This window comes from Mastacembelus armatus, chromosome 13 (assembly GCF_900324485.2).
Source record: "Mastacembelus armatus chromosome 13, fMasArm1.2, whole genome shotgun sequence".
In the NCBI taxonomy this organism is placed as follows: domain Eukaryota; kingdom Metazoa; phylum Chordata; class Actinopteri; order Synbranchiformes; family Mastacembelidae; genus Mastacembelus; species Mastacembelus armatus.
Window position 1 is genome coordinate 5,770,114 of NC_046645.1, and position 116,685 is coordinate 5,886,798.

The 116,685-nt window shown below is 40.0% G+C and overlaps 5 protein-coding genes across 14 annotated transcripts; 2 read left to right on the forward strand and 3 right to left on the reverse strand.

Annotated features, from left to right (window-relative positions):
• Positions 1-8,629: 8,629 nt before the first annotated feature.
• Positions 8,630-32,539, reverse strand: pid1 (phosphotyrosine interaction domain containing 1). Its single transcript, XM_026298980.1, has 3 exons — positions 32,386-32,539; positions 23,539-23,685; positions 8,630-11,232 (listed from the first exon to the last, which is right to left on the reverse strand). Exons 1-3 carry the CDS (start codon positions 32,413-32,415, stop codon positions 10,732-10,734), a joined length of 678 nt encoding a protein of 225 aa, XP_026154765.1. The 5' UTR covers positions 32,416-32,539; the 3' UTR covers positions 8,630-10,731.
• An 837-nt stretch (positions 32,540-33,376) lies between these two features.
• dner (delta/notch-like EGF repeat containing) lies at positions 33,377-76,211 on the reverse strand. The gene is made up of 13 exons (XM_026292434.1): positions 75,059-76,211; positions 51,840-52,184; positions 51,641-51,738; positions 47,512-47,675; positions 45,205-45,353; positions 44,085-44,238; positions 43,697-43,810; positions 39,213-39,446; positions 35,777-35,899; positions 35,522-35,635; positions 35,224-35,355; positions 34,890-35,136; positions 33,377-34,625 (listed from the first exon to the last, which is right to left on the reverse strand). The coding sequence occupies exons 1-13, from the start codon at positions 75,398-75,400 to the stop codon at positions 34,514-34,516; spliced, it is 2,328 nt and encodes a 775-aa protein (XP_026148219.1). The 5' UTR covers positions 75,401-76,211; the 3' UTR covers positions 33,377-34,513.
• A 1,796-nt stretch (positions 76,212-78,007) lies between these two features.
• On the reverse strand, positions 78,008-100,169 carry trip12 (thyroid hormone receptor interactor 12). 8 transcript variants are annotated; one of them, XM_026320266.1, is made up of 42 exons: positions 100,085-100,169; positions 96,857-97,003; positions 96,375-96,500; positions 95,395-96,182; positions 93,048-93,153; positions 91,777-91,913; positions 91,493-91,576; positions 91,313-91,408; positions 91,047-91,198; positions 90,882-90,917; positions 90,673-90,768; positions 90,486-90,578; positions 90,231-90,392; positions 89,890-89,958; positions 89,615-89,780; positions 89,331-89,448; positions 89,091-89,247; positions 88,716-88,869; positions 88,217-88,445; positions 88,000-88,118; positions 87,252-87,459; positions 86,804-86,904; positions 86,305-86,479; positions 86,001-86,142; positions 85,647-85,838; positions 85,337-85,488; positions 85,106-85,263; positions 84,607-84,680; positions 84,284-84,483; positions 83,843-83,970; positions 83,390-83,541; positions 82,989-83,131; positions 82,703-82,859; positions 82,350-82,448; positions 82,153-82,267; positions 81,718-81,872; positions 81,262-81,426; positions 80,880-81,044; positions 80,652-80,765; positions 80,463-80,557; positions 80,047-80,150; positions 78,008-79,490 (listed from the first exon to the last, which is right to left on the reverse strand). In XM_026320266.1, exons 2-42 carry the CDS (start codon positions 96,952-96,954, stop codon positions 79,294-79,296), a joined length of 6,177 nt encoding a protein of 2,058 aa, XP_026176051.1. In that variant the 5' UTR covers positions 96,955-97,003; positions 100,085-100,169; the 3' UTR covers positions 78,008-79,293. The 8 variants fall into 8 exon arrangements, with proteins under 8 accessions (XP_026176051.1, XP_026176018.1, XP_026176034.1 ...); XM_026320233.1 differs by having other exon boundaries at positions 95,395-96,185; XM_026320249.1 differs by having other exon boundaries at positions 95,395-96,185; positions 100,065-100,156.
• Positions 100,170-100,269: 100 nt separating this feature from the next.
• On the forward strand, positions 100,270-101,983 carry fbxo36a (F-box protein 36a). Its single transcript, XM_026313369.1, has 5 exons — positions 100,270-100,284; positions 100,611-100,718; positions 101,187-101,295; positions 101,495-101,667; positions 101,834-101,983. Exons 1-5 carry the CDS (start codon positions 100,270-100,272, stop codon positions 101,981-101,983), a joined length of 555 nt encoding a protein of 184 aa, XP_026169154.1.
• Positions 101,984-102,497: 514 nt separating this feature from the next.
• On the forward strand, positions 102,498-115,872 carry zbtb38 (zinc finger and BTB domain containing 38). Of its 3 annotated transcripts, none has more exons than XM_026316505.1 (3): positions 102,498-102,615; positions 102,887-103,463; positions 111,604-115,872. In XM_026316505.1, exon 3 carries the CDS (start codon positions 111,604-111,606, stop codon positions 115,234-115,236), a length of 3,633 nt encoding a protein of 1,210 aa, XP_026172290.1. In that variant the 5' UTR covers positions 102,498-102,615; positions 102,887-103,463; the 3' UTR covers positions 115,237-115,872. The 3 variants fall into 3 exon arrangements, with proteins under 3 accessions (XP_026172290.1, XP_026172293.1, XP_026172281.1); XM_026316508.2 differs by having other exon boundaries at positions 102,541-102,615; positions 103,183-103,463; XM_026316496.2 differs by lacking the exons at positions 102,498-102,615; positions 102,887-103,463 and adding an exon at positions 108,492-108,917.
• Positions 115,873-116,685: the final 813 nt, after the last annotated feature.

Below are 116,685 nucleotides of genomic sequence, written 5' to 3' on the forward strand. Positions count from 1 at the left end.
ATGATAGAGGATGAGTGAATGACCCTTGACACCAGAAGTCTCATTTAGACACTGAAGGCCGGAGGCAAATCAGGCACTTCGGAGTCCTTAAATGTACAAAATTTGAGTCAGCTTGTGTGAGAAAAAGCTCTAGAGAGAGAGTGAGTGATTTTTGGAATTCATGGTTTTCCCTCCAGACATGGCTCATATCCCATCAGCTCTTCATACTCTTATCAGGACCTTGTAGGGCATAAAATATAAGCCTGCCTTCTGTTACAGTTGCACTGATACCAAGTCTTAGCACAAAAGCACTGAGGATTAGAAATAAACAGTCAGTTTTTCTTTCCACAGATTCAAAGTGTATGTGAGGGCAGCGACAGCCTGAGGACAGTGAACAAAAAATGTACCAGTTCATTTACATTTTCAGCTGCACATTTAAGTCAAATCAATAGAATATTCACATTTAGCTGTAGAAATATTCATTTAATACTAAGCAGCCATTTTATCGCTAAGTTTAAGTTATTTAATGTTGCTTTTTGTATCATTCGGTAATTTCATCAAATGCTGTGACAATGCCTTTACTGATTTCTTAGTTATGAGTTAGGATCATCAGAAAGGTCACATGACCATCTAATGTATGACCCTACAATCAGTGAATCAGTTCTTAGAGGATTGGTAGCCCGTTTAACTGTTTTCTTACATTACAAACAATAATAAAAGACTATATAGATAATAGGTACAGGTATAGATCCACACACTATATAGTAGTATTTAATCTCTACAGTTTATTTTCCATTGAATGAATTACTGCATAATTTTGAATATGTTATGGGAAAGGCTCATGGAAGTAGAGACAAACATGAATAAAGTCCTGTAGCTTTAAAGAAAAAAAAGCAATCATGAATGCTTGAGACAGATGTGTCATCAAAAATACATTTGCATTTCAGCTGCAAAGCAGTCTGCCTTTCTTGTAACATAAAAAAATCTCATCAACTCATTGCATCCTCATCAGTGCTACCTATTGATTCAGATGGTCAACATGTTCATGTGAGTCAGAGTGACCTGGAGCATCTTGATATTGCGCATTTTATGGTTTACAGAGCCCTAGAGAGTAAGTCATGGATCAGTAATAACACAAACAGATAAAATATGTATGATAAGATTGAATGGCTTTTAGTGATCACAACCTCTCTGCAAACACTACGTCATTTCAGGTAACCTCTTGAAATCCATCAATCTGACTGGCTCAGTGTGAGTCAGACAGAAATATTGTAACACTAACACTTGTTCAATGCCATTATGCATCATTTTAATCAGACTGTTAATATATCCAAAACTGAACTCTGTTTATGAACAAAGAGCAATGTCTTATTGTCACTGATATGTCATTATTATAACTCATTATCAGAAATTTCTCCTCTGTAAAGGGATCATCTTATGTTCTCCCATCCACTGAGAACATCTGAGACAGAGCATGATCCCCTCTCTTTCACCAGTGTCACTAATGTTCCAACACCTACCAACTATTTGCTTTGGCCTCTGAACTCTGTGGCCCTGTTGTTTGCTCCCATGAGGCCTGTAATAAACACAGAGGGTAGGCAAGGAAATGTCAGTGCACTGATGGGGAATTGTGATGTAATCACAGAGAAAGGTCAGGAGGAGGGAGCACGGACACAAGGAATCCAGTTTTTTAAAATAAGTATAGTGAGAGTGGAGATTGGAGATTGGCTGTCAACCAAAGTAAAACTAAGGAGGGAATCATGTAATTAAAAGTCATGTGTCTGTTTACATCTCAACCAGTGAAACTACATATATACATATGTAAATCATATATATAGTTGGTTTACATTTATCACATTTATCAATACATATTTACAAAGATTAGTTTATTTGCATTTATTATTGCAGGTATTATATATTATCTCAGAAACAACTGCAAGAGGTTTACCTGTAGGAGATAAAGCTCAAACAATTTATGCTAACAGCACAGACAAGACCTCTGCTGTTAAACACTATGTAGTGACTCAACTCTGTTGGGTCAAATTCTGTGGATTAGATTCCCCTGATGGGGTTGAAACGTCTCCATACCCCCAGAGGTGGAGAAACCGCCCATGTCTGATAGAAGATTAGTCTTTGCCTGTATATTCTAAATTATCCACCTTTTCCATGAGAAAATTCTATTTGGTTTAAGTACTACCTCTATACTTTTATGTCATTGTCTTCTACCCTGAAGCTGCTCCCATGACCTATTTATTCATGTGTTGAGTGGGCTGCATCACCTAGAGATACAGCCAAGGACATTAAATAGTCTCATTAAATAGTTGTACTGTATGTAATGTCAAATGAACAGTTTCATGAGTCTAACAGTACAATCTGTTGATCCACCTCGGCATCCCAACCTAGATGGATGCATATGTTGGTCTCACAGTGGGTCAAGAAACAAAATCTATTATTACCGTCCTCAAACGCAACATGTTCACCATGTTATAACAAGGCAAAGCAGCTTTTTATGTATTTGTATACTGGGGAAAAGGATTTGAATGCATTTGCATGTACTTAAATATACATAATGCAAAGTATATTTTAAGCATCCACCAATGCACAAATGCACACACACACACGCACACCTCTAAAACATCGCCCTTTGCTGCCAGTCTGCATCTTTGCCTTGCTAAGAAGCTGGGCTGGGATGTGACACATTGACAAGACAGCCTAGATAACCCAGAGGGAGATGACCCAGGAACCATTTAGACACACACACACACACACACACACACACACACACACACACACACACACACACACACACACACACACACACACACACACAAATTAAAGGATAAAAACAACTGACAAGGTTACTGATTACAAGCAACCAATAAAAAGTCCTTTCTGGTGGCAGAGTTAACGGAAGAACAAAATCTCCTAATTTCTTTAGTGATTTAAGTCACTGTAAAGAAAACTCTCCTTGATAGACTTGGACTTTATACAATTGCAGGACTTATGAACATAAGGTATAAGGAACATAATGAGACTAATGTATATATTTCAACATAAATACCCCAAGAAAGAACTACTCCAGTTTAGTTAATTTTACATGCCATTATGAAATATATGATAACAATATGGGCCAACCTGAGAGGCTAAACTCTGAGCACACTCATCTAGTTTGATTTAAATATATAAATTTAATAAAACATTTATTTTAAGAAAATAAAAATGGTAATTACTGAACAGGGAAGTTGTGAAAACATATCAACACACAACAACTTTAAGGCTCCTCCAGGGGAAAATAGACTGGGTTAATGAAAAACTAAATCAATATGTTGAGCAGCAGCAAGTGAATAAAATGAATCATAGTCATCGCTATATTAAGTTTGCCTCCATTTAAGAAAAACAAACTCTTATTTGTGTAAAATAATACAAATTTATAGCTATAAACACATTTAAAACCAGACTTGCAACTAAATATTAAAGGGATCCAAGCAAATACAAATTGGAACCAAAGCCCAAGTGATACAAGGCAATGAGAAGCCAAACACAGCTTTGTTGTATTCTTTGTAAATGGAAATGTGCCTCTCCAAAGTTTAGCAAATTATTCATGTTTTAGCCAATGAGCTTTGATGCCTATAACGTCAAAGAAATGTCAGTACATACTGTTCAGAGGATGGCTATAAAATCACAACTGATGCCAAGGAAAATACACAATAAAGGCAAAGCACCGCATGCTGCTTACTATATAGCATAACTACTCATTTGTTTAGAAGTCTTCAGGTGACACAACTAATATGAATATGAATAAGTGAAACAAAGTATTACTACAATATGTCAAAACATTTTTTGGTATTTGATCAAAAACATTCAGGAGTGACAGGGGACTCTCAGGTTCCTTACATGCATGTGTATGCTAATTTTCATTTTAATTTGGAAATGTGATGTTATTTTTATTTGCATTATGGGATGTTTTCAAATTGTCTATATTTCTTATCCAGCTACAGGATAAGTCTTCATCAGAACGGAGCATACCTGGAAAGGACTTGAGCGTCAGGGCTTGACATCTCCTTTGTGCATTAAATACTGTCAGTCCTGTCACTGATGACAAACATGAAGTCCATTACCCATCTTAGATCAAGGTTATGAATCCTTTTCATACAAACCCGCAACCACAGCATACACCCAAACACAGGCACACACAGGCAGATGCATGGATAACAGGGTGCTGTGTTCAAAGATATTTTGAAGCTGTGCTATAAGTCACAGCCAGGTCAGATCATGCTGTCTGCTGAATTGTAGATCAAAAACAAGATCATGTCTGCCATTCTGATCTGCCACCACTGATTCAATGTTCAGTGATCTCATCTCTGTGCTCCTCTCAAGGTCTGTGACATGCAGGAAGGGAAGCAAACGTGAAGGGACATCCATCCATCCATCCATCCATCCATCCATCATCTATACCCCCTTAGTCCTAACCAGGGTCACAGGGATCTGCTGGAGCCTATCCCAGCTCTCTTTGGGTGAAAGGCAGGGGTACACCCTGGACAGGTCACCAGTCCATCACAGGGCCACATAGAGACAAACTACCTCACACACTCACACTCACTCCTATGGGCAATTTAGAGTCACCAATCAACCTGACATGCATGTTTTTGGACTGTGGGAGGAAACCAGAGTACCTGGAGAAAACCCACACAAGCACAGGGAGAACATGCAAAAGGCCTCTCTGTGAAGGGACATACATTCAGAAATCATGACATGTTCAATAAGAAGCCTGGTAGTAACTAAAAAGAGAAACATCAGGCTGTCTTTGCAATACCTACATTTTATTTTAACATGTCCAACTTTGGGGAAGAGGTAACATATAATAAGTACATGAGGTAAAAACAACCTTTTCTGTCTAATATCTCAGCATGTTTTAAACTATAAATGCTTGTATCTGCAAGTCAGTCTTTTACTCTCATCTCATTGAAGGCAACCACTGACTGTAAATGTAAAGCTATGGTGACACCAAGTGGACAGAAGAGGTAAAGGTTGCATGCAGGTGGGCCGAGCTCTGTTTACACTTGATTCACATAAGTGTAAACAGAAGGTTTTTTTTCAGTCATCTATCTATTTGTGTCTCTGATCTCATTCACAACCAATAAAAAAGTTGGGCCAGTTGTTTATTTTCTGAGTTGTTATTTTTGCAGCAGGATGTGACTGAGCTGCATTACTCAACTCTACCCTCAACATCTGGGAACAAGATGCACCACCATATGAGCTGTGTCTTCACTGCTGTCACCTATTCATTCGTTTTTTCTCCTCCATATGCGTTCCTTTCTGCTTTCTACTCCTTACTGTCTCCTACGTCTGCTCATTGCTCTTTTTCCCACTACTCCCGTCCTCCTTTGCCAGTAAACCATCCCATTCTGTTACTACAAGCTGAATCATGTGATAAAGCAGAAGACAAACATCTGCTGCTCATCACTAAATAAAATGGCATAAATCACACAAAAAATTAATAATAGAATTATATATTTACAAAAAGTACAAAAAGTTGCTTTGTTAGGATAAAAACACTTTCACTACTACTAACAATGTAGCTAAAGCCAATAGCTTGTTAGCTTTTTTTAGCCTAGCCCCAGTTTGTGCCCCTCATCTTTTTGAAACATCAAGTTAATTATCTTCAGAGGAGCCTTATGTTTAACATGTAACCTGAACGTATAGTAACACTTTTCTTTAGGTATCAGGCAAACAAAGATGTAGCTTGATGCCTTAATTAGTGATCTTGTTGTTGCTGTTGGCTGTAACTTATTTAGTAAACAAGCATGAGAGTATTATGAAACCTGTCATTTGACTCTGAGCAAGAAAGCAAGTACAGCATATTTCTCTAAATGTCAGACTGTCAAAACAACATTAAACTTTTAATCTTGTACATTTTTTATGTTGAATCTAGTTTAGTGCATACGTTGCATAACAATAACATCAATAAAATAACAAATACTCACAGCAGAACATGCTCCAATATGTTTTTTGCTTTTTGCTGTTTCTTACCCGCTTTTTTCTGACAAAACAGATCCTCCTGGATCTTAGTCCAGACATTTCCTGTCCCCCAAGGATGCACAGCAGCAGCTTATTTGTATGTGGCCATACATGTATTGCAATAGCAATGTGCACTGAATCCTCAGGGCTTAGGTTAACAGATGATACTGTATGAAAGAGTCTGGAATGATGGGCAAGCACAGAAAATCCCCTACCTCTTTATTCCAGTCTACATTTTATTACAACAGGAATCTTAAATCATAGAAAAGCTTCAGGGATCCGTCCAACAGGAGGAATGAGAGCAGATCTGGACACGATCAGAGGAAATGCTTTGTGTGTCAGAAAAAAAGAATGTGACTGAGACTGTCCTCTTCATCACTTATCCTCCGGTCTGGAAGATACATTACCACTATTCACTTCTTTAAGGTAATGTTGTATTTTGTGGCTCTCTTGTAGTCATATGTCATATATCTTGTCATATGTTTCTCAAAGAAATTTCTTCCTAATCATAAGGAAAATAGAGATGGACACAAATTTATGTAAGCCAAAATACAATTCAGCATATGTAAAGCATACTGCTTTCAACGACAAATCAATAATGAATGGATATTTTTCTTGGATTTAGACAGAGCAGTTTCTATTTTCCAAAAAAAATTGTCAATACAATGCAGTTCTTATTTCCAAGAAAAAATATTTTGAAACTTTAGGGAAAGAGGGACCAATAAAATAAAAGGTTTAGCAATATGCTTTTGTCATCTTTTTCAGCAACAGGAAATGTTTATTTAACCTTTCTTTCAGGTTCAATTTAGAACCTGTGAATTAGTGAATTGATTTAGTGAATTAACAGTGATTATATATATATTGATTAACAATCGCAGCTGATGTGAAACTTACTCGGACTGCACGTTATTGTTTTGTTTGAAACTTTAAATGTTGTTTTGCTGCATACTTTATCAGACAAGCCAGAGGTAGAAAGAATGCATACAGCTCCTGGTCCATTTCACACATATGTTTATGGTATTCCACCACACTCCCTCTCAAGAGGCCCGGGCCCCCTGCATGGGGAGCGGCAGCAGTGAAAAAAGACAGTAAAGCAGAGATAGTAAGCATGTAACAGGAGTCTGATCAGAAGCCAGAGCTGGCAACACTCCCCTAAACAGCCGGACCTCAAGCGTGTGGGCTCTTGGCGAGTGAATAGACAGGCAGTTCTGGGACTTTGAGGGGGAAGAGCAGCCAGCTGGATTGGTAACAGAGTGGTATTGTGAACTGACTGACTGATGCCTCTTTGGAGCAAAGATGCAGGCTGCTGGGGTGGCCTCTTTCTGGGCCCCCGTATGGCCCCTCTGTACTGATGCACTGCTGGAATTGGGTCAGACAGACACAGGAGCACAGTCGAAAGTAGAAGGAGAGTGTTCACTCAGCAGAAACCCAAGACAAAGGGGCATCTAGAAGTGAAGCTAATGTACATTGTGCACAGTATTTGTTGCCAGTGAAAATATCATTAATGGTACTGTGTTCAGATCATCTTGTGATCATGATTTCCAGTCAATCAAAATATCTATTTGGTGTAGAAAATTCATCAGCATGCAGAAATTCTGCCTGTAAGTTTTTTTTAACTCTAGATGAGTCAATCATGTAAGAACAAAACAATCTATTGGTTTTCATCACGAGAAGCTGAACTGTTCAGAACAACATTAAAAAGGGCCACTTTCAAAATAAAGTTCAAAGCAGAAGCAGAGAAGTAGCTCCTCATGCCAGAGGGAGGCAGTGTCCTCACTTGACGCACATTAAGATTCTTCACAGCATCCATTTTGCCTCCAATTCTCTGCAGCTCTTAAGCTTCAAAATGATCGCCAACCATAAAAGCAGAGAGCAGCTAGTTATCTTGTTATTGATGTGGGCACTTTGAAGAGAAAGGGGTTGCCACGTTCTGTCAGACGAGAGGCCAGAGCAACAACAACACAATAAAAAACAGATCAGAGGAAGTCAGGGGAATGAACGTGAGAGTGAAAACGTCCATCAGAGGACAGACAAAGCTGTGGCCGTCGCACTTAAACCTGAAACATGCTTGGAAATACTATAAAGTTCGTGGGTGTTTCAGAGCAGAGGAGTGATTGTTTGAGAAGTGTGAAATGCACAAATCTGGCCACAATTCAGCCTGAAAGACATTTCAAACATCTCAACACTTCACATTTATGATCCCATGAAAACAATAATGAATACCCTCTGTGCTAGATTCTGCCTTTAAAACACATCAAAACATTACTTAAAGCACTCAGCACTTTAAAACAAATATTATACCTCAAATACCTCAACAAAAATCACATTCCAGTATGCAGCAACATGTGTGTATGGAGGATTAACTGAGTCAGTGGTTATGCTTTACATCTGTGGTGGCACCCTGTCAGAACATCATCTGGTCACCCATTCTGTTTGCTCTGAAACTGAACATGCTTTGTATTTATCCTCCCACACACAGCTGCAGCAGGAAACCCAATAAGTTAAAAAAAACAAAACAAAACAAACAACAAAAAAAAAACTTCTTTAGTCAGGATCTGGTGACAGTGGGGAATGTATGAAGAAGGAGACATGAGATATAAATCTGAGACAAAACAGACCACATCATCACACGCTTGATCTTGGTAAATACTTTATATGCAATTGTTTCTTGATCTTTGCCAACACTGTATAGAAAACACTTAAGGTAACATTTTTTAAACATTTAAAGCGTTTCTGAGCTTCCAGACAGACATGACACAGTAATCTACAGCTTTATAAACATTCTCCCCCATCTGGCCGTCCACACACACACACCCACCACACTTCATACCACATATAACCTCGTCCAAATACACATACACACAAACACACACTTATGCACACACAGCCACCACTATCAGGCTCTCGACTTATTATTCACAGTAGGCTTTATAACACTGTTTCTGTATTGTATGATGCTTCTCAATATTTTTTATTATTTAAAATAGCTATCGACATTTATGCTGTAATATTTGGAAAGTAATACATTTGTATTTACATAAGCTTATTGAGCAAGATTCAAATACAATATGTGTGTATAGTCATATGTAAGGTATGTATATGTGAGACTGAAGACCATTTTCACTCAAAGCATCCAGTCTGTTCAATACAGTCCAGTTAGAAAAGGGCGTGGAGCTCTAAAGAGCTTTTGCCCCACAATGGTACGTCAGTCATTTTGAGAGGCAATGCAGGGCGGAGCAAACTGGTCACTGACTCGCACCTTACAGCTGTCTGTGATAGCATGAGGAGATTATGGGAGACTGAAGTGACTGGAGATGCCGTGAGGTACTCACAGCAACTCATACATTCAGCAGAGGCCAGGAGGTGTCAGTCGTTATCTTGGACAGGTGTGAGTCCTACAACCTCAGCGGCTGCCACGTTCAGACTCTCATTCTCATTTCATTTCATATGAGAAAAAAGAAAATGTGGCAAATGGTCACAGTACCGTGTCTGATTTTAAAACGCCTTCTATAGCATCAAAAATGGATGCATCCGGGGCGATGAGAAGTCTTCTCTTGTCGCTAATTGTACTATATCCCCCCTATATCTTTTCTCTTTCACACTGAGATGCAAGCACGCATGTGTACATTCATATACACAAAAGCAATTACACCTACAAACACAGAAACACAAACAAAAGAGGCCAACACACACACACACGTGCGCACACGCGCACGCACACGCACACACACACACACACACACACACACACATACACAGGGACCTGGGTAAGAGACCAAACTAATGTGAGAGCAAAGTGAGGCACATAATCTGACAGGCAAATTCCAGCCTGATTTTGGTATGCTCAAAACAGAAGTCAGATGTGAATAATTAAGGTGTCGCAGACAGGCTTAGGTTTCCAGCCTAGTGAGAACTTCTAAAATATAAGATCTATTTAGCACCTGTATTCACCCAGGTGTGTTTAACATACTGTGGATCTTTAAGTAGCTCTTAAACAGAGACAGAGGTAGAAGCTCTGGCTCCATCATTGCATGAATAAAACCATGCAGGTGAAATTGTTTTTTGGGGTTGGACTAAGGTACCATACCGATGATATGGGTAGTGCTTAAAGGCTTAGCTTTTCTTTCACATCCTCATTTTCTATTACCAAGGTCAAAGGCATTATAAAAGAGATCCACATAATTAAACATTAAAAGAATTTATGTGCTCGAACAGTCTCATAAACTCTGGGTTGTGACCCAAAATAGGTCACAGTCCCTATATGGCAAGAGTAGCAATAGGTTTCCCATGAGCTGGGGTCAGGTGAACAGGGACTTCACTTTATTATTTCCTGGATGAAAAAGCTTAAAAACCACAAACAGGGTCCCTGCTGTGTGCAGGAGTGACAGTGGTTGAAAATGGCAATGGGGATGTCAAGTCAATCTCTGTAGAGTACACAGAGATGCTTGAAAGGCCCCTGTGGGTCTTTGAGGGCCATTTATTCAAAGTGGCAGCACTTTGCTATATCTGTATGAAGGAAGTTATTTTGTATTTTCCATCATCCTTCTCTTTACAGTATTTAGAAACTACTTCATTATCCTGGGCTTGTTGGTTTGCAGGGTAAGTTAAATTAGTTCCAAATTGATAACAGAAATCGACAGTAGGAGAGAATAAGAGAGCAGGTTATCTGTCCATCCTTCCAGTCACCCCTCGCTTGGATTAGGATGGGGACAAGGGGTTTAGGTGAGTTTCAGTTCAACCATCATCTGGGGTTGAGTCATCAGGGGTGGATGAGTCCTCAGCAAAGTCATCTGAGGAGCCACTCTTGTGGATGCGACCGTCACTGCGCATGCTGTGGAAAGTTTTCCGGAAAGCCTCCATCATTGAGTGTGCCAGCTTCTTAGCTTCCAGCTTGCTCTCACACTCCACAGCATGGCAGTCCATTTGGTAGGACAGGTCATCGTTAATCTCCCGGTAGATCCAGGCAAATATATTGGGCCTTATGCTGTGATCAGCCGTGCAGTAGGCAATGCGTGCCACCTGGTAGGTGTCCATGGTTACTGAGGCCTCGCTGTGTTCATCCAGGTGGTGAAGACGTACCTGAAAGGGCCGAATCTCCAACAAAGAATTACCAGCTGGACAAGTGCTCTGCTGCTGGGCCAGAGCACGACGCTCCACTAAACCGACCACCGCTGACTCTGTGCAGCCAGACAGGAACTGGGTCCCAGTGATGGTCACTTTACCCAGATAGGTCACCTGCAGGAAAGACACACAAAGGTACTATTAGCCCCAGATGCCCCAAAGCCCCAACTGAAAATGGAAAAATATCAGACTTGCTGAGAGATCACACACTACATCTATTCAAAAATACAGTGACTTTACTGCTTCCTATCCTTCTATTACTATGATGATTCATGAAACACTCTTCATAGTTACAAGGAAAAAACAAAAGAGAAACTCACAAATACATGAAGAACTAATAAAATACAATAAAATATAGTTATAAAACAAAATGACAAAAACATGTAAAGATAAAATATATTAAATATTCACCCAGGCATTCTTATAAAGGAAAGTTTAAAAGATAATGGTCAAGATGTTGCAGACATAGCCTGTATAATTTTAATGAGCAGGAATTTACAATGTCTGAAAACTGCACAAGCCCGGTCACCTTTTGTCATCAGCTGGAAACAACCAGCAGAGCCACATCCACCAGTCTCAGTGGAAGCACAGGCATTCCACCTGCACTAAAATTTTAAAATTAATGCAGAACCTAAAACAACGTCAATGCAAGTTGGCCACAACAGGAGTAAATTGGAGATCTAAAACTTGTGGTGGCAGATGCAATTCAAGCAGCAGCAAATGGAGCTGATTAGCAGTGAAACAAATGACTGTGTCATCTGCATAGAAAAGGAAGTGCACATCATTATTTTCAATCATTTGACAACTACAACTGGTTGAGAACTGATTCTTGTGGGATGTCAAAGAACGCCTATCTGGATGAGAGGTTCTGACCTGGCAGCCATATTTCACTATATGTAGTAAAGAGCATCGACCCAACAATCTTTGACTGTTCTACAAAGAACCTCAGCAGTTATCAATACTGAAAATATCCAATGAAAGTTACTCTGAGTATATCAAGGTAAAGAGAAAATTAAAAAATCAGCATGTTAAATAAGTAAAAAGACAAAATGAGATGCTTTAAGTCACTATGCAAAGCAGCAAACTGCTGGTTTTAAAAGCTGCCAGTGGCGATGAGAGGTTTTTATTTTCATTTTATTTCATTTATTCAAATTCATTTCATGTGGTAACTGTGCTGATATGTGGAAGGCTATATCTGTGTGTTAGCTTTCAAAGAGAAAATAAATATGTTGAGCTGTGGCTGCAACATGGACCATAAAATACCATAGTAATGACACTGCATACCAGTGCAGCAATGGACCTAAGAGATGGAGAGGGATAGGGAGAGAGAGGGTGGGCTAAAAAGTGAACAAAGGTGGAATTTTCAGTGGGAATGTGGCCAATTCGAGAGTGGTCCAGAAATAATGGCTGACTTGTGCACTTTCTTTACATGGTATTCTTTAAGGCTTTATAAAAATACACAGATGAGGACCCTGCTACAAGTCAGGCTTTAAAAAAGTTTTTACTCCTGTCTGTGTTTATACTGGGGAAGGGAAATACTCTGTGGTCTGAAGAGTTAATTACAGCCGGCACACATTTGACACATGGCTGCAGATAACGTGAGCGCAATGATAAATGTGAATAATGAAGGAAAAATGTGTGTTATATAAAAATGTGGAACACTTTTAGATGTGGCCCGCATTCATCGCTCAATGCACATCTGCCCAACATCAAGGCAATCTGTGGGCTCAATATCAGTATTCCTTTAAGAAAATTACGTAAAAATTTAACACAAAGTCAAAGTCTGCTTTATTGTGAATTCTGCCACATGTAGAGCACATACATATTACATATTACCTAAGTCTTTTTATATTTCATTATTCTGAAACCCTGCAGAGCACCAGAAATCAATGTAACACTGACAGAGCACCAAAAAATGATACCAGATGATACAAAGCAGAGGCCCAGGTCCTGTTTCAAACCATCATAAGATCGAACTGCTTCTCTTTTTTGTTTAGACTGCAACCATCAAGTCCATAGGACCTCTTTCTCTGCTTTGATTTTTACTGAATGAGAGCTTTCAGAGTAAGCATGAAGAACAGCCAGCCAGTCAGCCATTGAGCCTGTGAGTCCACCAGCCTCTCAGTGAGACGGGTGGTTTGTCTGTAGGGTAGGTGTAGCATTTACCATAAAGGTACCAATAGAAAAAGGAAAGGAAAAATAGACTGATGCGTATCTTCGGTGAAGTTCCACTCAAGTTGCAGTCAAATGCAGTGCCTTGTTAACTTTGTTTGTAAAATCAGGCATTCTTTGTAATCCTGAAGCTGTGGTGCCCAAAAAAGTTCAGAAAAACCCTTAATTACACACAAATGTAATTTCTTAAGTTGCACACATTATTAAACCACCCACACAGCAACAATTTGTGCAGCTAGGGGTAGGAGGAGTTACACACTAACAAGGCTCAACACTACTGTCCCCTCCACAAAACTAAAGACTGTTTTATGTTATTTTAGCTTATTTTCCTCAAACTGATGTCAATAACAGTAACAGGTATGATTTGTGGTGCACCATATCTATATATACACAAACACTAGAATCCTACCGCTCTTGAGGAATAGGCCCTTGAAATGCCCCAAATGCAGACATAACATTGACTTCACAGTTTCCAATAAGAACCAGTAAGAGATTACAGACGGTGAAAGCAGCTGCCTCCTCAGGCCTGGTTTTCATTAGTGGTGACCGCAGGGTAGCACATAGTCTTTGCATCAGCTTCATCACTCAGGTGAGTACCACAGGTCTGCTGGAGCAGCCTGGAGGAAGGGCAGTTTGTTAGTCAACCACACTGGCACCCTCACTCAGCCAAAAGGCAGCCAGTCACTGAGCCAGCCAACAAACAAAGATTGTGCCAAGATACATCAACCATCCAGTGTGCTCCTTGTAGGTCAAACAGCAATAAAGAGTCATTATGGACTTCTTTTCCCTAATGCCTCAATTTTGATATAGAGTTGCAGTACTTTAAACTGTGATCATTTGTACTGATTGCTTGCTTACTGGGTGAATGAAAGCAAACTGTTTTGCCAGGTTTAATTCTGTTATAGCAGGTTGGACTATGCCAGTGTTTTCTCTCAATCTATATATGTCTGTTCTGTTGTCTCTGTTCTCCTACTGCTTTAGTAAATTAGGAAGTGATGTAGTTAATACGCCTGCTTAAACAATTCTTAGTGAGCAGTTGCAGGAGCCTGATCTTCACGATGCTGCCTGTGAGAAACAACATTTTGCCTTTAACAGTCATTAGTGACTGACTCCACAATTGGCTGGTTTTAAAATGTACAATATTCACAGTAAGGTAATATAAATCTATATCCAATCGCCAAGAGGAGGAGACATTTTGGGGATAGTGGGTTAATATTATTAAGTAATACATTTTTAAAATTAATAATAAATCTTCATTAACAGCGGTTTAACAAAACACACTATCAGAGCAGCAAATTCTCTGACTGAGCATTCAGCCAGTTTTACTGAATGTTAATTGTTCTCTCCATGTAGTAACTTTCCAGACAAGTAGAGAAGAATACAAATGAAATAAAAAAGTAAAAGACAACAATTAACAGCATGTGTGTGTGTGTGTGAGGTGGAGAAAGTGATAAGCGAGGAGTGTGTGAGGTGAGGAGGTCACCAGACTAAGCAAACATTAGGAATCTGTTTCTTCAAAGTCCAAACCAAACATGCAGCTGAAGAGGAAATTGTTACACTGCTCGAGCAGAAAGATGAAGGATAGGCAGAAACAGGAATAAAACACTTATAAGGCTATGTTCATAAAAAAACAAATACACCATTAAAATTTTGGAGGTGCATGGGTCTTTTTTTGGTTTTCAGTCCATGAATCACCCATTTCAACTGCACTGACAATTTTTCCATGAGGGCTAAGACAACACTGGCCCCATTTACACTTCATATTAAAACATGGTCTGATGGTCAATTAACATCTGTTTATGGAAAGCTGAATGCTTGCACAGTGACTGTGTGAATACACAAACACATTAACTGTGAAAGCAAATGGTAGAACTTATTAGGTTTGGCTGATGATTAATGGGGATGGACAAAAAAACCTGAACAGGCTGAATTTCTATATTTGATATATTTATATAATATAATATTTATATAATTTCAAAGAACATGCCACACAAGCTCAGGTCGATTTTGCTTTAATACTCTACCAGAAATAATGGTTAAAATTTCAATGAGTGTTACGTAAATTCTAATAAGTTTAACACAAATAACAGCTAATGTGCAGTTTCACTGAAAAATATTGTTGCAGTCATAGTTAGTGAAACATTTGAAGCCTTGGGAGAAACTTTTTGGCCACTGGGCAGACTCGTCATCACCCTGGGCAGTAATACCACTGCTACAATAACGGCCAAACTAAATAAATGTGCTGCCTTGAGCCAACACAAAATGAGACATCAGTGCAGAGTGACAGTGCTGGCAAAACTTACCAGGTGCCAGAAAAAGAAACATGTATAATTACAAATACAGTATCTGTTGCATCCAAGTTACAAATTATAGAAGACAAGAGCCTCTGAAGTTGCAGTGAAGTTGTTTCATTTGATCCTTTATGTCTTTCAGTTCAGTTCAATTGCCTTAGACCACACACAAATACAGCAAACCTTCTATATAAAACAAATAATATAGTTTGACTATATGGCACCAACTGAATTCCTGAGTTAAATACAAAGCCTCAAAGCAAAAGCGTGAGGCATTTCTGTGCAGTCTGTGTGTCTGGAGCAAGCAAATTGCAGAGGTGGACCTGAGACAAGTTAGTGGGTGACTTAACAGTTACAGTATGTGCTTGTCTTCATGTGAGAGTGTGTGAGTGCATCAGGACAGTTTCCAAAGGTACAAATCATGGGTTATGATTGGAACAATGAAGAGACACACTGACTCTTAACTGATCGTAAATTCTGCAGGCAGAGAAGAGACATGATTCAGGTTGGATTCACTGAGCAGAAATGAGTTTTATTTCAGGAGCTTCAAGCCAAACTACAGATGGCTGTATGAGAACTCTCAAGTCTTTGAGCAGTACATGCAGCAAACCGCTTAAACTCAAGCATCCTACATATCAAGTTGGATAAAATTGATACATCAATCCATCCATCCATCCATCCATCCATCCATCCATCCATCCATCCATCCATCCATCCATCCATCCATCCATCCATCCATCCCCGACCAGAACACATCTGCTGTCCTCTGCTCTGGCAGCAGCCTCGCCAGCCATCTCAGTGCTGGCAAGTCAGACAGGCAGCTTAAATCATTCCAGAGACCTACAGAGTCCTCCTTTGTTTCAACTTTCCATGTGTTTCTCCTCTCTGTTGTCTCTTCTTTCCTCCACTTTCTCCTCTATCTTCCACCCGTTTTTCCCCTGAACTCCCCTCATCTGTTCCCCTCTCCCCCTCATCTATCTTCACTTCTCCTGTACTGTTTCGCACTCTCTTCTACAGCTAATTGCTAACAGTTCTATACTGTCAAGCTAAAATATTGATCCCATGTGAAGCAATTCAGAAACAGAAATAAAGATCCATTAGACACAAAGAATGCTTCAAAAGACAGGGAGCAAGCACTGACAGCAAAACAGAGACAGCACACATTGAGAGATAAAATGAAATAAGAAGAGGGTTAAAAGAAATACTGAGAGTGAACTTATGTTGAAATGTAAATGATGCACTGGATTGTTGGTGCAGACACAAAACTAAATGTGTGTGTATACCTGCTTTGTAGTAGACCAACAAAAACACAAAATGAAAAAAAGGCATGAGAGTGTTTGTCAGTGGGACACAGAGAGGGGAGGAGCATGGTTAAGTATCTGCATGTGTGGTGAGACGTGGCCAGTATCACTGAGTATTCTTTATTGATGTTATTGTTGTTTTTCCCCTCTCTTACATTAGCTGTGTTTACATGGATCCTAGATTTGACTTAGAATAACAGCCCAGTCAGAATAAAGATGTAGAAAGTAACCACCATGATAGGATCAGACAGGCCCGACTGAAAGGAAATTCTTAGTGGGAATGGAATGGGTGGTCAAAACCTTTAATAATAGGAAAATAATAGTGTCTGTCTCTATGTGGCCCTGTGATGGACTGGTGACCTGTCCAGGGTGTATCCCTGCCTCTCACCCAAAGAGAGCTGGGATAGGCTCCAGCACATCCCTGTGACCCTGGTCAGGACCCCCAGTTGCTCCCCAGGCGCCGCAGCGGTGGCTGCCCACTGCTCCGGGTGTGTGTTCACTGCTGTGTGTGTGCACTGTGGGATGGGTTAAGTGCAGAGCACAAATTCCGCGTATGGGTCACCATACTTGGCTACACAAGTCACTTTCCTTTCAGGAATAAGAGGGTGTAGATAATGGATGGATGGAATGGCAGCATAAAAACTTTATCTGATTCTGCATACCTGAAAATACCCCTCAGATGAAACAGCCCAACAAACACAAAGTCCCTCTTTTTGTTGCTATTTTTACTTTTTAACACAACTTTATTTCATGTTTTAATGGATAACAAACCAAAAAGAGTTGCCATCCATGCTTAAAGAAATGTAATAAACGTTAGGCATGTTGCACAAATTATGTACAGTACAATATGCATGCCTACAAAACTGTAAAAGGCTCAGAAACTATTACTTATTGAAAACATATACTGTAGCACATACAGTACATCCATGCCAGCACAGTCACTCTGTCACGCCTGTTTTAAAATACATGTCAAAACCAATACTTTCAGTGTTTCGTGATGAACGAGAAGAACAGATTTTAACATTTAAATTTTTTTGATGAATCACTCAATGCAAACCCAAAAATGTCTGAAAAACCACAATTGTGGAAAAAGAAACAAATAGAAGTACAGGAAGGGAGAGACACAAAGAGAAAAGGAAAGTTATAAACAGATGTTGAAAACAGAAATGCTGATAAAAAGTAACGAAAGACAGAATAAAGTGAGACACACGGTGAGACCGAAAAAACATCCATAACCCAGCAAGCAAACTGGTGGAAAGAGAGACAGTAACATCCTGGTCCACTCACATACAACACACACACTACATTTGTGTCAATGTGAGTCTGTATTTTTGTCTAAGTGTGTGTATGCAGAGCTAAGGCAGCTGCTGCTGCTGCTGCTGGGGCCACAGCTGGTTCAGCTATCAGCAGAGGAAGGAATAGAGAGAATGAGAAGAGAAATGAGGAGGTATAGGAAAGGAGGAAGAAAGACTTAAGAGAGGAATCAATAAGGAGATACCTGTCCCTGTGGAGAGGGACATGGACAAAGAAAAGGGTTGAGATGACAGGAAGAGTGACTAAGAGTAGAACAAAAAGGCAATTGTTGAGAAAAGCAGTTTGCTCTTGGTGGATCATGTCTGGGAACAGATTTGAATGTGAAAGTACAAACAGTCAGCAACACTACTGGAACTTGTTGTTTCAGCATTAGGCCATTTTCTCAGACACTGGCCCAAGGACAAACAGGTGGTGAAGAGAAAACACACAGTCTGCCTTTCAATCTGTGCCTGTTTTCTTTTTGCCCCCCATGGTCACATCTTGTTCTATCCAGATTTTGTGTTGTTGCCCAAATGACATAAGATATCAGTGTGAAAATACAATGTTTGTTCAAACTTCAACAGCTCACTGTTTTTTCTTCATACAGTTTAGAGAAAATACCAGGACTGCAGATTAAAGTTTAAATTTCAACTGTGAAATGTCCCACAACATGTCTGTATGTTTGTTTTTCAAAAATCTATATATTGTTGTGTTAAAGTAAAAAAAAAGCAAATGACTATTTGATTTTATCATTAGACTTTTTTTAAAAACACACAAATGGTGTTATGTGTATTGGCCTCACAGGGCAGCATTAGACACAATGCAGTGAATGAGTACCATATAGAAATGACACAGCAAGCTGTAAAGGTAAAACACTGCTACACTGCACGACAGCTATCGTGGTGTTCTCCTTCAGCAGGCCCCTGTGTTTGGATCCCCCATCATGACTGGGAATCCACTGCTTGGGAATGCAGCATTCCTGAGAAGGTTGTTAACATTCCTCTAAAGTTATTGAATCAGCAAAGCACAGCTGGCTCTGCTTGCCACAGCATGCAAAGACGGATGAATTTTTTTTTTTTCTTTTTAAAGAGTGCTGTGTGTATTTGCTTGTTTGCGTTACATGGTAAGAAGAAGGTGCTCCGTGTGTGTCAATATACAACAGAGTCTGAGTGTTTGCAAAGTTAGTGAAGGCAGCAGTACCTCAGTATGTAAAAGACACTTTCACATCCAGTCCCTTCCATACAGCCTCCATATCCCAGTGATGGTATTAACACATATCTTTACACTGTGACATTGGTGCTAGTTACTTTTTCAATTTCTGGTTTACATACTACACCTAAAAATACTGCAACTTCTATGAACACCACATTGGGTCAGGATTAGCTTATAGAGCACACTGTAGTTCATCTAGTCCAGACCTTTGAGTGAAAGTCTGGAATGTGCAGACATCCTCAAAACTATCTGATGCAAAATCAATCAAACAACTACGAAATTATGCAAAATAACAGCAAACAGAATGCAAAGTGGAAAAAAGGCAGGGTACAACATATCGTTATTGCATGAATAAAGTGCCCAGGCCTATCATCAGTGGAATCTGTTTTTCTAAACTGTTGACAACATTGATGGCGAGTATGACACAGAGAGAGACAGAGATGACAGCTAAATTCGATAGAGCATTTGGTCTCACTGTCCATAAATTGATGCCTTTTCTCTGAAAAAGAGCCAAACAGCCTGGGTTAATCAGTGAATCTGGGAAAAGCCCTGAACTACAGCCCAGTCTGGCTCCTCTACTTCTGAGAAGCAGTGCCAGCACAGACAACACACAAGCTGACCTGAAACAGACTCCATACTCTATTTCAACACCTCTACTGTCTCCATACAAAGATTTTAACACTTAATACATAAATTATGCTTACAGTGCATACAAATAAAGATTACATTCCATTTTGTTTACTCCCAGTTAAGATAAATATTATGACTGTACCAAAGTACTGATACAGACTAGACCAGAACAGTTCTTAGGTGTGGCTATTGTTTTACAAATACTGACACACAAAAATATTCTCCACTGATAATGCAATTATTAATCAGGGAAGATACAACCTAGGAATTACTGTTTTCTCAGACAAAGATGGAAGATAAAATCTGTAACCACAATGTCAAAAAATTCTGTCCTAGCATAATCTGTAAACACACATACACACATACACACACACACAAAGGCGAAAACACAGATACCAAGGCTTCATTAGACAAAACACAGACACACATTCAGCTGGGAACATCAGTCATCTCACCCTGGACACTGCTAATCATCTAAATGCAATCACTGTGACTTCTGTTCTCTGTTTACTGGAGGAGACATGATGGTACATCCAACAGTGACTACATGGAGACAAAAAGCCTCTCTGTCTGACAGATTAGATAAAGACATGGCAGGACCTGCTATAGTGTCAGTTTTTGCTAGTGTCAATGACACTAATGTGGAAGACCTACAAACTGGCTTGGTTCCACTAATCAGCAGGCCCAGTGTTCTGAACGAGGGCTGCAGCTGGCAACAGCTGACAAACAATTCTTAGTCATATTCTGTCAATGTTAGTTAGGCTAATTACTCAACCTGTAAAGGTATATCCCAAGTGAGAACTGTATTTGGATTCCTTTTGCATGTTGTATCTTTAACCAATTCAATGCAAATATGATTTTTTCTAGCATATTTGTGAAAGATGTTTTTATGAATGATGGATCATTACCATCAGGGCTAAAAGTATGCATTTAGAAAGTCTAATTTCAAAGGTTATGGCACTATCCTGATAAATCAAAAGAGACAGGAGCAGAGTGCTTAAAATAAACACTGTCCCTAAATTAAAGGAATTTTTACTGAGACACAAGGATGCAAAATGATAAAAGATGTAAAGAATGCAAGCATAAAAATAGTTTGATCACATACACTTTCCTGCTCATGGAAAGCTGGGAACAGCTTTCCAAGTAATTCTACCATTATCATGGAGTATGACTGTGGAGGTCATGTCTTTTCTTAATGGATGTGCAGTTGTCTGCTTTAACAGCAGCAGGTCGGGCAGGGCAATGAGAGGTGGATTCTCTTCCTTTCTATCTGTTAGCTTTGGCAGCAGCCTGAATGCAAGCACAACGAAAGGCTCACAGAAAGAGAAAAAGAGAAAAGGGATGAGAAATGAATGAGAGGGAATATAAAACACCCCAATGATAATAAATTGCATCATACTGTACTGTAGCATAAAAACTCCAAGCAGGAATGATGGCAACGGGTGCAAAATGGACCAGTGTTTCCTATTTTCTCCCTTGAAAACAAAATAACACTTCTTGGAGGACTACCAACAGAGGAGCTGAAGCAGGTAGGCAGACAGATATGCAGACAGGCAGGTAGTGACTCAGACAGGAAGTTACACAAGCCAGCAGATGCAGGCGCCGACGCAGACAGACGTGCATAAAAGGAGGTCGCAGACAGATGAGGGAAATGATTTGTGTGTGTGTGTGGTTCAATAACTGTAGTGGTTTCCAAGGCAACTTGAATTTGGCATTCTCGATAGATAAAGCAGTGAGTGGGTGCTGTTATTCACACTAGACGAAGAGGGCTACCAAATCCAGCTATGTGCAGTGGGCACCTAGACGATATATCAATATTTATCTTCTATCATGGCAGTGATTGCCAAGTAGATGAGACAAGAGGCTGGCGTGCCACTGCTACCTTGATTCCCACTGAAAAAATACCCTCTTATGTCGCACTGAGGAAACTAAAGATACTTTAATATTTGGATAAAGTGTACAGACTGTTATAGCTGTGCCAGCACTTAAAACCATTTTGGTCATTTTCCAAGGAGAAGCAATGTAAAGAGGAAGGGTGTTGGCTTTATTTCCAGTTTCCAATATGCGTTTTTAGACAGAAAATTGTTGACGGAACAACTTTAGTACTGAGACACAGTAGCATCCTACAAACTAAAATCAACATGATGTAGAGTACTCAGTATTGGAGTTAATATGTAAAATTTATGAGAACATGAAGTGAGAGGGTTATTTTACTGGCATGTCTAATTAGAATTGGAGATGCACTGAAAACATAGCGAGGCATTTACAAAATAAGACAATTTTGCTTGATTTTACTGTGCTTGGTAGGACAAGAGCTCTCTTTAAATGACAGGGCATGAATTAGAATGACAGATGAAATGATTTGTTAGTAACTAATAATTGATATTTAAGAAAAATGTGTGAATCACCTCTGTGTGTGTATCTGTCCCAGCCAGACCAAACATCTCCGCCAGTAAAGGCTGTCTTCCCGACTTTCACTTCATGTTCACATTTGAACTTCAGGAGCTTTTGGGAAGTACCAACGAGGACTCGGCATTTTTGGCCTCAAAGCTGCCTTGCCATTTTTTTTTCAAGACATATACGTATATATGGTGTAAATATAGTGTGATGTCTTGTAAATAAAAATGTTTCTTTGCATTGGCTCTTCTCTTCTCTGTGTTCCAACAAACACAGGCAAATACCAACAACAAGCATGGGGATTATGTGTTCCACATATGTGTTTCCTGGCAATAATTTCAAGGGCACTTTTTTCCCTCAACATTTTAAGACAATGGCCAGATATCAAATGTTTATTTTAGTTTGGTAATGTTGGAAAACGCCTGTTCCAACATGCTTGTTAATGGAACAGCATACATGACCAAAAACAACATTTAACGTACAAAACAAAATCCTCACACCCACATGGCCACTTGAAGTGTCTTCCATGTGCCCACAGCCATTTGGGTTTATTTGTTATGCCTACGATACTGCAGCATAAGGCAGGCAAATACACAAAAACACTTATTTGGTTGGAAGTGTTATGTGTAATAACAGAGCGTTGCTGCTATTTTAATCTGCAGCCCTGTTTGTTTTCTGTTTTGAGGACAGAGAAAAGAGAATAGGATGTGAGCCCAACAGCTCATTGGATCAAACTCTAAATCTGACACGTAACAGATCCAGGGAGAGGAGGAAAACAAACACACCAATGCCAAAACACACACACTTACGCATGTGACCACACACACACACACACACACACACACACACACACACACACACACACACACACACACACACACACACACACACACACACACACACACACACACACACACACACACAGATATTTAATACGTGATTCAGACACAAAAACTTTAAAACTTGTGTTGGGGGAGAGTGCAGTGGAAAGGAATTTAAATTGTGTGCCTAAAAAGAAAAGACAAAGAAAAAAAAGCTGGATTATAATTCTGTTAATGCTATTATAGATTTACTGTTCAGGAACAGGGCTGGATTTATGGATTAGTAGGTTCATGTGATCCTACCTTGTAGCCAGCATGGGTCCGGCTCTTTGTGAGTGGTGTGGTGGAGCACAGTTCAATGGCCTCAGGCTCATGAAAGATCACCGTGGGCAACGGCTCCTTCCTCAGCGTCAGCACATTTAACTTGGTCTTCAGCATGGTCTGAAAGTGCTGATGGAGAAAGAAAAAAATGCACTGTGCTTCAGGCAAACTTACAAACAGCAGCAGACCAATTTAAGTTGCATAAAGCTACACTTTAACATTAACATTTTCTTTGTCAACACTTTTGGAAACTCAAAAAACTGCAATACCCACAATATCAATATTTTAGTATTTCTGTCACTGATAAGTGTAATACAGACTAAGATTTATCATCACTCTCAATTCCAAAAATAAATCAGATTTTCTGCACACTAACTTATGAAATCTGAAGGCAGAAAAACTGCTACTTCATGCCTCATAAAGTGTCATGAGCCCAAAGGGTTGAAATACAAATAACGGATATCAGAATTTCATGTTTAAAGCTGTTGTTGAATACTGAGCCAAAAGATACTGGAATCAAATGCAAGAATTTCAGAATTACCCTCACACAAACATACTCCCATAGAAAACAGATGGAGATGATGGTGTAAGAGGTTTACTCTGCTCAAACAGACAAACACTACAGTCACTACAGTCCATGGCCAGTGCTTCCTGAAGACGAGCAGAACCACATGGTTGATTCCTGTGTGCTGCATCCTGTGGAATTTCTGGGCTTCTTCAGACCAGTCAAGACAAAACTGAGCAGCTAATGAAAAAAGGACACTTAAAGCAGGAAGTGTAACCTGCTCAGCTAAACGTCTGCAGCTTGACCACAGAACTGAACTGAATCTAACTGAAATTTATTGATTTTGGACTTAAAAATTCAAAATCAATTGGGGCATTAGTGCCAATATCCAGCTATACTTGTTTGTTGCAGCTTCTCTGGAAGACCTTTCTTGAGATGCCAACACAGTTTGAACAGGTTTTGTAAAATAAGGAAGTGGAGTAAATTTTAACTTGCCATGTTTGTGTGATTACTGTATATCAATCCCTTCATTATTGTTTACTTTCTGCTATAAGCAGTTTACACAAGACTGTGAGTCTACAGCCATCCCAGCGGCACTGACAGGTTGTGATTTAACCTAAATGCAGTAACACTAATCTCAGCTAGCAGCATGTTAACATTCGCTAATTAGCACTAAACACAAGGTACAGCTGAGGCCAATGGGACATGGGTCATTCATTTTGCATTAGTCATTAGTTTTTTATAGGTACTGGATAAGCTACATTTTTGATCTGATGATAGTAATCTGCCAGTCCATCCAAAAGGAAAGGCGAAAATTTGAACAGTGGATGGTGATGGATCACCACTGGCTTAGGCTCATTATGCTTCATCCTACAGGGACCATAAACATATGTGCCATTTCACAGCTACCCATCTGACAGCTATGGAAAATGAACACACAGTTTGGTTTGTCAGTTAAGATATGTCAGTATGGCCCAAAGTAGTGCACCAACTGACTAATCAACTTTAACATTCCTACAGCCTTATCACTACATGGTTGAAAATTAGGAACAGATAAGGAACAAACTGACAAATTCACCACTACCACAGCCACTAACAGCCACTTTCAGCGGGGAAAGCAACTACAAGGTGGATTAACTTCCTCCAATCAGATCTGACACAGAAAAATCACAGAGGCCCTGAGCCGAGTCCCTGAGGCCATGGAAGACCAAGAGTACAGGAGATGTCTGGGAAGTGGTTTTCCCAAGATGATGTGATGATAGACTACTTAGTCACCGGTGCAGCTTCCAAAAATATTTCAGTATTAGCTACCATGACACTGAAAAGAACAGGTCAGCCAATGTTCCTCTTTATGGCCAGATTACTTTTACAAATGCTCCCATTCACTTTTTCTTTCATTCTTTGGCACTTCAAAACTGTTTTCCACATTGGACCAGCATAATACTCAATTCTTCAGGCAGCACATAGTAAACATTTTCAGGTGATAAATCTGATCAATGTGATAGTGCCGGCCATCATCAGTCTTCACTATTTTAATGATTTGGTAAAGTTAAATAGAAAATCAACTTCAAGATACGTGTCTGGTGACCTTTTTGTGAAGTCAACAACACTGCATCAAATATTGATGTCACATTATTCTATTTTTATGTATTTCCTAGCACCAATTTATCATTTAGCTGCAAAACAACATATTTTTCCTACTGCAGTATTTCTAAAGTATTATATTGACACTAATGACACAGTCTTTACAAATGTTATCATCTTAAAAAAACTACAAAATAACGTCTATACGAAAACCATCACATACTGTAAAAGTAGATAAAGAATATATTTGACACTGGTGAATTTAGAGCCCTTCAACTAACATGACTAATCCTGTTATGATGTCCTTTAGAACAACACACCAGCTGCTGGAGCAGAAACAGGACCACTGGGAACCTATGCACACTCACCATAGTGGACCGTTACATTGACAAAAAATAAAAAATAAAGAGAAGGAGGAGGCTGTCAGTAGACGAAGATAAGACAAGAAAAAAATAAGGAGCAGATGAAGGAGAAAAGGAGAAAAAGAAAGATAGAGTTGTGAAAGTAAAGCCACATGTGTGTAAACACTCGCTGACCTCCGCGTCAGCACTTTACAGCTTCCTGACAGCGGCTCACATTCCTGCGGTTGGCTCCGGTTCGGAGAGAGACGAGGGGGGGTGATGAGGGGCCTGTGGTGGGCTCCCCGACTCCTCCAGCCCCCAGTCAGGAGCAAACGGCCTAAGCAATGTAACCCTGGAATTCTATTCATAATATTTTCACTTTCTCAAGTCCTAACAGTCTCCTCATCAACTGCTATTATTGATTCTATTTCTGACTTTAACTTGGACCTAGGCAGGTTCTGTTTCCACCGCCAGGCTAGTATGGGCTTGGGCGAGTTTAAATTGCTTACAAGACAAGCGTCTGTCTACACTTCAGATCTAAACAATGTCTGCTGTCACAAGAAAACAGATCTAATCTCCGAATAATGGCCCACTTTTACTGAGCAGTCACTCAAGGGTCTGATCTCCTTACATACTACATAAATGTTTGATTTTAGTAAAATCCTCTACATCTTGAATATTTATATGACTGACACTCTCAAAGGAATTTTAACACCATACTAGTAAAATTCACAAATGCTCTGCTATCCATGTAGTTATACTGTAAGTCAGGTATTTAGTCAATGCAGGCACATCTTTAGAGCAACTGAGGGATTTGACATTCAGGTCCACAGATCAGATCTCTACACTAAAAGGATCTAGTTAGTTCTTTAAATCTTTCATATCTCTGCCGAGATTTCATTAAAGACACCAAACATATTAGTGAGTGTGATTGTATTGTGTTTCTCAAAGGTACCCCAGCTTTAACAGCTGCTTATTTTGGCTTTTTAGAAAGAAGAACTATCATTATGCAGCCATAGTGCCAAAATATTGACATCTGAAGAGACTAGACTACGCTGTACTAAAAATGTTAGAAGTGTACTCATTTGTTCCTATCCATGTTCCTTTCTAGCTATGTAATGTAAAAACTAAAAGATAATTATATGATCATGTGCTTTCTTAACATTAAATTGTACAAATCATATTTAAGAAAAATATTACCTTATACATAATGCTTATTGAATTCAAATGCATTTTTGGTCTTGTCTTAATATTTATTCCAGACACTATTTAGACTTGCAGGAAATCCAATCCAACTATTTTACTGTCAAAACACCAGAGTTCTACATATTTAGCAGCATGGCTGTAATGCTGAAAGCATCAACACTACCATCATTGCTGCCTGTACCCATGTGATTTTACAACAATTCAGTTTTTTATATTTTAGGGATTTTAAAGTCCATATAACACAGTTAACTAAAATTAGTACCACCAATAAACCTGATCCCACAACATTTGATAAAGGACTAAGTTGTTTTCCAGAGGAACTAATATTTACAACCGAGCAGAAAACCAAGGTCACATTCATCTTAATGCTAACAGCCAATTCTGAACGACTGCTTTGCCAAATACAATACATGTATAATTACTGCTGGAAATCACAAGTTTTATCAAGACTAATATACAGACTAATTCTTCAAAACATCTCTTGTACTAAATGTACATTTACATTTACAAATTTTGCAAAACTTGGTGAATACTTTAACAATCACATTCATTAGAAATTAGGCAGACTGTAGAAAGTGTCTTGTGGAGTTTGCCTCCTGCAGTGATGAGCTTAACAGGTCACAGATGGTAAGTTAAACTTTAGGCCCCCTGAGGGAACATTCTTAGAGGAAAGAGGTTCTCAGGTCAATCTCATGGCAAGACACTGCGTAACAGGGTAAAAACAGACCTCCGTCACGCCCACTCAGACACAGAAAATAGAGGTTATAGGGATTGAATGATGACAGAACAGTAGAAAACAGCTGGAAATTATGTTACAAAGCAAAATGGATAGAAAAAAAATACACCTCTTTGATACACAATTGGCTACTGGTTTATCCCAAAAAATGTGGTTAGTGATATAAAATATGGTTAGAAGCCTAACACAGACCTCAAGACCAAAACAGTTTGTCAACAACATTAGTCTCAGGCACATCTGCACGCTCCAACATCTAGAGCACTCGAAGATGAAAACCACGCAAAGCTATGTACCAGATGTTGTACGTCTGTCGGGTGCTGGCAGAGAGCACGACAGCAGGACATCACTGTTATCAGGTCATCTTGTCTGCAGCTCATCTTTTCTTTTTCAAAAGGAAATCACCAGCCCAACATTCAATTGGAGAATGAGACATGCTCCAGGATCAGAATCACTGTGCTGTGTACCCCCATGAACAAAAGGAAGGAACAAATGTTGTGCCATTTGCCAATCAGTAAACAGCACATGAGCTAGAGCTGCACATTAAATGAATTCATGTATTTTGGAGTCAAACTAATGAACAAACCTTGTCTTTCTAAACAATGACTCTGACTTTGAGGCTTAACAAACCTTGCATCATTTTGTGCTGGCAACCACTCGATCCTGCACTTGTTTGCACCTCAGAGGCCATTTAAACACACAAACACATCCTTCTATAACTATAATGAAAGAATATGCTGTGGTTCACAGGTAGAACAGGAGGAGGAGGTCTATCCACCAGTACGACCATGGTAGTTACTTCCCAAAGCCAAAAGTAATATGCACTCCTCCAGGTCCCTTGTGTAACTTTCTAAGTTGTCCCTCTATGTGTTTACAGCCTCCCCCTCTGATCTTGGGATATTTTATGACAGGAAATATGTCTGAACGAGCGCAACATCGAGGAGGTTATGGGAGGTCCCTATGCAGAGAAAAACCTACTTTTCTCAAATCTGTTTGGTGCACTAGGACATGTAGGAGTGATAAGGTCAATAATAGGATGTTGTGATTGGTGGTTTAGGTCTGGAGACGGAAGAGGGTATTAAAGTGGTCAAACCTCAAAGTCTGGGGGTGGCAATTTCTGGTTGGCAGTAAAAACATCAATACTCTTTGACCTAAACAATAAACCCACCTCAAGATTTTATATAGTCTACAAAGATGGATACATATATATATATATATATATATATATATATATATATATATATATTACATATTATATATACGACTTTTTCAACTCTTTCAAATGCAAAAAACCTTCTGCAAACATGTGACTAAGCACATTCATCAAAAATGCAGAACCAAAACCAGTGAGCCAAAAGCCATTTGTTCAAATGTGTGCTAGTTTAAAGAAAAAAACAAGTCGGAGAACCATGGGAATTTTGTGCCAGTCTTGCTGAGGATTTCTTCTTTTTCCCACAGAGGCCACAGTCTCAACAACATAGCCGGGGCCACAGAGCAACCTCAAACAGACAAAGAGACAGACGTACAAACAAATAAAGACAGATGGAGAGGGCCACAGTAACAAGTCAAGTTGCACAGACAGTGGCTGGTTCTGACCATGTTTGACCTCAGTCAGCTATTTCTGCACTGTCAGGTCCACATCTTTTTATCTGCTCAGCCTTGTTTCCCAGTGTCACATACAATAAAGTGTCTAAAGTAGAAACCATAGCTAAGAAAAGCTGCTGACAGAGGATAAAAAATATGTTTGGTAGCCTTAGACATGCGCAGAAAGCAAGCTGTTGTGTGGGTATACATTTTTAACCTGCCTGCCAACTTTCATTATGATTGTGCATGTGTGCAGTTGTGCCCAGACCACAGCGTATTGGGCAATCTGGCGCTGAACTAAGGTGGCCTCTGCCTGGAGAGTAAGAGCCCCGAAAGCGGTCAGCAAGAGGTAGGAGGGACGGGGAAATGGACACGGAGTGAAACACAGACTGAGGGAGAGAAAAACAGAGAGACATGATGAAGCACCAGCACACAATGTTAAAACAAACCTAATGCCAAACTCATGCCATGACCTGTTTCTCCTCTCCCCCACCACCTCTATCTATCTCTTCCCCCTCCTCTTCCTGTCTAAGACAAAAATGCAGCAAGACATCAGGTGTTGCTATGGCAACAGAGGACAGCACAAGTCAGAATAATATGGATGGATGTCATAGTGAATGAAAACAACAAAACAGAAGATAATAATACTACTGCATTCTGACAGACAGACTCCACCATTCCTGACTCAAAAGATGTGGATACCAGTGTAAAGGATGTCTGTCTGCATGGTTACAAAGCAGGGAAATACAAGATAGTGCTATTGTTCTATAACCTCTTTTCTCCGAAAGGGCTGCTCATTCTTTTCCATACCGTTGTTTTGAACTATGACCTTCATTCATAAGTGTGTCTGCTGTTCATCCCAGAACAGAACAATCTGGACACACTTTGTGAATACAAATTCTCCCCCAAAGTCATCCATCAAGTTAAACATTGCCATTCATTCTTTCATAGTTTTGAAGTGGAAAGCAGAAACATACCAAGCTTCTTATCAAATTTGAGCCACAGCTGTTCTCCAGGAGGTAAAGTCATGTGAGCCAAGTGCCAATAATCAGAAGTAGGATTTCCTTAAACACACTAACCTGGCTTTTCCCTCTAGCATTTTAAGTATTGCGCATTTATAAAACTGGATCCTACGGTACCAGTGCCATAATGCAACTCACTAGTGTCAATTGACCCTCCCTGCCTGGTAATGTTATGTTCACATCAAGTGGATTGGAAGGGAGAGTGGAAAGATTCCCATGTTTACAACTTGTGGTTGTTCACAAGACAACTCTATATAGTTGTATGATTACAGACTGAGTTGAGAGCAGGTCACTGTGCATTGAAATTAAAACAACCTTCAACTTTTGCACTCATCTGGATAAGTCATAGGGAGAGGAGAAATGATAATATGGCTGCAAATCATCTCCCCTTTGATAATGTTAATAAGTCAGTAGAAAGATGATGCATATTATTGAGGGTTGGACAAGTTGACAGTTGTTTCAGGTATTTTCCCTTACACAGGATCATGAAGATACATAAAAAATACATAAAAATGTAAATGAAACTATAAAAATATATATTAAAAAAAGAAATACTGCTGGAATTGGACATTCAGTTTTAGGCTTGTATGACTAGTACTGGCCCTGTGATGCACTGGTGACCTGTCCAGGGTGGACCCCTGCCTTCCACCCAAAGAGAGCTGGGATAGGCTCCGGCAGATCCCTGTGACCCTGGTTAAGGAATAAGCGGGTATAGATGATGGATGGATGGATGGATGACCAGTACAGTTCAGCACATAGGTATAAACAAATGCTGTAAAATCATTTACACTTAAAATACACATCACTGCGCAATGTTGAGCGATTATACGTCACCGAACGTTACCTGCCGCGTTCTGAAACGCCGTTGCTAGGCGACACATTAAGTGTAACTGGTGACCGTTAGCAGTTACAGCTCGGATGAATAAATCAACCTTTAGTGTTTTTTAGGGATCGTGCTGATGTGTGTGTGTATATTAAGCGCTTATATGGGATCATTTACACAGGCCCTCAATTCCCACAACTGACTGGAGAACAAAAACACCGGAACTCTCGGTTTTAATGATAATTCGTGATTCCATCTTCCTGACGCCTGGGCAGAAGAGGGGATTGTGCAAGTTCACTTGGCAGGCAGTCCACAGGCCGACATCTGGAGCGCATTACGTCTGCAGGCTCGGTGCACGGCTTGCCCCTGGATATCAAACTACGTGTCATTAACTCTGTTTTTCTTCCTTTTCTTAACAGGTCACAGACGACAGGTTACTGGCCAGCGTCTGTCTTTTTTAGCGGATCCGTGCAGGAATGAAGCGGAAAACTGACAGTAAGCATCCTGATATGGCAACATGAAGGAAAAAATAGTGACACCAGGAGGAGGCCTTCTGTTGCACCTCGTAGGTTAGTGTGAATGGACTGCTAGATCAAACAGGCCTGCGGGTCAAAATGGCCATTTTATACACTACAGGAATATGTTTGTCGTGGACATTTCCTCCAGCGGTGGACTAGCACAGGAATGCAGCGGACGTACAAATTGTTGCACGGCACCCCTGGCATGCGTAACGTGAAAAGGTCCGTTTAAACGTAGGACAAAATAGGAATCACATAGAGACAGAAGCATTAACAGAAAATGACAGTCTGAACACCCAGAACTGGTTCCTGACACTTAAAACACGACTGCTCGCACCAAAGTGTAAGACTGTGCACACGAAACATCTGTAGCTGCTCAGAAACCGTAGCAAGTCTCTCCAAGCTGGAGCCACAGCACAGCACGACCGGTTTCACTCACGGTTAACACGGCTCTCCCGTGTATTTACTGCCGCCCTGTCGACAAGAAGCGTTTCACACACGGACGTGTCCTACCTGCAATCGCTCCGACGCGGGTTGCCACATGTTAGCAGAATCAGAATCTCTCCGTCTTTACTACAGCTTGTTCTCTTTTCGTAGTCCGGTTCACATCTGTTCGCATTGACACCGTGCCTCTCCGTCCTCCTTCAATCTGGACTGGTCGCTATTGAAGGATGTGTTGCTCCGCCTGGCTGTAGTTAGCAGGCCGGCCAGCAGGTGGAGGAACCTGTGTCTGCTCCGCTCCTGGCGCTGCCTTCAGGTGTTTTAGTAAATTGCGACTTCGACCAGAGAGAGATGACACTCTGCTAATAGCATGGTGGGTGGATAGTGTGGGCATTTTTAAAAATGATTTCACTTTTATGAGTTCAATCGACATTTACCTTATTTTACCATGACTGGATGAACAGGTTGACAATATTTTGTGATATTTAAGCTTCCAGGCATTTTAGCAGTTTATAAAATTATTCACCCTGTTTTTGTCATGATCATTTTCGTAAAAATTGAAAATACTAAGCAGCACAGCACTACAGCAGCACTAAGCTATATTTTTTAAAGAAATGGCAATATTCTGCCAAATCCAGCATGGCAGGAGCAATTATTTTGTACAGCTGCCCTCTGTCTTCTTCTATTACACATACAAGTAGAAAAACACTTTCATAAACCTTTTCAAATGTCCCAAAGTAAAAAATATATTGTTTAGGTATATTTAAACCCAGCTAATAAGCTACTGACACTAATACTGAAAACCTTCTAACACCCTCCAAATATGATGAATGCAATACAAAAAGGTGTGACACAGTCCACATGCGCCATAGTGAAACTGAGAACTGCAGCACTTCTGCATTTACAAAGAGGATCAACGCTGCTGTTGTCACTGCTGAGAACAATAAAGAAAGTTAAGTTCTAGCCAGAATTCAAAGGAGACAACTAGTGAGTCATGTAGATTATACTGATTAGAATCTTTATTGTTTACATCATTCAACATAGATAGTAGATAATTGTTTGGTGTTAAAATGAGACCAAAAATAGGTGAGCCTATTGGTAAAACATTGCTTGACCTTGAGAGACACAACACAGCTGCAAAGACATAATTTTCCATTGGTAGGACACAGAAGCACATATATTCTGGAGTAGATATCATCCCTCTCCGCCTCTTCCTTCTCCTCCCTCTTCTCTACCTTAACACCAGAAAGAGGACACTCCAACAAAGAAGCTCTCATTCAGAAACTGTTCAACATTGTCAATACTAGCTGTGAATTTGTACACTGGGATAAACAGGTACACTGAATAAAACCAACTATTTTTATGTGCACTGAGAAATACACCTACCTATTATCCTAAATATCACTGAAATACATACAATAGGATGGTAGGATCATAGTACTCCAGTAAACCCACTTTCTTTATTATTCATACACCACTGAGAAACCTGCATGGACAGGACAATATGTATTTTTGAAAGAAAACTTCTGTGACTAGTATTTTATACATGAATGTATTTATCTACTAACCACAAAATATCCAAAGAAAATACTGTATTTGGCACAACCAGAGAAAAAGTACAACTGCAGTGAAAAAAACAACCAAATACAAATGATTTTGAAACGATGCAGAGAGAACATCAAATCTAACCATGCACAAAGTAAGGCAACCTACAGCAAAAGTTGTTTAGATATAGAAAAAGATACAGTGTATGCACCAAGAGGAGTGCACCTATTTCTACAACACCTGTAAGGACTGTTGTCCTGTTTAGGACTGTGTTCAGTTTACACTTAGAAATTTGGGCCCCACCTACAGACAGACAGTCTGGTGCAGACTAAAGTAATCACTCAATTAGACAGCCAAAGTTACTGGTAGTGTTGCCCATCATCAATAACTTAATTAATGCAACTTATGCTCTTATGCTACAATAAAGCCTTAGTGTGGACTTTGACAGGAAAATAGGTGTATCAAACTCAAGATTTGTACTTTTTAAACTATGGAGTATATTTTGCATTTTCTTCAACTTTACATTCAATTTAGTTTTGTTTTTTTTTTTTTAAGAAAGTTTTATATCAACTTTTTATGGATGTGTATGTTTATGCACATGTCTACATGTGCAGTTGTATGTGTGCAGCTTGTAATATGTTGAAGTGGTTAGGTTTTACAAATCCTTCGTCTTGATGAGGGTAACCAAAGGCTTGTCATCAGGACTGTAGTCTTCATAGGCGATGGGAGTGGCATCGTACATGGCAGGCCTGGACTTCTTGCCAAATCTGATAACAAAAATATAAACATCAACTGTGCATCATCAGATACAAGTTTTCAAAAACATTCCATGTATTGTAAATGAAATGAATAGAAAGTTTCTTTATAAGGGCACTTTAACATTGATTTAATTTTGAACGGACTCATAAAAGACGAGCGTAAAAATAAAAAAATAACAATAATAATAACAGTTAAGATGTACCAAGTGACAAAGGGAAAAAAACTGTAATATCTAAAGTGTCACATTCATGAATAACCATGTAACACCTGACCTGGCATGGCGGATGGAGGCGATGGCATTACTGAACTCGCTGTCGATGCTGCGACAGTTGTAGAACTCCTGGTAGGCATGGCGTGATGAACCCTGGTACTCAATGCGGCTGATGCGGCAGATGCCCACAATGAGGATGATGAGCATGAGGACGAAGGCCACACACAGGGCTCCAATGATGATGTACAGGGAGTGGCGGGGCATGTTGGTCAGGGTGTCCTCAGTGTGTGCTGACTTCCACTGCAGGTCTGACACACACAGGTATACATTTTTCTTTCCACACGTCTCTGTTTAGATTAATAGCTGAACATATATACTATGACAGGTTCACTTACGGATCTCACAGCTGGGGCCCACCCACCCAGGTGGGCAGTGACAGGTGAAACCATTTGATTGGTCAATGCAAGTGCCTCCATGGTGACAAGGGTTACTTTCACACTCGTTGATGTCAACCTCGCACTTGTCCCCTGAGCAGACAGGTAAGGTTGCATTCATTAACAATGAGAGAAACAAAGCCAAGAGCAGAAACTGAGAAACCTGATGCAGTTGTTTTCAAAGAAAACACTTTAGGGTTTAACATCAAAATGCTATTATTTCAAACAGAAAGTATGGGATGTTGGTACAGGTGCTCACCCAAGTATCCAGGTGGGCAGGCACAGGAAGCATTGAGTCCTGAGCTCTCACAGCGGCCTCCATTCTGACAGTGAATCTTCAGACATGGATCCTTATAGATTTCACAGTGCCTGCCTGCACACAAACACACAGACTCAGTTCATAATAATTCATCTTGTTGCATGTTCACTGCTATGAAACTATAGCATACATAAGCAAACTATACACAGATGTGATCTTAAATCTAAAAAGCATCACACTTGTATTTACAAGTACCTTCAAACTGTGGTGTGCAGACACACTCATAGGCATTGATGAGATCCCTGCATGTGGCGTAATTCTGGCAGGGTGCAGACAGACACTCATTGTACTCCTCCTCACAGTACAAGCCATGGTAGCCTTAATGGGAAACACAAATACATATAGTATTCAGTCATGTTTAAAGAATACATCACATAGCTCTGCTTCATTGTGTCACTTCCGAGGATGTTTCAACCTCTTAACAAGGAAGCGTTTTGCTGAAAGTGCATCTTTTTAGCTGCGATCAGCATTTAGAATTATTCATGTATTGCTGCGTGTATGTGTAAGAAGGGGAGGATGTTAATATCAGCGTACCCTAGCACATTATTGCCAAACACTTTTACTGCATTATTGCAAGAGCAGGCATTATTGCAAGCACTAAACTTAAAGGTGATTATAACTGAACAGGTTTTCCTTCTATAAGCAGTCACTTAAAGATGGTCAGATCACATACTTGTTTAATTTTACGATTAAGCTTTGCAGTAAGAGTATATCATTACAATGAGAACCTTCCTCATTTGGTGTTCTAGCTCATTGTGTCTCTATACGATTCATAGATATTAATTAGTAAGCACTTAAAGCCATTGCAATCTGCATGTCTCTATACACAGTAGTACACAAAAACAGTACATTAAGAGTACAGTAGCAAGTCTTTGGATCTGTGTAGATGCTAAGATTTTCATAACTTAAACTATCATTAATTGTTAAATAAGTGTATGAATCTAATGTAAGCCCAGTAGTTTGCCATTCACTGTTTCATCAAGATGGAGCATAAGGTCAAATGGCATGCAGTGCACTGTGTTTTCCATAGGATGGCAGCTGTGTACTTAGGCAGAATAAGTCTGAAAACATTTGAAAACATGGCCCATTCATGAGTAACAGACACTGTCCCTGTTTCTCTTCAATAATATTTAGATGCTTTAAAGACAAAGTATAGAGTACTACAGGACTGTAGTATATTAAGCAGAATATGGCATATATCTGTTTAGTTTCCACTGTTACAATGTGGGTGCCAATTATGCAGATACAGCTTTAGCAACACAGGAAAACACTTTAAGTTAAAGTGAGTGAAAGAATAAGTCAGTGTATGCTTATCAGGATGTGTTTTAATAGTCTTCTGGACTAGAAGACCAGCCTAGATGTGTATTAGTGTAATCAATAATTAGGCCAACAAATAACGATAATGCTTGTATATGCACTGATCTAACACTTCGTTTCTGCATACTCCCAAGTGAGTCACTGCAGTTCATAGAAATGTTCCACAACATGAACATTATTTGCCAGGCGACCGGTGTCTCTTGACTCTTGTCTCTTGACATGACTAGCGTTGCAATCTGTTTTCATTAGTTCTGCTCCCATGTTGGCCGACTGCAATTCTCAGCTGGGTCCCAGCACTGACTGAAGTTACAACAAGCCTTCCCCAGGCCACAGCTATCGTGTGTTTTGGGGAGGAGAGATGGGGGAAGTAATGATGAGCCCAGTTAGAGCCTCTAGGGTCCTTTCTGTGAAATGCCAGTGAAATGTCAAGCGTTTTTCCAAGACTATCTGCTTTTTGGGGGGCTGGCTGGTGGCCTGGCAGCTGGATTACAAAAAAAACTGGAGGATGGATCCTTCTACATATCAACACCCCAGCAGCTTTCCTTCAGACGCCCAGCAGGCATTTACATACCCATTACACACATCCACACACTAATACAAACCAGACAACTAGACAAACTACTACATTCAAGTATCTCACACACAATGAGATAGAAACATTCAGATTCATCACATATACAACCAGTTTCATATGTTAGACACCAGGTTCTGATGAGGTGGAGAAAAGGTCAGAACGCTGTGTGTCTATGTGTCTGTGTCTGGGCTGCTAATTGCAAATAGTCCAATCCAATTAGACAAGGCCATCTGAATAGAGACATTTGATTGGATGGCAACATCTGCTCAACCAGCATAGTCATAGACGCAGAAAATGTTTTGGGAGTTGCACACACACACACACACGCACGCACGCACGCACGCACGCACACACACACACACACACACACACACACACACACACACACACACACACACGCACACATGCACACTTGCAAGGCAACTGCATCACCATGGCGACCAGACAAATGAGGTAAATGAGGTGAGGATAACAACAGGAAGATAAAGACAAGGAAGGACAAAAGGACACGTGGAAGAAAAAAATATGAAAGAAATGCAGAATAGAAAAAATAAGTGTGAGGCTGTGGTGAAGAAAATGTCAGATATCTGAATAATTGGAAATCAGCAAACATCTGTTCTTCACCAGTAAGTATTACAGCGTTTGAATAAACATGAAGAATATGAAGTATGAAGGGATTATCGACTTAAGCAATAACTCCTGTTAGTTTAAATATTTAGGAAACACTTTCTATAGGTCTGTAAAAACAAAATGCTCAAATGTCAAATGCAGGTCAATAAATAAAAGAACAAAGTATCTGTGCTCCACAGACTAAAATGAGAGAGACCAATAACATAAGCAACCAAAAATGACTCGATTCTGATCTGTTCAGAGGCTACCAATGCAGGAGAGGGAGAGTGAACATCACAGAAGAGATCAAAACATTGACTAGCTTATACATTTAAGTGACAAACAGTATAAACAGATGAATGGACTGTCAATTCCTTTTTATAGGCCCCCGGGAAACTCATCTATCTCTGTATCCCAGAAAGGTAATTGCAAGACAATAGCAAGATAATGGATAATGAAGTTATTTTTCCACTGAACTGATTTCATCACAGAGGCCTCAGCACAAGCCCCACAATTATCCAGTACAAAAATAACTCACATACAGCTACACAATATTTACTGCTACTCTGAGTCTGAGCCAATGCTACACATCACTATGCTTTTAGTTATCATTAACCTTTATGTGCTAGCTGTAAAGCAAGATTTAGAGTGTTGATAGGGCCAAAGTGAAGATTCAGGAGGAAGCTGAGGGACATAGATTTCTCCTGAGCACACGCACAGGGGTCCAAGTGCTCAACAGGCCCTAAATCCATAGGTTCTTTTGGAAGTGACTGTCCTAAACATTTCTTGGTGGAAAGTCTTAGAACTGCGTCAAAATGAGAAATGACCTGATGAAGTTTTGCTCTTTGAGAGGTGCTCAGAAGGTGCATTCACATTTTACATGTTGCACCTTTAATTATTATGTTGATTAAAAACTCTTGGTTTTTACTATTTTGTTTTTTAAACTATGGGCAAACACATACACGTCTGACATGGACACAGAGTCTCAATGTTTTTGAAAATATAAAAGAATAGGCAAAAGATGGATGGAAAGACACTGATTATTTTAAATTTGTCCCTTAACACAGTATCTCCTAATTACTTAGATTTTATTTGGTCACCATCACTGACGTGTCTGACACCACAGCTCACCTGGGACACACAGGCACCTGTAGCTGTTGCCCACACTGCGACAGATGCCATGAGCGCAGGGGTTCAGGGCACAGAAGTCCACCAGCTGGGCACAGGTCGGGCCGGTGAATCCTGCTGTGCAGCTACAGCCAAACCCCAGGGGGTTAGGGCCCTGGGAGTAGCATGTCCCGTTATTGTGACAGGGGCTGGAGGCACATGGGTCCACCTTCTGCTCACATGTAGCACCCTGGTAGCCTGCAGAGCAGTAGGTACAGATGCAGGAGACGATGATGGAAAACCCACAAACACCAAAATAGTTTCTGTACTTACAAGACCATTAATCATTGAAAGAAAACAGAAGTGCCTGGACTCATATTATCATTTACAGCTATTTCAAAATCAAAGTATTAAAAAAAAGTATTCTTATCTACTGGTATACCTGAAATGCAAGTGCTGGGAAACTGCAAATATTGGTGGCAAAAATAAGACTCTCAAGATTTCTCTCAAGTTTTGGCAAATTCACCATCTAGAGCCATTTTAATTTTCTGTCTTTCATGCCTCTTTTGTTAGAGACAAAACAGAGTGAATGCCGTTTAACAGAGTTAATTCTGAATTCTGGCTGTTGACAGTGATGTTTAACTATTGTGTTACGGCGCGGTCTCTGGTGGACGGTGGACATGTTTCTGCCAGTACAGGTTTGTGACAATGCCCATTCAGGTTTGTGTGTGCAAACCATTACACTCCACTTCCCTTTGTGGGAGACTGGTTGTGTTGAAGTTTTTCCTCGACTCCTCTCATTAGCTTGTGAGTCTCTGCTACTTTCACCTATTTCCCTCCTCTAAAAATAACCTCTGCTCCTCACTGCTTCTCCTCCTCCTCTGTCTTCAACCTACCATAAGAGCTGACACTGTGCTGCAGTGTGGAGAGACTCTCCTACATACATGTACAAACCTTGCTGCAGTATATTGTGTGTAGAGATCCTCTGATTTACACTAACAGCATTGTAAATCCCTGTGCTGACTACACCAGAGTGCACACTGTATTGAGCTAATGAAGAGATCTCGCTCAAGGCTCCATTGATCTGCAAGACTGTATTTCACTGCGTGAGGAGGACATTTATCATTCAGCATCAGGGAGACAGGAGTAATCTGTAGTAGTCAGGGGGAAATCCCACCCAAAGCTCTGCCTTTATCTCTCTGTGCCCACTACCTCCATCCCCTTCATCCATTTCTCTTTTCCTTCAACCCCCCTTACCACATCTTACTTTTTTGTCTCTCTTCTACGCTTGTAAGCACACAGATGCTAGGCCACGCACACACACACACAAGCTCTTGCATAAATTTAATGTTATAATTTGTATTTGTTCTGTCATGGTTTAATGCCCTGCTTAGCTTCTTTCCTCTTTTTTTTCAGATCACCTTCATGTCTTGAGCTCAGTAACTATCTCCATCTGCCTCTGTTTTCTGATTTATATATATATATATATATATATATATATATATGTTTTTATATATGTGCCTCTATATATACAAACTCTATGCACAAACTCATACACTCATTTTGATATGAGACCTTGCTGACATGGAAGAGTTATGTTAATTCCTGCTGCTGGCATTCAAACCTGGCAACATTAAAAAGAGTTAACAGTTTAAATTTAGCTGGCCCACTCTCTCCCCTGCCTTGCTAGTACTGACTGGAGGCAGTCACAGTACTGACACTCACACGTTCTCTTGTCACTTTGTATAAATGTGTCATCTTTGTGAAAGACAGTGAGAGAAAGAGTAGAAGAATTTTGTGGTAGTCTCTGTTGAGAAGACAGATTCTACATGTGCACATTCATGAAATCCAGATAATTAATGCAGGTTTAACTTACTGCAGTCAAATTTTAATACATATGTTCAATTAAAAACAAGACTATTTATAGAGTATTTAGTGTATGCGCAATGTCTTGTCAAATATCAAACAAAATTACTTTAATTTAAAGTTGGATTCAAATAAATAACAACTCATGGAAAGATATTCCAAACATATTCCATAACATTAGTTTTGGGACGTGCTGGTGAGAGGGAAATGAAAAAAGGTACTTTCTGTCCTTGCAGAATGAAAGTTTTTAAATATCCCCGAAAAATCTAGCACATAAAAATGTAATAATGATGCGAGTGATCGCAGTTGATCGTTCTGATAAAGGCTGCTGCAGTTGTTGTTCATCTATTTTTTGCTTATGTCCATACAGGTACAAATGCAAAAATGTCTACCTGCACATGGTAATTTGGCCTCCTAAACGCGCTTATATTTCCTTACTATGGAGGCTACTGCTGTGTAGGTTCTAATTAGCATCTGTTTTCAGGCATTTCTAATATTTTCTGTCCCTGAAAACCATGAACAAAAAGGACCTGGGACTGAAAATAAGTTGTGATTTCAGATCCAAAGACACAAGGACTCCCGTGAGGGACATCAATGCAGAAGGAACAATAGATAACAGCAGGTATGTCTTTTTATGCTCCTGTAGCTTTTTACATATCTCTCTGTTCTACATGAGGAAATGTTTTACACCAGTGATCTTAGACTTGGAGTGTTAATGAAATGTTTTATAAATAAAATATTAGACTATTATTAAAGATCTCCCTTGGAGCATCCATGTTAACAGCAAAATTCTGGATGGAAAACAGCTGTTGTACATGTTATTATTCACCTAGATGTTGTGTCTTCAAACAGGGATTTAAATCATCCTCCTGAGATTTCTTCATCAGCATGGATGCACAGCTCTCTACTGCGCTGCTTATTTCTCATAAGACACATTATTTTACATTTTTTACATGTATTCTCTGGAGCCTCATGCTAGCGTCAGCAATAAAGAGGATGGTGTCATTTAGCATTCCCATAAACTTTAACATCAACCCAACGGAAAGGGTTTATGAAAAGAATACAATGCAATGTGTGCAATGTGTGCTCTCCTGCATGAGTGTGTGAGTGCTGTTCAGCATTCCGATTCACTTATTGACTGATCACTTGTTAAACAGTGTGTCCTATTCTGAGACATCGTTTTGTATTGATTTCTCATTTTGAGTTTGTCTTCTTCTGGTGCGTGTCTGCAGATATACCTGCTCTTCCTCACTGCCATGTTTAGTTTTGTTTTGTTTTTTTATATTTTTCTCAAACCTTTGCTGCTGCAATATAAAATGCATCACTGTCTCAACAATAATAGAGCATTTATAGGAAAATTTGTATCATTTCATCATATTTATGTTGAATGGTCCTTTTTTATGTTTTTTAACTGCATTGATCTTAACTGGTCACAAAAGTAAATGATGGAGTGTTAAGAATAAAAGTGACCTACTAATCCTTGATTGCATAGACAATACCAGGACCCTGAAAGTGAAGCAGACACTTTATTATTTTTATTACTGTTTACAAATGTGCTTCTCTTAGTGTCACATGTCAAAATGCCTTCCCAGAACAAGGCCGATGGTGAAAGAAATAATGATGGCTGTTATGTTTTCTTAAAAGCTCCATTAGGCACTTTTAAAAATAAGTGAATCGACAATAAAACAGAAGACTGATTCACTGCAGTGTAACGTACCTGAAAATAAACACAAGGAAAGTGATTTGACCAAAAATCAAACACAGCTTCCTAATAAGCCCATGGTTGTTTGAAAGGCACTTGCTAAATGAAATCGTCACACACTAATTTAAAGGTGTTTAGTCTCATTTTATGAAAATAAAACACAAGCAGTGGATTATGAATTCCTTTCCTCATTGGAGACTTTGTTTTTTATACTCAGAATAAGAGTACAATCAGTTGTTGTTGGATGAGTGACTGTAAATGAACTGACTGCTGTACCAGGACTAATGAAACAGCCTCCCCGACAGCTTTTTCATCCATGTTTCCTTATGTATTTCTTTATTGATCTCTAATAGGTAACTAATGTTTTCTCTGTATGTTGTATGTGTGTGCATACACAACCTGAATACACTGTTGTATTGTGCTATATAGTGTAAAATGACTGGAAACCAATGTTCTGCTGGTGAGAAATGCTGCTCTGGCAGAAGTTCTGCCATCACAGATTTCCCCAGAGAGGATGATGCAGGTCACTGAGGCTCTGAAGACTAATTAGAATAGAGGAGGAAGGTTTAAATTAAGTATCTCAGTGGCACAGATATTGTTAAACATGCAGCAGATACACTGAGTGTACAATAACTGGAATGGGATGTGTTGGTGAGATGCATAGACTCAGTTAAATGTGTTTTTTCGTTCAGTTTCTTTTTCTCACAAACATCACAGACTGTTGAAGGTTTTCTGGGCTTGTGCAATCCAGATGGACTTCATTTATGTTCTTGTAAAATCTGGAGTGGCAATTAACTTCGTATTATAGAACAAACTGAAAAAACCCTGATACTATATTACTGCTATTTTCTAAATATTTTTGGCTCCATCACTTATCCCTTCTGATTTCTTTAGAGCAAGCACAGAGACTGGTTCCAGCGGGCAAGGATTGGGTTCCTACCATCAGGACAATAGCACCTGGGCCCAGCCAGGGTGCTGAAGCAGGTAGCTCCATGCTTACAGGGCTGAGAGAGGCAGTGGTCAACCAGCAACTGGCAGCGCTCCCCTTCATAACCTGAAAATCACATGGTCTATTAGACTATTTATTCTATTACATCCAGTCAAATGCTGATAAAAGTGATCACATGTACATCACATGACTGGATCAGATATTTCTGTCTTGTGTCCTGCTTCAAAATGTATTTCTGTGCAACATATTTTATTGAAACATTGCAATTCAAAGCAAATGATTCTAATCAGCATGAATCCTTCTACACATGTAAAATAGTAGATTACAAAAACAACACATCTTGAGACCATGTAAAATGCCATGATGGACACAAACACACCTGGTGGGCAGCTGCAGGTGAAGTTTCGTCCTTCATCCCCTTGTTTAATGTCAGTGCAGGTGCCATTGTTGCGGCAGGGTCTGTGGTGGCAGGCGTCGTACTCCTCACAAAAGATATCGGTGTAGCCGTCTTCACACTCGCAGAAGAAAGTGCTCTGCAAAGCATGAACACAAACTAATTTCACATGTCAAATCAATGAGCCTTAACGAAGAGAGAATGGAAGAATGGAAGCCAAAACAGATAAAAGATTGCAGCTTGTAAAATAATACAATAACAATACAATAACAAGCGGCAGTGAGTCTGATTTTGTCAAATACTGAGGGGAATGATTAGAAACTGAAGTGAAAGGGAGAAATTATGAAAATGTCTCTGCAACATCTTTCTCTACTCTGTTAATTCTGCAACACAGTGAGTAAGAGTCACTACTGCTAAATGGAGACCAACAGGTCTCAAGGGCTTCTTTCTTCCTCTACTACAGCAATGTTTGTTTTGTTTTTTCAGCTTTCCACAATGTAAAGAAGAAAAGCCTTTGTCGTGGAGGGTTGAACCAGTCTTTAAAATCATCTCCATCATATCCTAAAGACCTTCAGTAGGGGTAAGGTCAGGACTCTGTGGAGGCCGGTTCTTGTGTGAAAATGAACCATATTCTTGCACTTTAGCTTAAAGAATCTTGGCTTTGACACCCTGGAATATGGCCAAGCTGTCAGGGAAGGAAAAATATCCATTGATGGGACACATGGACCTCGCCAACTGAAGATCATAACGCTGTCTCCAGGCACTAGGCGTGATGGGTGCATAGTTTTATGCACATCCCTTCCTCATCAGACCACATGATCTTTTTCCAACACTCTAAAGTCCAATCTTTATGCTCCATAGCAAACTGAAGCCCCTTTTCCCCCTTTTTTTCCCTTTCCCCCTTTATCTCAATGCTCCTAATGCTCTAGTTTCCATTTAGATATGTTGTCTGCCAAATTTCTCTTGACATCTACAAGATTTCCTGCTCAAGCATAAAATGATATTGTGCGTTTCAGCTTCATTCGTGCTAAAGTTGAAATGTTGTCTTGACAAAAAATAAAAAAACATCATGTGTTTGGATGACTTGCTACTCTTTATTTCTAACCTCAGAGGGTTGTGTGATGCATTTGCCTTTTCCAGAGCACTGCGGGTCGCTGAAGCTGCTGCCGGGCTCCACACAGCTGCTGGCCTTTACCGTCAGGTTGAGACGCAGGTTGACCTCTGGGGCTGTGGGGCTGCCCACGCGCAACACACCTACAGAACCACAGAAGAGTTGAGGGCCTTAGAAACTATTCATATAGTATTTGTATCAGTATATTACAGAGTTATGTTTTATTTATTTGTATTACATTGACAGATGTCAGTGATGGTATTGTGATCTCTATGTCTTTGGACTGTCTTTGTATTTGTACTTAATGCTAGAGACGTTTATTAGACCTTATTTTAAAATGGTCTGTATGTCAAATGGTTGGTCCTTCACTTTGGTCCAGGCCAAACTAGACCAACAACTGTTACATAGATTTAGGTGAAATTTTGTACAGATGTTCATGATCTCCAGAGGACAAGTAGACAAACTAACTTTGGTGATCCTGTGACCTTTCCTCCAGTGCTACTGTGAATTGACATTTATGGTTTTAAGTGAAATGTTTTGACAGCAAGTCAAAGAAATGCCATGAAATTTGTGCCATTAATGTCCCTCTTATGAGGAATTGCAGTAACCTTTATGATCTTTGTGATCTCCTGACTTTTTATCTTGTGCCATCTTTCAGTTTCATTTTTTCTAATAATTTGAGGTAAGGCTAAAAAAGTGTGAAACTAAAAACATTTAATAACTTTTCTAACTCTGTAAACAAGGTAAACATCATAGTCAATTGACAATCTGATCATGTTAGCTTCTATAAGTACAGCCCACAACCTCACAGAGGAGTTAGTGCAGCTGTTGACACTTGTTAAATGTTTTAGGATGGATTTCAAATGATTCCTTCCTGCTAAAAAGACAATAAATTCCCATGTGGCTAAAAGTGTTAATAAAATACCTGGCAGCTCTTTATTTTGACCAAAATACAGTGTGTGATTCTCCTTCATGTCCCACTTGGGGTCTATAAGTACAGGACATTTCTCATGTCTTCAGTCAAAGCTGACAGCTGCAGGTAAAAATAGCTTCATAATAACATTAATTTCTATTTTTCAAACCCTGATGTGAAGATTCAATGATAATGAGTCACTGATGATGTAGGCTCCTCAGCCAATCAGGGGGCTGCTCTTCTGTCACTCCTGACCAAGTGATCACCAGCCCAGTGACACTGAACCTGCAGAGTCACTACTCCTTCAAAACGTAAAAAGCTCATTCAGACACAGTGACGTGTGAAGAAGCAAATGCAGTGTCACTGCTCTGCTCCTTCCTTTATACTGGTGCTTTGCACAGAAGGTTACACACCTTCAGGCCTAAAATAAGGGGAATTACAAATTTCCACTTGTGAACATTACCCATTTACTATCTAGAAGTAAAGCTACATACAACAGGCCATGTGTCTCCATCGTGCAGTTTGACCTTCATTCCTCTCCTCTTCCTGGATCCTCTGTCCTTTCCTCTAATCCTTTCCTGTCTTTCAATCTCTTCTTTCCTGTTTTCCTCCCTTCCTGTCAGACTCTTCCTCTCTCCAATAATATCCTCTCTCCCGTTTGCTTTAACTCTCCAGCGTCATCTCATTCGTTTCTCTCTCTCTCTCTTTCACTCTCTCTTTGTGTCTCTCTCTCTCTCTGTCCCCTTCAGGCGAGGCACCAGCTCTATGGTCACAGAGTTTAGCAGACAAGCCAAGGTCATCTGATGGGCATTGTAGTGTAACAGCATCAGGTATGTAGAGCACACACCGAGGTCACTCAGCCCTTCAGTCAAAGAGTCAGACTCCAATTACCCTCGACCAGGACCCACTGCATCTCACGCTGCCATTTTTTGGCACACTTGTGTGAGTGCTGTTTCACAGAATCTGTGTGTGTTAAAGCTCAGAATTACAATATAGATGTGAGATCAACATGCAAATGTATGTATGCAAATATAATATTCTGACTCATATGCAAATGTTATGTGATTTTTCCCACTGACAAATACAATTTATTTAAATGTAATAATCCTCAGATCTTTTTTGCTACAGTTGTAAATGATCTATTTGGAGGCATTTTCTAGCATTTCTGATTCAGCTTCATCCTGGTGACTGGATAAAATATTATACAAATCAAATGATAATGACAGTATCATTAGCATTAATTGTGTCTTCTCTATTCATTTGAACTTATTTTAATATAGATATGACTATTATTCAATATTTTCTTTATATGATTCAGACAAATGCTACATCAGTAATATTCTTTTCTGCTAAAAAATAATGTAACTGTATAACAAGGGGAATCTTACTGAGGAAGTAGTTCTGTCCAAGTGGCAGTGAGTGGTCTGGCACCACCAGTCCATCAGTGGCCTGCAGGAACCACATTATAGTGCCATTCACAGTGGAGGAATGGAGGAAACCAGTTTCATTCACGCGCCACAGCACTGGAGCTCCACTAGCATTCACCACCACCCTGGTAGGAAGAGAGAGATGAAGTGAAAAAATGAGTCAGATAGGAAGACATCTGCTGGAAGGAAAATATAATAAGTGAGCACTGTGTTTACAGTTCTGCATCTCTACACCTTCTTAGTGACCACTTGATTTATCTTACCAGACATCTTAGAAAGTATTAAAATGTAAGCAAAAGCAGCTTAAAAGGTGAGACATAGAAACTGCTCCTCTGTCTTTTTCCAGTCATTGTTTTAGCCAAAATGAGAATCTTATTAAAATAACAACTTTCATCCTCCACACACAGTCATCAGAAACACTGAGCAACTATGAAGCTAGGGGTCTTTTCTTCGTACTGATGTGCCTCGTGGCAAAGGAGCAGTTCTCCTGGTTGTAACTTCAACCTGGCATCATGGTCAGGTCTGGTCAGTAATGATTGTCAGTGGTCTGAGTCAGCAGGGGGTGATGTTTCTCCCTGTGGTTTCACAGTGACCTTTAATGAGCACACACAGTCAGTGTTGTAGTCCATTCGGACCACAAACAATTTCTACAAATAGGGAAAACCACAACAGAGAAACAGAAAAAGAAGCAGGTTGAATGTGGAGAGAGACAAACAGGAATTGCAGAGAAGTGCCAACATTCGATATTCAAATATGGCTCATTTTGTATTGATACTGTGCCTATAAAAATGTAATGATTACATTACCACCATCTGTCATACATTCACCACCACGGAGAAGAGATCCTACACATCAAATCAAAGAGTTAGAGCCTTAAAATGAATTAACTCCAGTCATGTTCCCCCTGGGATGAACCTTTTCCACTCTGGGCACTAAATGAGCTTTCATTAAAAAATTCAGATTAAAAGTTTCAAAGAGATGGTTGAGAATATATCCTTTGGTAAATGTCTCTAGCATGGCTATACTCAACATTACTCACAGTGCATCTAAGTGAAGAAAAAGTACCTAATACAAAGAAGTCACTGATGAGGCTATAATGTTAAACTGAAGAGGTACTATTACTCAGTACATAAACAGTTTACTGAGGCTAACAAACATCAAAGTCAACCTTGGAGGGCAAATCATATGTCTGGATGTCCACCCCCTTAGCATTTTCAGCAACTTAGATATTAACATTTTGGTAATAATAGGGATGGTCACAGCTAATTCCATCTTTCACACCAGGCAAAACCACTGACATCATGAGGATAAACCCTCTATCTGGATGCCTACTGTGGATGAGGATCATGCGGCCAGTAGGAGGATTTTGAGGAAGCTCATGACTGCATCTGTAAACATCTGAGCAGAGCAGCCAGAATCCTGCTGGGCAGAATGAGCAGAACAATGTGGGCCATTTTTCCTGGCAGAGACACTGAGCTCCAACAGCTGCCACCCATAAGAGACAGCAAACACCAGAGTCCTCATGAAAGAGACACAGGGTTGGAGAGGGAAACACATAAACCAGGGATGAGGGATGCTCAGCAGCTTCAATGAGGCTCCACACCAGTCGAATACTCCTAAGAAACCCTCTTACTCACTCCCGCACCTAAAATAAACACTCACATTAAGGAAAACAAAATTTAAAACTCTGTGATTATCCTCTCAGCTCTCGCCTTTGTGTGTTTGCTCTAATGACTGCTTGCATAACTAACAAGAACAATAATTATTATTATTATTACCCCTACAGTACTTTCCATGCAATGAGATGCAGCTGAAAAGTGCTTCACAGTGAAAATGAAGATTAAAAATAACAGATGCATGATGTGCATAAACAGTCAGATAGCAGTGTTAGTCAAAAGGCATTTGATTTGTTATATGAGAGATAAAACAATAACCTTAACCTTTTAATTTTAAATAAAAGCCAATATTTAGTTGGCATTTTTTTAGGTTTTCAAAAGTGAAAATATGAGAGAACACTTGACATTGCTCTATATATGAGCCACCTTCAGACCTTCACAAAGTGCCTGTCAGGAGATAAATGGTTATATTTTTGTCTGTGTTCATGACTGAAGACAAGTTGGAGCATCACAGGTGGAGTGGCACGATAGCTGTCTCAAAGTATTAGTGCTGAACAGGGAGCTGAGTCTGAAGGTGAAGCTGCAAGCAGTGACCAAAATAACACGGTGGACAGGCTGCACATTGCACAAATGAGTTCTCCATTGCAGGGTGTCCAGGCTCAGGCGGAGGGACAACATGAGAATCAGGGCAACTACTTCAAGCTAAAATGAGCTATTTGGCATTTGCTATGCTGAGGTGTGAGGTGTTGATATTATTGGTAAATGATGGCCTATATTTTACAAAAAGTAGAAGGGTTTATTTCAATTTCATTTTGTTGCTATTTTCATCACTTTTTCATATTTATTAAAGTTGATGTAGCATGGAGGCATCTATTATGAACTAAATGAATTTCTATCATTAGCCAATAATTAAAATGAGATAATATTCTCATGAGTAATCGGCATCAGTGTTGTTGACATATTTATGTAAAATGCATTTTTGGATCACTGCTTCATTTCCAAGTGGTCCATGTGTGTTTGTATACAAGTGTCCTTCACTGCCTGCATCTGTGTGTGTGCGTTCAGGTGTCGTGTGTAATTATGCAGTATGAAAACAAAGCAGCAGCTGTTGATTAACTTGCAGCTCCCAGTCTGTGATTGTGATCAGGGCCCTGAGTCGTGCCTGCCATGAATAATGAGGTGCAACATCAAGGACATCCAACATTCACCTTGACCATCATTTCTGCATAATTAATTGACCCTTATTTACAGAGAAGTTGTAAGAGAACAAACATATTCAGATGTTATTATGCAGTGTCTTTTGTCAGTGTAGCAGAGGTGTATTATAAGGAGGCCGAAACAGAAGGTCATTAGTCACAAAAACTACAAGCTGCACTGCACAAAACTTGCTGCATGGTAGGTATGCAGATAAAATGCTGTGCAAAGTGGATTCTATTTTTGGGGTTTCTTTATGATGATTATCCAGAAAACAGAAAACAAATCATGCTCTTTGGTTATTCCTGTTTATTATGTTCCAAAAAGCACAACCCATTTTGTTAATAAGTGAGTTTTCAGTTTAGATTCTTGCCGTTTGTGTCTGAACTTAACAACAAAGTGTAAAGCCTAAACACTGACCACTTCTGGCTTCATGTCTGCCACATGCTTCACCTCTCGTCACCTGTAACCACATCCTGCATACACATCAACACACAGCTAAGAAAGCTATTCTGGCAGCATTTTCAACAACTGTGTTTTTCCTATTATAACAAATCACAATGTGAAAAGTGTGAAAAGCCCTGTTCCAGTTTGTAAGGTCACCAAAATCTGTATACTAATAAAAATGCTAAGGTGTAATTTGTCCCAGGCACAGAGAGTAAGCCAGATGTACACTCTCACACCGTCCTGAGAGATGATCTGATCATGGAATAACAAATGTAAATGCCTGACTGGGTCAAACAGGTGTATCAAGCCATTACATATGAAATGCTCAGTGCCTGCAGGTACTTGGTCACCATCACAATCTATTGTAATTACTAATAATCCAAAGCAACAAGCTGCAGACATCTCATTAACACCTTTCACAATTTTGATTACAAACCATGGTAAACAACTAAGCCCTCATATTAATTAATTTGTGGTCATTTGATTCATTATGCTAGATCAGTTGATGGGTATTCATCTCTGAATTTAGTAAAATTACCACAGACTTACTGCCACAATGCAAACCTGTATCAGGATAGTATTCCACTGCAGTAAAACTGGTTGGTTACTGGGTTCCTGGGCAAATATTATGAAGTTATCATTTGTAGACTACAAATGATATGATGCGTAAACTGTGAATGAGAGCAGTTAAAGGCAAAAGGAGATAGTGGGAGAAACTGGGCAGAGATAGGGACCATAACTATATAGCTATATTTTGACCCAGGGGCACTCCAGAGAGATAAGCTGGCCCTGCTTTAAAGGGATCCCAGTCATAAAAGGTACTGTACTCTTACTTCACAGCTGTCTCTTCAGGCACTTCCAGAGACAGAGTCAGTGTTCCTAATGTCAGCTCACACAGCTCAGGACTCACACAGTGCAGACCCTCGGTCACCTGAAACACACACACCAAACACGCAACATTTGTTTTCTTCATAGCTACATTTTAAAGATAACACCCACAGGGGCCTGACTTTAGCGTGGAAGCTGTCATACCCTGTCTGCTTCCCACGGTACCACCAGCAGCCTCTGCCCAGGTTTGGGTTGCCATGGCTGCAGAGTGGGAGGTGCCGGCGTTGTGGTGGAGGCGACGGTGGTTGGCTGTGGCGGCTGAGTGGCAGCAGCGGTGGTGGAGGCTACAGGAGTCGCCAGTTCGGGTGCGGAGGGGGTGGCAGGGTCCCAGACAGCGGCTGGAAGGTCCAGCAGGATTTGATCACACCTCTCCCCCTCGTAGCCTTCAGTGCACTCGCAGGTGTAGACCGGCTCCCCCTCCTCCCCGCCGGCGCTCCGGCTGCAGTTTCCATGGAGACAGGGGCTGCTGGCACATGGGTCTGTGAAAAACTGAAATAACAGAGAAAACAAACAAAAACAAGAAGAGTTAGAGAGGCAGAAGAAAAGCATTACCGTCTAATGGTGTTTTGTACTGCTGCCATCCTGCTGTCTTCTACCATCCTAGCCCCATTTTTTTGTCCAGTAAAAGCCCAAGATACAATTTCATTTTATGTGGTACTAAAAACACCATTGAAGGAGAAGAAATTGTATAAGGAGGCTGGACTCTGGCTGATCATTTTCCTCAGCTACTCAGCTGCTTCTTTTATTGCTCTCTGACTCTGCCACTTTACTGCCTCCCCTCTGCTCTTCTCTTTTATTACATTTTGACACTGTGTTTGTAATAAATTGGTGCAGAGAGACATTTCTGTGTCTCTCACTCAATCTTCCCACTCCTTCATGCATACAGTTGCGAGCAGGATGATTGTCCACATAACTGCACACACACACACACACACACACACACACACACACACGCACACACGCACACACACACACACACACACTTGCATTTTGTCCTCAAACAAGGTTTCCACTGTCATGCAGCAATGAAGAAAACGTGCCCTGACAGCTTCCTTCATACTGGTTTCCTTCATCAATAATTTATCATATTTGGAGTAAAATATTTTGGTATGAATGTTTAAGGTGAAAGAGGACAAAGCCCAGCTTGCCAAGCTTCCTGCCTGATGTAGTGTTGTCTTTTGTTTGGCTTTCAGAGCCTTCTTAGGCTAAAGAAAATCTATAATCCTACTGCCTCTTATTTATTTATTTATTTATTTATGAAAATGTGTTTATTTATTATTTAATTTAAACAACCTCAGGTATCTGCAGCTCCAGCTGTCTGATTCAAATGAGCTCAGATAAGTTTTAATAAAGACAGGAGAAAAACTAAAACCCAGGCTGGAGAGAGGTTGAACAGAGAGGCAGTAATGATGCTCAAACAAATCCTCACTACATGTACTGTAGATGTGCATTTGAGCATGTGTTTGTAGAAAAGTGTATTTGTGTGTGAGACAGAAACAGTGAGAAGCAGAACAACAGAGTGTCATTAACAGTCCGTTCTCTCCATGGCTGAGGCACAGCTCATTAGTGCTAATCTCTCTCAGGTTTTTACTTGCAAAGCCTATATCAAACTTTCTCTCTCAGCTCTGAAGCACAGCAGTCCCAACGTTCCCAGCAGGCCACTCTTCAGTCCTCACACATCCTTCTGCTCTTATCTCCAGCACCATGGATTGAGTTCGTCAACCTTTAGAGTGCGGCAACATTGGCGTGTCTGGGTTAAAGGAAGCATTAGAGTTGAGCTCATGACCTTTTTCATCTGTCGCTTCTGATTTCTCTTCCATCCCAGCATTTTCCATCCAGGCTGCACAGATGTGCTCTAACAAAGCACAAGTATATTTTCACATATTTGTTGTATTGTGCTGTTTTGACACACCCTATAGTTACTAGAATACATATATACCACATGCAATGTAATGCAATCAATGGTTAGTTTTGTTAAAATTACCACAAGGTGTTAATTCAACTATAGGCTATTTATTACTGTAGTTATGTGAGTAATGTTGTTTTCCTGATTTACATGCAGTTGAAACACGTTTCTAATAATCTGGACAAAACTCTGGATATGTTGAAGAAAACTGTACAACAATAAACCCAATATAATACACAGTCTAATCTCTCTCTCTCTAAAAGTGAATATGATCTTTGATAAAAATGTATAGTTGAGTTGTTTTACTGGATTACATTAGATTTTACACATGAATGTAAAATTTTATTTAATGTTAGATTGTAGATTGATTAAGCCAATAAAACATCCTCAGTTGAAGAATTTTTTATTTGTTTATTGCAGTCTTCAATTCTGGACTTTGGACTAATAGGTTAAGTGAATGTCTGGTTAAGATGTCTGGTTTGTGGCTTCTCTCATTAATGTCAGTCAGAGACTCACTGTCACTACATGTCACGTGAGGTGTTTACAAAAGATGACTGACATTTTCCTTAATCTGCACTTGCACCTGTTAAGGTGGGACAACCTGCACTTTTATCACTCAGCACTGCTCCCCCTGACTTTACCCTAATCAGACAGAAACATGCTTGTGCAAGAGCTTTAAAAACATGGTTTATCAGCCAAACCTAAAATACGTTAGCATTGCTGTGCAATGTACATGACACTTGCTGTGGCACCTGGTGGTATTAGTATTTATATGCTTAGGCCTATCTTTCTGCATCATATTGCTTGCTATTCTCTAGTACCAACATGCCCTGGGCTCTGGCAGACCATGTGAATCAATTTCTTCTAAGCAGCTGATAATAACCCACATTAGTTCCTTTATCTATATTCCCACATGGACCAACAAACAGAACAAAGAGATCCTCTGAGGCCAAATTAATTGCTTCGCAAGGTGCTGTGATCTATTTCTAATTTAGGATGGTCACCCTGCAGAGGGAGGATCAATACAGGCAGATAGAGGTAAACAGCATCATCAGCGTAACCTGGTAGAGGGTTGCATGAGTATGTTTCTGTAGACATGCCACTCACATGCAGACTCATAAGTTCTTCAGAGTGTGGTGGGACACATTTAGACTTCTGCACATTGTGTTTTAATTGGACTGACATCAAGGAGGTGAAACAATGATAGACACCAAACAGACAAGCAGCAGCTTAAAAGCATAAAATCACTAATGGAAGTGAGAGAGTGTGGAGAATGATCAGGACTTCAGCTGTACGCTTATGCATTTGGAATATCATAACTTAATAATGAAAAGCTGCAAATGGATAATTTAACTTAACAGTGTAAACTAAACACACAACATCACAATCTCCTCACAGGCAAACACATCAATAATGTAAGTTAGAGAAGTTAGACCTGCACAAATGGCTGACTAAGCCTGCTGAGCATGCACCTACATCCTGTACAGCTGTTGAGCTCAGTGGCACCAAAAATAATGAGCATGACACATCGACCAGATGAACCGACGCACACTTTTTCAGGAGGCACAGATTACAGCCTGACATCCTCTAACAATTAACAAAGACATAATAGTGGGGCTGCGTCACATTTTTATTGAAGATTCTCCCAACATCCTGACAAAAATAGATGTTTATATGAATGTTTACACTCCAATCACGCAGCCAAAAAAGCTGATGTGCCGTGTCAGTGGGTTATAGCTTCAGTAATGGGGAAAACAAGACAATGCATAATGTTTGAGTTAAAGTAGCATATATTTATAACTGCTGAAAAAAGTTAAGTTCCGAGAAATTCAGTTTCTCGCTGCCTTCACTTTCTCAAGAATTTGCATTTCAGTAATGATTCTGTCCATAATTTCCTTGGAAGTTTTGTAGTAAAGAAATCTAATTTGGTTTTAATTATAAGCAGAATAAGAACTTCCAATTAACAAATTTCGATTAAGAGATGGCACAATTTATAGAGTACTAGTCGGGGCACAGCATGCTGAGATAAAGATTAAAAATGCCAAATTTGTCTATAGAGGAGCAAGGAGCAATAAGAAGTCCAGATAGCAAACTCACAGAAGTGTCCTTGAACAAGTCATTCTAGTAAATCCCAACCAGTCTACGAGATCTGAAGTTGTCCTCTGACCTCTGAGTAAGAAATTCTCCACACAGATTAATAAATGTTATGCAGCCTATGCTCCTCATATTACTTTACTCAGGGGGTGAATTATAGTTATATTGCAGGTTGCTGAATATTTAAGAAATAAGCCCAGACTGCTACTACAAAGGTATAATTACTGTAGTGAAAGCACTGATTTATTGAGGCTACTACTGCACAGCTAGTGATTCTACAAACTGTTGCTGGTCAAAGACTTGTACTGTAAGTTTCACATAAAATGCCAAAAACTGTTGTGAAGGGATGGATCGGCAGCTAATCCATTCAGCAACTCAGTAGCTAAGTTCCTATGGACCTCCAACCCTGATGGAGCTTCAGCTGATTCATAACCGCAGTAAACCAGATGCTGCATTTCACCACCTGCTGTTTAAGGGTGACTCATTTGAGCAGCAGGTGATAAAACTGTACTTCAGTGGTCATATTATTCACCTGATCACATGCAAAAAGCTTTCCGGTGTTTTAAATGAAGTATATAAAGCAGTACAACAGAGGAAGACAAGCATTCACCCAGACGTGCAATAATACATATACACACAAGTGTCTTTGTGTATGACACATGAATTATATTAATTGGATCCCAGACACTGCAGATTTGAATGAATAGTGAGGGCTTTGTAGGCTCAGGAGAGTTTTATAAATACAGTGTTCTAATGAGGACAATGCTTTTTTGACTGCATGGAGATTTTTGGTTTTTCACAATACCATATTCATTGGCCACTGCAGCCCCATGCGCAGTTCTGTTCATACTTTCATGGCCTGGCACCATGAGATGCTTATATGATCACGCAGCAGTTTGTCTGCAACTCCATTACAATGATCATGATGTGTTACCATAGCTACAGTAGCTAAGTAACATGAAATCAATTACTACACAGTAAAATACACAATGAGTGTGAGTGTGTGTGTGTGTGCGCACACGATTGGTATTGTTCACACTGTGGCGATGAAACCCATTAAAACATTCACAAACTCAGACAAGTAGTTGTTAAGGTTAATGTAAGTCTCCGGGAAATGGATGTAAGTTGATGTAAATGTGTGTGTGTGTGTGTGTGTGTGTGTGTGTGTGCGTATGTGTGTGTGTTTTCAGGCCCCCACCAGACCCGTTCCCCACACGCACAGTTTCATTATTAGCCCAAAGAGTCTGCAATCCACTTACACACTTACATCCTGGGCTCTTTATCACCATTTTGTCATTTTGCCTTAGTTAGAGTGACAACATCCCCTACTGTGAAGGGGGAACAGATACAGATCGTATTTGCTTAATTACTCTCTCATGAAAACCCTTTCACTGAAATAAAAAAATGTGTCTTTGTAGGATCTTGGAGAGGATAAATTTGTCTCCTCCAGAGATGAAGGGACGCAGGTTGGTTCGTATGTGGAGCACTGCTGTCTCTCTAATAATATGCCACAGTGCATCTGCTGCTGGTCTAACTGGTGAAGTCTGAACCCTACTGCCAGCATGTCTCCAGAAACCTCCTCATAGCTCCCTTCTTTAGATGATTCAGAGCTGCAATTTGGAAAACAACAGACACTTAGCCAGAATTATTTCCAAGAATAGAGTGCATTGATCTATAGCAGTTAGACTGAGGGGTTTGTGCTGCTGTTTGGAGTACTCAACTCTAGAATTTCTACCTTCACAAGAACTGAGGTCTTGACTACCTGCAGATTGTCATTTTTTCAATCTTCGACCACCAATGACAAAACCAGTATCTCAGGATGTTTGGCCTAAATGCTTTTCAGTGCCCTGCCTACATTGACGCTGTCAGTCAGTGTTCATTCTCTACCCTTCAAAACAACACACACGAAGTCTTCATGTAAGGGAATGATCAGATCTCTTGACACTCATCAGAGTGGACTGTTTGTCATTCTTGTGAAAAACAAATCAGCTTGTATGGAGCGGAGTAGCTGCGAGACACTGCTGTCATTTGGTAGAAAGGTTGACATAAGAAGAGGTTTCTGTGTGAAGAGTCTGACATGTTGAGTTGTAATGAGATTGGCTTTTTGAAATTTACTTGACTTTACTAATTTGCCACTGAAACATATTGCAAACTCCAAGTCAATGCTTCAGCTGTCATTGGTGATGATAATATACCTTGACCTGCATGCTCCCATTCAGTCTGTTCTTATCATATTATCATCTGACTTATCATTATCTAATATTTTGTGTAACTTATGTAAAGTATGGTGTGAATGGGAGCCCAGAAACAGCCTAAGCATAAAAGTGTCACCAAGCCAGACTAGAGGTCTACAGCCACACCAGTCGATTCGTAAAAGCGGTTTGGGCACTTGCTAAGACCACCATGCTAATATTTGTTATTAGGCAAACTGAATTGTTGGCAGTAGTGTTGAAATGTTTGTTTGCCCTATTGAAAGCTGCAAATCAATCAGTGTACTCTGTTTTTCTTGGAAACTGTGTGCACTCGAGCTGAGCATCACGTGATTCGTGAAGTTTGACCTCCCAGTATTGCTAATTGAAAAGACTGGATCTAATGTTAATATCACTCCTCCTGTGGGGGATGAACGTTTTATTGACGATCTTTCCATTAGCTGTCGAGACATTAGGATTAAGTGTTTAAGACTGATCACCCAGGAACTATGAACATCTCTACAAACCTTTTAGCACATCATTCATAAGATGGAAACATGCTTAGTAGGGAGCATAGCCACAGTGATTTAATCTGTGTCCTGTTTTTTTATTCTGTGGATGCAACACAACCCATCCTGACACGTAAAGAAACAAGTCACTCTTTTAGAAATTTAAACAAACAATCACAAATGTCTTCACAAAAATTCAAATCTTTGTGGTGGTTTCTAACACATTACACTTTGTCATAAAGCTCACCTCATGGTATTCTGACTGCTATGGGGAATTCATAAAATGCCTATGTATCCTATGCTAGAAAACATACACACATCCATTAAATTGCTTATTATTTTATTGCTGTAACTGTACATATAATTGCCGATTATTCTGGATGTTGTTTCATATAATCCATGGGCTGGTCAGTGAACTTAAAATGTGTCAGGCAAAGAAAAATGGAGAGTCATTACTTGTCAGTGCTGGTGTGATAATTCTACAAGGGTCTTATATTTCACATTTTGCTAATGAGGGATGTAGTTAAAAATTGATGCGCCCGATCTAGATCAATCTTCTGTCTGTGAATGTATTTATAAGGTATTCGCTCATCACTGACTTTAAGTCTACAGGGAGAAACTGGAGCAACTCTGCATTGCGTAACCTCACAGGAGCAGAACAAATATCAGGATATAAGGCTGGAGGTAAAACACACCCCTGTAACACACACAGGCCAGATATCCTACAAAACACACAACAATAATGACCTTATTCTCCACACATCAAACAGCTATGAAACACACAGCAACGCCACAGTTCAGTCATTACAACCAGGACTGTGAGACTATAACAGCCAGGGAACAAATATTCTGTAATTATATAATCAATCACACAGCAATTAGCTAGATGAACCAAATTAAACTTTCATATAGCCAGCAGTAATTTTTATCTCAAAGGTGCAGTGCATAATGAGCACCCACAATCCAGCTAAAACAAAATATTTCATTTCTAATAGTGACAAAATAATACTTTGAAATCATCCCTCAGCAGATTTTCCACCCTCGATATTTTTTCCAGGTTGAAGCCCTGGGTATCAATGTGGTTATATAAAGATGAACCAAAAATGCAGTAAATGCATTCAGAAAACCATTTATTTGCTTCTTGTGCACAATTAACTGTAATAATCAACAGAATATGTACTACTGTGGAAATATGAAGTTTTAAAAAGCCATGGGAATGAGTACGAGTGCAACACAACTCCAGCTTTGTGATCTAGGAAAATGGTGCAGTTTCCCTCAGTGCATCCCTGCTTTACAAGAAGAGTGACTCAGGGATTTAAGCAGAGCCAAGCAGCAGAAGTGAGCTGAATGAAGCATAAAAAAACAAATAGCCCATAGAGGATTCAACAAAGCAGAGAAGCTGTTTAGACACTAGGTGATGAAGACACTAAAGCTTCTGAGATACAAATTCAGAGTAATTAACAAACTGTTTTAAATGGATTCGCCCTTGTAGACAGTCAAAATGTCTTATACTGTAAAGAGACTACAAGCTTGTCAGTAGTACAAGCTGAGTTTTGGGGTTTTTTAAACAATACTCATATTATGATGCAACGCTGTGTTAAATAATTTAGTACTTTTGCAGAAATGTGACAAACCCTATGGAAGCAAGAGGCATTTTTACAAACAAGTCTTATCTTTGCTTCTTTTCATTTTACAGCAGACTGGTGGAAAACCAGCTGTGTGGAATAAATCTGAAAGACACCTGAATCACAGTTCCTGTAAATATTTTAGGACATGGCTGGCAGCTAGTGTTAATTTTATAGTGGATAACACTCTTGCTTCATCTTGGGGTGTGTATGGTGGAAAAAATATGAACAAGATAAGTGCTTCTCATTTTGCCTGTAATTTGGCATAAATACTTTCATCACTTGGAGGGGGGTATTTTCTACAGGTGCTTCTTCTTTCACTGTAACCTCAGGAGATATTTGAAGAAACAATCCAGATTTCATTATCATGAAAAACTTAATTATGACATTAGATACCAGGCCAATGAGTTCTAGTCTGTCTAATAAATGGACAAAAGACAAAACTCTACCCTTTAGTATTTATAATCCAAAGAAGACAGGTCAGGTATGAAGGTTACGGTTAAATAAATGTCTCTGTCTATATCAGCCCTGTGATGGACTGGTAACCTGAGCATTTTTGCTCAGTTCACAGTGGGTAGGGTCAGGTACACACCCCTGGCCGGGACACATGGATAGAATTAAAAATAATTAAATGTCATCACATGTTGTTTTGAGCATTTTCAAAGAGAAAGGTAATCACCTGTCTCACCCTTGTGTTATCCTGTCAACAATATCAACTCAGTCATATTCAGGGTAATGCAGTGTTTTCAGCTTCTGGTTTAGCAGTTCAGCAATATCCTGTCAGTCTTCCATGCCGACATTATTGTTATGATTTATTACACCCATCAGTCAGAAAACCATCCTGCATGAAACCCCTCATGATCCAGCATCCACATCACTTTTGCTGTCAGTACAAACACGGCTTAAAGACACAGCATTAGCTTCTCAGTTGGAGAGTTTCTCCCCGTCTGTCATGCTGTGTCATGAATGAAAGAACAGGTGATTGGTAGGATGTGCTTGTGTTAGAAAAGTCATTATTACTTATCTATTAGCAATTCTTGAACCTTTTTAACACTTTCAATTCAGTGTTAAGCATTTTTCTATCACAGTCATTGACCCTGAGAGCACAGGGATCTGTGACTTTTTTTTTTTTTTTTTGCATTTTAATCTATTAAATGTGCAAATAAACTGAATAATTGTGTTGTTTTCTTTGGACTGTGGCTCTTTAAAAGGGATTAACACTTTTGGAGAGCCAACAGAAAATAACCCATCACTCTTTTTAAAGGATACCTTAGTTTAGGTAACATAGCAGTGTAAAAAACAGTCTTTAGGCCTTTAGTGCAAACTAGACAGGCATGAATTAAGCCATCACCTTCAAAAAGTGACAGCTATTGAATGACAGAAAAAAGAGGAGGTGGACTGTGTAGTTTTTTTTTTTTTTAAAAAGACATAAAGTAGCTACTTTATAAAAATAAATGTCCTAAAAACATGAATAAAAGAATCAAAAAGAAGTAGATTTGATTTTTCTAGTGGAGGTTCATTTTTTTGCTGTATTGTAATATTGTAAAATCAGAAACTGTACACTGAGAAACTATGAACTTGTCCAGATGTCTGTGCTTTTTACAGAGTTGGACACAGCCAGTGGAACAAAAACTTTGGCTCAAACTTCAGTGCAGCAACAGAAGCAACAGCAGCAGTTACTGTGAAAACCTTCAGCTTCAACATCATGAGCTGTCAATACAATTACTCTGCTGCATTAATCTCCCTTAGTAAATACTGTTGTTCAGTGAGAAATAAAGTCTCTGCTGAAAATCTCCAGTTGTATGTCTTTCACCACATTTTAGCTTGTGAGCCACGTAGGATGTGAAGTTAAACTGGAATAAAAAGTGTCAGCTGTCAGTCCTGCTATCTGTTGAATGATTGGCAGGTCTAATGTAGGAAGAGCTGGTGATGTCACTGGCAACTGAAACAGCACATATACAAACATTTATTTCTTATATTAATAATATTTTAATAACTATAATGTTCCACTAAAGTTGTAGAGCTGTTATATAGTATATAGTTGTATAGTTGATATTGTGGGTGGTAAAAGTCATTCATGGTGACAAACCCACAGAAAATACTCACCCAACCCTGCAGTTCTCCTGATGCTGCTTTGTATGTTTGAGCTGAATATTTTGGTTTTCTGGGCCACAGTTCTGCAAATTGTCCCCAAATCAATGTTGCTCCATGTGTGATGACCATCTGTTGGCTATGACGGCCATTATACCGATCTAATAAGGTGATAATATATAACAGTTGTGTGGCCAAACAATAATAATAACAATAACCGAATGCAGATCTAAAGCAGAGGGGGGTTTTACATATGCTACATATGTTAGCAACCAGTAGCTTACACATAAGCAGTCATCATTTGGAGGTCATGCATTCATTCTCTTCTGGCTCTGTCTTGGTTTCCACCAGCTCCTGAGGAAAATATCTGCTAAATGCCTCACTGTGCTCAGCAGCTAGTTTCTAACTTCGTCTGTCTGTCATTTGGTGCAGGGCAGGTGTGCAGAGATCCTTTTTTACTGAAAACAGGCTCATGAAAAACACCATTATTCAAAGCAAAGTCTGAGGGAGTGTAGCAGGAGAAAGACTGATTACACTTCATTCACTGAGTCATTATAAGTTGAATTTACAACCTGGAAACAGATTTGCCAATAAAATGCAGTAATATTCTGGCTACTAACCAAACAATAAAGAGCCATGTGATGCATCTTATTGTCCACACTATAGATATCTCAACAGCAAATGAGTTGCATGACAAGAAATGAACAGAAAATATGGAAAATCCAATAGCTGACTATTAGCATTGTATTAGAAAAAAATTGGTGCAAAAACAACAATGGCTGGTCTCCATTTCATTGTCCTCATACACACAGTAGACCTACATTTTCCAAAACAATGTCCCGAATCACTCTGGGATAAACACAATCTGCAGTCATCTGCTTTATACTCATCCAAGTGGTTGTATCATCCAGTAGCACATGACGGGGCTTGTGCTGTGGCCAGAAAGTGTGTTTTTGTCAGCCAGTCTTTAATGTTATCTATTTCTGCACATCAAAGTGTACGGCATCCCTGCTTCACTCAAACTTCCCCACCGCTTCCTGGCCCAGTAGCTTCAAAGAGCAACTCGTTTCAAAATTTGGATCCAGGAAGCCTTATGCAAACATGGCCACGCACCTTGATAAATTACAACCTCGCCTTGATGCATAAATAGATGTAAATGTAGGAGCAGAGGAAAGATGGGGAGAAAAACATGCTAACAAGATGAAACTGCACTTTCTGCTATAACTATCCAAAAAATATATTTTAAATGGCTATATATCTTTTTAAAACAAAGTTTGTCTATTTGCTTCTTGCATATTAATGTTAGTAGAGATTCATGTTTTTTCCAACACACAGCAGGACACTTGCTTTGCTCCACCAGGGTCTCTGAGCTGTCATCAAACAAATGACATTAAATAACCTGCCACGACTGCCTGAGATCATCCCTCAAAAGACAATTACCTCTCAACTCTTCCAAATGCCAAAACAGACAGAGACAGAGGGGGATTGATGCAAGAAAATGAGACTAAGAGTAGGAGGAGGAAGAGGAGAGGAGTCAGGAGAATACTAAGTGAGAGGAGAATGATTTAAGAGTGGTGCTGCAAGGCTCTATTTATACCTATCCAAGTAGAGCCAGGGCTGCAGGGGACTTGGGCTGGGACACAATTGGCTGTTCTCTTATTCTATCAGACAGTGACTAAAATGGATCAGGAGCTCTCAGGCTTTTGTGAATTTATCTGAAGCTGCTCTTGCAGCCTATGCACTGCCTGAGCATTTTTTTTTTTGTTTGGCATTACACCATCTCGCCTACGAAGCTCTTTCACATTACAACAGATAGTTTGTCAGCTTGATAGATCATTTCTCTAGTGAGGACCCTTCACAACGATTATTCTTGATTAACTGTGACTTTAATATCAGCTCGGTGCTACTGTTGAGACAATATTTTAGCTGTCACAACTAGAACAGACTACAACACTTGAGATATTACGCACTGTTGTGCACAGTGAAATATTGCATCTTTTCAGACTACTTCCCTGTAACTTGTAGCTTGAACCAGGACAGCTGCACACAGCATTCAACATGAAAAAGTACCATTTGGGATTCTTAACAGCAGGTAACAAAGACTTAAAGGTTCAATCTGTAACATTTAGAGCAGCATCTATTATTAGAATTGCAATATAGTATTCATAAATACGTTGTCATTAGTGTGTAATTACCAGAAAATACTAACTGTTGCATTTTCTTAATCTTAGAATGAGCCTTTTAAATCTACGTAGGGAGCGGGTCTCCTTTGACAGAAGCAGCCATGATGTGCCACCATGTTTCTACAGTAGCCCAGGGTGGACAAACCAAATACTGGCTCTAAACAGGGAATTGTGTTTTGTTGTAAAAGTGATGGTCACTTTACCCTCCCTGGCACATGGAAATGTGGGGTGTGAGAGGTGCTCACAGGGTTGCATTCTGCAATCTCACCACTAGGTGCTGCTAAATTTTTGATATTTTACACATTGGACCTGCAACTTTGGACTTCGGGCCAGTGAATTAAAAGCTAAAAGGGTTTTTTGGACTTACTGATTAAACATAAAAATAAGTGCTAATGACTGCACTGTCTCAGATTAAACAGGACACTAAAAGTGAGTATAGTCATGCTGTCCCAAATTTAATTTAATTTAATGCAGTGACAAACAAGTACACTATGACAATTATCATAAAGGAAATATATCTGTGTACCATCTATGTTATTAGGATACAACCCATGTCTTCTAGGATGTGTATTTCTGGTTTTCTATCCTCACGCTAACCCCACCAGCAGAAACACCTCCAGACACAGCTTTTCGATTGCAACGCCTCAACCCAAACACCAAATTCCACTACTGCTGCCACTGTCCTTCAGTGATTTTACACAACCAAGCCATTTACTTAGTGGGCACTGTAAATTATGTGGGCTTTTCAGTGACACACAATGACTGGTAAAACCCTTAAGAGCTACAACAACAGACAACAGAGAGGCAGGCTGGTAAAGCAAAAGATTGGTTTACCACAAATTACCATCTCTGCATAATGTCTGCATGTTTATTAGACAGAGTTGTGGTCACAATAATAGTTTATCACCTGCACTGGTGTTTTCTCAATGTGGAAAGTGAGTAGGACAATAATGTCTCTTTTATGGAAACCAGCAGTTGAGATCTGACAGTGAACAGGTCTGTATATGTCAGTCAGGTTTCATTTCAATTATAGCAATAACAGCAGAATCAGCTTCTGTATTGTTTCTATCTACCACCATTTCCATACCATTACACCAGAAGCAGACTCTGCTGTGCAAAGCAGTGACTGGGACAGAAGCTCTCCTCTTGGCTTTTAAGCTGTCTCTACATGACATGCTGTTTCATCATTACTGTATGCATAAAAACTTACTACCCACTGTGAGTTTCTGAGGAGCAGGCACATTAGTTATTATATACTACAGTATTGTGGTATAGAATATAGATAGTATTTTCTTTGGGATTTATGTATCCAAGGGGTGTAATAATAGCAAGAACAGAACAAATAAATGTCTTTCTTATCCGGAGGAGAAACATTATTCTGCAGCATAAAAGTGTGTGTCTCTCTGGCCACAGCTTGTAGAGATGGATGTCCTTCTGTGCAGGGATCTATGAGCCTGTTGTTCTCTCTGACCTACATACACAGAAGGTTCCTTGCAAAACAAAATAGCCACTGTATGAAAAAAAATGGTGACACCTACTGCTGGCATGATTAAACAGGCGCTGACATGAGAGAAAAACTGTTTCTGGAACTAAATCAAAGATAAGATGTGTCTTCAGGCGTTTGTCATTTCTAAAGCCTCAGTAGATAATATCCAGGGCCCACTTTGTTGTCTTAAATAGGTATGTAACAGATGTTAAAATAACCAAAATCCCTCTCTGCTTTGTGTCAGACTAAAAGTAGGTCTGGAGCTGGTCCTGCTGCCACAGGGAATACTGGAAGTGGAACATCGTGTTCTTCTTGTCACCAAAAAAATTTGATGTAAATTATCACCATTTTACCTGCCTCTCAGGAACATGGGCAACAGCAGGGAGTCTGTTGTGCACAGGAATAATACTGTGAAAAACTCAACCATACAGCCAGACAACCATAACAACAACACAGAAAACATGTCATACCTCCTACAGACAACCCTGTGGGCCACAATGTGAACTACATGATTCATTCTATTTATGAACAAAAAAAAAATCCTCAGCAATGTGTACAGGAAGCAGTTCTGATATTTTCTGCTTGGTGTTATGTACTCTCCACCTGTTGATCTTTTGGCTCCTCTCGTCATTGCTCTGTTGCCATGGAGACCGCAGAAAACTAGGCCTTATAGTGGGAGGTGACACTGGATACGAATCATCGCTTTCTGCCCACTGACCTCGTCCCCGAAGAGGAAGAAAAATGTTTTTCAGAAGTCATGACTGTGAACATGCAGCTTTTCCTTTGGTTTGAGCAGCTCTGGACCATCTGACTGATTTTCAACACCGCCTACAGAACATGTTTGGATGATGACAGAGGAAGAGAGGGATGACAGGAAGGATGATCTGAACACCAAATATGTCTTTTTCCCCCTGAATAAAGTTTAGTTTGGTGAACTTTATTAAAGAACATTGGCTGGAGGTTTTGTATTGTTTGTTACTGTTAACTACTGCTATGAAAAGGCCAAAAACTACAACAAATGTGTTAGAGCATTTCTCAGTCTATTTGGGATTTGGACACTGTAGATTTCAGCTAATTCAAACACAAATACATATTGCATTGGTTCAGGACTAATAACAGCCACATAATACACATTCCAATACCTTTTGCAATAGGTCTGTGTATATGGGTGTAAGTCAAAATAAACACACTGCAGGTTAATGCTAATGAAAGAACATCATCAAGTGCTACAGCGTTTGTCATTGGTGTGTTTTTACCCACTGTTTTGCACAATAGTTATGGCTTCAAGACTATAATATGAATAGTCATACTGTGACTTCAAAAACAATATTTATTAGAGGGATGTATTCATTGCTAGTTTAGGTCCTTTAAAGAGACTTAAAGGTTCAATGTGTAATATTTAGAGCTATTACTAGAAATGGAAGATAGTATTATCTTAGTGCCCACTAATTATGTTATTAGTGTGTAATCACCAGAAAATACAAACCACTGCATTTCCTTAGGCTTAGAATGAGCTTTCTAAAGCTACATAGGGAGCGGGTCTCCTCCCACGGAGGCAGCCATGTCGCACTGCCACATTTCTACAGAAGCCCAGAACAAACCCAACACTGGCTCTAGACAGGAAATCATGTTTTGTTTGGGGGGGGGTGCGCTTAGAAGGACCTCAGTCTCTTGAAGTGTTAACAGACTTCAATACAATATTGTGGAAAGTTTATTTATCCTTTTGCTGTCACTATGTGTATTAAAATTAGGTTGATTGAGTTTTTTTAAGTTGATTTATTTAAAATATACTAATTTCTGTAAGTGAAAGCAAATGTTATTTGAATATTTCTAACAGTAGGTGGGACGATATGTGGGATTAAATCAAAACAATTTAAAATCTCAAACCTAAGTTACTACCAAATTTAGTTAATAATTTTGCTTATTTGAACATTATGTTCATGCTAGCTCCCTTTTTCTGCTACAGTTAAAAACTGTTAACAAAACCCAAATTTAGAGGAACTTCATTATTTCAGTAAGAATATTTATTTTTTCTTGAATATGTTTAAAGTACAATCCCCAACAGACAGCTAAATTTTCCACAGCGTCTCTGCTATCAACGGACCGACAGACCCAGCTGTTAATACAAACTAATCTCTGTGTCTAACGCCTGAGGCTTGTGACTGTGCCTCGCTCCTCTCTCTGTCGGAGGCGCTCTACTCATCCTGGAAGGATTTTTTTAAGCTGACATTTATTGTCTGCAGCAAGGAGAAGATGTTCACAGCACACATGCATACACATAAGTCACAGCATGCTGGTTTGTATCCCAGTCGGCTTCATTAAATAACATATTGTCAGATCACACTTAACTGACAAGTTGTGTGTGTGTGTGTGTGTGTGTGTGTGTGTGTGTGTGTGTGTGTGTGTGTGTGTGTGTGTGTGTGTGTGTGTGTGTGTGTGCGTGTGTGTGAGGAGGAGACAGCAGGAGTCAGTTCTGCATCTGTTACTGAGTCATCGGGTCTGAGCAGAGGACGATACACACTAACTGTGCTGTCAGTCATCCTCTGCTCACTAATACACACTCATACAGATCAGAGTCTGTGTCCAAGTCTCTTGGCTCAAATTCTGGTAACACAAACAGTCTAGGTTGCGTGCTTAGGACACTTTGATGGGCATATTGGTTTTTTTTTAGGAATCCTGTTTTATTAGTATGGCTCTAAGAAAGAGTAGGTGTTGCCATAACAATGACCAATAGGGATCCACTTAAACAATGAACATAATTTTTATTTTTATCAAATTTGATTTGATTTGTAGAGGGCAGCATGGTGGTGTAGTGGAGTTTGCATGTTCTCCCTGTGTCTTTGTGGGTTTTCTCTACTCCCACAGTCCAAATACAGTTTGGGGTTAGGCTAAAGGTGAAACGTCTGTAAGTTAACCAATAGCTCTGAATGTGAGTGTTTTTGTCTCCATGGGGTCAGCACTGCCTTTCACCCAATCTCAGCTGGGATTGGCTTTATTGGCTGAATTGGACTAAGTGGTATAAAGAACTGGATTAAGTGGTATAAGGAAAGGATGAATTGATTCTCCTAGTAGGACTCAGCCTTATTTTGATCAATGGTTTGTTATCCATCCATCCATTATCTATACCTGCTTATAACTATTTAGGGTCACAGGGATCTGCTGGAGCCTGCTGGAGCCTATCCCAGCTCTCTTTGGGTGAAAGGCAGGGGTCCACCCTGGACAGGTCACCAGTCCATCACAGGGCCACATAGAGACAAACAACCTCACACACTCACACTCACTCCTATGGGCAATTTAGAGTCACCAATCAACCTGACATACATGTTTTTGGACTGTGGGAGGAAACCAGAGTACCTGGAGAAAACCCACACAAGCACAGGGAGAACATGCAAACGCCACATAGAAAGGTCCCTGCTGGGTTTCGAAGCAGGAACCCTCTTGCTGTGAGGCAGCACTGCTAACCACCAGGTCACCGTGCTGCCCAATTTTTAATTATATAAGCTGTTTAATTTTTTTCCAACATGAGGAAACAGCTATAAGTGGGCACAGTGTGACACACATATGTGTATCTCTGAACAAAGACGTGAGCAGCTATTCAGAGGCCTGGAATGTAAGGATACACATAAACACACATCCACAAGCACATGTACTAATATGTAACAAATGTGAGCTTCAACACAGGATGAAGAGGATCAGCACATGCACTCATATACACAGGGGACACTTAGAGCATTTAGACATACACAGACACATACACACACAAACAAACTCACATATCACACTTTACCAAAAACAAACCCCTCCACATGCAGTCCTTATACTGACAGCAACAACAAGACTAATCATTAGAAATGATGTGATGGTGTCAGAGCACAGGGATATTGCAGAGGTGAGCTACTGCTGATCTGCCTTTTTTCTTACAGCATGCCATGAGTGGTCACACCATCACACAACTTGCTGCCCCATTAAAGATAAAAATAGCAATGAGGGCAGACAAAAAGCAATAAAAAGCAACTGAACTAAAACCACTGCCAGAAATCTAATGAGTATTTTTTTCTATCCAGAACAGAGAGGGAAGTTTCACTGCCATTGTCAAGGAGAATTAAATTGCCAATGACATGGACACAAGGGCTCTGCTTATGATGAGCAATGACAATAAAAAAAATCTCCCTGACCTGCAGTCAGGAAGGCTTGAAAAATCCAGAGACTGATTAGACTGCATTTAGGGAAACAAGAATAAAAGTAAAACAGATGAAAGATGACTGCAGTCAGACGGACTTTATCCTTGACCTGATGCTGCGTACAAGTTGGCTTCCAAATGAATTCTCTGTTATTCTGTAACCAATTGTCTGGTGGATAATATTTTTCTAATACCTTGAACTATCTTATAGTTAAATAATACATGTGTTATTTTCATTTTATGAGATCTGTCAAAGTAATGTGACCTAAAATATAATGAGATGCAGAGATATTCAATATAAATGTTAATATCAACATGTTAATGTGCTCACAATGCCAACATGCTGATGTTTAGCTGTTATATTTATGGGAATGTTATTAGTTTTCTATTAGATTGGGCAAAGTTAATTTTTGACCAGATGATGGATTAAAAGTTAAATTATTACCAGATTAATTACGTTTCATCCTGAGGGGGGCCTGGATATATAAATTAAATTCCATGAAAATCCATCTCGTAGTTGGATTTGAACTATCACAGTGGTGCTAGAGGAAATATCTAAGGATCTCTGATGTAATAAAGTTTCATGACCTGAGGATCTGTAGAAAATGTAATACTAATCCATCCAGTAGATTTTTTGATATTTCAGTTTGGACTGATCAAGTGAGTGACATTGACATCCAAGGAGCCACAGCACTGGGATGGCTAAAAGCTGCATAATGTTAATTCTACATTGAATCCAAACTGCAAAACTTATTGATCACCTTAACCTGGTCAAACACATTAAGTGAAATATATGACCTTCAGCTGTTACAGTGCACCCACAGACGGCTCTACTGATTAATATGTAGAGCATAAGTACTTGAATCTCTCACATCCACTGCAGACCATCTCCTGTATCATCCATATGTATAAGGACTCTAACCCTTTCCACAGATCAAAAGGCCAGGTGATGTGTGATATGGAAATGACCACAAGCGATTGGCCACAAAAGCTTCTGTTTAAATGCAGCATGTCCACCTTGTAACATCTAAGCATATCAACATGAAGAGCAGTAAATAAAAGAACCTGAGCTTAATTTTTTCTTTCTTGCTTAAGTATAGTTGCTGCATCAAAGGCACCAAAGTGACATCCCCTGCTTTCACCAAACCATATATAACCTATTATGGGGATGTATGATTCCTCCTCCTAATGCTGCTGCAGTTTATCATATGAATCTCAAGTTAAATTGTGAAAACTGCCTAACGTTAACTAAAAACAGGATCTTTATTTATCTTTAAATGTTTTTAAAGCTGAGCTCTTTCTGCTTTGGACACTTAATGAACTTCCTATTGTGCCACCTTAAGGTCAAACTTGCACACAAGATTCCCAAGTCTTGAAAAACTAAAAAAAAGTAATTTAATTAAACAAAATTGTATTTAATGGGAATCAAATTATTACAAGAATTTAGCTGAAGTGCATCTAATTCAAGCATATTGCTGCTTCAGCCAAATTTACTAAATAAGCAAATGACTGGTTCCACTATTAGTTTTTCTCATTTTGCTGAGATTGAAACTGTTCAAGACTGAAAAATGCGAATATAAACAGTACAATTTTCTTCTTGGAAGAAACCACACAGGGCCAAGAAACAGCCACATATTGTAACATAACATAAGACCACAGGGTGTTTGGTACAGACAGACATGAGAGTGATATCAATCTTCACACCTAACTCTCAGTATGGTTCTGAATAAGCATGTTTCACAAATTATCAAACTTCTCTGTTAAAATGTGTTTACACAGAGTCACTGATGGTGGAAAGACAAACTATAATCATAGCAAGAAGCCTTAAAATGATGCTTATAAAGCAGTGAAGCAGGAACTGGGTGAGAAAGTAGCTTTAGGTGTTGAGAGAAGGAGCAGTGAAGCTGAAATCTAAAAATCCTCATAACAAGAATCAGAAACAGCCTCCAGTTCATCAAACGTCGGAGGTGCTCAGAGTGTGCTCATTAAATTAGGGCAAACCTATCCGCTGCACAAACAGCTAAATTGCTTCTGTACGACCTCAGATGTATCACCTCTTTCACCACCTACAACCACACATCCGCTTTGCAGATGACAGCCAGATACTGTGAAAAGCAAGAGCAAGTTACCAAATCCATCAGGGCACACTACAGGCCTTTCAATAATGAATGAGCTAGAGGTTGAGAAGCTAATAACTCACAGAAAGGGAGTGAATTCCAGCAGGACAACTTACAGGCTTCCATCCAGAAAAGATGTTGGTTATATTCAAGCTAGGCGATATTAAAACACAGCGAGTTTAACAAGTAGACTGGCTTGTTTCCCCCTGCTGCCAGCTGCAGTGGTTTGTAATAGGCTGCTTTGATGCTCGCAGCATAAAAGCCAGTGGGGTACAGCAGGATCACAAAGCAGGATTAGCAGTTTAGCCAGATTATTTTAAAACCATTGTGAAATATCCTGAAATCAACAGGCACAACTTAGTTTTAATGCTAAAACTACTATTCACTTTTTGTTTTACAGATACTGTTCAGTTTCGGCTCTAATCCTGCTTTGAGAACCAAGCCTCAGGTGTGACACGGAAATTGAGATGAAAGAACAGAGAGGGAGAGAGGAGGGAAAGTACATGACACTCGTTTACAACAGCATTTCTTCACTGAGCTCCAAAGCAAGACCTTTAGAAAGAGAACCATAGTTTCCCTCAGCTCACTCTCCCTTTGCTATTTTGCTCCTTTCCCTCTCTTTAATCCCTCCTTCTCTTATCTCCTCCTTCGTCCCCTTTCCTCTGTCCCTCCCTCCTTTCCTGGACCATCTGTGTTGTGACGCATGCAGTGGACAGAAGATGCAAACCAGCAATGTGCTCAACCAATCACATCATTCACCAAATCTCAATTGACCGCTGCTCCAGTTTCCATGGAGAAGAAGCAACCAGCAAGAGAGAAGTGAGGAAAAAAAACAAAATCAATGGCTCCCTTCGAGCTCGGCTTGGGGGCCGTGTCGAACCTGAGCTTTGGCACATCAATGAGATAAAGATGGAGTGAATGTTGTCTCAGGATTTTTCAGAAGAAAAGAACTGTGGTCATGGTGATCAAGGAGCAATGTTTTTTTCCCCCCTTAACATGAAAAATATGAAAATTTCCCCCATGTGTATGTATTGTCCAGTCAAACATCATCCTCTGTGGTTTGTGTGGAGAAGGGAGCAGTGAAGCAGGCTGCAGAGGAAACAAACTGCAACTGCTTTCTATTCTGAGAGATGAAACCAGGACAGCCAAGGAGACAGTGCTAATGCCTCTGGTCTAACGCTCCATTAAATGGTTTGAGTCTTGTCTGCAAACGTCTGCAGACTCACCTGTCTACACCTGCCACTGTCACACATACGTCTGCATGAATACACGGGATTGACAGACGCGCATATGCAAATTTACTGTGCACATATGCACGTGTTAAACACAAGGGAATATATGGCTGCCACCTGTTGGTGGTTCTGCTAAAGTTCACCCTGTCACCTTGCCGTTTCTGAGTGTGACGTTGCAGCCGACTCATTTATCCTCTCTGCTGCTGCTGTGAGTGGATGCTCTCTATTACCCCAGTATGACTCAGAGGCCTGGCTGTCTACTGAGCCCGTTGCTCCAAAAGCATAGTCTACTTATTATAAAGTTCAAATGAATCCCATGTAATTCAGCAAAAGATTCAGCGATCAATAAAGTGCTAAAGTACAATAACAGAGACCGTTAAATGTCAGTGATTAAACAGAAGTGTGTGTGTGTGTACCAAGCAGGGGAACAAAGTTGTGTAAGTCTGTATGTTAAGGAATGTAACAACATGTGTGGGTGGTTTATCTCTGTTAGTACATCATCCATCTTGTCTTTTCTTTCAACTACTCATATCACTTTCTAAGGAAGTGCCACAAACACAGTCCAGCAATGTCACAGATTTGAAACAATGCTGCATTGTGTAATATTTTAATACCATCCACATTCATGCTGTTTTTCTCGCTCTCTCTCCTGATCGGACATGATACAAGGCAGAGTACAGACGACTGCCAGAGCAGGAATAATGAGGGAAAAAGATGAAGTCAAATCTGCATTTTTTATTTTGTATTGTGACTTGGCACTATACAAATAAATTGAATTGAATTGAAATGAGTTAAATTTACAAACAAAATCATTCATTACATTTTTTGGTAAATCTAAACTTGGTGAGAAGCAGCTGAGATCTGAAAGAAACTAGTAAGTGCACCTTTGATTTTGGAGAATTACATTTAGCTACCATCAGGCGTACTTTCATTTTAGCATTTACAAGGGGTAAGATCTGATATATCAATGACATTTTCATGCAAAATGTCCCTTAAAGAGACCCACACTTGAGTTTTTAACCCAGTACAGAGAATGAGAGCACGGCATAGAAATTCACACCACAACGGGATCTATTGTTACTCTGCACTAGTGATTTGAGGAGAGAAAGAAAAACAGCAGTTTGTCCAAGTACAGACACGCATACAGTACATATACTGTACAAACACAAACACACACACACAGTTTTCACTCACACCTGCCACTCTTCCATCCTGTTGCCACAGCAACACAGCAATTGTCTCAGTGTCTGTGACAGCACATGCTCCCATTAAAAAAACATCAGCAGAGAGCAAAACGCGCTCCCATACTATCATCTACTGTAGGACACATACGGAAATCAAAACACACGTATTATATAAATGTTTATGGCACGCATCAACAAACATGAGCTCTATTAAAAACATAAGAAATAAATTATTGCAGTGACTCTAATATGCTCGAGACAAAACAAAAAGAAACATCAATCTGGAGTAAGTCTAAGTAAATAAGTAAATACAAGCAAATATTTTCTGCTTCAAAAAGTTATTTACACAGGGGCCAAAGCCTGATTCCTCTGTATGATGCATTTCAGGGTAAAAAACCCCAAAGAACTAAACACACACACACACACACACACACACAAGGCATTACATCTACTGTTTGATTGTTCTGTGCAATCTTTCCCAAAAGTTCAGATACAACATCCCACGCACATACGGATCAGTATTAATCCTCATACAGGCAGATAACATTAGAAAGAAAATGTTCATACCTCACAGTTGCGTCCTGTGAAGCCCTGACTGCATGTACAGGTGTACTCCCAAGTGTCCTCTGGTCTGCCAATGGAGGGGAGAGCCAGGCAGAAGCCCCCGTTCAGGCAGGGTTGGCCTTCGCAGGGGTCCGGGCGAGGTGTGGCCTGGGTTGGGGTGGGCTCAGCTGGAGCTGGGGTGTCCGGAGCCAGCTGGAACTGGGAAGGAACGGCCCCGATGCTGTAGCTGCTGCTGCTGCTGCTCAGGAGTAATAGAAGGAGGGGAAGCAGGGGGGGCGTGAAGCTCCGTACAGCCAGTGTGGGACAGGAGCAGGGACCTGCCGGCACACTGCACACATTCATCATGATCCTGTTGATCTGCTTCCTTTTCTTCTATTGAGTCTTTTTCTCCTCCTTCCCTCAGAGCTGCTGTTCTTGCTGGCTGGGCTCAGCAGCAACTGAGAGGTGTGTGTGTGGGTTAGAAAGAGAGAGAAAGAGAGAGAGAGAGAGACAATGCTGAGCCTCAGCTGTGCACAGGCAGAATGACTGAGAGAAGACTGATGGCGAGGAGGCTGTGGGAGAGCAGGTAGGGATGGCAGGGAGAAGAGGGGGAGGGCTCTCGGCTCTTCTCTGCCTCTGAGTCACGGTGACGACAAGAGCTGACGACACTCACACAGTCCACCCGAACCCCCCACCTTCATGCACACATCCCCTGTCTCTGCAGCCACCTCATTTACAGTCTCATCGTTCATAAACTCTCCTTGAAGCCAGGCTCCCAAGAAGGTTAAAAGGAAGGAGGGAGGAGGCTGCAGCCAGGGAAAAAGGGAGGGGGAGGAGGAGTGGTGATAGTGGCAAAAATCATCTTCATCTTTTGCCTCAAGATGAACCACTTTCCAGGGATAACAGGGCCAGTCCAAAAGCAACAGAATCATCCTGATGTGGTCTGAATGTTCAGGGTTGGCTCAGGCATGAAAAGTGATCATATCTTCAACTGAAGTAACACAACACTATAAAAATACTCTCTCGCAAGTAAAAGTGCTGCATTTAAATTCTGCATAAGTCAAAGTTCAATTTAAGTACTTGGGAGATCAGTGGCAGAGAAAAGCCAAAAATACACAAACATGTTTCAGTTATTGAACTGAATTTGAACACTTACTGAAATGATACCTAGTGACCAACCAATTTATTTACAGTTTTATCCTTAAAACATAGACAACTAAAGTATGACAAGAGGGCCCACGGGTCACAAACCAAACAAGCTTGGAATCCATTAACTGTAAATGTATTTCATAAGCTCATCATGTTTTAGTGTCCAATTTAAAAAGTACAGAATTTTGCTCTAAATTGTGGTGGGGGAGATGTAAGAGTACCATAACATGAACATAAAGACTTTATAAAAGTTCTCCACAACTTCTTAATATTGTTAATAAAACTTAAATTCACCATCTTTAAACATGAAATGAACATGTACTAATGTTAGTAACTTCATGTCAGTAAATCATATTGATTTGGAGTGAGTTTTTAATTTATATGAACATTTGTAATTTCAAAAAAAGAACACTGAAAAGTAACTGTGCTGCTTATAAAACACACTCTTGTATGTGAGGAAGCAAAAGTCTTAGCGATTTTCCACCTTTGCCTTTGTAAAAGTCACAGCTTCTGTGTTTTTTGTTTAATTGCATGCTTGGTATTATCAATATACTGTAAAACTCTGTAGTTCACTTTATGTGAGCATTACACTTTAACCTACTCGTTTCCATAATGAACACTGCCATAGTGCAGTATATATGTCACCAATCCACTTCCTGAGCACAGGTACTGCAGCAGGATAAACTCGCGGGAGCCTGTTGCTGGTGGAGCTAATGGAAAGCACAACGTCACGCAGGCCACTGAGACTCTTCTCGGAAGAGTCGGAAAATGTTCGTTTACAATAAACAGAAAAAAACTCTCTGCCACTCAGAAAGAAGGGCTACGTGGGTCTTCACGAGTACAGAAAGTCTTCAGTGAAGTTAAACAGTAATTCCAAAAACCAGATTATCACAGTACAGTTATGATACTGTGCCAACCCAGCTGAACTGGTCCATAGTGGAGTCCCATGGAAGGACCAGCATGTTGAGATTTGTCCTGTAAATGATCTTTAAGAAATCTCAGTGAAATCTGTTTGAATCTGCCACAACAGTGAAACCAAAGGCAGGTGACGTGAATAACTATCTTTTTCACCGGCACCTGCCAAGGGGTGGGATCTATTAGGCAGCAATCCTGGACACAACATTTCCAGCAGTCTCGGGAATTTATTGTTAGAAGCAGGGAAAATGTGCTGAGAATCTGAGTGATAGTGACACAGACGAGATAGTGATGGTTACAAAACTGGGTCAGAGCATCTCCCAAAAGGCGGACCCCCATCCCCCCACCAGAAGTGCCTGCAGAAGTCCAGGAATGGATGAGATGCAATGGAAGAAGGTGGCCTAGTCTGACAAACCGCATTTTCTTTTACTTTGCCTGGAACAACAGGTGCATTTACCTGGGAAAGACATAGAAGCACTGCGGCAAGAAGTTGGTGGAGGGATTGATCCAACAGACAACGAAATGCTGGGAAAGCTTGTGTACTAAAGTTCCTTTTGCTGACCAAGTACACCCATTCATGGTAACAGTATTCCCCACAGTGGCCTCTTTCAGCAGGATATCGTACCCTGCCACACTGCAGGAAGTGTTCAAGACGGGGTGTAACTTCCACAGACAAATTATCCACTGGTGGATCTGTGTTCTGGAAAAACACATCTGAACCATGGAGACCTCACAGCCTACAGGACTTAAAGTATCTGGTGTCAGACACAAAGATGCTATGGAGTTGCTTTGGTGGCACGGGAGGGACCAGCATGTGGTTTTAATGCTGTGGCTGATCAGTGTGAAATGCTGAACCTGATGTAAAAGATTCATTAAGAGCAATGTGGATGGATAAATAAATAACAAAGATGAGTCAAACAGTTACTTTATTTATGTTCAGGTAAAAACATGAACCTGATGCAGTAAATTATTGCAGATCTTAGAAACCAGCACATGAACGATTGGGCCAGGAGAGCAAACAGTGGCGCCCTCCCCTGGCCACAGACTGCAGGTGCACACCACGGTTTGTTCCAAGCCAGCAGTGCAAAGAAAAAAATAATCAACTACAGCAAAGAAATAAAGACAATATAGAAAATAAAAAAGGTAAAGCAGACATTCCCACCTCAAACAGGGTGTGAAACTGCATATAAACGTTATTCCATAAATGAACTTGAAATGCTATCTGGCCAAGAAACGATAAAATGAGACCAGCCAAATTTGTGCCCAGCTACATTATGTGTTGAGGGTTGCTCAGAGCTTGGTCTACCAAGATAACCCTACATCTTCAGTAGGGCTCAACAGAAAGACACTAACTCTATCAAAATAAGAGCCAAACAAATTTACCTGATCAACACACTCGTCATTTGAGCTGAAGCTGAATGAATAATGAGGCCAGAATGCAATCTCAACCTGGGTACAGGAGGGGAAAAAAAAAAAACAACAACAAACAAATAACTGATAATAGGCGCTCATCACTACCCGCATTCAATCAACTGCAACTCTCATTTCAACAAGTTGAAGCAAAGACACAAGGGGGAAAGCAGAACCAAAATGCAACACACGAACTGGGGCCAATATAATACAGAACGAAATGCAAACAGACAAACTAAGGAGAAGAGACATGAGAACAAAGACCTAGTCTATCAAATGTGTAGAATGAGCAAAGTCTGCAAATTTGTCTGTACAAATGATCTTTGGAGCTAAAGTAAACCTAGCTTGCTCGATGGACCCCCTCCCCCATGTCCTTTCCCCCCGACACCTAGTGACGTTGTCCACCGCTCTAGAGAGGAGATATCCCTTTTTTTTTTTTTTTTAAATATCACATAGCAATGCAATTTAAAATGTCACCCAGATGTTTTCATCTTTTTTAACATTACTCAACTACTGATATAAGTTTAACTCTCTTTTTTTATATTTTAAGTTCTGTGAGTCATGGAACACCTTTCCATTTTTTTTTTATTCTTTTTTTTAAGATTTTTTTTGAGAGACCGGGGCAGCAAATATATATTTAAAGTCTTAACTTTTCTGCAAGCTGCTTTCTCTAACAAGAAGGCTGTACACATAGCCTTAATGTATGTGATTACAAAAAAACTAAGAAGGAAGTCATGATTTCATCAGTCGCTGTAGAAGGCATTTGAATGTGAGATGTGGAGAGATCAGGAAAGGTGGAAAGACTGCTGGCCCTCACGAGCCGCAATCAACAGTTTCTCTCGCATGATCTCTATGCTGGAGTAGTCAGGCAGCTTCAGGTAGTTGACGCAGGTCATGACTGAAGGTAGGAAGTCGTCAGGGTTCTCGGTCGACTCAAACGTCTTCCTCACAATCGTCAGAGGGGGATTCAGGCTCCGGAAACCTGAGAGACAAGAAAGGTATGATGTGTGTGTGCAACAAACTAGTCTTCACACTTTTAACACAAGGTCAGAAGGGTCATTTCAAGCCCAAGAGGGACAGCTTTGTATTTTAAAGTACTTTGTTTTTCCAAATTAAAAGATGAGTCTTCTGGGATGGTGCTGCAATTTACCCAAACTGAATGTACAAACAAGCAGCCCTGGATTGAAGAGAACCTAAAAACAAGATAGGGCTCAGCCAAGTCCTAAAGAGCACTTGCTATAACTGATAGACTGAGTTTGTCCTCAGACATGCCTCACAGCTCCCATTCAACACTCCTGTGCCATTTTGGAGGTACTTTTGTCTCTCTCCTGGCTTTGCTCACATCCACACATCTATTACAAACCATATCCTGATTCCAAGTATTAAAACACCCTCCAGAACAATAAGTTACATGATTGAGGAGCAATGAGTATTTTATTCACCACCTCAGCCTGTAATGCTCTTTCCAATCAAATGGGATAATTGTGGTTAATACCCTTTCTCTTAATCTGCGATCATTCAGAATAAGAGTGTCTCACCTCCGACAGGCAGTCTAGGGCTTCCTGTGACGAACTGTAGGAAAAGTCTCTGCTGCTCTGCATCAAAACTGCTCAACACCTCAAACAGGAACCGAACTGCACGGCTGCAGAAAAATGAGATGGAACACATTAAACGTGTCTTGAAAAGTGTCATGCAGGGAGTAATAAATAAGCATGAAGTGCTGGACATAACAGTCAACTGGATATCATGTGTCTTATGTGGTTTAGCAAGGCTCACCTCGGATGTCAATCTAATGTTATTTGGCTGAAATAATGTACTTTGAAATACTGATGTTCACAAATTGAGTCTCATTACATATAAACCTTTTGGAAAAAGCTTAAAAACTAATGTTTATGTGACTATTAGTACTCTGAGGCAGCTGTTGACCATTGTTACAGACTGTCAGAGGTCTCACCTGTCGTGTGTGTATCCGTGGTCCGGTCGACAGCACTCCATCAGCGTCTTGACATCCCACGTCTCTGATTTACTGCCACACAGCAACTGGTCAAGCTACAGCAGCAGAGATGACACAGTGAGCAGTTAGAGAGGAGAAAAACACAGACAAAGAGACTTAAGGGAGAATAAACAAGTGAAGACAACTTACCTCCTCTGGATAGAAATACTGAAGGTGATGCAAAGGGAAGACTGACTCAAATCCTTCCCTAAATGACTCAAATTGTCTGGACACACCCTCATTTAAAGTCCAGTACACCACCAACTGGAAGGAGAGAAAGTGACAAAAAAAAAAAATAAATAAATAAAGATGAATGTTGACAGGAAAAGTATATGAATGACAAAATATTCTGAAACACAGAGAAATAATAGCACATACCCTGAGGTACTCTTCCAGGTTGTAGATGGTAACTGGGACGTCTTTGCCGCCCTTTTTCAGCTCAATGTTCGGGAATCCCGGGAGTGTGAAGTCCAAACCCAAGTCCTCCACTGAGCAGCCGTTCATGTTGAGGCTCTCCAGTGCCTGCTGTAGGGTCTCCCTCGTCTGATACAAAAAGGGGCAACAGAAACACACAATGAAAAGGTGATGGAGACTTGTGTTACACTGAATGGGTACAAAGTGTGAGCTAAAGGAAACATTAAGTGTACCAGGAAAGAACAAGGTAGCAGGTCTTTAGTACTAGTTAAGAGTATTTTTAAGACACCAGGACCACAGACCGGTACCAGTGTGATAAAACAGAATTCCTCTGTGCTCGATTTACCTGTGACCGGTCCTGTTCCAGCCTCTTTTTCTGCCGGATAATATCCTCCAGGTGCTGGATGGACTTGGCCACACCGGGATCAATGTTCACCAGGTCATGGGAGCTTATAGACAACTCATGCCGTAGCATCCACTTATAAAATGGCAGCCCCAGAGGCAGGTCCAGCTAGAAAAAGGAGAAAGAGTAGTTTAGAAAAATCAGTTAAAATAAAAACACATGCACACTGAAGGGTATGTGAAGTTTGAAATACTACAACATATATAAGACATCAACTCCTGGGATTTATCTGTAAATATTGTAGACGATACAAAATGGACACATCTCATCTACAATACAATTAAGCACCCACTTGATTATGCCTAAAAGCTCTTACAGCATGCTTAAATACATTTTATTTACCACTGGCATGAGAGGATTCTTAAACACAACTGTTGCAAATATGAGTCTGTTCATTACCAGTCTGAAGTCCATAATGGCTTTGGCCATTAGCTTTCCTAAGAAACGGAATTTCATTTTGATTTTGGCTATGTGTGCTGGTTTGGTTGTTCTGCCGAAGGGAACAGCAAACAGTCCCCTGGAGCTGAACATATACTTGGTTCCCTCTTGGCTTCCTGCTGGGCAGAAACAAAGCAGTGGTCAGCAAAGTCAGGTAAAATGTTTACATATAACATCACAAACACTTATGTTCCCACTCAGTTTAATCATATTTAAATGTACTCATTGAGCATCCCTAAAATGCATATTTGATGATAAAATAGTTTTTCCAACATCCTATAAATAAGCACATGAGCTCATCTATGTGATTAGTGATCATCAGGAAACAGTTATTGATAATGATGATAGGTAAAAAGATAATAGCTATCCCTGTTTGCGCTGAAATCAATGCTGTACCTTTAGGATTGGCCAGAGTGACCTCTTCACCTCTCCACAGGCCAAGGTCAGCCCGCTGGAGCTCCTGAGACACCAGAGCATAGAACTCCAAAGTAGGTCCAAGACCTGTGCCAACCTGAAAGAAGACAAAAATCAGAGTCCACAAAACTTTCAAGAAGTCAATTTTATTGCACCATGTACCAGAAATTAAAAGCTACCTCATTCTCATACTGAATCTCCAACATTGCCCTGGAGCTGCCAAGGTCCTGTATCACAGATTCGGCCTGTTTTAGCAGCTCATCGCGGTTTATCGTCCGCTGAAGACACAAGGTGAAAAGAAATAGTTATAAGTCAGACAAAAAGTTTCAATCTAATATCCTTAAAAAGCCAAGTCAACCAAACATGACAAATTTGTCTTACAGCTTTACAAATGGTTACAAAAATGTCAGTAATTTTGGTGACATTTTATTTATTATTAGCATTAATATTCCATTGAGACACAATGCAAACTGCTGACAGATGCCCATGTATAATTTGTGGATACCAAATAAACACAGGAAAAACAAAGCACCTTTTTCCTGTCAAGACGTGGTGCAACTCTGCTGTCCTGAGAGTCTGATTGGTTGATCTCAGGGTTTGTGTCCAGTAGGCGCTGCATGGCTCTGTCGCGATCGAAGGCAGTGACATAGAACAACATCTGCCGGGTGTCAAAGGGGAAGAAGAAAGGGCTGCAGAGAGAAACGACAAGCATGTCAACATCACAGTGTTGTAGTTACAGATACAGCGCACACAGTACAACACAGGTAAAAAAAAGAAAAAAAACAAAAACCTTTTGATCAGCAGTGTCAAACTCTTACCAGGTCTTTCCAAGCTCAATGAGCCAAGTAGGGATGTTCCCCGTCATGATGACCAGTGGGTCTTGTAGCTGACGGTTGGCTTTGGCTGTCAGCTTACTGTTGATGAACTCAGTGGTGGGAATTATTTCCTTACACACTGCATTCTGCAAGACAACCACAAATATATAATGAGTATCTTTTATGCAATATAACTTTTAGACAAAGCTGTAAATGGAGATGATATTTTTCATTTAGTAATTGAAACAATAAATGAATGTGTTTTTTACAATTATATAATCTATCTGTAGCAATGAATTAACTGCACAAAGCTCAGGAGTTGGCTGTGATGTTCATATGCAATTTCTATACATTTTAAAATTAAATTTTAAGGTAACATAAGACAACTCAAAGGTATGACTCACATCATACAAGTAGAACCAGTATCTACTGATTGAGTGCAAGACCCTCATCAGCAGATTGACATCTAAAGAGGGGTCATCAAAGGTTATGGTCTCTGGGGGCTCTGAAGTGAGGTATGTCTCTAAGGGACTGATGATGCTAGGACACACACCATCTGGAAGTGAAGAGAATCAATGGCAGTAAAAGAAGATTACTATACAGATTCAAACTTGTAAGAAACCTATTATTGAGAAGGTTTTACCACTGAAACTTGCTTAAAATATTGTCTTCTTCGTTTGGTCACTCATCTGCTCTTTGATTGTTAAACAACTAGGAATTCCCCTGGTAAAAATAACCTTTCCCAAGGATGGACACACACACTCAAACCTGACATAATTTTTTAGAACCAGTTAGAAATTAAAAAAAAAAAAAAACTTTGAGAAACCCTTAGCTACGAAATATTTTAAGATTTTCACCATGCCACAGTTCATCCTGCTTCTTGGCATTGCGGGGTGAGGTTTTGGTGGGCGCAGTCTGGGCTCGGCCCCTTTTTCCACCCACAGAATCTTTGCTGCCATCCTCATCCTCTCTTACAGGCTTATACCTGTCAGGAAACAAGAAAGGACATATTGTCTTTGAATAGATTTCAAATTTTGAGCCAACTACTAATTTTAAACATAACTTAACAATATTCTCAATAGTATTGCTGGTCTTTGTGTCAAAGTTGTCTGTATTTTGGACCATACAAGACTTTGGGTATCTGAACATTTTAAAGGAATGAGCAAACTTCAATAATTTAATCTTTTATAATTCCAACTAATGGTTAGTACATGGGTTGCACTGTAGAACACATCTCAAACACATAGTCTGCATGGATAGACTTTCATAGATCAATGAGATTTTTTTAAATTATTTACCATATTGTGTGCGTTTTGGTCCAGATGCCAGCTCGCCCAAGTGGGTTTGCCTCATCATCCGTCGATTCTCTTTCTTCTTCTGCCTGTAGACTGTACTGCCGTACAGCCTGGTATACTGTCATGTTGTATGGTAACAGGTGGTCACCAATGTAGAACTGTAGCCTGTGCCGCACACTGCCAGAATTCAGGAACTGTGCTGCCTGAATAACCAAGAAATGACATATAATAAAGTTATAGTCAGGTTAAAGTCGATACAAAGACATAAGGTTGTCAGTGTACAAATAAAAAGATACATCTGTTTTGGAATGAATGGCATCACATACCAGTGATTCATCTATTTCATCATCTGAGCCATCATCATCACTGTCTTCTTCCTCTTCTCTGATTCGGCCATACCCTGTACGCACAAGATTTCAAGTTAAAAGTTTCAATTAAAAATGCCAAGCTTGAGTCAAATCTGAAAGGCAGGATTCTCATTTAAGTCTTTAAATTAGAGTGCAAGGCAAGACTCTGTCCTTTCAAACTGGATGCAGTGTCTTAACTAATATGATTTTAATAGAGACCCTCTGAGCTTCTAGCTAATCTCTCCCTTAAGTTTCCTTATAATTGTTATGCTACAGGACTATAGAGACAAAACTTTTTTTGTGCAGAAATTATTAAAGACTCGGTGTTAATCATGAGTCTTACGACATTTAAACTGTTTTTCTTTTTAACACATTTCTTGTCTGACTTTCCTATTTGCAAGGGCCCCTGGCAGCCCCATCAGCCTTTAGATATGTGCCACTGCACAACCTCTCCAAAGCCATGTGAGCAGTCCCTCACCTCTGACAACGAGATATCTCTCAATGGCTTGCACCAACGCCAGGGGGTCGATCTTTACCGGGCCACCTTTCCACTGTTTAACATTAGTGCAGTCTGGATGCCTCTGCAGCTGACACTTGAGCTGATGTGTGTTGAAGAACTTCAGTGCCTGAGAGCCCCTGGAGAAAGAAATTAATCAAATTAAGAAATGTACAACTTAAAGTAATCAAATGCAAAGATAAAGCCACAGACCTGCTGCCATTGCCATTGCCACTGGGAAAATCGTGCACTTTGACTGGAAACTGCTCCATCTGGCTTAGACAGCTGTTCATCTTGTGCACCAGTGCCAGGTAAGGCCCATTCTCTGTTGGGTCTATGCGACCTAGAGGCTCCATTCCTGGAACCTGCAAACGACAAGGCAGAGTACAAAGAGGTTAAAATTTATGTGTTTTAAGGATTTTTAGATGCCAAAACAGTGCAGAGTAGTTTGTAAGCCCAGCCTTTCCACAGCTTAAGTAGGATAAACATTTCAATAGCAATATAAAAAGTTGTACTTTCTTACCGGACACCCAGCAAACACATGTAGGAATCTCTTAAGACGTATGTCACGACTCAACAAGTCCCTGTCTGTGTTGGAGGTCAAATAGATCAGGAGCTGCTTCACCAGCCCACTGTGCTGAATCTCAAAAGATGATACATCAGATTCTGATACAATACTGGAGATCTCCACCAGGCACTCTGTCCCACCATCCACCTGGGAGATGCAACATACATATTAGAAAAACATCTCAGTGCTAGTGTTCAATATTACTTTACAAAGTCTTTTGTCTTTTTTAAATAAATCATCATACTTTATCTTTACGTAAATTAGCTCTCTAGAGTTTTCTATTTGTTGATGGTTAACCATGTGTTTTACCTGCAGGCTGAGCTGCTCAGTGGCTGTGCAAAGTCTCTGGAGTACATTCAGTGCAGGGTTGCTGCCATCCACATTTTCTGAGTTGAAGTAGCGCTCCACAAACTTACTTGCCTGTTCTTTAATCCAGGCTTTGATTTTGTCTCTACAAAAATAATTAAAAGAATATTTAAAACTTGACAAAGAGGAATGCACACATTACATCCACAGCCAGTGTTGCTTCATTTTAAAATTATACACCATAAAAAGTGTGTGATTTGGATAATATAGGAGCGTAAAACACCCTTCTCCAATGTCATCATAGTACCTGTTGTTTGAAATTGAGTCCTTGGGAGGTACCCTTGCCAGGCCACTAACTCCCGCTGTGCGTGATGGCTCTGAGTTGGCATTGTTGGTCTGGGCACCCAGCTTGCCCCAGGTCTTGGGATTGAGACTGGCCAAGAAGGATGATTTGGGTGACTGAGTACTGGTAGGGCTCTTGGCTGTAAAGAATCCAAAAGGTATATGAGGAAAGTTATTAGAATGGAAGAATGCTAAAGATCACAAAATACCATTTCAGCTCATGACTGCACCTGCCCACACTGAAGCATTTAATCTGCAAGAAGCTCATTAACAGCAACAGCTTTTAGTCTTGTAATTAGAAAACATGTTCACAGCTTGATTCCAATACAGGTGTTAGGTTGATCAAAATACATATAAAAACATAAGGTATAAAAATAAGTTAACATATCTAAAATATTTACATTTTACACAGAATATCTAGTGGCGATCGTTATATAACACAGTGACTGCAACAGTTAATTTACCCTGATTGTCTACTTTATCATCATCTCTTGGGGGAGAATATTTTGGTCTTCTGGGCCCTCTTTTGGGTAGTCGTTTCCTCTTCAGGACATCACTTAACCGCCTTGGTGAAGGAGAAATGGTTAATTTCATGCTCATGGCAGGGTAAAGAATATAGTCTATCAGCCCATTCCTTTCAATAACAACTGACACACATATATAAGAATACATTAATATAATTGCTGCATGCAAATGCAGAATAAACAAATGATACTGTCCAATACACTTAGACTTTAAGATCTAGCAGAAATCACAGAAATAGCTTACAAGCTATTCTACATGGTTCAACACAGTGTTTAAGTGCAATTTGTGTTTGAGTTTCATGTCCAGTGTGATACTGAATTTGGGGCTGTGCTAGAAAGGTATTTTAAAACTGCCGTGTGAATAGCGAAACCAAAGCCAGAGACTCACCCCTGTGGGCTGAGGTCCAATGAGTCGTCCATGCTGTGCTGGAAGCTGGGTGAGCCCAGGTCAGGAGTTGCATTATTAGCAGATGTGGTGGAGGCAGTACTGATGGTGGTAGTGCACAGACTGGCAGTACCACTAGGGCAAGCCTTAGGGGGGCTAGTGACTAGAAAGCTCTCAGACTCAGCCAGGTTCTTCACCTGGTGCATTACACCTGGAAAATAAAGGAGAAAGACATGCATCTCTAACTGCCTCTAGTCTTAAATCGTTAGCAAAACACATTGCTACCAATCAGACATGTGTCACTAGAGTGTATAAGTGCAAAATGTAGGCAATGCAAGAAATAATACACTGGAAAAGACATAAATAGGAACACACTGGCAGCAATACTTTTATTCTAAAATAAAATGTAGGAAACCACAAGCCTCATGGACTTATAGAGCTTCAGAAGGAGAAAAAAAATTGCATGCTGTGGAATGGTCTCTGTAGTTGAACAAAAAAAAAAAAAAAAAGTTTATTTTGGGGATCAATCTAAACCACTAAAGCTTATGTGGTTTGCTTGTGGAAAGATGGTACTTTCAGCTATAACATTTCCCAGCAAAGATGGCCTAGCACTAAAAGTGACAGTTATGTAACAGCCAGAAATTATGTTGATCTTGAAAGCATGTTTGTGATGCAGTTTAGAAGATACTCAAACTTAAACTTGTCTTTAAATCAGAGTAGGTCTTCTAATTGTACTAAGTTTCAACACTACCTTCTCTTCTGAAGTAGACACTGAAGACATCAGGCAGCTTCTGCATGAGGATCTCAGCCATCTGCAGAGAACCTACTACAATCTTCAGGTCCTGGCTGGAGAGCATGGAGGCAATGTGACTGCAGAAGTAAAACATACAGAAATAAGTGAATTTACTTTCATTCTGAAAGTGCATCTTGTAAACACTGACAGCAGCCCACAGCCCAGGCATGGTTACCTGGACACAGCATGATTCCTCAGTACATCCTTCAGCAGCTCTGCATCAGCAAAGTAGATGATCCTGAGGATGGCTCTAAGGCACTTGTGTCTGACAGCAGGGCCAGCTGATGAGCTGTAGACCTCATACAAGACCCCAAACAGAGTTTTGATAAAGCACTTCGCCAGCTCAGGGTCTTCCTTCATCAACTGCGCTCGTGCATCTTCTCGACGAACTTCCTGGTGACTCCCTGGACATAGACAGTAAACTACTTGTTTTAAATTCCTCAACTGTACTGTGACTGTCATAGTTCAGCTACAAGTTCATGAAGAAGCATTAAACAATTTCACTCGAAAATACAGAGAGAGATAAGAGGCCAAAAGATATCTTTACAGTTTGCCTTTCAATGAAAGTGATGAATGGTCAAGCACAGGCTTCTGGTATCTCTTTCATTTAAAAGATACTATTTTATACACTCAGCTTCACACATTTCTCTGTAACCTGTAAAAACTGGTTTTACCTGTATTGGGGTTGGCAAGAGGATTAGGTTTCCTCTGGATACCGCGTGCTGTTCCTGTATCTTCATTTATCTGCTGCATAGAGTTGAAATCAATTGTGTACACGCGGCCCAGGGTTGACAAGCTGATCTCATCCTCCCCGTTTTGGTGGGCTGTCTGTAGATCAAGTGTGAGCAAATGCATTGAGGAATGCTGACACAGAATAAAGTGACTGAACATTGTCAAATAATGTAATGTAAGATTTTAAAACAGAAAACAAATATAACATTTCAACACTGATTTAAACAAACATATCAAAGCATGTCAGCAGCAATGATGATTTGATCAGAAATCTAGAGTTTTCAAAAATGCAGCAAGTCACTCAGATATATTTGTACCTCAATGATGCGGCTGTCAATGCGGTTGTAAGGATGCCACAGTCCCCGGTCATCCCTCCACTGCCAGATTGCTCCCTCTGTTGTCTGGGCACTGCCCTTCTTTAGCATTACATCAACTGCAAATATGCCCTCTCTAGGCAGGCAGGGCATCAGCTCACTGTAAGAAGAGAGGTTTTAGGAGGCTATAACGTGATCTCAACCCATACAATATTAAATATAACAAAGGCAAATAGATGGTACCATATGAGGGAGGTCAGTTCATAGAGCTCCTGGGGGCTCCGGGGTACCAGTTCAATCTGCTCTTGGCAGCTGCCATTTGATGCACCACACAAGAGGAAACGCAAAGTTTCTGCTATGTCTGTTTGGAAAAAGGAACACAAAGACGTTTTCTTGAGCTGCCACATCTGTTAGCTGTGTGGCAAATAAACAGAGAATTACAAAAGTACATGAAAAAGAAGGGATAGGTCACTTGCAAAAGATAATCATTGGTGTGCATGATGTGTGAGTGAGAGAGAGTTACTCACTCTGTTTCATGAGCTGGACTGCCAGGCAGGGGCAGTTGGAGCACATAAGGGAAAACATGCGCACAACCATGATGAACATCCCCGAGCTAAGTACAGGAGGGGTCACTACCAGCAGCTGCTGAATGTTGGTCAACAGGTCCCGTGATGCCACCTCCTGGAGCAAGTTCTGTTGATTAACACAGAAACACAGAAGCACATTATCTGGGGAGCTGTATATCACATAAGGCAAAACTAGTACACTCTTTTACAAAAAAAAAAAAAAAAAAGATACAAACCTCTTCATGCTGAAAGTTGTCCACCAGTCTGGCGAAACAGAGACAAGTGCTTTCAACGGATTTTTTATCCTAAAAAAAAAAAAAAAAGAATAAAAGAGTTAAACAAATATTAGTACTAGTGAAATCGTTGCAAAAGGTTATGTTAAGTGAAATAAGAAACTGAAATTAGTACTATTTAAAACAACAATCAAAACAATACAGAAAAGAAATTTAATTATTTTTGCTTGCCAACAATAGTATCTCGAATGTGAAACGTGAAGTGGCTAAGTGCCACTTCAGATAAAGTTGCTATGATGGTGGTACATTATACAGTTCACTGTTGTCCAACATGGAGAGAGTACCTGGTGTGTCAGTCTCTGAGTCAGCAGTGGCAGAGAATCAGCAACAAAGTGGAACTCGTCTGGAGTAATGCTCTGGCAGCAGTTAGCTGCAATGGCCAAGGCATTCCTCTGAGCATTAATGCTGAAGAACTCTAGGTATAGGAGGCAGTCAGCAAGGCCACCCTGTGGGGGATAACATTATTTTAGTGTATAATTGTCACTGTAATAGAGAGGCCAATTTAAGGTTATGACAAAATGACATGGTACAGCACTTACAGCCTGCAAAATGGCTTTGCTGTGTCGCCTTGACAACATCTCCAAGGCTGTCAGGGCCTGCTCTGCTACGTCAATGAACTGGATCACCTGAAGCTGCAGACACAAAGGTGGAACAAGCCAGAAGCATATCAAAAAGATGCCATCATAAAGTAACAGGTGATTTGGGAGACAGAGTGCTGCGCCTTACCTTCTCCAGGAAGACAGGAATAGCATCAACCACCACAGCAGAGGAGCGTGGGAGTGCCTCCATCATATACGTAAGTGCACGAGAGGCGTGATTCATCTGTGTGCACAGATCAAAAGTATTTAAAAAAAAAATTAAAAAAAAAAAAAGTTACATTACAAAAATGAGTCAAAGAAAAGACATGTATACTAATAGAAATTCATTATACTCACAATATCAAAGTTATGCTCCATTTGTAACAGTGTAATCTGTGAAAGAAAGGTGAGTTTTAATATGGAATCAGGTTATTTTAATTTTCGTTAACAGAATCTATTTTACAGCAAACAGCCATGAATGCCTCCTTGGATAAGTTAACAGTCAAAGGGGGTAAGACTCACCAAAGCGGGCACCACACTTTTGACAGGGAATCCACCAAGTGTTTCCTCATTGCCCATCACCAGCAGCTGGCACATCTCAATAGCAGCTTGGAGCTGCTGAGACTCATCACCTGTGGCCTGCAGGCCCTGCAGTAGCTGCTGAGCCTTGGAACCTGGAAACAGGAGTGAATTTTTTTTTTTTTTTTTTTTTTTTTTTTTTTAAACAGTTAAGAGAATCTAACAAAATGTGAGAAACACTAATGCAAGTATAGGAAGGTTTCACTCACTTGCTCCACTGCCTATGGTTCTGTGAAACAGCTGTGACATGCGAGGTCCCAAGGGCCCAAAAAGATGTGGGGGGAGACCCCTGGCCTCCAGTAGGGCTATAAGGACAAAAGCAGTGTGGTTTATAGACAAATTTTACAAAAGGCAAAACTGAGTACTGGTTATTATTAATCATCACATACCTTGAAGCCTTCCCATTTCAGAGTCATCAGACTCACTCTCTCCGGAGGTGGTCATGCCCACTGCTCCAGCAACAGAGCTTGAAGCTGGACACAGAAATGGTATAAAATACATTTCATAATTAAATAATAGAAAGAACTGTTATGTTAGCGGCCAGGGATGCTACTAAGAAAAAGCCTGACTATACAGGGTTACAGAGACGTAATCCCTAATCAAATTATTAACAAAATAACTTCCCATAGCAAAAATGGATGCCAAATAATTGAAAAGGTTGCATAACAGGTACCTGAAGCCCCTTGTGACGCCTCATCAGTGCGAGCGGCTGACGAGTTGGCCCCATCCTGGTTGTTGTCGGAGTCGGCCATTTTCTCCTGTCGGCGAGCGTCAGCTGCCCCGCGCTTGCCCAGGCCTGAGCCCCGCCGACTACAAGTAAAAAGAGGTGACGATTTAAGAGCAGTGAAATTATGAAGTACCACTTCTAGCTAAAATACATAGTAGCTGTTCCCCTGGCTAGGTTAAGCTGATGTTAGTTCAAACCTGGCCAGCCATATAGTAATAACAGGGTTGGGAAAACCAACTCCATACTCTAGAGCAGGGGTGTCAAACTCCAGTCCTTGAGGGCCACTATCCTGCTTATTTTCCCACTATCCCTGCCCTTGCAGCATCTGATTGACTGAACACACCTGATCCAAGTAATCAGCAGTGAGTACCTCAGGGATAGTTGGAAAACAAACAAGTTTTTTGTAAACATGTACATCCAGGGTTGTACTTGGCATTTTGGACTGTAGAGTATTAGATTAGTCTTCTACATCGTCCCGATTTCTGAGGCTGCTGTCCATACAGCTCCAGAAATCTGTAAAAAATTCCACTTTACAAAGATTATGCCTGGATCAGTCATGGGTTGAGTATGATGGGAGAAATGATTGTCTAAACAATACCCTCAAGTTACTGTTTTGTGCAATAGCTTCATCTACTGAAACTGTACTGTCTTTCAGTATCATGTCCATTGGGCTTATGCCCTCTTTCACCTTTTTCATCTTGCTTCTAGTGTGTCCTGCAATAGCTGCTGGGTTTAAATTATTTGTGTAGAGTGGGGTTTTACACAGAAAACAGCCAAATTGCTGACCACCCACAGAAAACAAATGAGGCTTTGTGTCACTGCTTTCAGCAGGTCTTCACCATAAGAAAAGGCTACTGTCACTGGCCCAAACAAAAGACACTCGAATGGTTTACTTAGAGTTAACTAATTCAATAGCTACGCATTAGGTAACAATAACTGAAAACATTACAATGACAAATGATTTCTCAGTATTTTGGTTAAATAATGAGAACAGGCCAACAATCAACATAAAACCATTGTTGAAAGCACTGATTGGAAGAAAAAATAAAGGTTTGCGAACACCCCAGTGTGCATCACTGAGCCAACAGAGGAGTCTGATTATTCCTACCATACCAATAAGACACCTATCAACAATATGTGTAAATTATTAAACAGACGATTCCTAAATATGCTTTTGTCTGCATTAATAAAATTACAGTCATTCCTGGAATTTGTACCTGGTGCTGGCACAGGAGCCCGTGGTCTTCTGACGTGTGCTCCGCCGAAAGCTGGGGAGCTCTGCTGGAGGAGACTCGCTGCGCTTCTTAGTTGATTTTCTCAAACCTAATGACAAAGCATTAACACTGGTATCTTTTGACTGGAATACATTCTCCAAACACTTAGTGATATTTCTATTGATTTATAAGCCTAATTATAAGAAAAACATGGCAGCGATATCCACAATAAGTTTCACAGAATTTTTGGGTTAAATTAATAACAAGAACAGCACCTTTTTTGAATATCTTTTGACTATGCTAAAATTATAGACAACACTCCTCCATAATTTTCATAACTTTTCATAATTTTTGCTCAGGGGTCTGTGAAAACAGCTTGGTCAGTGTAGCTGCTCGCACAAGCATCAATGTGGAGTGTTAGCTTTCAGTATAGTAAAGACTAGTGTTGCCTGTTTAGAGCCCTCTACCACTGACTAGATGGGTATTAATAGTAACCCCACTGCTGCCCTATGACAGGACAACCTTCATGCTGGATCTATGACTCATAATTCAGTAGTACAAAAATAATTATTTTAAACATTCAAACAAAATGAATGAAAGATAAAACAGCTATTACTTCTATTTGTACTTCATTTGACCTTAGCTTTGTGTCCCTTTTGATATTTGCCAATACCTCCCTAAATAGCAATCCTTCACAACCGTTTCTCCACAGGTCTCACAAGACTTCAAATAAAGCTCAAATCATCTAAATACACGGACACTGATCACAAATGTTTTCCTGTTATATAGTGTGCAGTAAAATTACTAAAACATAATCAAAATGACCAATGGCAAGCTGTACAAAATTACTGAAACACATGCAACAGCACTCTATATGCTTACTCACCATTACAGCTGAAAGTGACGATCTATATGTTAAAGGTTATTAGAGCCTGACATGAATAATACTGCAAGAGAGATGAAGTTTTTCCTCCTGACAGAGGCAGCTTGTGAGTCCTTCCCTGCCCTCAAACATACCCCTGGTCAGCTGGTGGACCAACACACCAAAGCCAACTTTGGAGGGGTCTCTCTATTTGGGCCCAGGGCCCATGGCAGAGAGCCCACCTCAGTTTCTATCCTTTCGCCTATCAAGAACAGCCTGACCCCACACTGACCTGAACAACTTACATTCACCTGAACACACACACACCAAATTTCTTCAGTAATATCTATGTATGTGGCCTAGTGTCTTGCAATTTCCCCCCTATTGACACTAGGGATGAATATCAAACCCTTACTTTCTTTAGGACTTATCAAATGGTCACTGCAACTTGCTTATTGTTGTCAGGTAAGAACAGTTTGTTGTTTCTGCTGGTTATTAGCTTGTTTAAACACATTTTTAGGTGAGTGTTTATCTTAGGCTCATTACTGATGTGTTAAATAACTGACTTATTTAGTGAGTACAACTTTTGTTCTTTAGTGTTTTACTGAGTAATGTATTGTATCTGATGAAGTATTTTTAGTATGTGTACTTGAGTGCAAGTAATGCATCAATGTGGCTGCCATTTGTGACTAATTTTAACTTATGACATATATAATAGTGAATATGTTGGCCAACGTGTAACAAGAAAAACTTTTAAGCTCTCCTGGTAAAAAATGAATATTTGTATATTAAAAGAATTGATGCTATAGTATTACACACATTGCCTTAAATAAAATGATGTCAGAAAGCAGCAAAAACCTGTATTGAACTGGCAATTAGTCACAGGTTTTGTACCATTATGAACAGAACCTGCCAAAATTTACAGATGATAACCTAGCTACTAGCATAGCATAACCTGAAGGCCATCATATTTTAACTGAGTGCTAGCAACTTGGTTAATAGTCAAGTCATAACACTATATAAAGACCTTTTTCTGTATTTGACTCAAGCATGTCCAACATACCTGTGAAATCATACATCTGTTCCTCACGGATAATTGAGCAACCAGCTGTATTTATGTATTTAGCTATTCTCCAGTTTCAGGCTACTGGTATTTAAGTTTGCAATCTGAGCCAGTTCACCAGCTCAGTGAAGTGCACACTCACCACATGTGAGCTAGATATGCTGGTCAAAATGCACAGACACTGTATTGAATGCAGTGATATTTTACATGATTAATACTTACGATTATATTTACAAAACCCATTACAGCATACCCTAACTCAAAAATATTAAAACACTATTTCATATTTTTGAAATGGCACTAAATAGTACTGAAACGCTGTACAGACAAAACGCTAAAAAGAGATGTTTCACCTTGGACAATGGCTTAAAAATTGTTTTTCTACAAGAAACAGAGGGGATTCATATACAGGTTATATGACTCACTTGCTAGTTTAGCCTGTAATCCTGATGGCCCAGGTTTGGAGGTCTCAGTTTTGGAAGATCCAGGCAAGGACAGTTTAGGTTTTGGCAGATTGACTTTGGGGTTGAAGCGTGCTGCCCACTCAAATTTTGAAGAGCTAGCAGATTTGGCCTGCTCTTTATCTCGGGTACTACGGCGTGGGGAAGGACTTGAGGCCGAGCGAGAGCGGCGTGCCTTGGTCTGATCTTTTCCCTGTTTGACACGGGCACCCTGTGTGGTAGCACTGTTGGTGCCTGTGGTGGAGGAAGAGGAAGAGGTGGAGGCAGAGGAGGATGAGTCTGTCACGTTGCTACACCCAGCTTTGGCTGAGGCGGCCGATTTAGACGCCAGCTTGGTGGGTTTTGCAGTTCTGCCCTCAGTACGATTGGGGAGGGACCCAGCGGTACTACTTAGACCGGGGAGAGAGTCCGCTTTCTTCCGTTTCTGGATTGTTGAGGCCCCAGCGGCCCCACTCTTCTTGCTTTGACCTCGACCTGAGGATGCAGGTGGTTCTGATGCAAGTGATCTCTTCTTGGATTTAGCTGAGCCTTTCTTGGTCTCTGAGGTATTCTCACGAGGTGGTGGAAGCAATTTGGGCTTCTTGGCAGGGGTCGGTCCAAAGGTACTAATTTGGTCAGGAGCTTCGCTTCGTTTAAGTCCTCTGGTGCCTTCACTCTTTGACTGGTGGCCTGGTCGTTCTTGTTCAGATGTCCCTGCAGCCTCTGGGTCGTCTTGCAACACAAATGAAGCCACGGACAGAGTAAGACTGCTTCTGCTAGGGTGCAACAAAGGACAACAAAATACCATCTGATGAAATTTTTGAAACCAGGTTCAATTACAATGCCACATTTATTGTACTCATTCACAATTAGAACAATTTAGAAAAATGTATGACATTACTGGATAAAGTAAAAAAAAACCCCACATGCACACAAAATAAGCACCAAGTAGAAAGAAGGGGTACCTTCTTGAGCTGTGCCCTCTGGACTGGCCAGTGGCTGAGCTGGCTGTGGCTTTGGAAGCCTTAGAATTAGGTCTTCTACTTTCAGGTGGGGAATTTGCTTTATGTTTTACCTGCTCTGACTGCAACCTGTAAGGTTTGAAATTAAAGAGCAAGTGACAGAGTGGGTTTCCGTAATTAAGACACATAATAGAGAGATTTGATCAATCCCCAAATCATTTTTCCTGAGTGCATTTACACGTCCTGAATTAATCACCATTTGACAGTGATCACAGAACATAGTATAAGCTTCCCCTTTTATCAAAGATGCCAATGTAAATTTTTTTCCCTGAAGTTAAAATCTAAAATAACTACACACAACATCCTTCTACTAACAACTCCCTGTTTAAAGACTGCTTCAATAAAGTGACATTCCCTCACAAATTATGATTACTGCCTCCTACATTAGATTATGATGTCAACAGAAACTGGACAGTAAGACTCACCTTCCCGCGACTGTGTGGTCTTGTGGCTGGGCCGCAGCAGTGTTCCTCTGTGAACGGCGCAGTGACCCCCCTGGATTGGAATTAGGCCGGTTGGACATTGGCACCTCTCTCCTGAAGGGACATACCCTTTCTAGACACTACCATTCACTGGAATCAAGAAGAAAAAAAACAAAAACAAGCATGAGAATACAGACAACATGTAATCGAAAACCTTGTGTTGTTCTTCCAACAACCTCTGTTTTGTGGTTTAAAACAGGTTGCTGAGCGCTAGGTGAGTTTTTGTACCATAAAACTCACCTTCCTTGCTCCTTTAAAATGACCAGAGACACAAAAATCTCCTCAGCCTTCATATCATTTACATCAAGGTACAAACTCACACCAGAAAACAACTTAATCAATCCTATTACTGAGATTACCATTAATTTAGTCACCAAAAGGGCCACACACAAGTAACCAGGCAACTTACGTTTAATATAATCACAAACATTAAGCTACAATTTGAAATGCTTTCATTATCTTTTTGTACCATAGATTCCTTTGTATGATACCACCACACAGCTTGTAAGCAATTTCCCAAGATTGGTATTAACATTTGTGAACCACTTACAGTGCATGATTATAATAATGATTATATTATTTTGATAGACAACCATTCATACAGAAGTTTACCCATTTTGTCACTATGTATTGTGATTAGTTACATATTGATCAGTGCTGTAAAGCTTTCCACAAGAGTCAGTTAAAACCAAGAATATATGTATATTTTTTAGACATTTGTACTTCTATCCCATTGACAGGGAGGATAAATATCATTCATTATTCCAGTGATCAGCAAAATGTCACTTTACTATACTAAACAAATTATCCAGGATTCCTTTAAATAACAAACAAGGTCACAGAAAAATCTAAATAAACATACCATGGGGTAGATTGCAAGTCAAGCAGGCCACAAAAACAGAGAATTATCTTTCAAGTCTCAAACTCATAACATTAGTTGATATGATAGTTGATATTCTTTAAAATGACCATAACATTCCATAACAGATAACTAACAGAGCATGCCATTGTGTGAAATTGTAGTACTTATAATTAAGATATGAAACAAACTGAATTTACAAGTAGGTTAGTATTATTTTTATGTAACTCTCTTGAGTCAGTGACATGAGGGTACTGATATAATGAGTGACATGTTTTAAACACACACACACAGCAGGATGGTTTTATCAAGTGATACACAGAGACTACTGAATGACAACCTAAACCCTCTTTACAATCTAAAAAATGATTAGCTAAATCAATTTAGTTAAGAGTTTAAATAATGATATCATTGATCATAAAAATACGCCACACTTGGCAAGCTCACAGGGCCATTTTAGGCCTGCACTGACAGTGCATCCTAGTCTTTGTTTATTCGTCCATTCTGATAAATGGTACAACACACAGGCGTATAATGTGATTAGTTAAGCACATCAAATGTTCGGCAGCTTGAAACACTCCTCGTCACAAAGTTTCTTCTACCACACTACTAAACAATCACAACAACGTCCAAATTTTATGCCCATGATTTACAGAGGCCTGTATTTCTGACGTAGTTGTCTAACCACCGCCGACTAACGTTAGCATGTTTAGCCACTCTTATCTTAGCTAGTCCCATACATTTTGACAAGGGCTATCTTAGTTGCATCCGCATCTGTAACAGAAACTCTTGCAACTCAAAAACGAAACTGGATACTGAATATGATGACAAGAAAACTCTAAAAGGGTAGCAATTTCATACCATAGTTAGTTAAAGTTACGCTGGCTAACGTAGCAGTGGTTACACTGAAATGCGTAGTTGGCGTACCGGTATGTCAACCTTTTTAGCTCCCTAACTAATGTTAAACGCAGTACCGAATTAGAATAGCTATGTTACCTTGTTTCTGGAGTGAAACAGCGAAATGTTTGGTGAATGGTCAAGGCGGGCCCCTTATGTGACAAATAACGAGAGCGTTCACCTGTGATTATCCACATATCAAAAATGGCAGCATCGGCTGGACCATCTTTCGAAAGCGGTTTAGTGTAATATAGCTAGCAGGCTACCAGTGAACCAATGTACGCTAACTTGGCATTCCCACCTCCATGGCATACTGGTTTGTGTTTGGCAAACCATCAAGTTTAAAGAAAAAAAATATGCATGTCTGGTACGCAAGTTGGCTCACCTTCTATATTGTTTGATATGATGATTAAACCAAAAATTCACGACTGTCAAGTCGACAAGTAACGAGACAAATCCAGTATCGCTGTCTTGACTGTCAAGCTTAACAGCTAATGTAGCTAGCTGTGAGGAAAACTAATGTTTTCTAGTCTGACTTAAGGCCAATGCCTGCCTTTCACCACAGCGATGGTTAACGTTAGCGTTTAAGCTAATGTTAGCCAGACATAAACAATATGACTACTAAGAAGCAGCGTGTCAACCAAGCACACAGTCCCAATTTCACGTTAGAGTTGGATAAAGATGATGGGCCAAATGACGTCAAGAAACCTATTTAGCCACCGTCAGGCATCTTGACTAGAATAACAAGTATTCCGGCTAATCATTAGCAAGCTAATGCTAGCTTAGCTAGGTAAAACAGCGATTATTTCTTGAAAGACCGTTCATTCGCAAACAATAAGTTGAGAAAAATAAACACTTAACAGAAGTTATTCTTACTGGTTGTTGTTGGTTATTCTAGTTTATCAGTTGACAACAAATCACTAACCTTATCAATACCGAATTAGCTACTGCAGGGCAGTCACGCAGCTGACGTTTAGCGTTGTCAAATCAAACAACAGCGTTATAGCTACTGCCAGCTAACCCTGGCATGCAAGCTAATTAATATTAGCAAGTCTTGTTGTCGCTGGCTAACACTTTTGCCAGCTCGACAGGATGGTAATGGGATTTCCTTTACAAACAACATCTTCGTTATAGATCACAAATTCAATCTTTTAGGAACACGTCTGTCTGATTTTGTTCAAATTTAGAAGTTGTCTACCTAGCGGCTAGTATGTTAACGCTAGCTAGCAAAAAGAAATGGCCTCTGACACCTTTAGACACAAAAAACAGGAAAGCAGGAACAGGACCCGAAATATTTTAGCTACACTGAACCACCATTCCACCCACGTATTTCAATACTGAATGACCTCGAAGGCCTAAGAGACCGTTGCCTGGGGTGTCACTGAAGATTTCTACCTTTTGTATAATGTTGTTACCTATTTGTTCCAGTGTTGTAGTTGTAACAGACAGTGCACCAGCTCCTCTTTTCTCTCTCACTCTCTCTCTCCTACTAGTTCACATCAGCTGAGGAGCCTACAACTGCAATATACATCCGCGTGATTCATCCGCGCAGGGACTACTTATTTCTGGTTTTAGCTTTCGGCATTGTTTTGAGCCAACGATGGCGTTGCTGAATGTCTTGCTCTATAATTATATAGCTTATAAAACATCCAGATAAAAAGATCAAGCAAGCGTTATATATACCCATTACTGAATTAAAAGTACTGCAACACTGAAGCCATTGGTAACATTAGCTGGTCAAATATGAAATATTAATCCGCTGGGTCGTGACCCCCTCCCCCTTTAATACACATAGCATTGCATAGACGTTACCTCCATAAATTAATTAGATATCTTTAGTCAACACCTCCCATCAGTTTAACAGGACACCCTTCAAATTGTTGTTTCTGTCCTTTAGTAAATAGTGGTATTTTAGTAGCTTGTAAGTTGTCATGGTTACAGTTTTGCGTCCAAAATGGCGACCTTGCTCGGGGGCAACTTTTTCTAATTTGTGGTCAGGGTCCACCTCCTCTAAAAGATTTTTTCCAACTTGTTATTACCAAAGATGAGGTCGAGTATCTATCTGTATAGGCTTCTGTTTATAAATCAGAATCTAGAAGTGTGTATAAAACTAATTCTCATGACTTAGATTAACGTTAGCTTGATTTTCACCAGGCTACAGTTAGTAAATCAAGTTAGCTAAGATTAGTTAGCGTTAAGTTAAATTAAACTACCTTGCTAGCTTAAAAATACCTTGTTTGGCTAATACTCCATAATTTTTAGGCTACCTCCTGACAAATTTAATATAAACTTTTATACTGTCCAGTATTTTTTCATATTTTTAATTAAACTGGGGAAGGTAAAGTAAAGTGAGTTGATGGAGATATAAACAGTATCGTAAAAAAAATTAATGAACATGTAGGATAAATGTTGCAGTGTGTTCAAATCATCCTGCTTCTGTTATTGGTGGTATTATTAATGTTATACAAAATAGTATTTTGGATTCAGCCATAACTGTTTATTTTGTTTCGACTGAAGGTAATATGGAAATCTTGGAAAATTCCTTTGCGAGTTGACTGCAGGGGTGCTCCACCCAAAGAGCTGAAAACATCCCATCAGGATTTCTTACATCACAAAATGCTACATAGTAAGGTTTCTTCATCAGTGCCCAGTGTCCCTACATTATGTCTATGATACTCTTGAATTCTTATTAATCTTGTAATGGAGTGGCACAGTATTCTGTTAGGGATCAGTATATGGTTGAATTAAAATTTACCCTTTGGCAGAACTCGTAAATATTCAGGAATCTGATGTCTGGCCTGTACTGTGCAACTTCTCATTCACAGATGAACTTGGTGCTGTGTTTGGGGAAAGGATCTTAGAATACACAATATCACTTTGTCAAGGAGAATTTGATTACTTGGAGCGCTTACCTAATGACATTATGCTAAAAATCATGTCTTACTTGCAACTGAAAGATGCAGCACTTCTGGCACAGGTTTCACATAGATTCAGAAAGGTGGGAATCTCTTAAAATGATACATTTACACCAGTACAGTACAGTATTACATTTAGTTTGCTTCTATTTTGCTAATGTGTATGCTCATCTTTATTTGTACACCAATGACCATATTTGTCAATCCTATCATCTTTTGATGTGTTTTGCTCTTATTTTGCTGTACTAGCTCTGCAATTCTGAGACATTTTGGGAGCAAACTGTGAGGAATCGGTGTGCTGGGTTTACCAGTGACATGGAGGACATAGCCAATGTCATGGGCTGGAGGGATACCTTTTTTACCTTTTTCCACAATAGTGGAAGTAAGGAGCAGCAGTGAAGCAACCAAACAGTTTTGTTAATGTTTTGACACAACTGTAATAAAAATGCTATCATTAAGGATGGACAGCCAATATTAATTTCACAGTCTGTGAAACAAGAGCTGGTGTTTTAGGTTAGGATAAATGTGTGTTACATTTTAAATTTAGTGTTGAGATGTGTGATAAACAAAAACATAGTTTAAAAATGCCAAATATTCATAAAAAAATCAGTATTTCTTTGTGTCGATGGTGTACATAACTGGCTTTTACACATCATATCAAGGTCGATTTCAAAATGTACTTCTTGTTTATATTTGCTGGTGATTTGTTTATTGCGCCCTCTGCTGAAGGCCTTCAGCACACTTCTTTCAACCACAGCTAGATTGTTGTTATACATGGCCTCAGTGTTCACTCATGCAGCCAGCAGAGGGAGCAATGTGTCACTGAAAACTAGAGTCAGATGATGGGAGGAGGAGGATCCAGTAAATAAACCCTTGGGTAACGTGTGCAAAACAAGTGCTGTAATTCTGATTACCATATCCAGGCCTAAAAACCACACTTTTTGATCAAATCTTTGTATCAATATATCTTCCACACTGGTCCAACCTCACCTGAGACCTGTACAAGCAAGCTACATTAGCATAAGACAAAGGTATGAAGTCTTTTTTTATGTTACTAACAGGTATCTTAGCGGATCAGAGACAACATATGGTACAATAAACATTAACAAAACAGCTACGTACTAAATTTATATTCTTGTTTTTTATTTTCACAAAATACTGACAGAATTGAAAAAAGAATGACATTTTCCTGTTTTAAAGGACAACATAAAGTTGTTGTTTTCCAGATGTTAAAATGCACGTCATTTTCCATAAACACTAATGTTCAACTCAACTTGAAATTTTCTTCTGCCCAAATGATAGTTGGGATTTGGAATGCTCTGACATGACACCACTGACTGGTAGCTACTTTAGCCTATTATCAGCCTCTGAACATTTGATACCGCCTTCTCAGCTGAGTCTGGTCTAGGAGGAAAAATACTCATTACGTAACAATAGAGGATCTGTCTCCCAGACTCACTTCCTGAATACCACAGCAGCAGCTAGGCCTCAAACTGTGGAAGAGTGGAAGCTTCATCCATTTGTTTGCTGGAGCACTGTAGAGCAGTGCCGGTTGTTTTTTGCCTCCACACATTCACCACGCCACCCCTCCTTCTCAGTTTCTCTTTGTGGGTCAGTGATGCAGCAGGAGTGACGCAGCAGTGGCAGCAGCCTCCAAAAGGCAAATATATACAGGAGGAACAAGGAACCTCTGCCAGAATCATATTCCACAGACAACTACCAGACAGCCGTGAAGAGGGAAGATGGTAAAGGCCTACTTAATCTAGGCTAAAGGGAGAACGGGAGCCATGTAGTCATTCCTCATCCTAAACAAACACCAGAGAGACCTCCACAGCGACAGAGACAGGCCCAAGAAGACCTTCTGCACAGAAACATTTTGGTAGGAAACTCAAAGTATGGGTGCTTGTTACCGCAGCAACATAAGTGTCTTTATATGCTAAGAGTGTGAGTGCTATGAGAATGGGATGAGGCCTGCTCAGCCTTGTATGGTCTGTCTCTCCTGGCTCATCAGCGTCCCTACAGGACGCTGCTGATCTTACTGAGCATCAGAGGTACACAGGCCTGTGTAATTTGTCCTGTGGTTTTGAACACATCCTATGTGTGAATTCAAGTGTGGATGACAAGGTGCTGTTTCCAAAATACTTCATAGAGTCTTCTAAATGCTTTGCAAACTTGGCAATTTTGAGTCTGATTTGACTTTCTGTTTTGAATATAAAAATAAATAATCAATTCCAGTCCTGCAAACTCCAAAATAAAATTGCCCAGTTATGGTAAAATATTAAATGTGGTCTCAATGGTACAATGGTTAAATGTGGCACACTATTGTACAATGTTTTGGAGTTAGAAATAATGGAAAATTATTAATTATATTGGCTTACTACAGATGTATTTCAGCCCACATGCATTCATCAGGTGTATAGTATATACTATAGAAACAACTGAGATATTCTTTTATGTTATGATAATAAAAACACAATGTGGTGGAGTGGACCACCTCAGCTATTAGTCGGCCCAACATTCAAATGTTAATTCTTTTCAATTCAATAATGCTCAAATACTCAAGATTTGAATCTTTTAATCTTGGCCTGGGTCCTAAATGCTTGATAAGCACAAACCAGTCCAGAACAAGTTATGTTCATTTTTTTATTTGAGAACTATTAGGAGATATTTTGACTGAGAGGACTGTGTCAGAAAGAAATCTGCAGTAAATCAGCTGCAGCACATGCTGCATATTCATTCCCACATCCCGCTTCAGCTCCTGTAGCCACACACACACACTCCCCAGTTTCCCAGGGTATCTAACATGTATTGGACATTCACAAGGCCAGTGGATGTTAAATTGTGGCCACAAATAGAGGTTTCTGACACATATGTACATATTTACAGTAAATGTCACTCTACACCTTCTCATAATAAAAGCCTAAATGGGAAGGAGATACCCTGTTACAGTGTTACAGGATTGCGCCAGCTTGATCAAAATCAAGAGGACTTCAAAGTAAATGGTCCGTGAATGCACTGAGGAAAATCTTTAGTTACATTTCAGTCAGAAAATCACAACATTTGAAAGTAACGCTTTATGCCGTTTCTCTTCTTGTTAGCCATTAGCTGTCTGTACACATATGCACAGCAGTCTGTACACATATGAGTATTTTCTAAATTACTTGCACAACTCAACAATTTTAATTGTGTCTTCTTTTTTATCCTAACTTACTGACTACTGTTGAATGTTGTATGTTTGCCACTCAGGAACGAGTGACCCTTGTGATTTTTTCAGATAGTAGCATCACATCCACACCTTCTACTTACCATGATAGCACCAATAAACAAAAATTGAGACTTGGAAATGTTGTTCAAAAGTATGGATGACATCACATTTCATATAACCGTGATCTTTTAAATGGTCTCTATTTCCTAAATGTAAAGTGTTTATCCACATGGTTGGTGTTTCTCATCTCAAGTTCTGCAACATACAGTGGGTACGGAAAGTATTCAGACCCCTTTAAATTTTTCACTCTTTGTGTCATTGCAGCCATTTGCCAAAATCAAAAAAGTTCATTTTATTTCTCATTAATGTACACTCAGCACCCCATCTTGACAGAAAAAAACAGAAATGTAGAAATTTTTGCAAATTTATTAAAAAAGAAAAACTGAAATATCACATGGTCATAAGTATTCAGACCCTTTGCAGTGTCACTCATATTTAACTCACATGCTGTCCATTTCTTCTGATCCTCCTTGAGATGGTTCTGCTCCTTCATTGGAGTCCAGCTGTGTTTAATTAAACTGATTGGACTTGATTAGGAAAGGCACACACCTGTCTATATAAGACCTTACAGCTCACAGTGCATGTCAGAGCAAATGAGACTCATGAGGTCGAAGGAACTGCCCAAGGAGCTCAGAGACAGAATTGTGGCAAGGCACAGATCTGGCCAAGGTTACAAAAGAATTTCTGCAGCACTCAAGGTTCCTAAGAGCACAGTGGCCTCCATAATCCTCAAATGGAAAAAGTTTGGGACGACCAGAACTCTTCCTAGACCTGGCCGTCCAGCCAAACTGAGCAATCGTGGGAGAAGAGCCTTGGTGAGAGAGGTAAAGAAGAACCCAAAGATCACTGTGGCTGAGCTCCAGAGATGCAGTAGGGAGGTGGGAGAAAGTTCCACAAAGTCAACTATCACTGCAGCCCTCCACCAGTCGGGGCTTTATGGCAGAGTGGCCCGACGGAAGCTTCTCCTCAGTGCAAGACACATGAAAGCCCGCATAGAGTTTGCCAAAAAACACATGAAGGACTCCCAGACTATGAGAAATAAGATTCTCGGGTCTGATGAGACCAAGATTGAACTTTTTGGCATTAATTCTAAGCGGTATGTGTGGAGAAAACCAGGCACTGCTCATCACCTGCCCAATACAATCCCTACAGTAAAAGATGGTGGTGGGAGCATCATGTTGTGGGGGTGTTTTTCAGCTGCAGGGACAGGACGACTGGTTGCAATTGAGGGAAAGATGAATGCAGCCAAGTACAGAGATATCCTGGAAGAAAACCTCTTCCAGAGTGCTCAGGACCTCAGACTGGGCTGAAGGTTCACCTTTCAACAGGACAATGACCCTAAGCACACAGCTAAAATAACAAAGGAGTGGCTTCGGAACAACTCTGTGACCGTTCTTGACTGGCCCAGCCAGAGCCCTGACCTAAACCCAATTGAGCATCTCTGGAGAGACCTGAAAATGGCTGTCCACCAACGTTCACCATCCAACCTGACAGAACTGGAGAGGATCTGCAGGGAAGAATGGCAGAGGATCCCCAAACCCAGGTGTGAAAAACTTGTTGCATCATTCCCAAGAAGACTCATGGCTGTACTAGCTCAAAAGGGTGCTTCTACTCAATACTGAGCACAGGGTCTGAATACTTATGACCATGTGATATTTCAGTTTTTCTTTTTAAATAAATTTGCAAAAATTTCTACATTTCTGTTTGTTTCTGTCAAGATGGGGTGCTGAGTGTACATTAATGAGAAATAAAATGAACTTTTTTGATTTTGGCAAATGGCTGCAATGACACAAAGAGTGAAAAATCTAAAGGGGTCTGAATACTTTCCGTACCCACTGTATATTTCATACTCAGAATAGGAGAGATATACAATATTTGAGGCAATAAATGGATTAATGGCATACATACATACTATAATTCCTGCAGTAGAATTTGTTTTTGTGCCAGGTACATCTGACACACTTTGTGGATGTTTTTATTGTTTCTTAAATGCAGCATTTGCATTTATAAACCTGATGAAGGCTGAAGTGCACTGGTTGGAAGTCAGTAAAATAAAAGTTTACTAATGAAATTTCTCTCCTAAAAATTATGCATAATTCAACTGTAATTACTACAGTGTTAAAGAGAAGTAATTCTCAGTATAACTGGCTCATTATGGTTCCAAAGAGCACCTTTTGAAACCAACTCCATGTAGTGTAGTCAACAAGTCAAGCTACTCACAATATAAAAAATATAACAAAAAGATGACCCTATCACTCTCAAACTGATTGACAGTAGACATTTTTATTACAGTAGTATTAGACAGCAACATAATTCAAGTTATTAATGTTTTCTGATACAGTTACAAGTTGCTATAATTTTCACAGAAAATATAAATACAAGTATACACTGTTTACAAGTTTTATGATCATAAAATTGAGGGGTGAGACTTTAGAGTTGGAAAAGGAGATACATGGAGAATGATGTGGAGAAGTTTTAAACAATAGAAAACTAAAGAATGGTGAGGAGAATGTTGCACAGTGTGCCACCCAAAAACTGTGGCTAAGTTCAAATTACAGAAAAGGGTGAGAACTTAACTACCTGACAAGCTGGCACATGGGCTGCTCTCCAGGCTAATGTAGAGGTCTTCAAGGGATCAGGTCTTGCTATCAGCAACAAACTAGAAGACTGAGTTTGTGGTTAATTGTGTATTCATGGACATATGTAAAAAGGAACAGGGTAGTACAGCAGTTGACTGAATTCAGCTGATTCTGGTGACCATCAAATGTATTTTAAGAGACAAAAACAGACTACATGAAAAGCACATTTCCTTCCCCTAGAGCAAGTGAGTGCATGCATAATGATATGACACCTGCTACATTGTCATTGAAGTCAACAGAGTAAAATTAAATGGTTTGTAGGAGAATACTTACATAGTCATATGAGTGTACACTCAGTTGTGTAAATAAAAGCCATCCTCAGAGGCTAGCGAGAGATTCACAGCGCCATGTTGGGCTCAGCTTCCTCCCCTCCCCCTCATCTGCAGTGCTGACGCATCCGCTGCTTTTGCATCAATCAGCAGCCTCAATATAGGTATACTCAGAGTCCCCGCTGATAGCAGGACTCTATTTTTCCCTCAGCATTGCATTCAGTTTGCATGCTCACTACAATTGTGAGAAAAGCATAGATGAACATCTGTCCTGTGAGTAGTCTGCTACACAACAGGACAGCACTCATTGCCATCTTCTCTCTGGTTCTGCATTACCTAACCACAGTGGCTGTGTAAGCATGAACGAAGGCACTTAGGTGTAAAATACTGCTGCACAGACAGAGACAGTGTGAATACGCATGAAACAGACGGCGTGGCTTTATGCATTTAAGATGCATGTTGTTTAAATAAGGGCTACAGATGACTGTTACATGCAAAAGATATTTTTCTTTTTGGTCAGTATTGAGATGCCTCAGGATCTAGCTGGCGATGTGCTGGGGAGATTTAATACAGCACCTCTCACTCTACACTGCTACCACCAATGCAGCTGAGCGTTGTCTGTGGCTGTAGCATCGGGTACAGCCTGGTGTGTGATGTAGCACCCAGCATCTCTCCGCTTTCCCTACAGCCCTCTGCCATGCTTAATAAAAGTTGCCATTTCCTGCTCAGTGGCTGCAGTGTGAACACATCAGTTGCCCAGCTAGCACAAAGGCAGACCGATACTCCAGTTTCGATTTAGCTATATGCTGTATAAACCTTAAGGTATTCCTGTACTGTAGCTGTAGTAGGATAGAAGAGGGACATCAGAGGAGGGCAGGGCAGATCTAGCCCGGGACCTGGGCTGCATGGATAGAGGCGAAGGACGTTGAAGCTGGAGTCATCTGCACACAGAGAAGGAGGGAGAGGAAGAAAGACGTCAGAAAAAGCTCTGCTTCTCAGAACACCACTGTTCAGCGACCATCATAGAAAAAAACTACTTTCGCCTTGCTCTCATGAAACTGTTATCCTTGTGTAGTTGGGTGTATTCAAGGCTGTAGAAAATGGATACTCTGAGACACTGTTTCCTGTTCACCCTGCATCATTTTCTCTGATTTACTAAGGTATGTTTTGCATGATTTCCCTCAATTTATAACCTGTTTTTTGCGGAAGTACGTTTTGCAGAGGTGCATAAAGTAGCTTTTGCTTTGACATTTCGCTCTTTGTTTGACAAGACTGTCTCTGTGCTATACTGTCATTTCTTGGTTTGTGGTTTGATATGTGGAGATTTTCATATTACAGTTTCAGAGGTTAAAACAAATTTCACATGGGCTTTGAAGATAAAGTAAGGTTGGGTGTGGCAAGATCATATGTACTTATGACAATTTCAAAATTTCCGCTCAGCATGTGGTAGCAATAAACCACAACAACTAGCACAAATTGTTAAAAATGAAAGTAGCAAAGTAAAACAACAACCACGAGGAAAAGCTGAAACTATTTCTATGAACAGCACAATGTCAGAAATTTGTGTAAAAGCCATGGCATATCCCTTGCAGTTACCAGATGAGAAAGTCCTTTGGGTAGCTTTTCTGCTGCAGACACACAGACCAATACACACACTCAAAGTATATGCAAGCAGGGACAAAGGCAAACCTCGATTGCTCTGTAGACGGCTGTGTGGTTGTAGGTTCTCAGAGCAGGCAAGATGTTTATGGAAGAGAGGGGATAAAATAGCCATCACTAGCCATCCAGCTGAATCGCAATAAGTGCTGCGCCATAGCATGTTGCCATGACAACAGAGGCCTGAAAGAAGGCAGGAGGCTCATTGTGTTTTCAGTCATCTGAGAGGCTTTGAAGAATGGCGGCCATATCGTATTTGTTGCACAAACACAAAATTGGAATTGAACTTAATCACACAAAAAAATTCCAGCACTGATTAATTATAATAACCTCTTTGGAGTAAACCTACTTTAAAATAAATTACGTTTAAATTAAAAACGTCCAAAGGAAGTCCCAAGTGTATAATTCCGTAGCACAAGAATAACTATATGGATATCAAATCTAATCACAGCAAGCTAAATTGCTGTCAAAGTATGACTTTCACTGCAGTCATAAATTAAGTTTAAAAAAATCTGTAAAGTAATTTTTTTTAAAACTTAAGTTGGACTTGTAAGTAGCATTTTCGCAGGTGTAATGATTCATTGTTTGTGTGTCTTTGCAATCCTAGCAGCAAAAGTCAGCATGCGACATGAGATATGCTAAATGACTCAGTAAAGACTCATACCACACTGACTGTCTGATATGAGCAGACCACGGTCAGAACGTCATACTGGGTGATACATCCTCTTTCAAGTGAGAATGAATGAACTTAGACTTCCTCTCAAAGCTGAAAATGGCAGATAATTGAGGTTTATTGTAAAAATCAAACTAATCCACAAATACTGCTTTGTAAATATACAACTCTCCGTTTCTGAGAAATCAGATTTACCTGTAAACAGTACAGTAGTCAGTGTGTCTGTGTAATGAAAAGCTATGTGTGTCCTTGACATTTTTTATTTACTACAATATTAGCAGCAAATAAGCCAAAGAAAAGTTAATGTTGCTATTGTTCATAGCAATGATTTTTGTACTAATGTACTACGTCACAATATATCAGTGGTCCTTCCATTGCCCATATGAGACATAAATACATTGATTCCAGTTACCGTTAACATCTCTGTGACTCAGGTCAAAAGATGCTTCCATTGCCAAGTGACAGACAACCAAAGAAAGGAATGTATGACTAATCAATTCATAACTGTCTGTACGTCATTTTCATATTATCCGAAACAAGAAGAAGACTGTGGCATTAACTATGCAACTAGACTCAGTGTATAGTTTGGAGACCACAGTGAATGGATTATCACCCAAACCGACCTGCATCGTGTGGCAGTACTTACGTATTCCAGATGCTTTCTGTGTAGAGTTTGCATGTTATCGCTGCATAATCTGTGTGGGTTTTCTCTGGGTACTCTGGCTTCCTTCCACAGGCCAAAAACATGCAAGTTAGGTTGACTGGTGACTCTAATTTGCCAGCAGGTGTAAATATGAGTTTGAATGTTTGTTTGCCTTGTGTTGTTCGTTTAAAAAAAAAAAACAAAGTTAATCTGCAGAGACATAATAGACAGAAAACAAAACAACACTTTATCTAAGACTTTCTTTAATCACAGCCTTAATATTACAATTCTAGGTCAGTTCCAATAGTTTTGACACAAATTTAGTCATGCCCTTGACTAAAGGGTTACACTTCCTTTAACTGAAATAGTTAAATAATCATCCTGTTATTATATTATTACATTAGTGAGGTCCCTCCCTGTAATACTATAATAGTGGAGGCTTTTAAATATATCTGAACTTTTATTTATATCCCACTGAGATTAAGGACTTCTTCTACAGAAGTGAATACAAGAATAGAAAAAAAAAAACAAGAAAAATACAAACCAAAAGTTTGCAATTGACTTTTGATAGTAGTCATGCAGTCATCAATCAGTTCAACAAAAGTATCTACAATTTAGAGTAGATTCTTATTTAGTGTTCCTTTAGTCTGTCACAAACTCTGGTTCAGTTCACTAGAACTGTTGACTAGTCAGCTGGCAGTGGAGTTCATCTGTCAGGATATTACTGCCATCTAGTGGTCAAATATTAGATAAGCACAGTTCATATCAAATAAAAAATGTACACATATTTTTTAAATCTTTTAAAATATTAAAACAGTTTGGATTCTCAATTTTTTAATATTTTGATAAAATTATTTCTTCTCTGCTTTTTTAGATGACTGTGGTGTCCCCATGCACTCAGAACCTGATGGATAGTGCTCATCCTCACACTGTTCTCAGCAAGCTCAATGAGCAACGCTCACAGGGCCTCTTCTGCGATGTTACCATTGTGGTGGAGGATGTTAAATTTCGGGCCCACAAGAACATCCTGGCAGCCTGCAGCGGCTACTTCAGGAATGCTCTGACAGCTCCTGAGACATGGAGCTCTGGCCAAGTGCTGGAGCTGATGGACCTGAAATCTGAGGTCTTTGCCAGTGTCCTCAACTTTATCTACTGCTCAAAGGTGACATCATCTGGAGCAGAGGACATGGGGGGCCTTGTAACAGCTGGAAAAAGACTTGGAATTCCTTTTTTAGAGAAACTTGCAGACCAAGAGAGTCCAGATGAATGTTTCAAATCCACTGACTCCAGCACAACCCTAGTGCCTAAAAAAACAAAGAAGGAAGCTCCCAGGGCTGAGGAGATAGACAGTGCCAGAGGGCCACGCATCACCAATGCCTTCTCTATCACCGAAGTGTGTCCAGGGAACAATCCTTTCACACCTCTGGTTCAAACCAATGGAGAGAGGCATTCGCCAGATGTGGGGCAGCTTCCTTCAAATTGTCCTACAGCTTCCTGCATAAGTGGAAACAATGAGACCACCCATGCTCTCTCAGAACACTCATATGCAGTAAGCAAATCCACTGAATGCAAAGATAGCAATCAGTCGGACAACAAGAAGGCCTGTAAGCCAGCAATATCACAGCCAAAGCAATTCATTTACAGGAATACAGGCCCACTTAAAAAGCGCCACAGGCTGAGAGGAATTGTAGGTAGAAGTATACTTCCAACACCAGCTGAACCACAAACAGATCAATCAAATCAAATCACCCCCACATTAGTTGATGTTACTGAACCACCACCTGCAGTCATGACACCACCTCCACTGTCTCCAGAGGCAGAAACAGAAAAAAGTATAGAACCAGGGATACCTACTGACAATGTTCAAATGGAATTAAGTCCACCACCCCTTTCCCCTCACACAGAGGACAGTATCTCAATCTACGGATGTGAGCACTGCCCAGAGATATTCACAAATAAAGCTCTTCTCACCATTCATTCAGAAGTACATAAAAAGCGTTTTGTCAGCCATTTGTTTTGCAAGTTTTGTCACAGGAAGTTCATACACCTCAAAAGGCTGCGCAACCATGAGCAAGTGTGTGCTAAAGCTGTAAGAGACCCACCTAAACTAGATGTCACTGACATCCCAGCCAAAGAAGTGGGCCTCCATTCAGATGAAACAAATATGGAAAACATGCTGCAATCTGCTGACCTCTCCAGCCCTTACACCGCAGAGCCCCTGCAAATGGACCAATCACAGCTTCCACAGGAAGAGAAGACAGGTAGGCCAGGTGGTAGCCAGAGGAGATACAACTGCAGTGTATGTAAACGGGTCTATGTCACCCTATCCAGTCTGAAACGGCATGAGAATGTACATTCCTGGCAAAGGGCTTATCCCTGTCATTATTGTAATAAAGTGTTTGCTTTGGCAGAGTATCGTACTAAGCATGAAATCTGGCACACGGGTGAACGCCGCTATCAATGCATTTTCTGCCTGGAGACATTCATGACATACTATATCTTAAAGAACCATCAGAAGTCTTTTCACGGCATTGATCCCAGTCTAGCTGTTAAGAAAAAATCTGCCAACGGTGGGCTGAAAGCCAGTGTTTATCCAATCAAGCTCTACAGGCTTCTGCCTATGAAGTTTAGAAAAAGACAATATAAGACGTACAGTGAAACATACTCAGAGAGTGTTGAAAGCGATGGCCCAGCCCCAATAGCCAGCAACTCTCTTATCCCTCCATTTGAAGAAAATGGTCTGATCAGCCACCCTGACACATTTCCTCTGACATTTATGGCAACGACAAAGATGGTGGCTCCTGTCATGCCTCGCATCAGCTTTGATAAGCCTTGTGACCAAGATTTTGACCTGAACAGTGAATTGGAAATTCAGAGGGGTACAAGCAAAGCGGCTGAATATGACAGTACTGTCTCTTTGCAACCCAATACGATGTCTCCTGCAGCGGGTTATAAAGATGATCCGCCAGTACCAATTAACCCAGAGCATATGAGTCATAAAGTGCCCTTCTTAAACTCTTTGAACACTGTTAAAAAGTTAGGTGAGCTTGCAGCATCTGCAAAAAGAGTTGAGGATATGACAAAAGACATACTTCAGTCAAGCACAGAGAATCTGGTGCATGATCAAGTGCTGCGGACAAAGACAGAAACATATATTGCCAAACCTGCCTGCCCAGGTCCATCGGTGGATGGTGATGCTATGCCACTCTGTCAAATAACAGTGAAAATAGGCAATGAAGCCATCATCCGCCGGCAAATCAAAGGATCTAAGCTCTTCCCCAGAAAGAAGAAGAGAATCAGAGAACTGAGTAAGGACGAGAGTCAGGACAAGGAAAGTCAGTGCCCTCCAGCAAGGGAAAACTCAGAAAGCCCCAGACTGCGGCTTAGACCAGACGTCAGTGCTGCCACAGAGCCAGAGACATACGATGATCCCAATGACTGTGACACAGCTGATAAGCTTTGGCGCCCATACTATTCTTACAAAGCTAAAAAGAAAAGAAAGAAGCTGAGGTTCAAGCACAGAAAAACATTGTTTCACCATTATTCTGAAACATCCCTAGATAGAATCACTGCAAGTGAAACTCACCATGACAGAAACAGTTGGCTGACAGAAGAGAGCATTTCCAGTGGTGGTGCAGAGTTTAAACGTGGTCTTAGCAGGAACTGCAGCCCGAGGGCCACCTACAGCTGTGACATCTGTGACAGCTCTTTTATCACTGAGACTGGTCTGAGAGCTCATGTTATCGGGTCCCACCCATGTTTCTGCCGGACCTGCGGTAAACAAGGTCCCCCTGGTGAGGCACCTGCAGGTGGTGATTATATCTGCAACAGCTGTATGGAAAATGGCTCCTGCTTTGACAATACACCCCGAAGCCCAAACCCAGAGAAAAAGTATCGCTGCTCCTTCTGTCCCCAGCGTTTTCTCTACCTTGCCACCAAGAGGAGCCATGAGAAAAAACACCAGGATACAAATGAGGAGGGATATAATTATGACAATTTAACACCATGTTCTAACTACCTAAGTCAAGACAATCAACAAGATACCATCAAAACAGAGGACAGTGACAATCAAGGGAGCACTGACATAAAAAGTGAAAGGATGGAAGTAGGACATTATTCCGCTGATAAAATTAAACCTAAAATTGAGGATACAACTGACTTTATGTCTTTGACTACATACCAGGATATATCATATTCCAGCATTAAAAGTCCTTTATCACCCTGCATTGACCCACTGTTCTCCATGACACCCCCAAAGGTGAAACATAAATTGATGAAAAAAAAGATCATTGCACAGCATTCTATAAAGCTCAGCTCAAAGAAACAAGCCCATGACAAAGACAGCGATAGCAACAAATTCAGGTTGAGAACAAACAGTCAAAACGATCATGAAAAATCCTGTCAACAGTCCTGGAGAAATGACTCTGAGAGTAAAGGCACCCACAGTTCTAACCACAAGCCAGAGAAATGGATCTGCAAAGAGGAGCCATTTCTTAAAGACTTCTGAGGCAAAAGAGAAAAAGAGAAATTTGACCTCAAGCCACTTCTTTGGTTAGGAAATGTAAGTTTAGTCATTTTTGCAGTTGAACTCAATATAATTTTTTGAATGGACAAAGTTAAACATTGCTGTGAACAGACTATTCAGCATAGGCTGTGATTTCTCAACAACTCAATAATTTTTCACCTTTGTAGAAGATACTTTTTCAATAATATAGGAACTTCTGACACAGACTGTACTTTGTCCATTGTCTATGCATATAAGGCAGAATAACTGACCTGACTGTAACCTTAAGAAAACAAATCAATGTTGGTAATGTGCAGAACCTGGGTGAGATGTGGTGGAAAACTGAAGAGCTGCCTAGTCGGGTTACATCTTCATTTTATAAAAATAAATCTGGGGGAAAACAACTTTTTTTACAACTGTCACAATTCTGAATTTCCCATTCAGTTAACTGGGCATGGTGAGTTGCACTTTATATTTAGACTATGCTAATTTGTTGATTAAATACTTTAATAATTCAGTGTCATAATTCTAATTTCTAATTACCACATGGTATCACTGGGATTAAAGTTATTACATTTGTGTGTTTAATATGAATAAAACATGTAAAACTCTTTAAATAAATGTTACTGACATTCTAAACAGTTACATCTTGTCCTCCTTTGGCCTATTACACATAATAATTAAGCACACTTAGTGACACTCTGAGACTGACCGTAAGAAGAAAGTTACAAAAAGTGGTATGTTCAAGAATTTTTGGTATATGGAACATTTTTAGGTAGAAAATTTTAAATAGCAAGATTTAAACAGTCATACTGGTCCAAAACCTATTTCACAACAACATGTTTCCTAAATATAAAGCCACACTGTGGATATCTGGTTGTTCTGGTGCTTCAGAGACCTGCAGCCCATCTGAAAAATCAATTCCCTCCTTCTTCCACACAAACTGCATCTGTATTTAGAGCTGGGCCTGAAGACACATTTCCCAGATGTTTTTAAACTTCTTGCTACTTCTTGGTATAGTGATGTGACCAGTAGTTCTATAAACTTTTGGTATTTCAAAATCAAAAAAGATATTCTTGGTCTCTCTAAATAAGAGATTTGAAACAGCCACATGCACCTAGGTTACTAATAAGTATATACCAATTTTTTTTAAAAGTAACGCATCTATAAAAGCTATTCTGAACTAGTGTGCAACATGTCAAAAGAAGAAATATTACATGTTTAGAAATGTACTATTTTGTACACTGCCTACCTGACTGTCCTATCAGGTCTGAAGATGATGAGCATCAGCTAAACAAATGCCTTATCACCTTAAAAGAGAGGAATCAAACACAGGATGTCATGTTTTTATAAAATAAGAAATCAGAATGTAATTTAATGCAGATAATAAATATTATTCACAATATTATATATACATATATAATGAACTATTATGTTTGTGCAAAATGTTGA

What these genes read in the sequence shown, in the direction of transcription:
- zbtb38 (XM_026316505.1), top strand. Translation starts at nt 111,604, where the DNA reads ATGACTGTGGTGTCCCCATGCACTCAGAACCTGATGGATAGTGCTCAT.
- pid1 (XM_026298980.1), bottom strand. Translation starts at nt 32,415, where the DNA reads ATGTGGCAACCCGCGTCGGAGCGATTGCAG. An exon ending in CCGCGTCGGAGCGATTGCAG is followed by an intron (nt 23,686 to 32,385) that starts GTAGGACACGTC and finishes TTTCTCCATCAG; the next exon opens with CACTTTCAGACCATGCTGAA. An exon ending in GGACCCATGCTGGCTACAAG is followed by an intron (nt 11,233 to 23,538) that starts GTAGGATCACAT and finishes TCTTTCCTGCAG; the next exon opens with GTGACCTATCTGGGTAAAGT.
- trip12 (XM_026320233.1), bottom strand. Translation starts at nt 96,954, where the DNA reads ATGTCCAACCGGCCTAATTCCAATCCAGGGGGGTCACTGCGCCGTTCA. An exon ending in AGAGGGCACAGCTCAAGAAG is followed by an intron (nt 96,186 to 96,374) that starts GTACCCCTTCTT and finishes GTTGCACCCTAG; the next exon opens with CAGAAGCAGTCTTACTCTGT. An exon ending in AGTCCAGCTCATGAAACAGA is followed by an intron (nt 89,449 to 89,614) that starts GTGAGTAACTCT and finishes TTTTCCAAACAG; the next exon opens with ACATAGCAGAAACTTTGCGT.
- dner (XM_026292434.1), bottom strand. Translation starts at nt 75,400, where the DNA reads ATGATGAATGTGTGCAGTGTGCCGGCAGGTCCCTGCTCCTGTCCCACA. An exon ending in TCACAGGACGCAACTGTGAG is followed by an intron (nt 52,185 to 75,058) that starts GTATGAACATTT and finishes CTGTTATTTCAG; the next exon opens with TTTTTCACAGACCCATGTGC. An exon ending in CCTGAAGAGACAGCTGTGAA is followed by an intron (nt 47,676 to 51,640) that starts GTAAGAGTACAG and finishes TCTTCCTACCAG; the next exon opens with GGTGGTGGTGAATGCTAGTG.
- fbxo36a (XM_026313369.1), top strand. An exon ending in ACATCACAAAATGCTACATA is followed by an intron (nt 101,296 to 101,494) that starts GTAAGGTTTCTT and finishes TCTCATTCACAG; the next exon opens with ATGAACTTGGTGCTGTGTTT. An exon ending in TTTCACATAGATTCAGAAAG is followed by an intron (nt 101,668 to 101,833) that starts GTGGGAATCTCT and finishes TTGCTGTACTAG; the next exon opens with CTCTGCAATTCTGAGACATT.